This window comes from Sciurus carolinensis, chromosome 1 (assembly GCF_902686445.1).
Source record: "Sciurus carolinensis chromosome 1, mSciCar1.2, whole genome shotgun sequence".
NCBI lineage: Eukaryota > Metazoa > Chordata > Mammalia > Rodentia > Sciuridae > Sciurus > Sciurus carolinensis.
The window spans coordinates 136,054,722-136,194,717 of NC_062213.1; the positions used below are offsets into that span (position 1 = coordinate 136,054,722).

Sequence of the window (139,996 nt, forward strand, 5' to 3'; positions counted from 1 at the left end):
TGACAGCTTAAGTCCCTCTTTTCCTATTTGTATCCCTTTAATTTCTTTAGTCTGCCTAATTGCTCTGGCTAGAGTTTCGAGGACAATGTTGAATAGAAGTGGTGAAAGAGGACATCCCTGTCCTGTTCCCGTTTTTAAAGGGAATAGTTTCAGTTTTTCTCCATTAAGAATGATGTTGGGGGGTTTCAAGATGGTGGACTAGAGGGTGGCTGCATTTCATGTTGCTCCAGGACTCAGGATTCAAAAGAGGAGATAGTGAGAGACTTGGGACCAACTCAAAGCCGCCGGGTGAGTCTCTCCCATTGGGGAGGCGTCCCGGATGGGGCAGTAGTCCCGGAACGCAGAGAACTTTGTGAAGTAGAGTTGACCAACGAGGCACCCCTCCCCCCGCTGGAGCAGTGAACTCAGACAACTGGGATCATCGTAGAGGAGGTCGCTCAGCACAGCGTTTGTACTCAGAGCAACCACTGGGGCTCTTGGCAGCTGCCCAGAGGAGGAGCTGCGTGGTGAGCTGTTTGGACTCAGAGCAACCACTCCTGAACACTGAGGGGCTGCCTGGAGAAGGAGGAGGAGTGCAGTGGGTCGCTTGGACTCGGAGTGACTGCACCAGAGCTATAGGTGGTTGCCAGAGGAGGAGCTGCATGGTGAGCTGTTTGGACTCAGAGCGACCACCCCTGAACACTGGGGGGGCTGCCCGGAGGATGAGGAGGAGCGCGGCAGGTCGCTTGGACTCGGAGTGACTGCATCAGAGCTCTGGGCAGCTGCTCAGAGGAGGAGGCGAGTGGGGAGTTGTTTGGACTCAAAGCGACTGCTCCTGCACACCGGGGGGCTGCCTGGAGGAGGAGCGCGGTGGGTCGCTTGGTCTCGGAGCGGTTGCACCAGAGCTCCGGGCGACTGCCCAGAGGAGGCATGTGGCGGGTCGCTTGGACTCAGAGCAAATGCTCCAGAACACCTGGGGGGTTTGCCCGGAGGAGGAGGAGGAATGGGTCAGGTCACTTGGACTCGGAGTGACTGCCCAGGGCTACGGGCGGTTGGTGGGAGGAGGAGGCTCACAGTGAGTTGCTTGGACTCCTAGTGACAGCACCGGAACACTGGGCAGCTGACTGGAGGAAGAGGTGTGCGGCGGGTAGCTGAGACTCGGACCGACTGTATGGGGCTCCAGATGGCTGCTCAGAGGAGGGGCCGCATAGCCAGGTGATTAGGTGCAGAGCAGGGTCCAAGGACATAGGAGGCTTCTTGGTGGAAGAGTCGCAGAGAAGAGCTGAAGGACGGAGCGAAGGTTCCAGGACTGCGGGCAGAATCTCTGAGGAGAGGCAGCCTAAGGAGACTCATCTGCGAAGGGAGAGTCTCCCAGGCCCAGGAGGTAGGTCTGGACCCTGGGAACGCAGCAGAAGAAAGCAGCCCAGCCCAGGCAGTAGTTTTAGATTGAGGGGAACCTCTAGGAGGGGAACTGACCAGCGAGACCTCCCCACCGGGTGAGTCTTTCCTGCCGGGTGAGGTTTTCCCACAAGGACGGTAAAACCAGAGACACAGGCCCAAACAGAACTTGCCTCAGCCCGCAGCCTAGTTCCCCTTTGCATGACCATTGGTCAACAAGTGGAGGCACCTCTGCCCACTAGCAGGGAATATACCCCACCTGAAGGCCACCACCCCTAGAGAGGCAGCTTCCTTGTGGAGCACCGCATTATCAACTTCCTCTAAGACTTCAGGCTACTGAAGGCAAAGAGGGGATATACTAGAAATCTTCAGGGACAGTATAAGTCAGTTGAGGAAATCTGCAATCTTAGCAGTCCACTGATACCTGAACAATATGAGAAAACAAGGGAAGAAAATGCCCCAAACAAATCTAGATGTTACATGAATAAAAAACAATGACACTATGGCAGAAGAAATGACAGAAAGGGAGTTCAGAATGTACATAATTAAAATGATCAGGGAAGAAAATGATGAGATGAAAGAGCAAATGCAGGCATTGAATGATGAGATGAAAGAGCAAACGCAGGCATTGAATGATGAGATGAAAGAGCAAATGCAGGCATTGAATGATCGCACCAATTGACAGTTAAAAGAGCAAATACAGGAAGCAAAAGATCATTTCAATAAAGAGTTAGAGAGAGTGAAAAAAAACAAACAGAAATCCTTGAAATGAAGGAAACAATAAACAAAATTAAGAACTCCATAGAAAGCATAACCAATAGGATAGAATACCTGGAAGACAGAACCTCAGATATTGAACACAAAATATTTAACCTTGAAAACAAAGTTTACCAAACAGAGAAGATGGTAAGAAATCATGAACAGAATTTGCAAGAACTATGGGATATCATGAAAAGGTCAAATTTAAGAATTATTGGGATTGAGGAAGGCTTAGAGAAACATACCAAAGGAAAGAACAATCTAGTCAATGAAATAATATCAGAAAATTTCCCAAATCTGAAGAATGAAACGGAAAATCAAGTTCAAGAGGCTTATAGGACTCCAAATACACAAAATTGCAACAGACCCACACCAAGGCACATTATAATGAAAATACCTAACAGACAAAATAAAGACAGAATTTTAAAGGCTGTGAGAGAAAAGAATCAAATTACATTCAGGGGGAAACCAATAAGAATATCAGCAGATTTTTCAATCCAGACCCTAAAAGCTAGAAAGGCCTGGAACAACATTTTTCAAGCCCTGAAAGAAAATGGATACCAACCAAGAATCTTATACTCAGCAAAACTTACCTTCAAATTTGACGATGAAATAAAATCCTTCCATGATAACAAAAGCTAAACGAATTTACAAAAAGAAGCCGGCATTACAGAACATTCTCAGCAAAATATTCCATGAGGAAGAGATGAAAAACAAAGAAGCAAATCAGAAAGGGAGGAATTATCCTAAAGGAATTGTCAAATAAAGGAGGAACCAAGTAGTGTCAAAAAAATAAAAAAAATAAATAAAATAAAATAACCAAATGACTGGGAATACAAATCATATCTCAATAATAACCCTGAATGTTAATGGCCTGAATTCATCAAGCAGAAGACATAGACTGGCAGATTGGATTAAAAAGAAAGGTCCAACAATATGTTGCTGCAAGAGACTCACCTCATAGAAAAATTTACCCATAGACTAAAGGTGAAAGGATGGGGAAAAACATACCATGCACATGGACTCAGCAAAAAAGTTGGGGTATCCATCCTCATTTCAGATAATGTGAACTTCAAGCCAATGTTAGTCAGAAGGGATAAAGAAGGACATTTCATACTGCTTAAGAGAAGCATAAATCAGCAAGACATAACAATCATAAATATCTATGCCCCAAACAGTGTCTCATCCATGTATGTCAAACAAATCCTTCTCAATTTCAGAAGCCAAATAGACCATAACACAATAACACAAGGTGATTTTAACACACCTCTCTCATCACTGGACAGATCTTCCAAACAAAAATTGAACAAAGAAACCATAGATCTCAATAACACAATCAATAATTTAGACTTAACAGACTTTATAAAATATACCATCCAACCAAGAGCGAATACACTTTCTTCTCAGCAGTACATGGATCCTTCTCTAAAATAGACCATATCTTATGCCACAAAGCTAATGTTAGCAAATACAAGAAGATAGAGACACTACCTTGTATTCTATCACATCATAATGGATTGAAGTTAGAAATAAATGAAAGAGTAAAAAACAGAAACTACTCCAACACCTGGAGATTAAACAATATGCTCTTATATGATGAATGGATAACAGAAGATATTTGGAAGGAAATTAAAAAATTCTTAGATGTAAATGAGAACAAAGAAACATCATATGAAAATCTCTGGGATACTATGAAAGCAGTACTTAGAGGAAAATTTATTTCATGGAGCACATTCAATAAAAGAAGTAAAAATCAACAAGTAAACGACCGAACACTACAGCTCCTAGCCCTAGAAAGAGAAGAACAGACCAACACCAAAAGTAGTAGAAGACTGAAAATAATTAATTCAGAGCTGAAATCAATGAAATTGAAACAAAAGAAACAATTGGAAAAATTGACAAAATAAATAGTTGGTTCTTTGAAAAAATAAACAAAATTGATAAACCCTTGGCCACACTAACAAAGAGAAGACCAGAGAAAACCCAAATCACTAAAATTTGGAATGAACAAGGAAATATCATAACAGACACGATTGAAATACAAAACATAATTAGAAACTATTTTGAAAATCTATACTCCAAGAAAATAGACAATTTTGAAGGCATCAACAGGTTTCTAGAGACATATGAATTGCCTAAACTGAATGAGGAGGGCATACAAAATTTAAATAGACCAATTTCAAGTAATGAAATAGAAGAAGTCATCAAAATCCTACCAACAAAGAAAAGTCCAGGACCAGATGGGTTCTCAGCCGAGTTCTACAAAACCTTTAAAGAAGAGCTCATTTCAATACTTCTCAAAGTATTTCATGAAACAGAAGAAGAGGGAACCCTCCCAAACTCATTCTATGAAGCCAATATCACCCTGATTCCTAAACCAGACAGAGACACATCAAGGAAAGAAAATTTCAGACCAATATCCTTAATGAACATCAACACAATAATTCTCAACAAAATTTTAACAAATCGCATACAAAAACATATTAAAAAGATAGTGCACCATGATCAAGTGGGTTTCATCCCAGGGATGCAAGGTTGGTTCAACATCAGGAAATCAATAAATGTAATTCACCATGTCAATAGACTTAAAGTCAAGAATCACATGATTATTTCAATAGATGCAGAGAAAGCATTTGGTAAAATACAGCACCCCTTCATGCTCAAAACACTAGAAAAAATAGGGATAGTGGGAACATTCCTTTAACATTGTAAAGGCCATCTATGCTAAACCCATGGCTAATATCATTCTAAATGGGGAAAAACTGAAAGCATTCTCCCTAAAAACTGGAACAAGGCAGGAATGCCCTCTTTCACCACTTCTATTCAATATCGTCCTTGAAACTCTAGCGAGAGCAATTAGACAGACCAAAGAAATTAAAGGGATACGAATAGTAAAAGAAGAATTCAAACTATCCCTATTTGCTGATGACATGATTCTATATTCAGAGGATCCTGGAAATTCCACCAGAAAACTCTAAGAACTCATAAGTGAATTCAGTAAAGTAGCGGGATATAAGATCAATGCACATAAATCTAATGCATTTTTATAAATAAATGATGAAAAATCAGAAAGAGAAATTAGGAAAACTACCCCATTCACAGTAGCCTGGAAAAAAGTAAAATACTTGGGAATCAATCTCACGAAAGAGGTGAAAGACCTCTACAATGAGAACTACAGAACACTAAAGAAAGAAATTAAACAAAACCTTAGAAGATGGAAAGATCTCCCATGTTCTTGGATAGGAAGAATTAATATTGTCAAAATGGCCATACTACCAAAAGTGCTATACAGATTCAATGCAATTCCAATTAAAATCCCAATGATGTACCTTACAGAAATAGAGCAAGTAATCACGAAATTCATCTGGAAGAATAAGAAACCCGGAATAGCTAAAGCAATCCTTAGCAAAAAGACCCAAGCAGGGGGTATCGCAATAACAGATCTTCAACTCTACTACAAAGCACTAGTAACAAAAATGGCACAGTATTGGTACCACAGTAGACAGGTAGATCAATGGTACAGAATAGAGGATATGAATACAAATCCAAATAAATACAATTTTCTCATACTAGACAAAGGTGCCAAAAATATGCAATGGAGAAAAGGTGCTGGAAAATTGGAAATCCATATGCAACAGAATGAAACTAAACCCATATCTCTCACCATGCACGAAACTCAACTCAAAATGGATTAAGGACCTCGGAATCAGACCAGAGACCCTGCATCTTATAGAAGAAAAAGTAGGTCCAGATCTTCAACATGTCGGCTTAGGACCAGACTTCCTCAACAGTACTCCCATAGCACAGAAATAAAAGCAAGATTCAATAACTGGGATAGATTCAAACTAAAAAGCTTTCTCTCAGCAAAGGAAACTATCAGCAATGCGAAGAAAGAGCCTACAGAGTGGGAGAAAATCTTTGCCAATCATACTTCAGATAGAGCACTAATCTCTAGAATCTATAAAGAACTCAAAAAACTTTACACCAAGAATGCAAATAATCCAATCGACAAATGGGCTAAGCAAATGAACAGACACTTCACAGAAGAAGATCTATAAGCAATCAACAAACATATGGAAAAATGTTCACTATCTTTAGTAATAAGAGAAATGCAAACCAAAACCACCCTAAGATTCCATCTCACCTCAATTAGAATGGTGATTATCAAGAATACAAGCAACTACAGGTGTTGGCGTGGATGTGGGGAGATTGTACACTCATACTTTGCTGGTGGGGCTGCAAATTAGTGCAGCCACTATGGGAAGCAGTGTCTCCACATTTCAAGATTCCTTAGAAAACTTGGAATGGAACCACCATTTGACCCAGCTATCCCACTCCTTGGCCTATACCCAAAGGACTTAAAATCAGCATACTACAGAGATACAGCCACATCAATGTTCATAGCTGCTCAATGCACCATAGCCAGATTGTGGAACCAACCTAGATGTCCTTCAATTGATGAATGGATAAAGAAACTGTGGTATATATATATATATATATATATATATATATATACAATGAAATATTACTCAGCCATAAAGAATGATAAAATTATGGCATTTGCAGGCAAATGGATGAAATTGGAGAATATCATGCCAAGTGAGATAAGCCAATCTCAAAAACCAAAGGATGAATGATATCGCTAATAAGTGGATGATGACACGTACTGGGATGTGGGAGGGTTTAGTTTTAGGGTTCGAGTTAGCGTTAGGGAGGGGGGCAAGAATGGAGGAAGGAAGGACTCTATAGAGGGAAAAGAGGGGTGGGAGGGGTGGGGAATGGAAAAAATAACAGAATGAATCAAACAACATTACCCTATGTAAATTTATGATTACACAAATGGTATGCCTTTACGCCATGTACAAACAGAGAAATAACATGTATCCCATTTGTTTACAAGAAAAAAAAAAGAAAAAAAAAAAAAGAATGATGTTGGTCATGGGCTTAGCATAAATAGCCTTTACAATGTTCAGGTATGTTCCTATTATCCCTATTTTTCCTAGTGTTTTGAGCATGAAGGGGTGTTGTATTTTGTTGAACGCTTTTTCTGCGTCAATTGAAATAACCATATGATTCTTATCCTTAAGTCTCTTGACATGATGGATTACGTTTATTGATTTACAGATGTTAAACAATCCTTGCATTCCTTGCATTCCACTTGATCATGGTACACGATTTTCTTGATATGCTTTTGGATACGGTTTGCCAATATTTTGTTAAGGATCTTTGTGTCTATATTCATCAAGGATATTGGTCTAAAATTTTCTTATCTTGATGTGTCTTTTCCTGGTTTGGGTATGAGGGTGATATTAGCTTCATAGAATGAGTTTGGTAGGGTACCCTCTTTTTCTATTTCCTGGAATACTTTGGGAAGTATTGGAATGAGTTCTTCTTTGAAGGTCTTGTAGAACTTGGCTGAGAATCTGTCTTCTGGGCTTTTCTTGGATGGTAAATTTTTAATGGCTTCTTCTATTTCATTGCTTGATATTGATCTGTTTAAATTGTGTATGTTCTCCTGGTTCAGTTTGGGAGGAGCATATGTCTCTAGAAATTTGTCAATGTCTTCGGTAGATTCTATTTTGTTGGAATACAGATTTTCAATGTAGCTTCCAGTTATGTTCTGTATCTCAGTGGTGTCTGTCGTGATATTTCCTTTTCATCACAAATTTTAGTAATTTGAGTTTTCTCTCTCCTTCTCTTTGTTAGTGTGGCTAAAGGTTTGTCTATTTTGTTTACTTTCTCAAAGAACCAACTTTTTGTTTTGTCAATTATTTGAATTGTTTCTTTTGTTTCAATTTCATTGATTTCAGCTCTTATTTTAATTATTTCCTGTCTTCTACTACTTTTGCTGTTATTCTGTTCTTCTTTTTTTAGGGCTTTGAGCTGTAATGTTAGGTCATTTAGTTGTTGACTTTTCATTCTTTTCTTGAATGCGATTCATGCAATGAATTTTCCTCTTAGTACCACTTTCATAGTGTCCCAGAGATTTTGATATGTTGTATCGTCATTCTCATTGATCTCTAAGAATTTTTTTTTTCTCCTCCCTGATGTTTTCTGTTATCCGTGTTTCATTCAATAGCATATTATTTAGTCTCCAGGTGTTGGAGTAATTTCTGTTTTTTATTTTTTCATTGATTTCTACTCTCAGTCCATTATGATCTGATAGAACACAAGGCAGTATCTCTATTTTTTTGCATTTCCTAAGGCTGCTTTGTGGCATAACATATGGTCTATTTTCGAGGAGGTTCCATGTACTGCTGAAAAGAAAGTGAATCCGCTTGTTGATGGATGGAATATTCTATATATGTCCATTAAGTCTAGGTTATTGATTGTGTTATTGAGTTCTATGGTTTCTTTGTTCGGTTTTTGTTTGGAAGATCTATCTAGTGGTGACAGTGGTGCGTTAAAGTCACCCAGAATTATTGTGTTGTGGTCTATGTGATTCCTGAAATTGAGAAGGATTTGTTTGATGTACAGGGATGCACCATTGTTTGGGGTATAAATATTTACTATCATTATGTCTTCCTGATTTATGATTCCCTTAAGCAATATGAAATGTCCTTCTTTATCCCTTCTGACTAACTTTGGCTTGAAGTCCACTTTATCTGATATAAGGATGGAAACCCCCACTTTTTTACTGAGTCCATGTGTGTGGTAGGTTTTTTCCCATCCTTTCACCTTTAGTCTGTGGATGTCTTTTTCTATGAGATGAGTCTCTTGCAGATATTGTTGGGTCTTTCTTTTTAATCCATTCTGCCAGTCTATGTCTTTTGATTGATGAGTTTAGGCCATTAACGTTCAGGGTTATTATTGAGATATGATTTGTATTCCCAGTCATTTGGCTTATTTTTGGTTTTTAAGTTGGCTTGGTTCCTCCTTTGAGTGGTTTTTCTCTAAGGTAGTTCCTCCCTTTGCTGACCTCCATTGTTGTTTTTCATTTCCTCCTCATGGAATATTTTGTTCAGAGCATTCTTCAGTGCAGTCTTTCTATTTGTAAATTCTTTTAACTTTTGTTTATCATGGAAGGATTTTATTTCATCTTCAAATCTGAAGGTTAGTTTTGCTGGGTATCAGATTCTTGGTTGACAAACATATTCTTTCAGAGCTTAAAATATATTGTTCCAGGCACTTCTAGATTTTAGAGTCTGGGTTGAGAAGTTGGCTGCTATCCTTATTGGTCTCCCCCTATATGTAATCTGATGGTTTTCTCTCACAGCCTTCAAAATCCTATCTTTATTTTGAATGTTAGGCATTTTCATTATAATGTACCTTGGTGTGGATCTGTTTTGATTTTGTGCATTTGGTGTTCTGTAAGCCTCTTGTATTTGATTTTCCATTTCATTCTTCAGGCTTGGGAAATTTTCTGATATTATTTCATTGAATAGGTTTCATTCCTTTGGTTTGTATCTCTGTGCCTTCCTCAATCCCAATAATTCTTAAATTTGGTCTTTTCATGATGTCCCATAGTTCTTGGAGGTTCTGTTCATGATTTCTTACCATCTTCTCTGTTTGGGCAACTTTATTTTCAAGATTAAATATTTTGTCTTCATTGTCTGAGGTTTTGTCTTCCAAGTGGTCTAGTCTGTTGGTGATGCTTTCCATTGAGTTTTTTATTTGGTTTATTGTTTCCTTCATTTCAAGGATTTCCGTTTTTTTTTTTTTTTTTTTTTGTGAATCTCTATCTCTTTGTTGAAATGATCTTTTGCTTCCTGCAGGTGCTCTTTCAGTTTATTGGTATTATCATTCATTGCCTGCATTTGCTCTCTTCTCTCATCCTTTGCTTCGCAAATCATCTTAATCATGTATAATATGAAGTCCTTTTTTGACATTTCTTCTAACATACTGTCATTGGATTCTATTAATATAGAATCTACATTTATTTGGATCTCTTTCTTCCCTTGTTTTTTCATTTTGTTCATGTATCTACCCCTCTAGCAGGGCAGATCTGGGGTATTGCAGATTTCCCCCTATAGGCTTATAGTGGCCCTATAGGTTTCCAAAACCCTTTCTTTAAGGGGAGATCAATATCAGCAGTGCCCAATTCAGAAACTATGCAATCCTAAACCAAATAGCCCCTATGAGGACAATAACAAAATTGTCATAATAAACAGAATGAGTTCAAATATTATCTTCAATAAAACAAACAGATTTGTAATAAGGTCTGCAGTTTCTAATGGAGGACAAAGAGGATGCAGAGGGATGTAGAATGTGACTATTAATGGGATAAGAAAAGATTATACAGAAGTTCTAGATAATAGAAAGGGTGAGAGTGTAATCAAAAGATATTGGATGCTAGCATGCAAAAAAGGGAGAAAGAGACTCTGAGGGAACAGGTAAACAAAAGGAAAAGAGAGCAAGAAAAGTAAAGAAATAAAAACTTAAATTTTTTCTATAAGGAGAAAAAAGAAAATCTACAGTATAACAGTCATATAGTAATGAAACCTCCCAGTGGTCAGTAGCCTGATGCATGAGAGGTACCTGACAATGAGTTTCAACTCTCCAGCAGGCGTCTGAGGATGGGATTTGTCCCACCTAAAGATCGGAGCTACGGCTTCCAGGATTATCCAAGATGGCCGCTCTGACTTCAAAATGTGTTGGCAAATGGGGAGCTGCAGCTCAGGGAGTGGACGTGGTCAGCTGGAGGTCCTGGAGGCAGGACGCGGTTGGTCAGGCAGGGGTCCTGGAGGTCCGGTGTATTTGGTGTGGTTGTGGGATCCTGGAGGCCGGGTGCAATCAGTCGGTCTGGGGTCCCTGTGATAGGGCGCAGTCAGTTGGTCTGGGGGTCCTGGCAGCAGGGAGAAGTCAGTTGATGGGAGGGTCCCAGAGGCAGGGAGTGATCAGTCGGGCTGAGGGATCCTGGAGATGGGACTCAGTCAGTCCAGCCAGGGGTCCTACGGGGCCTGGCTGTTGTCTCAAAATGGCGGCAGCCACGTGTAATCAAATCTGCAGGTACTGTAACGGTGAACTTCCAGGCAACAGCAGGCAGCTGGTGCTCCACTGGCGGTCAGCGTTCAGTTTGCTGATTGTTGTTGGACGATCGGGAGGTGAACCTCACCTTCCTTTCTTTATGGTTAACGAATGGAGCTTTATTTTGTTCCTTTGGTGGTGTCATGTTGTCTTTGTTTATTTCTATGTGTTCCTTGAACACTTGCATTGTGTTATTTTCATCTGAAGAAGCAGTCACCTGCTCCATTCTTTACTGAGTAGCTTTGGACAAGAAATACCTTCACTACTCAGATCGGCTAAAGATCTGAAGATATTTTAGAACTTTCCTATCGATATATCCACTTTACTCCTCTTGTTCCATCTTAGGGGGAAATCTTAGAATTGTGAACTTTTTCTTGACCCCACAAAAACAGGTCAGGTTTTTAGGGCCTCCAATTTATTTCTCCTAGGGCAGTATCCTGAAGAGATCAAGATTGTGTATCTTCTTCCAATCTGGCAAAATTGATCTATCTACTGATCTATATGTGCTATCTGTGGAGACTAATTCCTTTTTTCTGTAGGGGAGCACATGAGCTGTCTACAGAATAGAGTCTGAATGTCATCGGGGGAAGACTGTGGGGGTGCTCATGATGATGAGGGTGTATGTGGATTACTAGGATGTGTTTCAGCTACTTGTGTGGTGGTCTGTGGGTGAGACTCCTGATGGAGTCTGCTTGTGGCCTATAGGGTCTATAGGCTGTTCTGTGTTCAGACATTCTGTGAGTTCCTACCCCGTTTTTCCATTCCTAGTTTTCCTTGAATGATTCAGCTTTGCTTATCCCTTCAGGGTTCTGGGTGGAGTTTGATAGACCTGGGTGTTTTGGATATTGTCCCACAATACTGGGGGGAGCTGGGTGCTCACTTCATCCTTACTTTCTCCCCCTGTGGGAAAAATCATCAGCAAAGGGGTCTTTATTGGCACTAACCTCTGCTGCTTTGGAAAAGGGATGACATGTGTAAAGTAATACTGTTTTACACTTTAATTCATCTGAGGTCCTCAAACCTTTCAATTGGATCCTTAATCTCATAAATGTATTCTTATCCACAGGTGATTGTTAAAATTGGTGTTTCTATGGAGGTTTGAGAGTTGGACTCTCCTGTTCTCCTATCTTGCTGATGGTACTGTCTAGATAGAATCTTATTTACTTTTATACCCTGGGCACAAAGCACAAAATTTGGTAGATACACATTTAAAAGACATGTGTTTTAGACCTCATAATTCTAAGTAATTGAATGAATGATCTAAACATTAAAAACTTTTGAAATCCATGAACAAGTATTTATCCCAGTGCCTGTATTAATCATTCTAGGTTTCTTAAATGCACTAAATTGCAAACTGAATGGAATCTCTACCCTCGAGGTGCTTATTTTCTAAAGGGGATAATAAATATGAGGGTCTTTATCAAGAGGTGGCATTTGGGTTGAGGCTTAAATAATGAGGACACTTAGCAGTGTGAATATCTAGGGAAAGAATATTCCAAGCAGAAAAACAACAAGTACAAGGTGCCTGAGAGAAACAAACAAACAAGCAAACAGGTAAGTGAAGAAGTGGTGATTCATAAGGAAACTGGGCAGTACTACATGGTGAAGTGGTAAATCACTGATAGCTCAAGTATTTTCCTTGTTTCCTGAGAAAAGTTGTAGTTTTCTAGTCTAGTCTAAGGATTGGTGACCTTCTCTTATACAAAGGCTCTTTTAGTATATTTTATCACTTCTCATTTCAAAGATGAAATGGAGTGATGATCAAGAAGCACTGTTCTGCAGGTACTGCTACATTCCTCGGGGCTTAGCCATGCCCACTGTTGTGCCCAAAGGCTTGAGACCCTACAAGGACCACCAGAGACCACGATCAATGCAAGCAGCAAAGAGTCATTTATTAGCGAGTTCGAACCCGGTCCTCTGCGTCCTTAATCAACGACGCTAGGAGAGAGGCCCCGAGCCCTCGTCAGCAGGGTTTTTATAAGGAAAAGCAAGCAGTTTTACAGTGTTCTTCTAATTGGCTAACATTCGAACAGCTAAACCTCCCCTGGTTGGGTCCGGTCAATCTATTTGATTTTCATTGGGTCCGGCCAGAACTGGACGGTCCTAGAGGAAGAAGGGGGGAGGGAACAGGTGAACTATTCAGGAGCTGAGTCGGGGCTAGGCCCTGCTCTCGTCCTTGACGGATAAGGTCTCCAGGCAACTGCACATTCCTCGGACAAATATCTCTTAACAACCTTGGTAAGCACAGGGGCCCAGCAGTCCTGTTTGTCCTTGAGACAGTTAGCAGCACAGATACCACCCTGCTCTCAACACCACCACTGCTTTGGCCTTTCTCATCTGCTTAACTGGCCCTCCTTGGACCCTGCTAGGTCTCTGCTGAGACTCCCTCTTATAAAATCTTTTGCAGTTCCTTTTCTTCACGGAAACCTCTCCCTCCATTCAATGACTTCACTTCCCACCACACCCCATCTCACAAATATGGAGTGATCATTCTCCTTCCTCAGTCATTAAACCTTGCCAAACAGATAACACATGCATGATAAATTATGTTAAGTTTGTTCTCATGGACTAATGTGAGATGGCTAAGAACTTTGCTCCCATGCAATGAACATTTTAAATAGTATATTTTTGTGCAACTAAGAGGCACTCAAAAAATATTTGTCATGTTCACTTGAATCTGAAGAAATGACTTTACTAATAGGAGGTGGAAAGGTAGGAGCGAAAGAGGGAGTTAAGGAAAGGCATAGGGAACTTTTAACAAAAATCACTACAAGTAAACAACTGCTTTACGCCTGCCTAATTCTGTGAGATGTTTTTCTATGATGATAATCAGATGATATATTTGTTAATATTTCTCCTTCACAGGGTCATGTTCTGTTTACCAAGATTGCTAATGCTACTATATACTTGAACTAAAGAACAATTTATCATTCATACTTCTACAGCAAAATAGACATTAACATTTATCTCTTTCTGAAAACCAAGAAAGATAAAAAACTACCCAAATGGCAAGTAGGACTGAGGGGTGGTCAGGACCTTATTGAGATATCTGTAAACATGCTGAAAATGAGCTTATTAATTTCTCAAGCAAATTAAAGCAACTATGGAAAGCTTTTGTATTTTTAGTGCCTAGCACTGCATTGACCATAGTAGATACTCAGCAAACATTAGAAAGGAAATGATATAAAGACAGGAGAGAATGATTGAGTTCCTAATAGGTGTGATCATTTTGAAAGGGGCTGATAAATTACTTCACTTTTATCCCCCACGACTATTCTTGAAGAAATGTATTATTATTGCAATTTTATGGTTAAGAGAACTGGAAAGGACAACTTACATTGTTGAATATTTACTCTTTGCTTGGTCTTATGCTAGGAAATTTTTATATATTTTCTATATGTAGATCCTTAAAATACCATGGAATAGGTGTTTTTCTCCTTTACAAATTTAAAGAAAAAGGTTATTACAAATTGGATGCGTACAATGTTTGATGAATGAATTCAAGGTTCTTTGGTTCTTATTAGTTTATGTATTGATTTGTAGATACTTATTTGTCCATAAAACTCCTATAAAAAGCAACTTTACAAGTAATACTTACCTTAAGCAAAAGTAAATGTCAGACTTTCACCTAAAAAATAAAAACTCATACTTTGAAAATCTCTTCTATACATGTAACAATAAATGTTGGTGAAGATGTGGGGAAAAATGTGTGTTCATACATTGCTGGTGGAGCCACAAATTGGTGCAACCACTCTAGAAAGCAGTATGAAGATTCCTCAGAAAACTTGGAATGGAACCACCATTTAATCCAGTTATTAACCCACTCCTCAGAATATACCCAAAGGAGTTAAAATCAGCATACTATAATGTCGTGGCCACATGAGTGTTCATAGAAGCTCCATTCACAATAGCTAAGAACCAATCTAGGTGCCCTTCAACAGATGAATGTATAAAGAAAATGTTGTATATATAAACAATGGAGTATTACACAACCAAAAAAAGAATGAATTTATGGTATTTGTTGGTAAATGAATGGAACTGGAGACTATCATGCTAAGTGAAATAAGACAATCCTCATACACCAAAGGCTAACTGTTCTCTCTGATACACGGATGCTGACACACACAATAAGGGGAGTGGTGGTAGGAAGAATAGAAGTTCATTGGATTATACAAAGAGGAATGAAGGGAAAGGAGGGGGGATTGGAATAGGAAAGACAGTAGAATGAATCGGATATAACTTTCCTATGTTCATATATGAATATATGACCATTATAACTCCACATTGTGTACAACCACAAGAATGGGAAGTTACACTCCATGTACACATGTCAAAATACACTCTACTGTCATGTATATCTAAAAAGAACAAATAAAAAATTAAAAAAAGAAAATTTCTTCTAAAACTTATTTCAGCCTCTACTTATATCACATTTGAATAATCTCAGACATTTTCAATAAAAATCCAAGAAAATTATTCATAACATCTGTTTTTAATTACAGTGTAAGAAAATTCTTCATAACATACATTCCATAAGTGATTTAAAGTGAGGCATTTAAGAAACCTCGTTTTTACTAAATGTATTCTCATTGAAACCCATTTTTTCTCCTTTCCTTAATGGAGGAAAAAATTCAATGATAATATATTTTACAAGTCTTATCCTTTATTTTTCAGAATGGAATCTCTGTGCATTCAGTGTGGTTTTATAAATACAACTGGAAATTTAGAAGACTAGTTTTAATAGTAAGAATACCATTCGCAGTACTTTTGTTTCATGGCCTTAGGAAAATATTCTAACAATTTAAATCTTTGAAATTCCATATCTTTCCATTTCCTGGCCCCTGTTATAAAGTTTTCCCCATTTTTTTTTTTTTTTTTATTTATGGCAGTGGTTAGTCTCCTTTTCCTGATATTTACTGATCCTTATTTCTTTTTGTTTTTTAAATTTTATTGAAGTTCTTCCTTTTCATCCAATTGTGTTAGAAGGTCTTCCTTCTCAATGAAGTCACAGTGTTGGAAGTTTTGGGCACAAAAGTATTTTATGGTCCTTTAGATTAGCTGAATCAAAAAGAGTAATTAAAGTGGTATGTTTTATACACCTATTGCTCTCTAATCCATATTTAATGTTTCACATTAAATAAAATGAAACAAAATTTGATCATGAATGTATTCTATGTGTATGTAAACACTTGAAATCTTTCATTAAATGTCTTAATGAAACAGACAAATTTCATATTGTAAATACAAATCATCAAAGTAGAACCAGTCATAAAAAATGTGAATAGACCAAGAATCAACTTTCATTTAATTAATCCATAAGGAAAAGATGAATATTCCACCTGAAAGATGAATCAGACATAAATGCTACTCATAAATAAAATCAGCCAATAAACACATGGAAGACTATAAATTCATTAGTAAGTGGAGAATTTAAAGTAAAAATAGCAATGACATATTTTAAATTATTAAGTGAGTGACAAAAATTTTAAAAGGACAGTAATATTAGTGAGAATTTGAAGAGTAAAATACTAACATATAGTTAATAATAAAATGAGTTGCTAACACTTTCTTGTAAATAAACTGTCAATGTAAATTTTAAAAAAATAAAAAAAGTTCTTCTTGTCCATGAAAATTCACTTCTAGAAATTCTTCCTAAAAAACTAGAAAAAAATATGTTAAGATTTTGCTATAAGATATTGATTTATAGGGAACTATTTTAAAAGAGTGACAAATTAGAATGAAATTTCCTTGAAAATTTTTGTTACATGCATATAAGGACATTAAACATGAGTTTATATTTCAGTGTTAATGGTATAGTGTTGAATTTAATAAGTTTATAATGTACATTAATGAGAATCAACAAAATATAACACTACACAATAATATATGTGAATTTCACATATGTATTTGAGTGAAAGCAGTCATTTGCCAAAGAATATGTATTCTAGATTATTCCATTTAGATAAAGCTCACAAACAGGCAGAAACAGCCTATGCTTTTAGAAGTCAAGATAGTGGTTACTTTTGTGGGACATGATGACTGGAAGAGAGCAGAAAGCAGACCTCTGGGATGCTGGTAATGTTCTTTTCTTAATATGGGTCTTGATTATATGGATGTGTCTGACTTGTGAAAATTCATCTAGTAAATAACCAAACCTATGGTTTGTATATATTAAGCTCCAGAAAAGAGTAGAAAAACTGATAACCCAGTCAATAAATGGAGAAAGGAACTAAATGGAAACCGTTCAAAAGAAGAAATATGAGTGGTCAACAAATATATAAAAAAATGTTCAATATCTCCAACAATTAGAGAAATGCAAATTAAAACTATACTGAAATTTCATCTCATTCCAGTCAGAATGGCAATTATCAAGAATACAAGTAACAAATGTTAGCGAGGATGTGGGGAAAAGGGTATATACTCATACATTGTGAGTGGGACTGCAAATTGGTGGGGCCACTCTGGAAAGCAGTATAGATAAAACTAGAAATGGAACCACCATTTGACTCAGCTAACCCACTCCTCAGTATACATTCAAAGGATTTAAAATTAGTATACCACAGTGACACAGCCACATCAATCTTCATAGGAGCATAATTTACAATAGCTAAGTTATGGAACCAACCTAGGTGCCCTTCAACAGAAGAACGGATTAAGAAAATGTTGTATATATACACAATGGAATATTACTCAGCCTTAAAGAAGAATGAAATGATGACATTTTCTGGTAAACGGATAGAACTAAAGAACATCATGCTAAGTGAACTAAGCCAATCCCCAAAACAAAAGGTCTCTTTGATAGGTGGAAATTAACCCACAGTAAGCTGGGGTTGGGGAGGGAGGAGAAGAATAGAAGTTCATTCAATTAGACAAAGGGGAAAGAAAGGAAGGGAGGGGGAATAGGAAAAAAAAAGACTGTGGAATGAATCTGACATAAATTTCCTACATACATATATAAATACACCACAGTGAATTTCACTTCATGTATATCCACAAGACAGGGGTCCTAATTAGAATAAGATATATTTCAGGCTTGTATAATTATATCAAAATGGATTCTACTGTCATGTATAACTAAAAAGAAACAATAAGCGAAAATGAAGTCACTGCTGAGAAATGAACAAAGAAAAAAATATGACGGTGACTGGGTTGTCAGGGTAGACCTCTCTGAAGAGATGAAAAGAGATCTGAAGAAAAGGACTCAGTAGTTAAAAATCAAGTAGATGTAACAGCAATTTTAAAAGAAAAGATGACTTCTGGGTTTGAATGCTGGGTGGATCAGTGCTGTTATTTATATAGGATGTAACAAGGTGTGGAGGGTCTGAATTTCTCAAAAATGAAATAAGCTTTTTTGCTGCTTTTGAATAAGTCTGGCCTTCATATCTTTGAAACTGATTTGAAAGACCAAAGTCCTGGGCAGATGTGGAAAGGGTTACTGGGGAAGTGGAAATCGAAGGAACATATATATTAGTTCAAAGAAAATTCATGTTAAGATCTGAATTGACCTAAATACAGACTGAAGGTTAATTGGAAGATTAATTAAGAGGAAACATTAAACTAATGTATGTTATTGCAGTAACAATGAGGATATAGTTCAAGGTACTTTTTCCTTACTTTAGATGGGATGACTTAGCATTTATGTCTAAAGATATCATATTTCCTTCCTGTAGCTTATGCTATGATTATCAGGTTGTTACCGGCTCCTATTTGTGATCCTTTTGTCAGTTCTATGACTGATTCATTACAACTGATACTTGGGAGAAGATGGACTTCATGCCATAACAAATATTTACTTATTAACCATAGTGATGGCATTGGGGCATCATGATGAACAAAAGATTGTTTCCTGCCCTTAAGATTCTTAACTGTCTGAAGGAAAATAAAGACAAGTAAATGGAGATTATGATCCAGTTAAAGTGTACTTCAGGGGTAAGAATGAGGTGTGGTTAGAGGAATTTAATCCAGCAGGGGCAGGAGCATGGAGGAGTTAGGGCATGATTCCCAGGTCCTAAATTGAGCAGGAGTTGCCCAGGGACTGTAGATGTGGAAGTGGAAGGATAGTGGGGAGGGGGCACTGATGGAGAATGAGAAGGCTTGGGGAGAGAGATCCTGGGAGATATTCAGAGAACTAGAGCCCTTCCAGGTCCTAGGGATGGAGTCCTGTGTGTGATGTGAGGAGTTGTGAGACTGGAGAGGAGAGTTGGCAGAAGGACTTACGGGCAATCTTTATCAGTCACATCGTGGGGCTGGGCCTACTGGTGTGCAAAAGACTGTTGTTAGAATGTTTTAGAGAGTGAAAGGATCGGATTTTTCACTTTACTAAGACTGGCTACAAGGTGAATAATGGTTGGAATAGGGCTAGATTGCCAGCATTGGTGTCTTGTGTGAATTAGAAAAAAAATGCTTGTAAATTAGAACACTGTGCCCCCTCGGGCACACAGGTTATGTAATAGTGTTCTTCAACCCTGATCCTGAGAGTTGAGTTGGATGGTATTTCAGGTTCCGCTCCTTGAACCTGGGTACCTTTAACTTACATAAGAATTGGCTCTATTTGTAAAAGAGTTTTCTGAGGAATCCGGGTAAGAGATGCAGAGTGCGTGAACTATGGATCAAGACAAACAGAAGCCTCTTTGAGATATTGAGCATTGATAAGACTTGGCAACTGACTGGGTGTAGAGCAAAAGAAGGGAGAGGATTATCTATGTATTTTTATGAACATGTTAGAATGTCCTTTCTCTCCTTTACTGTGTCTCTCCTCAGGATGTGTAGTCCTTTTCTTCCAGAAAATCACTGAACAGTTGAGAATTGCTGGGGAGGGCTTGTGTGTGTTGCACAAAAGAGGGAAATTGTTCATTTTGTTTGATAAGGAGAGAGGGAGCCAAGGAGGGGAGTAGGTGTGGCATTTTAAGAGGGACTTGTTGTCAGAAGTTAGACCAGGAAGGCTGAATTGGGTGGGTTTGAAGTGGAGAAGGAATAAGGAATAAGGGAGATGGCATTCTGACAATGGCATAGCGGTATAACACAGTGTGGGCTTTGACAAAGCTGAAAGCCCACTGATTAAAGCTATAGAACTAGAGCATATGGTTCAATTACAAAGGGGGAGTAGAGGCAAGGGCCAAGTGTTGGTAGACCTACCACTCACTTTTTGTTTTTTTGGTACTGGGGATTGAACTCAGGGGCACTCAACCACTGAGCAACATCGCAAGCCCAATTTTGTATTTTACTTAGAGACAGGGTCTCACTGAGTTGCTTAGTGCCTTGCTTTTGCTGAGGCTGGCTTTGAACTCTTGCTCTTCCTGCCTCAGCCTTTTGAGCCACTGTGATTACAGGCGTGTACCACAGCACCCAGCATTCATTCTTTTGACAAATATGTAGATGTCTGGCAAAAATTGATGAATAAACTAGGCAAAGTCTCTGCCTTTTCAACAATAGGACTTTATCTTTTTTTTTTTTTTTAAGAAAAGGGAAAAAGGTTTATTTCTTTGCTAGTGAAGGAGAAACATAAGGGACTTCTGTCCCAGAGGCTGTGATTCTGCCCATCAGCAGAAACAGGGGGCTTTTAAAGAGGTGATTTAAAGGCTACATTTTGAGTGTTCTCTGTTGGAGTTGTAATTTGGGAGATAGTCATTTCTGAGATTTTCTTTTTTTGTTGTTTTTGTTTTTTTGCGGTTCTGGTGATCGAACCTAGGGCCTTGTGCTTGCAAGGCAAGCACTTTACCAACTGAGCTATCTCCCCAGCCCTGAGATCTTCTTGTTAATCACTCAGTCATTTCTGAGATCTTCTGGTACCATCCCCAAAGTCTGGATTACTTGTTCCTGTTAGCACAAAAAGACCAGGCAGGATGCACACCTCACGAGTCCTCTCAGCTGTTTATTTAGTGGCTGCAGGAATGAAATGGCGCCCGTGGATCCACTTTCCTGGTGGAAAATGAGCCACTGAACAAAGAAAGGGACTGAGTTTATTTAGGTTACTTTCAGGGGTGGTCTAGGGAATGTATCAGTTTCCTTGGGTACTCAGGAATTTGAGCTTTGTTTTTTGGTCAAGGTCTGTGGGCAGCTTCTGGAGAGATTTACCTTGGAGGAGATTAACACCTCCTACAGATTGTTTCTTTTGAGGGTGATAAAACACTTCTCTGCCTGCAGCTGGCACCTGGGAAACATTTGTCTTGGGAGATGAGGGTTGTTAGTGCATGGCCTTCTTCCTCACTCACTTTCCCTCAGGCCTCATTATCGTGGGGATTTCTCATTCTCCTTATCTATTAGTTCCTGTGCTGGTTATGTACTCAGGGACAGAGTTCTGTTCCTAAACTGCAGAAGAAAGGTAATCCCATTTCCTCTGAGATTAGGGACAAGGGTGGGGGGAGATTAGGGAGGAGCAAAGAGGAAGAGAAACACATCTATTTAAAAATTCAGTTGCACTGGCAGAGCAGCAAGGACTATATTCAAAGCATAAAGTGGACCACTGTTACATTTCCCCACATTCCATTTCTATGAAAAACAGGCAGTGACATCTTCAAGCTGTTTCTTGCTGAAAGAGGGCAAAATTGGGGATGTAATCCAAATTCATTTTTCTCTGTCAGGTGGGGTGTGAACAATTAAAGGTATTCAGCATCAGAGCAGTTCAGAGGTCCACAGTGGCAGATGGCAGGTGACCGGGCAAGGCATACGTAGGGCAGGGATCAAGCTAAGACAACAATAAACAAGACAGCATGGCATTATTTTTTGTAAACAATTAGCACGAAAGCAATTAGTATTTCAACTAGTCTCTGAAAATCATGAAGACAGTAACTCATAATCATATCAGTGAAAAACAGTTCAAGTTTATCACTGTAGGAGGTTAGGAAGATTTGTAGGTCTCAAATTGACTCAAAGAAAGTTAGTGACTCTGATAGTCCCTTCTCTTTTTTCCAGAAATAATATATTTTGTGAAATTAGGATTATCCTGATACTGAAACCAGACAAAGACTATACCAAAAAAGAAAGAAATCCCCAGTGACTGTAGATGAAAAATCCTCAAGAAAATACTAGCAAACCAAAATATTAACAAGATATAAAAAACTATGTAATGTGATGAAATGGGGTTTATCCCAAGAATACAAGATTGACTTAAGATCTGACAATCAATTAATATAATACAGGATATTAAGTAAAAGGCAAAAAAACACATGATAATCTCAATAGAAAAAAGAACTGTACAAAATACAAAATTCCTTTTTTTATTTATATCCCATCCCCTCCCTTTACTCCCCTCTGCCTAATCCAAAGTATCTCTATTCTTCCCTAGCTCCCACCCCCTTATTTTGAATTAGTATTTGCATATCAGAGTAAACATTCAGCCTTTGGTTTTTTGGGACTGGCTTATTTTGCTTAGCATTATATTCTCTAGCTCCATCCATTTACCAGCAAATGCCATAATTTCATAATTCTTTAAGGCTGAGTAGTATTCCATTGCGTGTATATACACATTTTCTTTATTTATTCATCTGTTGAAGAGCACCTAGATCGGTTCCACAGTTTAGCTATTGTGAATTGAGCTGCTGTAAACATTGATGTGACTGTGTCACTGTAGTATGCTGATTTTAAGTCCTCTGGGTGTAAACTGAGGAGTGGGAGAACTGGGTCAAATGGTGGTTCCATTCCAAGTTTTCTGAGGAATTTCCATACTGCTTTCTAGAGTGGTTGCACCAATTTGCAGTCCCACCAGTAATGTATGAGTGTACTTTTCCCCCCATATCCTCATCAACATTTATTGTTTACTTGTATTCTTGATAATTGCCATTCTGACTGGAGGGAGATGAAATCTTATAGTAGTTTTGATTTACATTTCTCTAATTGCTAGAGACGTTGAACATTTTTCATATATTTGTTGATCAATTATATTTCTTCTGTGAAGTATCTGTTCAATTCCTTAGCCCATTTATTGTTTGGGTTTTTTTCTTTTTTGGTGTTAAGTTTTTTTGAGCTTTTAATATATCTTATAGATTAATACTCTATCTGTGTGCATGTGGTAAAGATTTTCTCCCATTCTGTAGGCTCTCTCTTCATGTTATTGGTTATTACCTTTGCTGAGAAGAAGCTTTTTAGTTTGATTCTTGACTGTACTTCTTGTGCTTTAGAAGTCTTGTTAAGGAAGTTAGTTCCTAAGCCAATATTGTGATTTGGGCCTACTTGTTCTTCTGTTAGGCACAGGGTCTCTGTTTTGGTGCTTGTCTTTGCTCCTCTTTGAGTTGAGTTTCATGTTGGGTGTGAGGGTTTAATTTCATTTCACTACATATGGATTTTCAGTTTTTCAGCAGCATTTGTGGAAGAGGCTATCCTTTTCTCCAAAGAAAGTTTTTGGCACCTTTGTCTAGTATGAGATAACTGTATTTATGTGGGTTTGTCACTGTATCTTCTATTCTGTACCATTGGTCTGTGTGTCTTTTTTGGTGCCAATACCATGCCATTTTTTTTTGCTATGGCTCTGTAGTACAGTTTAAAGTCTAGTATTGTGATGCCTCCTGCTAAGTATTGCTTTGGCTACTCTGGATCTCTTATTTTTCCAAATGAATTTCATAAGTGCTATTTCTAGTTCTATGTAGAACTTCATTGGAATTTTAATAGGAATTGCATTAAATCTGTATAACACTTTTTGTAGTATGGCCATTTTGACAATATTAATTCTGCCTATCCAAGAGCATGGGAGATCTTTCCATCTTCTAATGTCTTCTTTAATTTCTTTCTTTAGTGTTCTATAGTTTTCATAATAGAGGTCTTTCACCTCTTTTATTATATTGATTCTGAAGTTCTCTTTTTTTTTGAGTCTATTGTGAATGGGGTAGTTCTAATTTCTCTTTCAGTAGATTCATCACTGATGTATAGAAATGCATTTGATTTATGGGTGCAGATTTTATATCCTGCTACTTGGTTGAATTCATTTATTAGTTCTAGAAGTTTTCTGGTGGAATTTTTCGACTCAGCTAAATAAAGAATCATGTCATTGGCAAATATTGAAAGTTTGAGTTCTTTTTTTCTATTTGTATTCCTTTAATTTCTTTCTCCTGTCTAGAGTTTCAAGGACAATGTTGAAGAGAAGTGGTGACAGAGGGTATCCTTGTTTTTTCCAGTTTTTAGAGGAAATACTTTCAATTTTTCTCTGTTTAGAATGATGTGGCCTTGGGTTTAGCATATATAGCTTTTACAATGTTGAGGTATGTTCCTTCTATCCCTGTTATTTTTAGTGTTTTGTGTATGAAGGGGTGCTGTACTTTGTCAAATGCTTTTTCTGCATCTGCTGAGATGATCGTATGATTCTTGTCTTTAAGTCTATTGATGTGATGAATTACATTTATTCATTTCCATATGTTGAATCAACCTTACATTTCTGGGATGAACCCCACTTGATCATGGTTCATTATCTTTTTAATATGTTTTTGTATGCAGTTTTCCAGAATTTTATGGAGAATTTTTGCATCTATGTTCATCAGGGAAAGTATTGATCTGAGACTTTCTTTCCTTGATGTGTCTTTGTCTGGTTTTGGTATCAGAGTGATACTAGCCTCGTAGAATGGGTTTGGAAGGGTTCCCTCCTTTTCTATTTCATAGAATACTTTGAGGAGTATTGGTATTAATTCTTCTTTGAAGGTTTTGTAGAACTCAGATGAGAATTTGTCTGGTCCTGGGCTTTTCTTGATTGGAAGGCTTTTCATTGCTTGAAATTATCTGTTGAAATTGTGTATGTCCTCCTGATTCAGTTTGGGTAGGTCATATATCTCTAGAAATTTGTCAATGTCTTCAAGATTTTCTATTTTATTGGAGTGTAAATTTTCAAAATAATTTCTAATTATCTTACGTATTTCAGTGGTGTCCATTATGATAGTTCTTTTTTCATCATGGATTTTAGTAATTTGAGTTCTCTCTCTCTGTTAGTGTAGATAAGAGTTTATCAATTTTATTTATTTTTTCAAGGAGCCAACTTTCTGTTTTGTCAATTTTTTGTATTGCTTCTTTTGTTTCAATTTCATTGACTATAGCTCTGACTTTAATTATTTCCTGTCTTGTACTGCTATTGGTGTTGATTTGTTCTTGTTTTTCTAGGGCTTTGAGATGTAATATTAGGTCATTTATTTGTTGACTTCCTATTCTTTTAATAAATGAGCTCAATGCAATGAATTTGTCTCATAGCACTGCCTTCATGGTATCCCAGACATTTTGATATATTTTATCAGTATTCTCATTTACCTCTAAGAATTTTTAAATTTCATCCCTGATTTCTTGTGCTATGCATTCATTATTCAATAAAGTATTATTTAGTCTCCAGGTGTTAGATTAGCTTCTACTTTTTGTTTTATTGTTCATTTCTAATTTTATTCCAGTATGATCTGATAGAATGCAGGGTATTATTTCTATTTTTTTGTATTGCTTAGAGTTGTTTTGTGGCATAAGATATGGTCTATTTTAGAGAAGGATCCATGTGCTGCTGAGAAGAAAGTGTATTTGCTTTTGATGGATGAAATATTCTATATAGGTCTGCTAATTCTAAATCATTGATTTTATTGTTTAGTTCTATAGGTTTTTGTTTAGTTTTTGTTTGGAAGGTCTATGCAGTGGTGAAAGAGGTGTATTAAGGTTACCAAAATTATTGTGTTGTGGTCTCTTTGATTCTTGAAGTTGAGGAGGGTTTGTTTGATGTACATAGATACTCCATTGTTTGGGGCATAAATATTTATGATTGTTATGTCTTGTTAATGTATAATTCCCGTAAGCAGTATGGAATGTCCTTCTTTGTCCCTTCTGATTAGCTTTGGCTTGAAGTCCACTTTATCTGATGTGAGGATAGAAACTTCCGCTTATTTACACAGTCCATATGAGTGATAAATTCCCCCCCCCCTTTCACCTTCATTTGTGGATGTTTTTGCTTATGAGGTAAGACTCTTGGAGACAGCATATTATTGAGTCTTGTTTTTTAATTCAATCTGCCAGTCTCTGTCTTTTGATTGATGAGTTTAGGCCATTCACATTCAAGGTTATTAGTGAGATGTGATTTGTATTCCCTGTCATTTTGGTTTATATCTGGTTTTTAACTTGACTTAGTTTCTCCTTTGATTGACTATTCCTTTAGTGTAGTTCTTCTCTTTGCTGGTTTTCATTTTTTTTCATTTTATCCTCATGGAATATTTTGTTGAGTATGTTCTGTAGTGCAGGATTTCTAGTTGTGAATTCTTCTAACTTTTGTTTATCTTGGAAGTTTTTTTCATCTTCAAATCTGAAGTTTAATTTTGCTGGATATAAAATTCTTGGTTGGCATCCATTTTCTTTCAGAGCTTTATATATATTATTCCAGGACCACCTAGCATTGAGGGTCTGGGTTGAGAAATCAGCTGAGATCCAAATTTGTTTATGTAATTTGATTTTTTTCTCTCATGGTCTTTAAAATTCTATCCTTATTCTGTATGCTAATTGTTCTCATTATAATGGGTGGATCTGTTGTAATTTTGTACATTTGAGGTCCTGTAAGCCTCTTGTATCTGATTTTCCATTTCATTCTTTAGGTTTGAGAAATTTTCAGATTTTTTTTATTAAAAATATTGTTAATTCCTTTGGTTTATATCTCTGTGCCTTCATCTATCATAATAAATCTTAAATTTGGTCTTTTTGGTGTTATCCCATAATTCTTGGAAATTCTTTTCATGGTTTTTTACCATCTTCTCTGAGTGGTCAATTTTATTCTCAAAATTTTATATTTTGTCTTAATTGCCTGACATTCTGCCTTCCAAATGGTCTAGCCTTTTAGTGATACTTTCCACTGAATTTATAATTTGTTCTATTGATTGTTATGGTTTGGATGAGAAGTGTCCCACAAAAGCTCACATGTGAGTCAGTACAAGAAGGTTCAGAGGATAAATGATTAGGTTGTGAGAGTTTTAACCCAATCAGTGATTTAATCCCCTGATAGGGATTAACTGAGTGGTAACTGAAGTGGTAGGATGTGACTGGAGGAGCTGGGCATTGGGTCATGGCTTTGGGTATATATTTGTATCTGGCAAGTGGACTCTCTCACTGCTTTCTGATCATTATGTAAGCCTCTCCCTCTGCCATTATCTCCCACCATGTTGTTCTTATCTCACCTGGAGCCCTGAGGAATGAAACTGTGAGCCCTCAAATAAACTCTTTCTCCTCTACTGTTATTCTGGTTGGGTCATTTAGTCACAGCTTTGAAAAAGTTGACTAAAACATTTATTCCTTCATTTCATGGATTTCTGCTTGATTTCTTTTCAGAATCTTTATCTCTTTATTGAAGTGATCTTTCACCTCCTAAAACTTGTCTCTGATTTCACTCCTTACATTGTCCTTGATATTGTAGATCGGTTTAACAATGTACATTTTTAACTCCTCTGATATTTCTTCTACTGTGTTGTCAATGGATTCTATTATTGGAGCATCTTGGTTTGTTTCAGGCACTTTGTTTCCTTGTCTTTTCATGTTTTTGTGTGTCTTCCCTTCTATCAGTGTGGATCTGAGACACTACAGTTTCTACCCTGTAGACCGATAGTGTACCTGAAGGCTTCCAGTACCTTGCCTCTAAGGGGTAGACCAATATTAATAGCACCCAATGCAAACAATATATAGCCTTAAACCAGTGTCTCTTATTAGGATGTCTATAGTTTTGTCACAATAAAGGGAAATTTTGTGTTCACTTATTGTCTACAATATCAACAGTAAGTTTGAAAAGAGTTTACAATATCTAATGGTGAACAAAGAGAGAACAGAATTGGTATAGGATGTGATGTTTATGAAGAAGGAGGAGAGAAGATAGAAGTAAAGGATTATAGGAAGAGCGAAAGAGGAATCAATAGAGGTATTCTGTTAGCAGGAGAAAAGAGAGAAAGAGAATCCAGGGAAATAGACAAGTGAGGGGAAAAAAAAAAAATATATATATATATAAAGTAAGAAAAGACAAAAATTAAAAAGGAAAGAAAAAAAGGTAAAAATAAGAGAATACACAACAAAACTGTAGTATACTATTCAGACATCCCAGGCCTCAATAAACTGATGCTGAAAACTATTGGTTTTAAAAATGGTAGAAATGTAAGAGAAGAAGAGAAAAAAAGAAAAAAAATCTTGATGGAAAGTTGAACAATTGTTTCCATTGGAGTTCAAGAGTTTCTTAGCTTCCCTTCTCAGCCAGTAGGTGGTGTTGTCTGGTGTTTGGTGGTAGCTCCACCCTCTGGATGGTGAGGTTGCTAGGAAGGGAGGGTTAGTCCCAGAGGCAGAACTCCTGGAGTAGGATATAGCAGTTGCCAGTCCACATTGGAGGGCTGCATCCTGGGGATCTCCTTTGGATTCCACTCATGTGATACAGGAGCCTGATGTTAGCTCCTACATTGCCTGTGTACCCCACAATTATTGGTTTCTTATTTAGACTACAAACTCAATTTCTCCTGCCCCTGCCCTTTCAAATTCCCAATCAGGCACTTCTCTCCAAGGTGGTCCTGGGATCTGAGTGCTGGGACCTGGTCACCTGTTATGGAGAGCTGTTATATATTCAGTGGATTAAGACTAGGCACTGAGAGCTGTGGATTGGCCATGTAGCTGTGAGTGCTGGGCTGTGTTGGTGGCTAGGGAGGGGTCAGGAAACTGGGAATTGGGGAGCCTGAGGGCCCTGTTCAGTGCTGGACCTGGTGGGACCAGGGGATTCATGGATGCTAGACGTGGGAGGGGCTCCAGTGAGTGATGGCCTGAGTGTGCCCTGGGAACCCAGTGGATGCCAGACTGGCTTGCTGGGTAAGCTGAGAGCAAGATTCCCTCACACCCTCTTCTAAATTTCTGACACACTGTAATCAGCCCTATCTGTCCCCATGCACTTCAGGACTCACAGAGCTGGGGAGAGCCCAGTCTTGCATAGGATTACAAACTTTGGACAGGACATGTAGACCTACTTGCAATCTCACAGATCTGGGTTTTAGTTTTTGTAGACTCTGCCATGCTGCAGGCTCCAGACCTCAATGTTGTTTTAATTTGCAGTTAGAGAGACTACCAGGGATATGCTCACATAAAGGAGTAACCATGTGAAGAAGCAGCAAGATGGTGGCTATTAGCACCCCTAGCAGGAAGACCTCAGGTGTAACCAAACTTGCAGGCATCTTGATAATGGTCTTCCAGACCCTGGTTGGTGTCCCAAGATGGAGGCTGCCATGTCTCGAGATGGCAATGGCAATGATGATGGTGGTGTCCCAAGATGGAGATGGTCACGTTCCAAAATGGGACAGCAGCTTTGGGTGGTGTGGTGTTGTTGGGTGGTGCAGTGGCCTGTTAGTCTCTTTTGATAGTTATCAGGCACTGCTAAGAAACTTTCCTTTATAGCCTCCAGCTTTACTTACTTTTGGTGGGGCTGACACATGTGTACATCTTAAATTACATTAAAAGAACTATTGTCTTTCCATTTAAATGCTCATATATGTTGGTGCTTTGGCCATAACTCTTTTACCAGGTGTTTAAGACCAAGCTGATCAAATTGACCTCATTCTTATCTATTGTTAAGAGTCAGTTGAGTTTCATCAGTGGGTCACTCTTGGGAACTCGTGAGAAGCCCCTTAGCTTCTCTAGTGCCATCTGCCAGGTATTAACCACAATGTGGCTTCTCTTGAAAACATCAGGGACATTTTCCTCTCCAATAACCCTCCTTTTTGCAGAATGTGCACTGGTTAGCTTCCTTTCTCTAGAGTCCCATTGATCCCCCTGATTGGGAGGTCATGTGGCCCAGAGTTGAAAAGCCCTTGGAGATGTAGGACTTTGTCTTGAAAGCAGTGTGGGAGCTATTTTGGTTTTGCTCAGATTAATTTGGGGTAATTGTGGGTTGGGGAAAGTCTGAAAGTATTTTCCAGAAGACAATGAAGGCTTAATTGAGGGAACATTATTGAACTGGCAGGAGTGGAAGCTGGGAGATGTCAGGGTAAAGGGGATGTCACAGACAGGCTTGTTTACAGATTTGATGTAAGGGGTAAAGAAATTGGAGGCTGAAGAGATGGCCTCCCTTTGTTAAGTATGAATGACAAGGGGGCAAGATACTTTTCTTTCACCAAGATAGAAATTCCGCAGATAAAGGTTAAGAGAATGAACTTAGTTTTATAAAAATTATACTATTTACTGACCCAAACTCACAAACCTAGATCTAAATAGGTTTTGAAAGCACTCGTTGGCTCAAATTGCATGCATGTAATGTTCCTGAGGGTGGAGTGAAGATTAGAGGTGCAATAGGCAGTCATCGTGGACTTTCCTATTTCCTTTAGATAGTGTTATCTGACACTGGACTCTCTGGAGTTTGGAGAGTTCTCATTTGCTCTATAAAGAAGGCATGATTGAAACACATTTGAAAAACTGTAAATGCAGGTTTGGAGCAAATCACAACATTTTGATAGATGCTACTTACAAGTACAGCTACAGTTTCAAATTCTGAAGTAAATGATGGCTCTGTTTTTATGCTACCAAACGCCTACTGTCCATTTCTCTTAGGTCTCTAAAACAACTTCTTGTAAAAGGCACTCCCTTATTTCCTAAGATCAGGCAACAACAAAAGAGCAGGATACAGTGTGTAGAACTTTGCTTATGTTCCCAGTGGGGTTAAATGTACCAGGAACTAATGTGCTGATTGTCACATAGATTATTAAAGAAAATAGGGTACTGGGATTATAAATCAAATAATTAATTTGCAACTAATATAATCTGAAAAGGTGTATTTATTAAAATGATATCACAGGTTCTAAGACTTTAAGACAACTTCCTATCACAAGGGAAAATATAAACTCACCCATAAAGAACCCTTATTTTCTCATATGTTAGAGTAAGACTATCTCACTAGGATGTAGACATTGTGTCATTTGTAAAGAGTGTGATTTGAATCAATCCCTTTAGAGGTCTGTGATAAGGTGGCCCTAGATGAGAGTGAGGGTCATGAGAGGAAAATACAGAAACAGGGAAATCAGGTTAATATAAAACAAAAGTAATGCTGGGCAGCAGAAGAGTACAGTATGATGTTAAGGAGGATAGGGTGTGAGATGAAGACAAGGACTTGCCAAAAAGTCTTTATGTAAAATAACTGGAAAAAGGGAGAATGGAGAATACTTGACAGAGAGAGAATGGGTAATGAAAGGAATAACAAGAGTTCTCTGTAGGTTGGAAGGAAGTAGAAAGACAAGTAAGAGTTTGGTGTCCAGAAAGTAGGTCTGTATGTCAGTAGGTTTGTCACCATAAACTTAAGCAGTGATATTGTTGAATGATTGCTATGAAACCAGTTTACTTGAGAAATCTCAACTCACTGCAAAATAAGCATGAAAAAACTCAGTATTTTCTAGTAGCTATAATTGCCTATGTTCTCTTGAATTCCCCTGTCTTATCTCAAGTGGATTAAGCCCAGCTGCCTTCTACAGTGTCCACTCTGTAAGAAAGAAACTCTCCACTCCTTGGTGTACCAAACATACATGAAAGAGATTCCATAGGCAAACCTGTGTTTCCCATCTTCTGTTTCATACCCATCTCTTTAATTTCAGCAGATATTTAATTTCAGATAAAATGCATCTATCTGGTGCTCCAGCAAGGCTGAGAGGTTTATCATCTCTTGACTTTAATGGTCTCCTAAGAATCATACTGTACTTGGCAGTGAACTTACAGAACAAGTCACTTTTCTACAATACCAACTAATTGCTGTCTTCTGGTTTTCTTATATATTGAGAGTTTCTTAGAACAGTGAGAATGGTGGGTAGGACTACAGTATTGACTGATCCAGCATTTCTTAACATAAGAAGTTGCAGTTGGAAATTTTCTAAGTTTGAAATCTGGGATATATAATACTTTATGTTCTTGGATTTGAACCATCATAACTGATTTTGGCAAAATGAAATTCAGATGACTACTAAGTTCTATTCCATTTCAATAGCAAAGGTTTTGTTTTTAGAGGAACTCTGTGGACTCCTGGACAATCCAAAAATGAAGGGAAGGTCATATTATGAAAATGCCAGGAGTTTTGCCATGGGCTTGATGAGTTGAGAGATGGGGTTACATGTTACTAACTCAGGGTCTGTCTTGGAAAGGGATAGCAAACTACTGGGATCTAGAGGAGCCTACTTATTTTATTGTAGTATTTGGGAGGGAAATAACCAGGTTGGTAGTCTTTGCTTCCAGAGATACAGGGAAGATAGGTGAGAAGGACACAGGGAAGATCTGACTGCTGTGTAGTATTTCTGTTGCCAACACAGAATTTTGGGTCTTCATCTTCTGGTCAAAAGGCCAGGTGTCTTATACTTATTTATTTTCCAGACTTCCTTCATGTTCACTTCTATAGACGTAGGCATTAACACTGACCTATCTAGTACTAGCTACTAATGGAACTAAGATTGCCAATAGACCTTCTGTATGAATAACCCAGTTCCCAAATGTCTAAATACAGACCTCATGTTCCATTGAATCATGAGAGTAAATCAGAGCATCCCTGTAATCTAAGGTTTCCCCCTTTCATTTTCTCTTGCTCTTTTTCTCTTCTCATTTAAATTGTAGGACTCATCTTGCCATGTCTGCAATTTAAATGGGAAGTAGAGAAGGAGGCAAATTAATTCATAATAAATTAATTATGCCAGGCTAAAAAGTGTGATTGAACATTGTTAGAGGTGATACTAGACTCAACTGACAGTTTCCATTTTGTTTATTTCCAAACCAGCAAATATCTCCTGCCAAGTCTACTTGAGATAAGGATATAAATGAGAGGATACTGTTCTTCCATTACTCAGGGAGCTGAATTTTGGTGGTAAAATTCCCTGTGTAAAGTGGGAAAACCTCCAATTGAAAGAACAAAGAAACCACATACTTGTACACTTAGACACTAAAGTCTACCTACTCACATAAAGGGAAATTCTTTCAGCACCCAGATGGGCCAAAGTTATATGATCTGTGTTCCAGTTTGTTTGCATTATTAGGGCCTCAGCATGCATGACCATAGCTCTGGTCTTCTCAACTTCCATACTCTTTTTATTGATCTCATTCATTACAGTGTTTAATGCCATCTACATACTAACAACTGTGAAATGTGCATCTTCACCTAGTAACTGATGTTGACCACCAGGCCTTGGGATCCAATTGTCAGTGTAACAATACTAATTGATGTTTATTCACAGGTTCCTCAAATGTCTTATCACCAAACTCAACTGTCTGTTCTTCTTTATAAATATTTTTTCCCTGAGTCTTTCCACTTCTCAATAAATGACACTTCCATTCTTCTATATTTTCAGTTAGAAACTTGTAATTCATCATTGACTGACTTTTCTTCATCTCTCCCATAAAATACAGAACCATATCTTCTCTATTCCACTTAATTTATTGTGAACATGTCCAGTTTTCCTCGTCATTCTCCTCTAAGCTAAATTAATTTCCTTCTCTACACTATTCCCATAGTCTTACCACTGGATAGTATTTCCCTTCATGTGTCTTCAGATTTCCTTTGCTACACAGCAAACATAATCATTGTTTTGAAATGTAATTTATAGTATAGTTTGTCATTAACTTTGTCTATCCTTGAAATGAAGGAAACTTGGACTCTTGAGGACTCGAGGACTACTACCTTGAGCACTTTCTTTGAAAATTTAGAAGATGTTGTGTTTTGAATTCTTTTTCTTTCTTTAGTCTTTGACTCAAAGGATAAAAGATATATTGTGTTTTAAAAGTATTTTTCATTTTTTTACCTGAAAACAAGGGCAGTATAAGGTAACTTCACTAATTCCTTCCCACTATGAAAGGAAAAGTATCCAGGGATATATGACAAAAAAGGCATAGATTATATGTTTATATTCAGATGAAATAAGGAAAACATGACATCACAGATGGTGAGTGATTTGTGTGTTTTTACTCTCAATTTCTATAAACCACAATAAACATGAACTTGATTATTATAGCATAATATTAGATGTGATAATGTTAATAATACTTAATAAACTGAGACAAAATCTGTTTTTTGCCCAAATATATTGTTCTTTTTTTCTATTTGTTTTGATAATTTTAGCTTCAATGAAATTTGAAATAAATCCCAGAAAACTTTTGTATAAAATAACACAACTAGACAGCAATAATAAAGGCTCTTTATTCATCACTATATATGATAAAATAATGAGTAAATATAATTATTAATTATTAATATTGATTTAGCCTGTATTTTGAATGTCTTTGGGTATTTATATTTAATGAAAATATCTTTTCTAGACCTCTTAAAATTATTTTTATGAGTTAATTACCCAAAATAGAATTTAAAAATTTACTGGTATCCTTCAATTTTGTTGATCATATAAACCAAGTACTTGGTCTACTTGCATTTTTTTTCTTTAAAATATAAATGGTGGCACTTAAAATAATACTAAAAACTACCACAGATCCAACCACTGACAACATCAAGATAGAAATGTTAACTCCAGGATTTTGTTGGCTTTCATTAAGACTAGAATCTGCTTGAGGGATAAACAAAGCTACTTGTGCAGTGTTGGATACTTTTGATATCAACTTGATTTTGTCTACACTTTGAATGGCAATGAATATGTGGGTTGTGTTTTCTTCTGAGATGTTTCCTGGTTAAAAGCAAAGGTTTCCTTGGAGTTGGCCTCTTTTGGTAACAGGTCAGTAGTGTTAACTTGAAGTACATCATCAATATTGTCTCTTAGATCAACAATATTTCCACTTATTCTTATGATATACTGTTGAACTAAGAAAAAAGTTATCATGTTGTAGGATCTAGAGTATACCATTTTAAAGTCCTTTTACTTTATTTTTCTAAAAGTGAATAGTCATGCAAAGTGATACTCATATCCAAATCATCATTTACCTTTTGATAACTTAAATCCTGCCTTTACAATTTTGCCAAATGCTACCCTTTTTTTGTAAAGAAAAGTTTGGACCAGGTTAATGTGTCATTTGATTAATTCAAAGAATAAATTATAAAACTAATGCTTTGTTAAGCTGTCATTTAAAAACTTCCCCTCCTCCGCCTTTATATCTTCAATTTTACAATGAACATCTTTCACTTATAATCATAAAACTCTCATCCTCACCCTTTCCAACATCAAAATCATCTCCTGGTGCTGTCCATGTTAGATTGATCTGATTTCCCTCAGATGTGGCCTCAACATCTGTAATTTGACTTGGCAGGAACTGGTCAGGCAAGGGAAGATGTGAAACTTGGAATACCACAAATGCAACTCCAGATGCTGTTGTGCTGAAACTCCAAAAATGTTTGAGTATCCTTATTGTTTTCAGGACTTGGTAGAGTCTCTTCAAGTTCCCCTGTGTTAAAAATTTCCTGGTTTTTAATGAACAGTACAGTGCTATTACTTTTAAAACTCAAAAATGGAATTCTCCATTGGTCATTTGCTCTTTTTTTTTCTTCTTATACACGCTACATTTTACTAATTTTGGTGACAAAGTCAAAGTTCAAGAAAGAAAAAATGCGTGGTGAAACTGTAACCCAGAAATATATTATAAAGGTTATAAAAATCATTTACTCAGTCCTGTTTTTGATGACTTCTAGAGTATTCCAACACCTGATGCTTTTGACTATATAAGATCTTATTGACCAGAACTTTGCTATTCCTTTGTTGAGTACTACAGATTACTCCTTTACCGTTCTATGTCACACAAATTATATAGCTAAGTTGGTAATTCAAACGCTGCCTATGCATAGGTGATACGGTTCTTCAAAAGTTTTGAGATTCATTGACTTTGTTTTTGTACATTCATACTCTTTGGTAAGAGAATTCTTTCTTTAGCATCCTGACCAGGATATTACAGGATACAATCAAATAATGAATTGTTTTGAAATTAAGGGTACACAGAATGGAAATAATGTTAAATAATTCAATAACTACCTTTTTATTGACACATAATATTTTTATTGATACATAATAATAGTACATATTTATTGAATATAATATGATGTTTTAATACATATATACATTGTGTAATGGTCGAGTCAGAGTAATTATATATCCATCACCTTAAAGATTTATCATTTTTTATAATTGCGTGAGAACATTCAGCACTATTAATTTCTTTTTCTTACCTAATTGCTTTGTTTAGGACTTTGAACTGTTCAATAGAATTGGTGAGAGCAATTGGGCATCCCTGTAATTTTTTCTGCTCTTATGGGAAAAACTTTCAGCCTTTTAACATTGTGTATAATGTTAATTGTAGGTTTTTCATACATGGACTTTTTATGTCGAGATTTTTTTTTCTAGTTGAATTTTTATCATGAAAGACTTGAATTTTGTTAAATGCTTTTTCTGCATCAATTGAGAAAATCATTTTTTTTTCATTCTGATAATGTGGTATACTATTTGATTTTTATTGGACTATCCTTGCCCTCAAAAAATAAATCCCACATGGTCATGGCATATAATATTTTAAATATATTACTAAATTTTGTTTTCTGGTATTTAGTTGGGGACTTTTTTGTTAGTATTCATAAGGAGCTGCAATGTATGATTGTTCGTCTCCAGATTTCATATGTTGACATCCTAGTCCCTTTGGTGGTAGTATTAGGAGGTGGAGCCTTTGGCAAGTGATTAGGTAATGGGGTTGGAGTCTTCATAAATAGAATTAGCACACTTATAAAAGAGGTTGAGAGAGCACTTTCCCTTTCTTTCTTGTGAGGTTATAGCAAGAAGACAGATATAAACCAGGAAGTGGGCCTTCACCAGACTTTGAATTGCTGGTAACTTAATCTTGGACTTCCCAGACTTATAACTATGAGAAAAAAATTCTGTTTTGTATAACCACCCAGTTTAGATTATTTTATTATAGCAGCTCAAATTGACTAAGACAGGGATAAGGTATGCAAAGTTTTTCTTGTAGTTTTTTTGGCTTTGGTATCAGTGCCTGTTTACAGGATGAACTTAGTAGTATTCCTTCCTTTTAAATTTTTTTCGGGGAAATGCTGAAGATTGTTAGTTCTTTAAATGTTTGGTAGAATTAACCTGTGAAACTGTCAGGTTCGGGGCTTTTCTTTGTTGGGATTCATTCTGATTCATTCTTCTTACTAGTTAGAGGTCTATTCTGATTTTGCATTTCTCTTTATTGTTGTCTTGGTAGATTTTGTGTTTCTAAAAATTTTTCCATTTCATCTAAATTGTTCAATGTGATTATGTACTATTTTTCATGATACTTTCTTATAATTCTTTTTAATTTTTTAATTTTTAATTTTTTAATTTGTTCTAACATGTGCATGACAATGCATTTATACATCTCTCATTTTTCTGATTATACATATTATAGGATCACATTGGTCATGCAGACATATATGTACATGAGGTAATAATTCTTTTGTTCCTCTAGAATCAGTAGTGATATTCTCCCTTTCATTTCTAGTATTTCATTTTAGCAATTTGAATTATCTCTCTTTTTTTAGTTAATCAAGATAAAATTTTGTCATATTTGTTAATATTTTCAAACAACTCAACTTTGGTTTCACTGGCTTTCTCTATTTTTCTATTTTTTTTTTTGGTCTACTCTGATCTTTATTATTTTATGTCTTTGCCAGATTTGAGTTAAATTTGTTTTTCCTTTTCTAATTCCTGAAGCTGAAATGTTAGGCTGTTGACTCGAGATATTTATTCTATTCTTTTTTTTTTAATGTTAGCATTTAAAACTGTAAGTTTCTCTCTTAGTTCTGAATGTATGTGCACTTAAGAATTGTTTTTTTCTTGTTCAGTAGATTGTTCTATATAAGTATATCAGATTTAGTTGATTTATTGTGTTGTTAAATTCCTCTTTTCCTTATTTATCTTTTCTCTGCCTGTTCTCTCATATTTACAGTAGGGTATTAAAGTCTCAAACTATCATTAAGAAACCTTCTATTTTTGTGTTAAATTCTATCAAGTTTATATTCATAGTTTGAAGGTGTATTACTTGGTGGATATATGTGTATAATGGTTATATCATTTGCTGTGTTAAATGAACCTTTTATTAGTATAAAATGTCTTTTTTTATCTCATAAGCTTTTTAAATTTAATAATCTATTTTGTTTGATATTAATATAGCAATCTAGTTCCCTTTTGATTATTATTTTCATGGAGAATCTTTTTATACTTTTTCACCTTCAAGCTTTGGAATCAAAAGTAAATCTCTTATAGCCATTATATAGTTGAATTTTAAAAATCCATTCTGCTATGATCTGTCTTGTGTGTGTGTGTGTGTGTGTGTGTGTGTGTGTGTGTGTGAGTTGCTAAGGATTGAAACCCAGATCTTGCATATGCTAGGCAAGCACTCTACAACTGAGCTACATCACAGTTCTTATCTGTCTTTTGATGACAGACTTTAGTCTATTTAAGGTAATCACTAATAAGTAGGACCTGATTTTGCTATAAATATATTTGTGTTCTATATACCTTGTACTTTTTTGTTCTTTCATTTCCTGTATTACTGTCTTCTTTTGTGTTTAGTTGATTTTTTCATACTAAAATTTTTATTTCCTTCTTATTTTCTTTCATGTTTATATTATAGCCTTTTGTTGTCACATAGATTACATTTAATATCTAAATTAATAACATTGTAATTTGAATTTATGTCAACTTAACTGCAAAGAGATATAAACCCCCTGCTTTTATACAGCTTGTACACATCCCCTCTTAAGTACTCGTGTTACAAATTGTATCTTTATGCCTTGTGTGTCCAAAAACATGTACAAATAATTGTTTCTATTCATTAGTCTCTTAAATCATGTTGAAAATTTAAAAATGTGATGGAAACCAAAAATACAACAAAAATAGCTTTGATGATTTCTCATGTATTTTCCTCTATCACAGATTTTTATTTCTTCAACTGGTTTGGGAATATTGCCTGAATTCTTCATTTTGACCTGAATATGTACAGACTTTTTCTTATTATTCCCTAAATAATATAGAATATCAACTATTTACATAGTATTTAAATGATAGTAAGTCTTATAAGTAATATAGAGATGATTTAAAGTGTTCAGGAATATGTGTATGGGTTATGCAAATACTATACCATTTAACAAGAGACCTGAACATCTATGAAGTTTGGTATCCATGATGGGTCATAGAACAAATCCTCCATGAGTACTTAGGGATAACTATACTTTGAGTTATAAAATCTTTGAAGCTTTAATCATATTATCCCATAAATATTATTCAAACCAGCACTGAATTTCTGAGGTAATGAATTACTCATCATCTACTACCCAGCCTGATATATGTGCAGCTGTATTCAATGGGCATTTTAAACTTCTCATGGCAGTATTTGTTTGCTCTATAAGTCTGTGGTTTTAAATTATATATTCCATTTTCTTCATAAGCCGTAAAGTACCTGAAGTAGACTCCATCATCCTTGTAAGAATCAGCACCTTATTATAGAAAGAAGGAAAAAGTTATTATTGAAAAAAAAAAAGAAATTTATGTTATTTTCTAAGCCAAGCATATGGGGCTACCATCTCAAAAATAGAGAATATTTCCATTATACCTTGGCAGAGCATACTATCTTGTGTTAATATCTTTGAAGAATTATGAATTATATAAATATATTTGTGAATATATTTCATATTACTTATATCATGATATATTCATGTTATTTCATATATATATAATAAAACCTCATATATATATATAATGGGTACCTCATACATATGTGTGCGTATTATATATAATAAATACCTTTGGCTCTTGGCTCTTATCACATTATATGGAGATTTTTATATTATCCTTCTCTGTTTTCCAGCCAAATGGCCTAATTTCAGTCATTACTTTGTATATACATTATACATTAATATAATTATATATACATTATTATATATGCATTATATATTTCTTGATATAAACATTAATTATGCCATCTCTGTTCAAATCAAAAGGCCTTACTAAAGATATGCCTTTGCTTAGAATTTAATTCTTATCTTCATCAACTACAAAGTATATATTTAGACTTAGTCTCCACTTTTTTTTTTAATCCCCAGCTCTTGCTTTCCTGATCCATTAGCTCTCTGGTGTGTCAGTGGGAAAATCCCATTACTTTTAGAAAGAATATCTGGAGGACCTCAAGAATACTGTATTATAAGTATTTTTCTTGATTATTACCAGCATTGGAGTTCTTTGTTAAATTCCAAATACATTTCCCAGGGGGTTTTACATTCAAACTCAGAGATCCTAAAAGTGAGATCCTTAGACCACAATCATCTGCTTCTCTCTGGATTGTTTTCAGAAATGCATGTTTCTATATTCCACACTAGGAGTAGGGAGGGGGCCTAAGCAATCTGTGCTATTAAAAGCCTTCTTGGGGATTCCTATGTTCCTATACACATTAAAGTTCGAGAATATATGTTAACTACAAATACCTTTTAAGGTAAAGCTATTCAAAATTAGCTAAGTAATCACCTGGTAAAACCTTGATAAATGACAACAAAATGCAGGTAAATTTTAATGTAGCACTGTAGGGATTGAGAAAAAGGGAAGAAGAAACAGGGAACAGTTGTGGAAAACACCATTATATCCAGTGAAGGCACTGTAGTACACCAAAAACCAAGTTTACCTTCTCAGTTTTCCAAGAGCCAACTCTAGCTGAAGACAGAATTATAGAAGGATCTGAATAAGTTACATTGCAAAAGGTACCAATAGAAATCTGTTATAATTCAGATGTGTATCAAATTACTCTTTTCCATGCTTACTGACCTCTTATCAAAAGGTTCAGTTTTAAGAATAATCTACACTCTGGAAAAAGGTCTTTAAGCACCACACACCCATACAGACCTGAGGGACAAAGAATGGCCAGCACAGTTCCTTATTTCCTACCAGTAAGACCTGGTCTCTGATGTCTGGTAATGAGCCCTTCTCTTTTGTGGTAGCTCTGGCTGACCCTGGGCCATGGCTCTCAAGACTCTGTGCTTTATACCAGCTATGGGAGTTACTCTTGCTTCTCCCCCTTTTCCTTCCAGGGCCTGGGTTAATCCCATCTGACTGCTTGTGCTTCACCCTCCCTGGCCAGACTCTTTTGATGATCCACAACCCCCCACTGCAAGAAGCAACTGTGAAGAATTTTTGATTCTATCTTTGCCCTCCTGAAAGAGACCTTCTTAACTGGTGACAGGCAATTGGCTGTCTACACTTGCTAACCACTTTGTAGGTTTTATCTTATAGAATTTCCAGCTGGTCTTGCTATTCCTCCATTCTTTTTTTTTTTAATTGTAAACAAATGGGATACATGTTGTTTCTCTGTTTGTAGGTGGAGTCAAGGCATACCACTTGTGTAATCATAAATTTACATAGGGTAATGTTGTTTGATTCATTCTGTTATTTTTTCCCTTCCCTCCACCACTCCCACCCCTCTTTTCCCTCTATACAGTCCTTCCTTCCTCCATTCTTGCCCCCCTCCCTAACCCTAACTCTAACCCTAAAACTAACCCCTCCCACCTCCCATTATATGTCATCATCCACTTATCAGCAAGATCATTTGTCCTTTGGTTTTTTGAGATTAGCTTATCTCCCTTAGCATGATATTCTCCAACTTCATCCATTTGCCTGCAAATACCATAATTTTATCATTCTTCATGGCTGAGTAATATTCCATTGTATATATATACCACAGTTTCTTTGTCCATTCATCAATTGAAGGACATCTAGGTTGGTTCCACAATCTGGCTATTGTGAATTGAGCAGCTATGAACATTGATGTGGCTGTATCTCTGTAGTATGCTGATTTTAAGTCCTTTGGGTATAGGCCAAGGAATGGGATAGCTGGGTAAAATGCTGGGTCCATTCCAAGTTTTCTAAGGAATCTCCACACTGCTTTCCAGAGTGGCTGCACTAATTTGCAGCCCCACCAGCAATGTATGAGTGTACCTTTCTCCCCACATCCTCACCAACACCTGTTGTTTCTTGTATTTTTGATAATCGCCATTCTAATTGGGGTGAGATAGAATCTCAGGGTAGTTTTGATTTGCATTTCTCTTATTACTAGAGATGTTGAACATTTTTTATATGTTTGTTGATTGCTTGTAGGTCTTCTTCTGTGAAGTGTCTGTTCATTTCCTTAGCCCATTTGTCAATTGGGTTATTTTTATTCTTGGTGTAGAGTTTTTTGAGTTCTTTATAGATTCTGGAGATTAGTGCTCTGTCTGAAGCATGATTGGCAAAGATTTTCTCCCACTCTGTAGGCTCTTTCTTCACATTGCTGATAGTTTCCTTTGCTGAGAGAAAGCTTTTTAGTTTGATTCAATCCCAGTTATTGATTCTTGCTTTTATTTCTTGTGCTATGGGAGTCCTGTTGAGGAAGTCTGGTCCTAAGTTGACACGTTGAAGATCTGGACATACTTTTTCTTCTATAATCTGCAGAGTCTCTGGTCTGATTCTGAGGTCCTTAATCCATTTTGAGTTTAGTTTCATGCATGGTGAGAGATATAGGTTTAGTTTCATTCTGTTGCATATGGATTTCCAATTTTCCCAACACCATTTGTTGAAGAGGCTATCTTTTCTCCATTGCATATTTTTTGCACCTTTGTCTAGATGAGAAAATTATATTTATTTGGGTTTGTGTCTGTGTCCTCTATTTGTACCATTGATCTACCTGTCTATTTTGGTACCAATACCATGCCGTTTTTGTTACTATTGCTTTGTAGTAGAGTTGAAGTTCTCATATTGTGATACCCCCAGTTTCATTTTTTCCTGTGAAGGATTGCTGTAGCTATTCTGGGCTTCTTATTCTTCCAGATGAATTTCATAATTGCTTGCTCTATTTCTGTAAGGTACGTCATTGGGATTTTAATTGGAATTGCATTGAATCTGTATAGCACTTTTGGCAGTATGGCCATTTTGACAATATTAATTCTGCTTATCCAAGAACATGGGAGATCTTTCCATCTTCTACGTTTTTCTTTAATTTCTTTCTTTAGTGTTCTGTAGTTCTCATTGTAGAGGTCTTTCACCTCTTTTGTGAGATTGATTCCCAAGTATTTTATTTTTTTGATGTTATTGTGAATGGGGTAGTTTTCCTAATTTTTTTCCCAAAGATTCATCACTTATGTTTAAAAATGCATTAGATTTATGTGCATTGATCTTATATCCTACTACTTTAGTGAATTCACTTATGAGTTCTAAAAGTTTTCTGGTGGAATTTCCTGGTTCCTCTAAATATACAATCATGTCATCAGCAAATAGGGATAGTTTGAATTCTTCTTTTCGTATTCATATCCCTTTAATTTCCTAGGTCCTGGGACCCTGCTATTCCTCCATTCTTTAGGTTCCTGTCTTTCTAACCCATGCTACCAGACACCCATAACATATGAAAATATAGGCTTATTCATCAAAGTCTGTGGTTACCTACACTGTTGTCCAAAAGTTCCAAAACTTGTTTTTCCACTGTTTGAGTCTATGAAAACAGTCATGCTGGCTCCAATAATGGAGATATATCCTTGTAGAACTTGTACATAAATGATCATTGTGCTGGGGAGCTGTTTGTTCATTTTCAGCATTCACTGTGATTGGAGGAGGCACAGAAGAATTTACTGCCTGAGAAGTTACTGTCATTTTAGTGTTTCTGAGTTTGCTTTGGTTCAAAGGCTGTAAGTCCAAATACCCACCTAAAATTTTCAATGGAAATATAGTAATTTTCTGTTGTTAAACTACTTTTCTGGGGGGTTTTTCAAGATGGCGGACTAGAGGGCGGCTGCTTTTCATGTTGCTCCAGGACTCAGGATTCAAAAGAGAAGATTTTGAGAGACTTGGGACCAACTCAAAGCCGCCGGGTGAGTCTTTCCCGTTGGGGAGGCGTCCCGGATGGGGCGGTAGTCCCGGAACGCAGGGAATTTGTGAAGTAGAGTTGCCCAACGAGACACCCCTCCCCCTGCTGGAGCAGTGAACTCGGACAACTGGGAGCATTGTAGAGGAGGCCGCTCAGCACAGCACTTGGACTCGGAGCAACCACTGGGGCTCTTGGCAGCTGCCCAGAGGAGGAGCTGCACGATGAGCTATTTGGACTCAGAACAATCACTCCTGAACACCGAGGGGCTGCCTGGAGAAGGAGGAGGAGCGCAGTGGGTCGCTTGGACTCGGAGTGACTGCACCAGAGCTCCGGGCGGCTGCCCAGAGGAGGAGGTGAGTGGTGAGTTGTTTGGACTCAAAGCGACGGCTCCTGAACATCGGGGGGCTGCCTGGAGGAGAAGCGTGGTGGGTCACTTGGTCTCGGAGCAGCCGCACCAGAGCTCCGGGCGGCTGCCCAGAGGAGGCGTTCGGTGGGTCGCTTGGACTCACAGCGACTGCTCCTGAACACCCAGGGGGCTGCCCGGAGAAGGAGGAGGAACGGGGCAGGTCACTTGGACTTGGAGTGACTGCCCAGGGCTACAGGTGGTTGGCGGAAGGAGGAGGCATGCAGTGAGTTGCTTGGACTCCTAGTGACCGCACTGGAACACCGGGCAGCTATCCGGAGGAAGAGGCGTGCGGCGGGTTGCTGGGACTCGGAGAGACTGTCCGGGGCCCCTGGTGGCTGCTCAGAGGAGGGGCCGCATAGCCAGGTGATTAGGTGCAGAGCAGGGTCCCAGGACCTAGGAGGCTTCTTGGTGGAAGAGCCCCACAGAGACACGCTTACGAGGGAAGCGTATGTTCCAGGACTGAGGGCAGATTCTCTGAGGAGAGGCAGCCTAAGGAGACTCGTCTGTGAAGGGTGAGGCTCCCAGGCCCAGGAGGTAAGTTCGGGCCACTGGGAATATTGCAAAGGAAAGCAGCCCAGCCCAGGCGGTAGTTGTAGATTGAGGGGAACCTCTAGGAGGGGAAATCCCCAATGGGTGAGTCTTCCCTGCCGGGTGAGGTTTTCCCACAAGGACGGTAAAACCAGAGACACAGGAACAAACAGGAATTGCCTCAGCCCGCAGCCTAGTTCCCCTTTGGATGACCATTGGTCAACAAGTGGAGGCACCTCTGCCCACTAGCAGGGAATATACCCCACCTGAAGGCCACCACCCCTAGAGTGGCAGCTTCCTTGTGAAGCACCGCATTATCAACTTCCTCCAAGACTTCAGGCTACTGAAGGCTAAGAGGAGATATACTAGAAATCTTCAGGGACATTATAAGTCAATAGAGGAAATCTGCAATATCTTAGCGGTTCACTGATACCTTAACAATATGAGAAAAAAAGGGAAGAAAATGCCCCAAACAAATCTAGATGTTACATCAATAAAATCCAATGAAGCATGGCAGAAGAAATGACAGAAAGGGAGTTCAGAATGTACATAATTAAAATGATCAGGGAAGCAAACGATGAGATGAAAGAGCACATGCAGGCATTGAATGATGAGGTGAAAGAGCAAATGCAGGCATTGAATGATCACACCAATCGACAGTTAAAAGAGCAAATACAGGAAGCAAAAGATCATTTCAATAAAGAGTTAGAGATATTGAAAAAAAAAAACCAAACAGAAATCCTTGAAATGAAGGAAACAATAAATAAAATTAAGAACTCCATAGAAAGCATAACCAATAGAATAGAACACCTGGAATACAGAACCTCAGATATTGAAGACAAAATATTTAACCTTGAAAACAAAGTTGACCAAACAGAGAAGATGGTAAGAAATCATGAACAGAATCTCCAAGAACTAGGGGGTATCAAAAAGGCCAAATTTAAGAATTATTGGGATTGAGGAAAGCTCAGAGAAACAAACCAAAGGAATGAACAATCTACTCAATGAAATAATATCAGAAAATTTCCCAAATCTGAAGAATGAGATGGAAAATCAAGTACAAGAGGCTAAAGAACTCCAAATACACAAAATTACAGCAGACCCACACCAAGGCACATTTTAATGAAAATCCCTAACATACAAAACAAAGACAGAATTTTAAAGGCTGTGAGAGAAAAAACCAAATTACATTCAGGGGGAGACCAATATGGATATCAGCAGATTTTTCAATCCAGACCCTAAAAGCTAGAAGGACCTGGAACAACATTTTTCAAGCCCTGAAAGAAAATGGATGCCAACCAAGAATCTTATACCCAGCAAAACTTACCTTCAAATTTGACGATGAAATAAAATCCTTCCATGATAACAAAAGCTAAAAGAATTTACAAAAAGAAGTCCAGCATTACAGAACATTCTCAGCGAAATATCCATGAGGAAGAGATGAAAAAAGAAGGAAATCAGCAAAGGGAGGAATTATCCTAAAGGAATTGTCAAATAAAGGAGGAAACAAGTCATGTCAAAAAAATTAAATGAATTAAAAAAATAGCTAAAGGACCAGGAATACAAATCATATCTCAATAATAACCCTGAATGTTAATGGCCTGAACTCATCAATCAAAAGATATAGACTGACAGATTGGATTAAAAAGAAAGATCCAACAATATGTTGCCTGCAAGAGACTCACCTCATAGAAAAAGATACCCATAGACTAAAGGTGAAAGGATGGGGAAAAACATACCATGCACATGGACTCTGTAAAAAAGCTGGGGTATCCATCCTCATTTCAGATAATGTGGACTTCAAGCCAAAGTAAGTCAGAGGGGATAAAGAAGGACATTTCATACTGCTTAAGGGAAGCATAAATCAGCAAGACATAACAATCATAAACATCTATGCCCCAAACAGTGGCTTGTCCATGTACGTCAAACAAATCCTTCTCAACTTCAGAAGACAAATAGACCATAACACAATAATACTAGGTGATTTTATCACACCTCTCTCACCACTGGACAGATCTTCCAAACAAAAATTGAACAAAGAAACCATAGATCTCAATAACACAATCAATAATTTAGACTTAAAGAACATTTATACAATATACCATCCAACCAAGAGCGAATACACTTTCTTCTCAGCAGCACATGGATCCTTCTCTAAAATAGACCATATATTATGCCACAAAGCTAATGTTAGCAAATACAAGAAGATAGAGACATTACCTTGTATTCTATCAGAACATAATGGATTGAAGTTAGAAATAAATGAAAGAGTAAAAAACAGAAACTACTCCAACACCTGGAGATTAAACAATATGCTATTATATGATGAATGGATAACAGAAGATATCAGGAAGGAAATTTAAAAATTCTTAGAGGTAAACGAGAACAAAGAAACATCATATCAAAATCTCTGGGACACTGTGAAAGCAGTACTTAGAGGAAAATTTATTTCATGGAGCACATTCAATAAAAGAAGTAAAACTCAACAAATAAACGACCTAAAACTACAGCTCAAAGAAAAAGAAGAACAGACCAACACCAAAAGTAGTAGAAGACAGGAAATAGTTAAACTCAGAGCTGAAATCAACGAAATTGAAACAAAAGAAACAATACAAAAAATTGACAAAATAAATAGTTAGTTCTTCGAAAAAATAAACAAAATTGATAAACCTTTAGCCACCCTAACAAAGAGAAGACGAGAGAAAACCCAAATCATTAAAATTCGGAATGAACAAGGAAATATCACAACAGACACGACTGAAATACAAAACATAATTAGAAGCTATTTTGAAAATCTATACTCCAAAAAAACAGAAAACCTTGAAGACATCAACAGGTTTCTAGAGACATATGAATTGCCTAAACTGAACAAGGAGGACATGCACAATTTAAATAGACCAATTTCAAGTAGTGAAATAGAAGAAGTCATCAAAAGCCTACCAACAAAGAAAATTCCGGGACCAGATGGGTTCTCAGTCAAGTTCTACAAAACCTTTAAAGAAGAAGTCAGTCCAATACTTCTCAAAGTACTCCATAAAATAGAAGAGTAGGGAACCCTCCCAAACTCGTTCTATGAAGCCAATATCACCCTGATACCTAAACCAGAGAGAGACACATCGAGGAAAGAAAATTTCAGACCAAAATCCTTAATGAACATCGATGCTAAAATTCTCAACAAAATTTTAGCAAATCGCATACAAAAACATATTAAAAAGATAGTGCACCATGATCAAGTGGGTTTTATCCCAGGGATGCAAGGTTGGTTCACCATCAGGAAATCAATAAATGTCATTCACCATATCAATAGACTTAAAGTCAAGAATCACATGATTATTTCAATAGATGCAGAAAAAGCATTTGATAAAATGCAGCACCCCTTCACGCTCAAAACACTAGAAAAAATTGGGATAGTGGGAACATTCCTTAACATTGTAAAGGCCATCTATCCTAAGCCCATGGCTAATATCATTCTAAATGGTGAAAAACTGAAAGCATTCCCCCTAAAAACTGGAACAAGGCAGGGATGCCCTCTTTCACCACTTCTATTCAACATTGTCCTTGAGACTCTAGCCAGAGCAATTAGAGAGACCAAGGAAATTAAAGGGATACCAATAGGAAAAGAAGAACTCAAACTATCCCTATTTGCTGATGACATGATTATATATTTAGAGGAACCAGGAAATTCCACCAGAATTAATATTTTCAAAATGGCCATACTACCCAAAGTGCTATACAGATTCAATGCAATTCCAATTAAAATCCTAATGACGTACCTTACAGAAAAAGAGCAAGCAATTATGAAATTCATCTGGAAGAATAAACCCAGAATAGCTAAAGCAAACCTTAGCAGAAAGAGTGAAGCAGGGGGTATCGCAATACCAGATCTTCAACTCAAAGCAATAGTAAGAAAAACGGCATGATATTGGTACCAAAATAGACAGGTAGATCAAGGTACAGAATAGAGGACATGGACACAAACCCAAATAAATACAATTTTCTCAGACTAGACAAAGGGGCCAAAAATATGCAATGGAGAAAAGATAGCCTCTTCAACAAATGGTGTTGGGAAAATTGGAAATCCGTATGCAACAGAATGAAACTAAACCCATATCTCTCACCATGCATGAAACTAAACTCAAAATGGATTAAGGACCTCAGAATCAGACCAGAGACTCTGCAGATTATAGAAGAAAAAGTATGTCCAGATCTTCAACATGTCGACTTAGGACCAGACTTCCTCAACAGGACTCCCATAGCACAAGAAATAAAAGCAAGAATCAATAACTGGGATAGATTCAAACTAAAAAGCTTTCTCTCAGCAAAGGAAACTATCAGCAATGTGAAGAAAGAGCCTACAGAGTGGGAGAAAATCTTTGCCAATCATGCTTCAGACAGAGCACTAATCTCCAGAATCTTTAAAGAACTCAAAAAAACTCTACACCAAGAATGTAAATAATCCAATGGACAAATGGGCTAAGGAAATGAATAGACACTTCACAGAAGAAGATCTATAAGAAATCAACAAACATATGGAAAAATGTTCAACATCTCTAGTAATAAGAGAAATGCAAATCAAAACCACCCTAAGATTCCATCTCGCCCCAATTAGAATGGTGATTATCAAGAATACAAGCAACAATAGGTGTTGGCGAGGATGTGGGGAGAAAGGTACACTCATACATTGCTGGTGGGGCTGCAAATTAGTGCAGCCACTCCGGAAAGCAGTGTGGAGATTCCTTAGAAAACTTGGAATGGACCCAGCATTTTACCCAGCTATCCCACTCCTTGGTCTATACCCAAAGGACTTAAAATCAGCATACTACAGAGATACAGCCACATCAATGTTCATAGCTGCTCAATTCACAATAGCCAGATTGTGGACCAACCTAGATGCCCTTTAGTTGATGAATGGATAAAGAAACTGTAGTATATATATATATATATATATATATATATATATATATATATATACAGTGGAATATTACTCAGCCATAAAGAATGATAAAATTATGGCATTTGCAGGCAAATGGATGAAATTGGAGAATATCATGCTAAGTGAGATAAGCCAATCTCAAAAAACCAAAGGACGAATGATATTGCTAATAAGTGGATGATGACACATAATGGGGGGTGGGAGGTGTTAGTGTTAGGTAGGGTTAGTGTTAGGATTAGGGAGGGGGGCAAGAATGGAGGAAGGAAGGACTGTATAGAGGGAAAAGAGGGGTGGGTGGGGTGGGGGAAGGGAAAAAATAACAGAATGAATCAAACAACATTACCCTATGTAAATTTATGAATACCCAAATGGTATGCCTTTACGCCATGTTCAAACAGAGAAACAACATGTATCCCATTTGTTTACAATAAAAAAAAACAAAAAACTGTTTTTCTCTGTTTCCATTATGCAATTTGAAGAAAAAATCTTGTAAGTAAGACCACAAAGACTTTTGAGGAATTTCCTTGATGAGAACTACAGCAATTCATTTATAGAATCTTGAGTAATGTCATGCATAGTGTCTACACCTGGTGAAATTTCTGGTTGGAAATACATATTTTGAAAGACAGCATACATTTAGGTCTTTATTCTTTTCTTTAACTTATTTTTTAAAATTAAAACTTTTTTCATACATGTATGTAGGGTAATAATATCTGTCTCATTTCACTGTCCTTCCAATCCCCACTTCCCCAGCTCCTTTCACTCCCCTCTGCATAATCAAAAGTTCCTTCATTCTTCCCTACCCACCACCCCCACTATGGATCAGCATTTGCTTATTAGAGAAAACATTTGGTCTTTGGTTTTTGGAATTGACTTATTTCACTTAGCATGATATTCTTTAGTTTCATCCATTTACTGACAAATGCCATAATTCCATTCTTCTTTAAGACTGAGTAATATTCCATTGTCTATATGTACCACATTTTCTTTATCCATTCATCTGTTGAAGGGCATCTAGGTTGGTTCCAGAGTTTAACTATTATGAATTGAACTGCTATAAACATTGATGTGGCTGCATCACAGTAGTATGCTGATTTTAAGTCCTTTGGGTATAAACTGAGGAGTGGGATAGCTGGATCAAATTGTGGTTCCATTCAAAGTTTTCTGAGGAATCTCCATACTGCTTTCTAGAGTGGTTGCACCAATTTGCAGTCCCACCAACAAGTATGAATATACCTTTTCCCCCACATCCTTGCCAACACTTATTATTGCTTATATTCTTGATAATTACCATTCTGACTGGAGTGAGATTAAATCTTAGTTTTGTTTTGCATTTTTCTAATTGTAAGAGATGAGGAACATTTTTTCATGTGTTTTTTGATCGATTGTATTTCTTCTTCTGTGAGGTATCTGTTCAGTTCCTTATAGGTCTTTATTCTTTGGTTTCAGAATCCATACATTGCATTCTTAGTTGGGGTTAATTAGGAAGGAAATTTTAGCAATGTCTATGCCATGTTGAAGAGATCTCTTACATTTACTCTTCACAACTTTTTTGGGGTAATATATTTTACCTTTTTTCTTCTTACTCCTACTGAAGTTCTTTCTTTTTTTTCTCCTCCCATAAAATTCTTAGGATAACACATAGATGGAAAGAAAATTCTATTTTACTATAATTTTGAACATGATATCATTACTGGCACACAGACATTTAAAAATTACATTTATGGCATTACACAATTTATTTTTATGTTCTGAAAATTTTTTGAAAGAAATCTAAAAGCTGATTGCTTTCATGTGCATTTCCTGGAATACTGAGATAGGCCATTTTGGAATAACTGTCCACTGTGAAACTTCTAATCAGTGTTCCATTGGGATCCCAGAGAGAAATACTAGGAGACTGATTATCCTGTGATGAGAAAGAATGAGTCCTTTCCCACTGTGCTATCAATTATTACAGAACCATTCATCCAGGGGTGTTTGTTCAGTGTTAATCACTTACTTTCAAGCTGTTAAAATACATTTTAGTAATTAATGATCACAGAAGAGAATACGATTTTCTTTTTAAGATGGTTCTAATTTGAGAGCAAGCTTACATATTACCTACAACCTTAGACTTGTGATCTTTCTAAAGCTGATTGGAATGTGAGAATTGTCAGAAAGCACAGCAATATATAAATAAATGGTCCGAGTAAAGAATAGAGTGTATTGAAGGTCTTATAGCAGAGAATGGGTTTTGCAGTTGGAAATATAGCCCTATTATTTCAGAGTTGTCTTGGAAAATACCCCACCCAAAGGCTTTTGCATTAAAGATGCTATAACAATAGAAAATAATTAGCTCTAGGGTGTGTGTTTGTGTGTGTTTGCACTAACCCTTGTTTGTACATCTTCATGACTAAAGAAAATACATATTGGTGTATAGAGTAATTTTTTTTTTTTTGGTATTGGAGATTGAACTCAGGGCACTTAACCACTGAGTCACATCCCAGTCCTTTGTTATTTTTTTATTTTGAGTCAGGGTCTCTCTAAGGGCCTCACTAAATTCCTGAGCCTGACTTTGAACTTGTGATCCTCCTACCTCAGTCTCCTGAGCCGCTGGTATTACAGGTGTGCACCACAGCACCCAGCTGGATGGAGTATTTAAGTAGAGACAGTGAGAGGGGATCTCAACACAAAAAAGGAAGATTAGTATATAACTGGGACAATTTCACAGTGGTCTTTTCTTGATTTGAGATCTTAATTTTTCACACATGACAGAGTGAGTAGTCCCTGGGTAATAAGTATGTTCAGGAAAAGGACAAATAGGGCAAACTTATATCTATGTAAGTTGGAATCCTGAGAGGAAAGAAAATGAGAGATGGAACCTTTCTCTGAAAGAAGCTTTGAAGAAAGTTTTTCAAAAACTTTGCAGATAATCCTTAGTCAGATAAGTCACTTTATCCACTGACCAAGAAGATGTTTCCTAGAATGGTGTCATTTAAGGAACAGTGGGAAGAGCCACTTCTATTCCAACTTAGTCCTAAACCCACCTTGACTCCATTTCTGAAGGAAGTGAGTGAATTTCTCCATTCAAACATCAATGATTCAACAAAAATCTCAGTCTTCTATAAAGTCCTTGAGTGGACAAAATATTATCAAGTTAAATATGAATGTGAACAACTTTTAGACTTCTATCAGGTTGCTAATAAAGGGCAGGCTCTGGCTCTATAGTAGTATTTAGGGAGGATAACCCAGTGAAGTGTGGAGTGTAGCTTTCCTTCCGTATTCCACCTGCCAGCATTCAAGTACAAGTTCTCATCAACTTATATGCTATTATAAGAGATATGTAGTTGGCCACCACACTTCCCAAAGCCCTACTAATCACATATATGAATTCAGATTTATCTTGCAAAATTTTGATCCATTTTGTTATTTTCTGATTTAAGAGACAGTCATAGGCATTCCAAAGGAGGGCAACAAAACATTCTTCCTACCCCTTACACTACCTTTAAGAACTCCATTCCTAAGACTTTGAGTACCTTCTTTATGTAAATATCTCCTTTCTAGCTGATTCTTCATATTCTGCTCCTATACTTTTAATTTCTTCTGAAGGATTTCATTGAATGTTCCATTAGCCAGCCAAAGTTATCAAAGATAAGACAGAACACAATAAAATAAAAATCTACTTCTTTGCTTCTCAATTCAGACAGTATCATCATTCTTTATTTAGAACAGTTGAAAACCTCAGAATGACCTGTATTTTCCTTCAGTTTTACCTCCCTTGACAACCAGGTACATCTCTAAACCAATTTGTAGAACAGATTTCAGGGTAAATTTACAGACGGATTTCCAAATTAATCTGTGCCTGTTCAAAGTCTGTATCCTAGAGTATCTGTCTCTTCATTGTTGAGAGGAAGAAAATAGTTTTAGTTAAGTGATCATGGCAAGGTTTTTTTTTTTACAGACTTCATTTTGATTCACTGTCCACAAATGGTGTACAACTTTTCATTTCTATGGCTGTACACAATGTAGATTCACACCATTTGTGTAATCATACATGTACATAGGATAATAATGTCTGTCTCTGTCCACTATCTTTCCTTCACCCACCCCCTCTCACCCCATTTCCCTCTATACCATCCAAAGTTCCTCCATTCTTCTTACCCCTCCTGTAATGTATTATCATCCACTTATTGGAGAAAATATTTGGCTTTGGTTTTTTGGGATTGACTTATTTCACTTAGCATGATATTCTCCAACTCCATCCATTTACCTACAAATGCCAAAATTTTATTCTTCTTTATGACTGAATAGTATTCCATTGTGTATATATATCACTGTTTCTTTATCCATTCATCTGTTGAAGGACATCTAGTTTGGTTCCTCACAGTTTAGCTACTGTGAATTAAGCAGCTATAAATATTGATGTGACTGTGTTACTGTAGTATGCTTATTTTAAGTCCTTTGAGTATAAACCTAGGAGTGGGATAGCTGGGTCAAATGGTTCCGTTCCATGTTTTCTGAGGATTCTCCACACTGCTTTCCAGAGTAACTGCACCAATCTGCAATCCCACCAGCAATGTATGAATGTGCCTTTTTCCCCACATCCATGCCAACACTTATTATTGCTTGGGTTCTTGATAATAGCCATTCTAATTAGAGTAAGATGAAATCTTAGAGTTGTTTTAATTTGCATTTCTCTAATTACTAGAGATGATGAGCACTTTTTCATGTATTTGTTGATCACCTGTATATCTTCTTCTGCAAAGTGTTTGCCAGTTCCTTAGCCCATTTATTGATTGGATCTTTATATTTTTGGTATAAAGTTTTTAAAGTTCTTTATAAATTTTGGGAGATTAGTGCTCTGTCTGAAGTGCGTGTGGAAAAGATTTTCTCCCACTCTGTAGGCTCTCTTTTCACATTATTTATTGTTTCCTTTGATGGGAAAAAGCTTTTTAGTTTGAATTCATACTATTTATTGATTCTTGCTTTTATTTCTTGTGCTCTGGGAGTCTTGTTAAGGAAGTTTGGTCCTAAGCCAACATGATGAAGATTCAGGGCTACTTTTTCTTCTATTTGGTGAAAGGTCTAAGGTCTTAATTCCTAGATCCTGATCCATTTCGAGTTGAGTTTTGTGCAGGGTGAGAGATAGGGGTTTAATTTCGTTTTGCTGCATATGGATTTCCAGTTTTGTCAGCACCATTTATTGAAGAGGCTATCTTTTCTCCATTGTATGTTTTTGGCACCTTTATCTAGCATAAGGTAACTGTACTTATGTGGGTTTGTCTCTGTGTCCTCTATTCTGTACCTTTGGTCTACCTGTCTAATTTGGAACCAATACCACGATGGCAAGTTTTAATGTAGGCTGTGATTTGATGAACTAGAAGATGGGATACATTAACTTTGGCATAAAATGACATGATATAGATTTGATAAGAGTGGGTATGGCAAGAAATCGATTTTTGTAAGACATTTTGAAGAAACAATCTTTGTTGACATTTGTACACATCATGTACATGAACAAAGAAGAATCAATGTTACACAAAGATTTTGAATCTAAGTGACAATGATGATACTATTAAGACACATATGTTGAGAAAAGGAGTTGAATTCAGAAGAAGGGATAAAATAAGAAGGTAGCTGGACTGCTAGAAGAAAACAGGGTTAACCCTCCAACATATTGGCATGGGAACTGACTTCCCTAAGAAGACTCCTAAAACTCAAGAAATAAATCCAAGGAATTAGTGGAATGGCATCAAATTTAAAAGCTCTGTATGGCAAAGGGAATGATTAAAACCATGAAGAGAGAGCCTACAGAATGTGATCAAGATCTTTGACAGCTACTCCTTTGACAGGGAATTAATATTCAGAATACATAAAGAACTCCAAAAACTTAATAAAACAAAACCAGATAACCCAATCAATAAAGGGACAAAAGAACTAAATAAGCATTTCTTAAAAGAAGAAATACAAATTACCAACAAACATATGTGTAAAATGTTCAACTTCCTTAACAATCAGAGAAATGCAAATCAAAATTTCAGTGAGATTTCTTCTCACTACAGTCAGAATCATAATTTATCAAGAATACAAATACTAATAAATGCCAGCAAGGATATTGGGGGAAAGGTACATACTCTTGCATTGTTGGTGGGACTGCAAATTAGTACCTCTCTGGAAAGTATATGAAGATTTCTTAAAAAATAAAAATGGCACTACCATATGATCCAGCTAACCCATTCCTTGGTATTTATCCAAAAGAACTAAAATAGCATACTATAGTGATACAATCATATCAATATTTATAGCAGTGCAACTCACAATAGCCAAGTTATGCAGCCAGCTTGGTCCTTCAATAGATGAATGGATTAAAATATGATATATGTACATATACACACACAATGGCATTTTACCCAGTCATAAAGAAGAATGAAATTATTGTATTTGCTAGTAAATGTATGGAACTGGAGAATATCATGTTAATTGAAATAAGCCAGACTCAGAAAATCAAGGGTCAAATGTTTTCACTCATATGCAGAAGCTAGAGCAAAGTAAGGGGAAATAAATCAGAAGATAAGATATAAGAATAAAGGGTTACCCTATGTACTTGTATGATAAATGGTATGACTCTACTTCATGTACAACCAGAGAAATAAGTTTTACCCCATTTGTTTACAATGAATTAAAATAAATAAATTTTTAAAAAAGAATAAGGGAAGAGCAGTGGAGTAGAAGGAGACTGGAAGGGAGAGAAGAGTGGGGAAGGGGAGGAAATGTAGAATGAATTTGACAAAATTATGCTATGTGCATATGTAAATATACTACAGTGAATTACACCTTTATTCATATCTGTAAAGCACCAATTAATAGAAGGAAGACAAGTAGAAGAGTATAGGCAGGGGAATAAGGGTAGGAAAAGGCGGAGGGAAAGAGGAAGACTGGGGACTGAAATGGAGCAAATTAAATCCCATGCATGTATGATTATATCAAAATGAACTCAACTATTATAACTACAATGCAAAAGCATAAAAAACAAAAAAAATCTAGTTGGAAAAATGGTTGAAGAGTCAAGAGAAAGAACTATGATAATAGATAAGTAATGATTATTGACTAATTCCTGCTTAATTTATTTTTCAAGATATATTCCTTCCATTTCCAACATAAGTTGTTGAGTTCAGTTGTATAACTGAATCTATTTCACAATTGGCAAGGACTGAGGTGGGTGGAGAACTTGGAAGCAGGAGATTTTCTAGCAAATTCTTAGAATAATGGACTAATCTAACTTTAGGAATAAAAATTTGACATTGTTAGGTTTTGATGTTATTTCTTAAACTAAACAGTCTTAGAAAAAAAATCTGTCAGTACTGTTTATTCACACATGTTCTTTAAATTTATATATTCTTTCTTGATCATAAGTAAATGGACTAGAAATTCACAATCTTCTCATTTTTTTTGTTCCTAAAGTTTAAAAGTTTGTGATGAATCTCCAGGAATTTTACATAGAAACATCATATAGTTTTACATTCCAAATGAGGAACTGAGACACTGAGAGCTTAAGAGATTTTTTTCCCTAGTATCTGAATTCATATTATACCTTACTGCTACTAATTTGATTATCTGAAAATCTGGGGTTTGCATCAGTGCTGAAATACAGAAGATACTTCCTTAATTACCTGTCCATAAAAATGGAAATTAAAGTCAACATTTAGAAAAAATATAGTAAAACAATTTTATGCAATTGTTTATTAACTGATAAATAAATCTATCTATATCATTAAAACAGTTTCAGACATACTTTTCTTGTGTAACTTGATTTCTTCTTTCAATTCATTTACTATTGTCTTTATACATATAAACCCATTTTATCACATAATTGGAAGTGTTGTATATAAAGAAAATTTCAATACTGAAGTTTTGATTTTTAATAAAGATTTACTATGATAAAAATATAAGACTCAAAACATAATTATCAAATTATTTTTTCATTTATGTCTAAGCATAAGGATGAAACCAAGGAGTGGAAACTCTGACCTGAAGAGATTGCTGGGAGATGTCTGTGTTTCTTAACCCAGAGGTCCTGAAAGACTCAATGAGGCTGTTGCTCTGGACTTGATCTAAAGATAATGATGACCTCCTCCTAAAATTTAAAGCCATTAACAAAGCCACTTGATGGCCCCACTTGTTTCCCTTTGTCCATGCAGTTCCTTGTGTTTTTGTCCTCTCCAGTTGTCACCAGTTATTATTTCAATTCATCTGGTTGATGGTATTTTTCTCTAATTACCTGCAAATGTAAGTTAGGTCATTATCAGTTGTCCCAGTTCAAAGGTACTGATGAGGAATTAGAAAAAAAATTTAGAAGAAATGAAACTCTGTAGAATGAGGCAAACTTTATTTTGAAATAGCAGAATCTATAATCAATAAACCTTGGGGAAATTTAAATACAACTTTTTATTCTTATTTACCTGCTGCAGGGAATATTCACTTAAAGTTATGAGAAGCAGGCCTTAAAGTGGAAATCTTCCTGTGTTAAATGACAGTGATAGCTCAGACTGTGGAACTCAGGTCAACCAGATACCAAAAACATAATTAGTGGCACTGACTGCTTTCTTTGACTAGATTACACTGGGAAAAGTTTTTACTGTATAACGTTAGTCACATACAAAAGTACATAGACCAAGAATTTACTTCAAAAAGTCAATGTGTAACATTTTAGACAAAAATTATAAGTAATTCACTAATTCCAAATTTTGAAGTCATTATTGTGCTTATAAATACATGATACATAAAGTTCTGAGCATCTTGAGGTTAGGTACTTGTTATAGAATTTTTGTTTTGCCTCCAAAAGTTATTAGCACAGAGCTATATGCAGAGGTGGTGCTCTAATAATATACAAGTTATACATTTTGAGTTCTATATTCTATTCATGGCCTTTTCTACATCAAACTACAAATCCAAATAGATTGGCAACTCAAAGTTTTGAATACCATGCACTTAAAAGAGAGGATAAACAACTGAGCTCAAGATAGCAAGTATGTTTCTTGTTCTGTGAGGGCTTTGAGAGTAGTTTCCAGGAGTACCATTTTAAGAAAGCAAGACCTTAGGGAAAAAAATGCCATGGTGAATTAATAGTGATTTATTAGGTTTTGAAGGGAAGAATGGAGGTATGTATAAAATTGCAGAAGAGTGTTTAAAATGTTGGAATTCTTTATGTAGCTGGAGTTGGGGGAACAATGTGAATACCTTCATTACATTTTTTTTTGCTTATATTAAGACAAGGAATGGCTTGCATATATGGCAATACATGGAAAATATGCTGACATGTACTAAAACCAGACTTTGAAATAGGGATGTTTTCACACATTTACAGCATTTATATAACATTTTCATCATAATCCTACTATGGGTTTCAGTGCAAAATGAAGATCCAGAGATGAAGTAAAGTTCTCTGTTCTTCACCTGTCTTTGTTTTCATTTATTCACTGAGCTCTTACAATGTGTCAGTCACTGTGCGGGGGATACAGTTGGAGCTACATGGTTCATGAATTCATGAAGAGAATTTAATTTACTAAATTTTGTGTCAGAGACTGAGAACATATAGAAATGAGTATCAAAAGCACAATGAATATGTATGGTAGAATATTCTATAGTTCAAGAGAAATAAAATATTTCTGAACATTTGCTATGTATTAAATGTGTTTTTTATATTATGTAATTTAATAAAATCTAAGGTTTTTTCCAACTACCATTCTTGCTCCCTATGATCCTCCAGAGTAATCTTCCTAAACTAGGGTATTTGGAATCATCTTCCTAGAACACAAATTGATCACAACTCTTTAAACAACTGCTTAAAACCTTCCAACAACTTTCTGTTGTGCTTTAAATTTTTTTTGAAATTTGTAGCCCTTGTTTATCTCTCCAATGACATTTAATATCCCCTTATTTACAAACTTTAGCTTCACTATTTTCTATCACTTCTGTAAATAATTCAACTTTTTGCCACATCTTTCCCATAGGATCTTGCACTCTCCTTTCTACCTGAACTATTGGTTCCTTCCTATCCTTCAAGTCTTAGTGTAAATGTAACTCTTCACAAAGGGATTCAGTGATCTATTAAAGTGGCACTGCTACTCCTTTCCCTGATATTTATTATACCATCCTGTTTTATTCCTTCACAACACTGTAATCTATAATTATTATTTTTTTCCAATTTGCTTATCTATTCATGATTTGTCCTCACTGAAATAGCATGGTGTGCCAGAGCACAGAACTTGTATCCTAGTGTCTTATATAGTGCTTAATGTGGCACATAACTGGCAGATAACAGGTTGAATAAATTAAAACATGAGCAGTATTATATGTAAGCTTTTATTTTCCCTTTTTGTTATGAGAAAATTAGAACCACAGAGGTGAAGAATTGCACTTAGTACAATTAGAATTTAAACCCAGCATTTCATGTTGGAAACATACATTAGAATGTCATGAAATTCAGAAAAGAGTCTGAGATTCCATAGGGGTGAGAGTAGCAGGAAGAGCTACAAAAAGGTGAGAAGATTCTAAAGAACTGGTAGAATTATAACATGCAAAATTGGGAAAGAAGAAAACATTTTAGCAGAGAAATTTCATGAGTGAAAGTATGGGGGCAGCTAGCACATGGTGGGCTTGGAGAACAACATGTGCAGTAAACTTTTGGAGCATAGAGCATCAGGAAGGAAGAACTGAGAAGAAGGCTGGGAAGATAGAAGAAGCTGGAAAGCTCCTAATAACATCAGACAGACAAATTCAGATTTAATTTTATAGACTGAGGGTAGGGAACATTCCTCAAGCTTATCTGATAGCAGTCGCTGACACCATGGTCTAAATAAGCCAAACAGTCTGGACAGAGAGACTGAGGAAATGGTAAAGACTCGCCATGGACTGAAGGCCTTTGCAGTTGGTGAGGCAGAACTATGAGCTGAGGGAAGGCCTCGCTCATCTAGCATCCCAGCAAGCTGTGATGTAAGCTCACCTGCACTGCCTCACCTCATGCTGTGTGCTGAAGCTTACCTTTCCCCCAGTCCTTTGTCTCAGACTTGTTGCTACACAGAATCACTTAAGCATGCTTGGTTTGTTTACATTAAGAACGACATATAGCTCACCTATAGGTTGGTTCTGTTATGTTTTAACAAGCATGATAACCTGATTGGATAATGTCTTGTAATGGATATGTCTTGTACAACCTAAGTAAAATTAGATCTGTGCCTTCCGAGCCTGGTCTCCGATGTCTGAACTAGGGTAGACATCGTTGTCGCTCATTCTCAGCAGACCCCCACCTCTAAACATCTACATCTGAGGGGGGACAGAGACGATTTCTATGAAGGAAAATGACACTGATATTGATTATAAGCTCAAGATGACCATTTGGATAAAAGATTCATAATAGCAACCATTATACATTATATATCACTCATATTATACATTATATATTATTCAAGAGTATAGCATGTGTTTTTAAATATGTAAATGTATCATTTCATTTAATCCTCATAATAATCCTACAATGTGGGCATTCTTGGCCAAAAGTATAATTATACAAGATAATTTGTTTGTTCTGCCCTAAAAAATTGGTGACTTTTGCTGCCTTACATTCATTTAACAAACATTTATTTAGCACTGATTTTTGCATGATAACAAGATAGACAAAGTTCACAGTGATTTTTACACATTTATTCACCTAACAATTGAGTAACTCATTTAAAAATTATTTAAATTTCTTTCTATGAGCTTAGTGTTGCGCTTTTAATTATGTTTTAAAAAGCAGAGAGTGTGTGCAGTAGCAATTCATAGAAATTTCCTTCCAAATTAAAGAAGTCTCTATTTTTGAGAGAGAATTTTCACCTGAAATGCAGGTTCAATTCCAGAGCAGATGGAAATTCCTCCTGAAACTTCTGGAGATACGTTCTCTGAGAGCTTTCTTCTTTCATTGTGGCTCTTATTTGAACTAGTTTACTTTTGATTTGAACAGTAATATCATACTCAATTATTCCTACTCAGGATCCATTTTCAATAGTTTGAAGCAGGAAATATTTGGCTGCTTGATTCCTTTGATTTAGTCAGTTAAAATCCTAAATAATAACCACAGGAAAAAGAACCAAATAGTTTTGAGTGAAGTATAATAATAGATCACACAAAATATGTTGATAAGACTTTTCTATAAATGGTAATTGGTCTTATTAAAGGAAGCATTTATAATTTTTTCAGTTGATAAAATAGAAAAATACTGTTATATATATTGCAGAACATGTATAGTTATCAAGGAACTCATCTCTTTAACTAGAGATGATTCTTGGTCACTAAGCAAGCAAATTAGTTATAGGGAGAGAATGAGGAGTGAAGTGAAATTGGGAACTGATAATGCATATTGTAGATACTCTATTATTACCCTTTAAAGTCTCTGTGCCAGTTGGTTCAAGATAAAACTGCCCCAGAGCCCACAGAATCAATTCATACTGTGGTGGACAGAACCCAGTCAGAGACTGGAGTCTCTCCATCAGGTGGGGATTAGATTACTCAAAAGGCAAAATTTACAGAGCCTCAGATGAATCCTGAGAGACTCAATTCTTGCTTCTGAATAATTCTTTTTACTTCTAACACCTCCTCCCCATTTGGTGAAGAATGCATTTTTGATCTTTAGCATGGTCTGTTCTGCCTCAAATGTCCCATCATTCTGGGTACTTTATCACATTGCATCTGGCTTGTTTGTAATCTATCAATTTCAACAGTTACTTATTGATTATCCATATGTGATGAAGTCTAGGTCACAGGGATGCAAAGATGTATCAGAAAAAGTTTTGATTCCTAGTGAAGCTCCTAATCTATTAGGGAAAGACCTGTAATCTGTTCTGGGGAGCGAGGATAAAAAGATGAATAAGACATGGATCCAAGTCCTAGAGAAGCTCCCACTTTGTTATGGTCTAGATATGAAGTATCCCTCAAAAGCTCATGTGTGAGACAGTGTAAGAATTTTCAAAGGTGAAATGATTGGTTTATGAGAGTCTTAACTTAATCGGTGCATTAATCCACAGGTATGGATTAATTGAGTAGTAACTGTAGGCAGGTAGGGTATGGCTAGAAAAGATGGGTCATCGGGTGTGTGACTTTGGGTTTATATTTTGTCCCAGAGCTCCCTTTCTGTTTCCTGTTACCATGTCTTGAGCTGCTCTCCTCTGCTGTGCCCTTCTGCCAGGGTGTTCTGCCTCACTTCAGGCCCAGAGCCATGGAATCGGCTATCTGTAGACTGTACCTCTGCACCATGAGCCCAAATAAACTTTTCCTTAGCCAGTTGTTCTTGTCAGGTCTTTTAGTCAAAGCCATGAAAAAAAAAAAAAAAAAAAAGGAACTAAAACATAGTCTAATGAGAGATGTTATGTGTGATATCAACGTTATATAGGGTAATAGAAGTTGTAACAGGGCATTGTAGGAGACCATCAGAAGGACCCTTAGTCCATCTACTCCTGGAGAACATAGGTACCTTTACCAAATTTTGAAGGATGAGTCTGAGTTAACCTGCTAATGGAGAAACAGTGAGAAAATGTTTATATATTCAACTAGACACTCCTTAAGTACATGGATCTCTATTTCTAAAGTCTAGCACAAATGCCTACTACTTACTAATGTTAGTAGAAGAAATTACTGGTTGGATATTGCCATTTCTTTGTGGTGATGAATTTTACTTGGTTCTCTGAACATAAATAAATCATTTATATAGATGGTACACAAAAGATAAAGCTGCATTAAAAATTCTTATTGATTTTGTTCCTTAATCTGAATTATGGAGTCCAGCAGCCCCTAATCCACTCTATCCTCATATCTTTCAATAATTTCCAATAGATAAAAAAGCAAATAAAATATATTCATATTTTAATCTATAATTCTGAGTCTCTGATTAAAGCATTACTAAGGGCCTAAAAGTCTTAATAGTAAGACCTCCCCCTTTTCTGGGATAAAGAGGGTACTTCAGTTTGGTCTGTTTAACTCTATTGGCAACTTTCCTTCAATAAAATGTTTCACTGTCCTTCTTGAGGTACTTACTACAGAAAGTAGTGTGGCTTTCTGTCATCATGCAATTTAGAATAACCCAGGTACAGGGTTATTGTCAGAGGGTTCTTATCTATTCAATTCCATGAAACTTGCCTTCATGTTTTTAGTCTTATCAAGAACTAAACACACAATTCTTTCACTCATTCTCAGCAATGAGAAGGCAGGTGGAGGGGGCAGTGCCACCACAGGCATGATGTTTTTAAAATCCTTCAAATTTCTGATTACTTTCCATATATTTCTGAAATTACACTTTATATTTTGTAGAATTGGAGCTTTTTGGTTATGGTTTCTTGCATTACAGAAGTCAACACCCTGGGAGGTTAATACAATGAAAAAATACTATATGCATTTGAAAATTTAACTATAAACCCCCAAATATCAATGCATTATGCAGTTTTATTTTTTGAATACAATATAACTCATTCAATCAAAATTATAGGGTACATTTTCAATAATTATGATTGTAATGATAATAACTAACACCAAGTGCTTACTATGTGCCAGCCAATGTTGAAATAAATTTTTATTAATGATAATATATTTAATTCCTTAACTCACTTGTAGGGTATAGTATGTTCTTTGATTATAAATTCTTATAATAATTATTGGTGTACTTACAGAATCAATTTTTCAGAAATGTTATGGATGCCTTTTAAAAAAATATTTTTACTAACTGCATTTTGATTCATTGTACACATATAGGGTACAACTTTTCATTTCTATGGTTGTACATGATGTAGATTCACACTATTTGTGTAATCATAAATGTACATAGGGTAATGATATCTATCTCATTCCACTGTCTTTTCTGTTTGAATTTTACCAGATAAGAATTGACAATCTTTTTCATATAGTTTTGTTGTAGAATTTGTTCTGCACAATCTAATTATACAGCTATTTCCTTGACATTTGTAAACTCTGTTCACACCAGAGATACCTATGGAATACCTGAAAATATTTGACAGTTAATCTTTGAGGCAACTTAGTCATTAGCTTAAAAAAGCTTTAGAGGTTCTATTCACGATGATCCTAATATCAAAGTTTTTCTTTTAATTATGTATCATACACATTCTATTCTGTTATCAAGGATTAAAAGTTCCTATGAGAGCATTTATCTATTTTCAAGATATTGCAGAGGGAAATTTTTGGTATGACTTCCTGATAGATACAATGGCTGAATTCTTTGCTGGGATTAGTTGCTGCTATCTTGTTGCACTAATGTTTGGAGGATTTCCTTTCCCACATCTCTCTCCTGTTGGCCTTGTGTTGGTAAATGCAGGCACCTGGATGAGGGAATTATGAAAAAATTACTCTGGATACCACCTTAACTTTAAGTTCTTTGTAGATTTCTTTTTAAAGGAGACTTCCCCCAAAAATATGTCATGGCATAGATACAAATATTTTGATTCTTCAAGGAGAATTTTTATCCAAAGGGAAATGTTACTGTCACCAGAGAGTGAGGTGCTGTCAAGAAGGACTATAGGATGGCAGACTAGAAGGTGACTGCATCTCCAGTCACTCCAGAACCCAGGAATCAAGAAGGGGAGGCATTGAGAGACTGGGACTAAAACAGAGCAACGGGGTGAGTCTCCCCCACCGGGTGAAGCTCGGCCTGGGCGGCAGGCATGGATAGGGGTGGCTTATCAGAGCAGGGCAGGGCATTTAGAGTCTTCCCCAGGTAGCCCTGCACAATCCGGCAGTGGGCTCCTCCCACACGGCCAGCTTCTCGGAGCAGACCCCAGTGAGAGCCTTTCCGCACAAAGCCAGCTCCAAGTCCTGGAACCAGTAGTGGGTAGGGGTAGCTTTCTTCAGAAGCACTGCATTATCAAGTTCCTCCAAGACTTCAGGCTACTGAAGGCTGGGAGGTAATACACTGGAAATCTACAGGGACACTATAAGCCAATTGAGGAAATCTGCAATATCTCAGAGTCCCACTGATATCTGACCAATATGAGAAAACAAGAGAAGAAAATGTCCAAAACAAACCTAGATACTATATCAATAAAACCCAATGACAGTAGAGCAGAAGAAATGTCAGAAAGGGAGTTCAGAATGTACATAATTAAAACAATCAGGGAAGCAAACGAGCAGATGAAAGAACAAATGCAGACATTGAAGGAGGAGATGAAAGAGCAAATGCAGGCATTAAATGATCACACCAATCAATAGTTAAAAGAGCAAATATGGGAAGTAAGAGATCATATCAATAAAGAGTTAGAGATACTGAAAAAAAAAAAAGCAAACAGAAATCCTTGAAATGAAGGAAACAATAAACCAAGTTAAAAACTCCATAGAAAGCATAACCAATAGGATAGAACACCTGGAAGATAGAACCTCAGACATTGAAGAAAAAATATTTAATCTTGAAAACAAAGTTGAACAAACAGAGAAGATGGTAAGAAATCATGAACAGAATCTACAAGAATTATGGGATATCATGAAAAGGCAAATTTAAGAATTATTGGGATTGAGGAAGGAATGGAGAAACAAACCAAAGGAATGAACAATCTATTCAATGAAATAATATCAGAAAATTTCCCAAATCTGAAGAATGAAATGGAAAGTCAAGTACAAGAGGCTTATAGGACTCCAAATATACAAAATTACAACAGACTCACACTAAGGCACATTATTATGAAAATACCTAACATACAAAATAAAGACAGAATTTTAAAGGCCGCAAGAGAAAAGAATCAAATTAAATTCAGGGGGAAACCAATAAGAATATCAGCAGATTTTCCAATCCAGACACTAAAAACTAGAAGGGCCTGGAACAACATTTACCAAGACCTGAAAGAAAACGGACGCGAACCAAGAATCTTATATCCAGCAAAACTTACCTTCAGATTTGACGACGAAATAAGATGCTTCATGATAAAGAAAGCTAAAGGAATTTACAAAAAGAAAGCCAGCATTACAGAATATTCTTAGCAAAATATTCCATGAGGAAGAGACGAAAAACAACAATGCAAATCAGCAACGGGAGGAACTAGCCTAAAGGAATAGCCAAATAAAAGAGAAACCAAATTATGTCAAAAAACAAAAAGAGTCAAATGATTGGGAATACAAATCATATCACAATAATAACCTGGAATGTTAATGGCCTGAACTCATCAATCAAAAGACATAGACTGGCAGATTGGATTAAAAAGGAAGATCCAACAATATGCTGCCTGCAAGAGACTCATCTCATAGAAAGATATACCCATAGACTAAAGGTGAAAGGATGGGAAAAAACATACCATGCACATGGACTCAGCAAAAAAGCTGGAGTATCCATCCTCATTTCAGATAATGTGGACTTCAAGCCAAAACTAGTCAGAAGGGATAAAGAAGGACATTTCATACTGCTCAAGGGAAGCATAAATCAGCAAGACATAACAATCATAAATATCTATGCCCCAAACTGTGTCTCATCCATGTACGTCAAACAAATCCTTCTCAATTCCAAGAATCAAATAGACCACAACACAATAATACTAGGTGATTTTAACACACCTCTCTCACCACTGGATAGATCTTCCAAACAAAAATTGAATAAAGAAACCATAGATCTCAATAACACAATCAACAATTTAGACTTAACGGACATATATAGAATATACCGTCCAACAAAGAACAAATACACATTCTTCTCAGCAGCACATGGATCCTTCTCTAAAACAGACCATATTTCATGCCACAAAGGTACTGTTAGCAAGTACAAGAAGATAGAGATACTACCTTGTACTCTATCAGATCATAATGGATTGAAATTAGAAATAAGTGACAGAATAAAAAACAGAAACTTCTCCAATACCTGGAGATTAAATAATACACTATTATATGATGAATGTATAACAGGAGGGAAATTAAAAAATTCTTAGAGGTAAACAAGAACGAAGACACATCATATCAAAATCTCTGGGACACTATGAAAGCAGTACTTAGAGGAAGATTTATTTCATGAAGTGCATTCAACAAAAGAAGGAAAAAATCAACAAATAAACAACTTAACACTACAGCTCAAAGCCCTAGGAAAAGAAGAGCAGACCAACACCAAAAGTAGTAGAAGACAGGAAATAGTTAAATTCAGAGCCAAAATCAACGAAATTGAAACAAAAGAAACAATCGGAAAAATTAACAAAATAAAGAGTTGGTTCTTTGAAAAATAAAATTGATAAATCCTTAGCCACACTAACAAAGAGAAACAGGAAGAAAACTCAAATTACTAAAATTCGGAATGAACAAGGAAATATCACAACAGACATGAGTGAAATACAAAACATAATTAGAAGCTATTTTGAAAATCTATACTCCAACAAAACAGAAAACCTCAAAGACATCAACAAGTTTCTAGAGACATATGAATCACCTAAACTGAACGAGGAGGACATACACAACTTAAATAAATCAATTTCAAGCAATGAAATAGAGGAGGTCATCAAAAACCTACCAACAAAGAAAAGTCCAGGACCAGATGGGTTCTCAGTCGAGTTCTACAAAACCTTAAAAGAAGAGCTCATTCCAATACTCCTCAAAGTATTCCATGAAATAGAACAGGAGGGAACCCTCCCAAACTTGTTCTAAGAAGTCAAATATCACCCTGATACCTAAACCAGACAGAGACACATCGAGGAAAGAAAATTTCAGACCAATATCCTTAATGAACATCGATGCAAAAATTCTCAACAAAATTTTAGCAAATTCCATGCAAAAATATATTAAAAAGATAGTACACCACGATCAAGTGGTTTTTATCCCAGGGATGCAAGGTTGGTTCAACATCCGGAAATCAATAAATGTCATTCACCATATCAACAGACTTAAAGTTAAGAATCACATGATTATTTCAATAGATGCAGAAAAAGCATTTGATAAAATACAGCATCCTTTCATGCTCAAAACAGTAGAAAAAATTGGGGTAGTGGGAACATTCCTTAACATTGTAAAGGCCATCTACGCTAAGCCCATGGCCAATATCATTCTAAATGGTGAAAAACTGAAAGCATTCCCCCTAAAAACTGGAACAAGGCAGGGATGCCCTCTTTCACCACTTCTATTCAACATTGTCCTTGAGACTCTAGCCAGAGCAATTAGACAAACCAAAGAAATTAAAGGGATACGAATTGGAAAAGAACTCAAACTATCCCTGCTCGCTGATGACATGATTATATATTTAGAGGAACCTGGAAATTCCACCAGAAAACTTTTACAACTCATAAGTGAATTCAGCAAAGTACAGGTTACAAGATCAAAATACTCATAAATCCAATGCATTTTTATACATAAGTGATGAATCTTCAGAAAGAGAAATTAGGAAAACTACCCCATTCACAATAGCATCGAAAAAAATAAAATACTTGGGAATCAATCTCACAAAAGAGGTGAAGGACCTCTACAATGAGAACTACAGAACACTAAAGAAAGAAATTAAAGAAAACCTTAGAAGATAGAAAGATCTCCCATGTTCTTGGATAGGCAGAATTAATATTGTCAAAATGGCCATACTACCAAAAGTGCTGTACAGATTCAATGCAATTCCAATTAAAATTCCAATGATGTACCTTACAGAAATAGAGCAAGAAATTATGAAATTCATCTGGAAGAATAAAAAACCCAGCTAAAGCAATCCTTAGTAGAAAGAGCGAAGCAGGGGGTATCGCAATACCAGATCTTCAACTCTATTACAAAGTAATAGTAACAAAAATGACATGGTACTGGTACCAAAATAGACAGGTAGATCAATGGTACAGAATAGAGGACACAGACACAAACCCAAATAAATACAATTTTCTCATTGTAGCGTCCGAAAATATGCAATGGAGAAAAGATAGCCTCTTCAACAAATGGTGCTGGGAAAACTGGAAAACCATATGCAACAGAATGAAATTAAACCCCTATCTCTCACCCTACACAAAACTCAACTCCAAATGGGTCAAGGACCTCGAAATCAGACCAGAGACCCTGCATCTTATAGAAGAAAAAGTAGGTTCAAACCTTCAACTTGTTGGCTTAGGATCAGACTTCCTTAACAGGACTCCCATAGCACAAGAAATAAAAGCAAGAATCAACAACTGGGATAGATTGAAACTAAAAAACTTTCTCTCAGCAAAGGAAACTATTAGTAAAGTAAAGAGAGAGCCTACAGAGTGGGAGAAAATCTTTGCCAATCATACTTCAGATAGAGCACTAATTTCCAGAATATATAAAGAACTCAAAAGACTCTACACCAAGAATACAAATAATCCAATCAACAAATGGGCTAAGGAAATGAACAGACACTTCACAGAAGAAGATCTGCAAGCGATCAACAGATATATGAAAAAATGTTCCACATCTCTAGTAATAAGAGAAATGCAAATCAAAACTAACCTAAGATTTCATCTCACCCCAATTAGAATGGTGATTATCAAGAACACAAGCAACAATAGTTGTTGGCGAGGATGTGGGGAAAAAGGTACACTCATACACTGCTGGTGGGGTTGCAAATTAGTGCAGCCACTCTGGAAAGCAGTATTGAGTTTCTTCAGAAAGCTTGGAATGGAACCACCATTTGATCCAGCTATCCCACTCCTTGGCCTATACCCAAAGGACTTAAAATCAGCATACTACATAGATACAGTCACATCAATGTTCATTGCTGCTCAATTCACCATAACCAGATTGTGGAACCAACCTAGATGCCCTTCAGTTGATGAATGGATAAAGAAACTGTGGCATATATATACAATGGAATATTGGTCCGCCATGAAGAATGATAAAATTATGGCATTTGCAGGCAAATGGATGAAATTGGAGAATATCATGCTAAGTGAGATAAGCCAATCTCAAAAAACTAAAGAACGAATGATCTCGCTGATAAGAGGTTGAGGACATATAATGGGGTGTGGGAGGGGTTTGCATTAGGGTTAGGGTTAGGTTTAGGGTTAGGGATAAGGAGTGTGGTAAGAATGGAGGAAGGAAGGACTGTATAGAGGGAAAAGAGGGGTGGGAGAGGTGGGGGGTAGGGGAAAAGTAACAGAATGAATCAAACAACATTGCCCTATGTAAATTTATGATTGCACAAATGGTATGCCTTGACTCCATGTACAAATAGAGAAACAACATGTATCCCATTTGTTTACAATAATAAAAAAATATAAAAAATAAAGAAGGACTATAGAATAAAGAATTATGGTGGCATTTTAGACACATGTATTATTGCATGGAATCGGCTACAAGTTGCAGTGATTATAGCAAATAAACGGGATGTGACTGTATCTCATCTTTTTCATAGACTTCCAGTTCAAATCAGAGATGATGACTGGATTTCATTGTCATTGAGTATCCTAAATATGTATGCTTCCATTGCTTAAAAACTTGGTGGATCTATATGAACAATCATGATGAATATTCTGCAGTAGGAACTAGATATTTAGGAAAAATATGACATAAACAAATGTAATCAATGTAATACTTCTAAAAAAAAATACCCCTGAAAACTGATTCAATGGGGCAGAGAAAAGATCTTTGTTGAAATCATGTACCTTTTAGTGTGTCCATTTTGATAAGTCCATAACCCAAGGAAGACAGATAGCATCCATGAAGTGGATGGCACCCAATTTTAAGTGGATTCCCCCAACCATTTTGCTCTTTCAAAATCAGAATCAAGTAGATAGTCTATTATTACCTATGATGCTATGTTGAAGTTATTAAATGACCTTTATAAATCCCTAAGAAGTTCCTATTTGGCTCCTTGAATCTCTTTGGTTTCTAACTCAACCACATATAGCAATACTTAAACATTTTTATTTAGTCTTATACAATAGGAACAACTTTGATCTCCCAACATACAGTTATAATAAGAAGAACTTTGAGCTCCCATTTGCATAGTGTACAACTTCAATGTGAGTTCTGGCAGCTATGATGGACAGGTGTAAAATATGTCAAATTGTCTACCAAATGCTCTGAAAATCATATGCACTTTAATTAGACAACCAGCTGCTTTAAACTATATATATAGTTTATAAGCATATATATATATATATTAAAGAAATAAAAGCATCTATTATTATATATTGGGGCAAACACAAATGTCATTTGAAAGAAGTCAAAGAAAGGAAAATAAGACCAGTTAAAAGTCTCCAGTCATTAAAGAATTTGAGTGGTCATGCCTTGTTGCTTCAATTTCTTTGACTTGGAGAAGGAGTAAGGCTGATCTTCATTGTACACATCAAACACTCCCCAGTGGAGATGGGCCCATTCATGGAGAAACACTTTACCTGTGGGAAAACATTTCAAGTATGCAGTTATAATTCAAGTTGTGGGAAACCACCCATGGCCTGTGTATGAACCAAGCTTGGTTGAGCTATTAGATGGGAAAATATGGGCTCAGAAACCGCCTGAGTCACATGGTTTTCTTGCATTGGTTCACTGCACAAGTTCAAATGTAGGCCTTGGATGTGGGAGTGACCTGCTAGAACCAAATGACTTGCTTAATTCCACTCCCTTATCCTGTTTTTCATGGAAGAAGCTCTTACTGGTCCCCTTTTTATCTGTACCACTATAAATAAACCAAGCCCTTTGTTAGAACCAGACCTTTATGGAGGGTTCAATTGATCATGCCACTGCTTCAAAGATAATTCTGTCTTCTGTCATTATTTCTGATAAATAAATAAATTTTATTAGCTTTTATTTTGTAGCCAGCCCATCCCTTCTACCGGAACCCTTTCCCTTGCCCACACAGGTTGTATGGGGATATCAAGTGACAAAATTTTTGTTAAATATTTAACTACCAACATTTTATGTTTTTTTACATAGTATATCACATGACATTATAATTTATTACAAAATACAGTATATCACTATTTTTTAATTACACATTTGATAAAGAAAACATTTCTTGAGTATTTTCATGGGCCTCAAAAGACTGGTCTTCGGGCATTGGTAGTTGCTATATGTTAGGAGAGACTAACATGTGCAACATAGTTTTTTAAGGTTATTCAGGTCAGGAAAGGCAGCATTCTTTTTGCATTATTCAGCCTTACATCTATCTACCCAATTACTCATTTATTATTTTATTTATCCAAATTTTATTGCTCACTTTTAATTGTGTGTTCATGAACAAATTACTTTTCTATGCCACAATTTCTCATCCTAGAATGAATTCTCAAGGAAATAGTAATGTCTTTAAGGGGGTGAAAATTGGTTCTTGGAGTAGTAAGTCAGATATTACAATTATGTGTGTCAGGATCCTAAGTCCAAAACTAACAGTGTAAATAGGTGTTATATAGTGTGTCTGGGATGGTAAAGTGTCAGAGGGAACATTAGGAAAAATTGCTTAAAAAGGCTCCATAGGTGGGTAAAGATGAAAAAAGATTGATAAACACTACTATAGATCACATGTAATTGTAGTGATGTGGAAATAAAGTGATTCATTCAAAGTGCTTAGTGCATAATTAACATTCATTATGTAATAATTATTATCATTATTATTAGTTTCATATTTAGTATGGCACTAGGTACCGGAAAATGTGAAGATGAGTAAGCTATAGTCCTTGGCTTGGAGCTGCTTAGAGATGAGAAAATTAGAATTTTTTTAAAAGAACTCAGTAAATGGAAGGATATACATAAATCAACAGAAAGGAAATAAGTTACAGAAAGGAAAAAAATGAGGGGAATTCTGCATTATCAATGAAAGCAAAAACTTCTGAGGAGCCAGGTGCAGTGGCCCATGTCTATAACCCCAGTGACTTGGGAAGCTGAGACAGGAGGATTGCAAGTTTAAAGCCAGCCTCAGCAACTTAGGAAAACTCTTAGTAACTTTGTGAGACCCTGTCTAAAAATAAAAATAAAAAGGGGCTGGAGATGTAGCTCTGTGGTAAAGAACACCTGGATTAAATACCCAGTACCAAAAAAAAAAAAAAAAAAAAAAAAAAAAAAAAAAAGAAAACAAAATCAAAACAATCAACACCCCCCAAAAACAAACAAACAAACAAAGAACAAAACAAATTAAAACAAATTTCTGAGGAAATGGAGATTTAAAAAAGAGAGGTCTGAAATACAGTCTGTTCTGTTATGAAGTATGCTTCTATATTATAAATTTACTAACATGAGATCTGAAAATAGGTGGAAATATCAGCATTATACAGAGTTCATGTTTTTTCATTTTGTCCTTGCTACTCAAAATGTCATCTTAGATCTTCAGACTGAACATCTTTTGGGAACTTATTAGAAATGAAACTCTCAGGCTCACCTTAGATCTAGTGGATTGGAATCTGCTTGTTAACATAATATCTACACACCTTAAATTATTCTTACAGGTTAAAATTTAGAAATACCAGTTAAATATTTCTTAAGCAAAGATTATTGGGAGTAGAATTATAACCTTGTACAGAGGAAAAACTACTACAATAGGAATTATAAGAAATTTTAAAACTTCCTGCACCTGTGACTTTTTTTTTTTACCAAGGTATATTCTTAGCTTAGGCTTATTTCATTTTCAACTGAGGGCAGATTCCTCTACCTTGTCACCACTTTTCCTTCTCCCTCTCTCTTTCTCTGCTTCTTTTTTTTTTTTTTTTTTTTCCAACAGATTTCATTGTGTTGCTTAGACTGACCTTGAACTCCTGGGCTCAAGCAATCCTCCTACTTCAATATTCTGAATAGCTGCCTGACCATTTTCACTCTTTAAATAGCATTTCTGTGTGTGTGTGTGTGTGTGTGTGTGTGTGTGTATGCGTTTGTGTGCTTGCTAACTGCTGTGGCAACATTACTGAGTGATTGCATAGGTGGCTCAAGTCATCTCTCTAGGTACCTATTATTGTTTTTGTAGTTGTTATTTTTACAAAATTGCAAAAGTTTCTAGGAATTGTTTTATAAGCCTATTTTTTTCTCAAAGCCTGTTTATTTTTAGGGCATAGTTTTAAAGAATGTGAATTTTGTTTAGAGAAACATATATAGTATATATGCAGCAATTTCTAAGAGGAGAAATGCTGGGGGTCATGAGTTATAATACAGGAAGGAAAAGGGAGGGGCTTCAGTTTGTTTCATAAAGGCATCTGTTGATTTGTGGGAGTGAGAAGAGTGGCTAGTGATCTTGAGAAAAATGGAAAAAAATCTTTAAAAGAGCTGCTATAGGAAATGAGGAAGGGAGCTGAGAAAAGTCAAGTAAAAGTTTTTTGCGTAGCTTTGAGGGCATTGCTGAGTTTGGAAAATGTGTACTTGTAATGATGCCAATTGGTTTTGTAATTTTCTTGAACAATCTGAGAAACATAGAAGCAAAAAGAGACTGAATCACTCAAGAGATTTAATACAGGAGATTTAGTAAGTTGAATCAAAGCAAGGATAAGAGTAGTGGGGGAATCAAACTATTAGTACTTATGATTGAAGTGACTGAGTTTGCTGGACGTGACAGGAAAGAGGGTACAGCTATGAGGGTGCAAAGGATTAGAGGGACTAAGGAGGGCAATTCTGGTCAGGACAACATGTGAGAGAGGTAAGATCAGGATGGAGGGAATGATGGAGCTTTCAGGGTACGAGAGGGGACCTGATCCAATATTGATGACTAGGGCTGGCAGTGTTGGCAGGGACAGAGATTAATGAACATTCACTGAACAGGCAATAGGAGAAGGAGAGACAATTCTGGAGTATGGGGTTGCCTGAAAGTTTTCATTGAATAGTGACATATGAATTGGACTCTCTTTTAACAGTGATTTGCATTTTTGTCTGTAAAATAATTTCTTTCATTCATCTGAACAAATGATCTTAACATTTAGATTGAACTAGATGAAATTTCCATTTCAATGGATCCAAATGATCAACTATAGACAATTTCATCTGATACAAGCAAATAGTTTAAATATAATATTAACAACTAAGAGCTTATGAATTTTCCTCTTGATCAGTAAGTGGCATGATGACTGTCTCCAGCTTCCTATGCATCTGATGTCCATGGAACTTCCATATGATTGATTAATAACCACATGTGGAGAAAGAGAAAATTGGAATCTAAAAATTATGCCTTAGAAAATATTTATTAATTCTGCTCTCTGTTCAAATTTCTAAAGATGTTCTTGGCACTGTATAATGTACATTTGCATGGCATCTCTATTTTAATATTCATAAAATTTCTACAAGATAGAGACTGCACTCTTCACCATTTTACCAGGAATAAGCAGAGAAGGGTGTCTCACTTGTTTAATTTCACACATAGCTAATAAACAGAGGAGTCAGGATTTGAGCCTTGAGACTTCTGCTCCAAGGCCTGTTTACTAAACCTGGGAACAGAGATGTTTGTTTAAAAGGAGATGTTTCATCCACATTTCCTACCTGGTGGTCCATACTCATTTTGTTTCCTCCCCAGTATGAAGTTAGGGTGAAATGAATGTATTCTCCTTTTCCCCCACAGTCTGTGAACTTCCTGGCATATGGTTCATCTCTGCCTGGAAGGGCTGGTGCTGCAACTCTAACATCAGCCTGAGAATGTTTAAAAAGATTGTAAGGGGGTTTTCAAGATGGCAGACTAGAGGGTGACTCCATTTCATGTCACTCCAGGACTCAAGATTCAAGAACAGGAGATATTGAGAGACTTGGAACAAACTCAGAGCTGCCAGGTAAGTCTCTCCCACTGGGGAGGTGCCCCGAACAGGGCGATGGTCCCAGAATGCAGGGAACTTTGTGAAATAGAGTTGCCCAACGAGATCCCCCATCCACTGGAGTGGTGAACTCGAACAACCGGGAGCATTGTAGAGGAGGGCTGCCCAGCGAGATGCTTTGGCAAAGGGCGAGGCTCCCTGACCCAGGAGGCAGGTCCAGGCCCCTGGGAACATTGCAGAGGAGGGCTGCCCAGCCCAGGCGGTAGTTCTGGATCAAGGGGAACTTCTAGGAGGGGAGCTGACCAGCGAGACAGCCCCACCGGGTGAGTCTTCCCTGCTGGGCAAGGCTTTCCTACCAGGGGAGTAGAACCAGAGACACAGGCCCAGACCAGCCATGCCTCAGCCCACAGTTTAGTTCCCTTTGGCTGACCATTGGTCAACAAGTGGAGGCACCTCTGCCCACCAGCAGGGAATATACCCCATCTGAAGGCCACCAGCCCTAGAGGTGCAGCTTTCTTGTGGAGCACTGGATTATCAAGTTCCTCCAAGACTTCAGGCTACTGAAGGCTATGAGGAGATACATTGGAAATCTACAGGGACACTATAAGTCAATAGAGGAAATATGCAATATCTCAGCGTTCCACTGATACCTGACCAATATGAGAAAATAAGGGAAGAAAATGTGCCAAACAAACCTAGATGCTACATCAATAAAATCCAATGACAGCATGGCAGAAGAAATGTCAGAAAGGGAGTTCAGAATGTACATACATAAAATGATCAGGGAACCAAATGATGAAATGAAAGAGTAAATGCAAGCATTGAATGATCACACCAATCAACAGTTAAAAGAGCAAATATAGGAAGCGAAAGATCATTTCAATAAAGAGTTACAGTTACTGAAAAAAAAAAAAATAGAAATCCTTGAAATGAAGGAAACAATAATCCAAACTAAAAACTCCATAGAAAGCACAACCAATAGGATAGAACACCTGGAAGACAGAACCTCAGACATTGAAGAAAAAATATTTAATCTTGAAAACAAAGTTGACCAAACACAGAAGATGGTAACAAATCATGAAGAGAATCTACAAGAATTATGGGATATCATGAAAAGGCCAAAATGAAGAATTATTGGGATTGAGGAAGACTTACAGAAACAAATGAAAGGAATGAATAATCTATTCAATGAAATAATATCAGAAAATTTCCCAAATCTGGAGAATGAAATGGAAAATCAAGTACAAGAGGCTTATAGGACTCCAAATATACAAAATTACAACAGACCCACACCAAGGCACATTATAATAAAAATACCTAACATACAAAATAAAGACAGAATTTTAAAGGCTACGAGAGAAAAGAATAAAATTATATTCAGGGGGAGACCAATAAGAATATCATCAGATTTTTCAATCCGGACCCTAAAAGCTAGAAGGGCCTGGAACAACATTTACCAAGACCTGAAAGAAAATGGATGCCAACCAAGATTCTTATACCCAGCAAAACTTACTTTCAAATTTGACGACAAAATAAAATCCTTCCATGATAAACAAAAGCTAAAAGAATTTACAAAAAGAAAGCTGGCATTACAGAACATTCTCAGCAAAATATTCCATGAGGAAGAGATGAAAAACAACGATGCAAATCAGCAAAGGGAGGAACTAGCCTAAAGGAATAGCCAAATAAAGGAGAAACCAAATCATGTCAAAAAACAAAAATGAGTCAAATGACTGGGAATATAAATCACATCACAATAATAACCCTGAATATGAATGGCCTGAACTCATCAATCAAAAGACTTAGACTGGCAGATTGGATTAAAAAGAAAGATCCAACAATATGCTGCCTGCAAGAAACTCATCTCATAGAAAGAGATACCCATAGACTAAAGGTGAAAGGATGGGAAAAAACATACCATGCACATGGACACAGCAAAAAAGCTGGAGTGTCTATCCTCATTTCAGATAATGTGGACTTCAAGCCAAAACTAGTCAGAAGGGATAAAGAAGGACATTTCATACTGCTCAAGGGAAGCATAAATCAGCAAGACATAACAATCATAAATATCTATGCCCCAAACTGTGTCTCATCCATGTACGTCAAACAAATCCTTCTCAATTCCAAGAATCAAATAGACCACAACACAATAATACTAGGTGATTTTAACACACCTCTCTCACCACTGAACAGATCCTCCAAACAAAAATTGAATAAAGAAACCATAGATCTCAATAACACAATCAACAATTTAGACTTAACAGACATTTATAGAATATACCATCCAACAAAGAGCGAATTCACTTTCTTCTCAGCAGCACATGGATCCTTCTCCAAAATAGACCATATTTCATGCCACAAAGCTACTGTTAGCAAGTACAAGAAAATAGAGATACTACCTTGTACTCTATCAGATCATAATGGATTGAAATTAGAAATAAGTGACAGAATAAAAAACAGAAACTACTCCAACACCTGAAGATCAAATAAAACACTATTGTATGATGAATGGACAACAGAAGACATCAGGAGGGAAATAAAAAAATTCTTAGAGGTTAATGAGAACAAAGATACATCATATCAAAATCTCTGGAATACTATGAAAGCAGTGCTTAGAGGAAAATTTATTTCATGGAGTGCATTCAATAAAAGAAGAAAAAATCAACAAATAAACAACTTAACACTACAGCTCAAAGCCCTAGAAAAAGAAGAACAGACCAACACCAAAAGTAGTAGAAGACAGGAAATAGGTAAAATCAGAGCTGAAATCAAGTAAATTGAAACAAAAGAAACAATCGGAAAAATTAACAAAATAAATAGTTTGTTCTTTGAAAAAATAAACAAAATTGATAAACCCTTAGCCACACTATCAAAGAGAAAGAGAGAGAAAACTCAAATTACTAAAATTTGGAATGAACAAGGAAATATCACTACAGACACGAGTGAAATACAAAACATAATTAGAAGCTATTTTGGAAATCTATACTCCAACAAAATAGAAAATCTTGAAGACATGAACAGGTTTCTAGAGTCATATGAATTACCTAAACTGAACCAGGAGGGCATATGCAATTTAAATAGATCAATTTCAAGTAATGAAATAGAAGAAGTCATCAAAAGCCTAACAAAGAAAAGTCCAGGACCAGATGGGTTCTCAGCTGAGTTCTATAAACCCTTTAAAGAACAGTTCATTCCAATACTTCTCAAAGTATTCCATGAAATAGAAGAGGAGGGAACCCTCCCAAACTCATTCTATGAAGCCAATATCACCCGGATACCTAAATCAGACAGAGACACATCGAGAAAAGAAAATTTAAGACCAATATCCTTAATGAACATCGATGCAAAAATTCTCAACCAAATTTTAGCAAATCACATACACAAACATATTAAAAAATAGTGCACCACAATCAAGTGGGTTTTATCCCAGGGATGCAAGGTTGGTTCAACATGCGGAAATCAATAAATGTCATTCACCATATCAACAGACTTAAAGTTAAGAATCACATGATTATTTCAATAGATGCAGAAAAAGCATTTGATAAAATACAGCATCCCTTCATGCTCAAAACATTAGAAAAAATAGGGATAGTGGGAACATTCCTTAACATTGTAAAGGCCATCTATGCTAAACCCATGGCCAATATCATTCTAAATGGAGAAAAACTGAAAGCATTCCCCCTAAAAACTGGAACAAGGCAGGGATGCCCTCTTTACCACTTCTATTCAACATTGTCTTTGAAACTCTAGCCAGATCAATTAGAGAGACCAAGGAAATTAAAGGGATACGAATAGGAAAAGAAGAACTCAAACTATCCCTATTTGCTGATGACATGATTATATATTTAGAGGAACCAGGAAATTCCACCAGAAAACTTTTACAACTCATAAGTGAATTCAGCAAAGTACAGGTTACAAGATCAATGCTCCTAAATCCAATGCATTTTTATACATAAGTGATGAATCTTCAGAAAGAGAAATTAGGAAAACTACCCTATTCACAATAACCTCGAAAAAAATTCAATACTTGGGAATCAATCTCACAAAAGAGGTGAAAGACCTCTACAATGAGAACTACAGAACACTAAAGAAAGAAATTAAAGAAACCTTAGAAGATGGAAAGATCTCCCATGTTCTTGGATAGGCAGAATTAATATTTTCAAAGTGGCCATACTACCCAAAGTGCTATACAGATTCAATGCAATTCCAATTAAAATCCCAATGACCTTACAGAAATAGAGAAAGCAATCATGAATTCATTTGGAAGAATAAGAAACCCAGAATAGCTAAAGCAGTCCTTAGTAGGAAGCTTGAAGCAGGGGGCATTGCAATACCAGAACTTCGACTATACTACAAAGCAACAGTAACAAAAATGGCATGGTATTGGTACCAAAATAGATAGGTAGATCAATGGTACAGAATAGAGGACATGGACACAAACTCAAATAAATACAATTTTCTCATACTAGACAAAGGGGCCGAAAATATGCAATAGAGAAAAGATAGCCTCTTCAACAAATGGTGCTGGGAAATCTGGAAATCCATATGCAACAGAATGAAACTAAACCCTTATATCTCACCCTGCACAAAAGTCAACTCAAAATGGATCAAGGACCTTGGAATCAGACTAGAGATGCTGCATCTGATAAAAGAAAAAGCAGGTTCAAATCTTCAACAAGTCGGCTTAGGATCAGAGTTCCTTAACAGGACTCCCATAGCACAAGAAATAAACGCAAGAATCAATAACTGGGATAGATTCAAACTAAAAAGCCTTCTCTCAGCAAAGGAAACTATCCGTAAAGTGGAGAGAGAGCCTACAGAGTGGGAGAAAATCTTTGCCACTCATACTTCAGATAGAGTACTAATTTCCAGAATATATAAAGGACTCAAAAAACTCTACACGAAGAATACAAATAATCCAATCAATGAATGGGCTAAGGATATGAACAGACACTTCACAGAAGAAGATCTATAAGCAATCAACAGATATATGAAAAAATGTTCCACACCTCTAGTAATAAGAGAAATGCAAATCAAAACTAACCTAAGATTCCATCTCACCCCAATTAGAATGGTGATTATCAAGAATACAAACAACAATAGGTGTTGGCGAGGATGTGGGGAAAAAGGTACACTCACACATTGCTGCAAATTAGTGCAGCCACTCTGGAAAGCAGTGTGGAGATTCCTTAGAAAATTTGGAAAGAAACTTATATATATATATATATATATATATATATATATATATATATATATATAATGGAATATTACTCAGCCATAAAGAATAATAAAATTATGGCATTTGCAGGCAAATGGATGAAATTGGGGAATATCATGCCAAGTGAGATTAGCCAATCTCAAAAAACCAAAGGACGAATATCTCACTGATAAGCGGATGATGACACATAGTGGGGGTAGGAGGGGGCAAGAATGGAGGAAGGAGGGACTGTATAGAGGGAATAGAGGGCTGGGTGGGGTCGGGGGGAAGAAAAAAATAACTGAATAAATCAAACACTATTACCCTAGGTAAATGTATGATTACACAAATGGTATGCCTTTACTTCATGTACAAACAGAGAAATAATATGTATCCCATTTGTATACAATATAAATAAATTTTAAAAAAGATTGTAAAAACATCATAAATAGAAATTATAATATTTAATCTGGAAAACTATGGAACAGTGAATTGAGTTTAAAATTAGAAAGCAGCAGAAAGCATTTAAGAGAGGACTTTGGACAATTACATGTTTGTAGATTTCATGTTTCAGCCTTCTATACTGAAGATTTTCCTTCCAATTCTCAGGAATTAATATAGATACATTTTTGAAAAAAAAATATTTTTTTCTTTGGCTTCAAATACATAAGTAGGTGCTGTAGTGACAAATCTGGTTATCAAATGAAAAAAATATATGTGAGTACGGCTGAGTGAGAATGGACTGATGGAACAGAGCTCATCTCAGACATTTCCCTCTTGTACCTGTCAATCCGAAAACACCAACTTTATGAACAGGCCCATAATGAGGCAATGTGGTTTTATAAGGCAAATAATACAGTAAGTTTTTTTTTTTTAAGGGAGAAAAGAGGTCAGGTTAGCCGTTATAATGAAAAATCCAGAAGTCTTGTCCTAAAGTAGAAGGAGCCAGTACATATCAGTACCCAAAAAAGGACTAAAAATAGACTACCTTCAATAGTTCAGATACAAGGATACAATGTTGGATTGGGGGCTTGAATCCTCTCCAGTGTTTGGTGGATTATCTAGTTCATTTGAGGAGGTGCTATTACCCCCTCAATAAATTTGGGAAGGTCTCTGTAATAAGGTTGGAAGTGAGAGACTTCCTCTTTGCCAAAGTTGTTGGGAAAAACCTCCTCCAAACAGTGGCTCTGAACATATTCAGCCTGCTGGATATTTTTAACAGTCCCTTCCATTTGTTCCCATATGATGGGAAACTTGAAATTGGAGACAAGTGTATATTCTTGACTTACTTTCCATCTCCCTGACTGAGTTTCTATTCTCTTGTTAGAGAGGGAAGTGGGGAGCTGCTCCAGTACCCTCAGAGGCATCCTTTTTATAACTAATTCACTTCTCACATACTCCCAAGTAGCTGGTTGAACTACAAGCTCACTGTCTCCATTAGACCTACCTCAGGAAGGCATTCAGAGACCAGCTCCTCAAGGTGAGAAAGGACTATGCTTAATGGGTCTAAACCAAATCCATCTTAGGCAAACAGGATTGTATGCAACAGTGGAGAGTGACTGGGTCAGGGAAGAACTTTGAGAACATCATTTGTTGTGGATTCATTTTTGTGTGACAGAAAAATATATCCAACATATCAAACTTGTGCTTCCACAGATAGTACTGATAGAATGACATCAAATTTGTTTTTTTTTCTTTTAAAATGAATTGATTTAAAGAGAACATTAGGGAAATTGTACAGTGAGTACAGGACTATGCCTGAGGTTGGCACTTACATGCATGATGTAGTCCATGGTGACAAATGCAATCATCTACTTCTATTTAAATGTTGATTACAATTTTGTAATATAGATTAACTATACTTTCAGAATTCCATTATTGATGAATATTTCTCAGGTTTCCAGTTCAGGGGATTATAAAATGTAAGGAAATCTTTCCCCATGCCTTTACTAGTTCTAGAAATTCTACACCATATTTGGGGGTATTTGGTACATTTAAAATTATTTTTGAAGCTTTTGATTGTTATTGGTATCACTCGTGTTTCATTGATTTTTTCTTTTATTATTAGTCATCACTTTTATTACTTTTTGATTTCTAATATAATTCTCTATCTGCTTTCCCAAGTTAATTTCTTAGCTAATTTTTTTGGTTTGTTTTATTGTTGTTTAGAAATAAGGTAAAAACAAGTCCTTTGAGTACTATTTTGGCCACATCCCACAAGTTTTAATATAGTGTATTCCGGTGTCAACAGTCTCTTTTATTCAACGTACATACTTAACATTTGTTTCCACATAGTTTTTAAGGTGAATTTCAGTTTCGATTTCCTCTCTAATTCTACACCATATTTGTGGGTATTTGGTGCATTTAATACTGAGGCTATTTTGCTAAAATCCTTCCAGTGTCCTTGAGTATCATACACAAATTTTAGATTGTACCAATTTTTATTTCACCTTTAATAGTATCTTTAAGTTTATAAATGCAATAATACAAAATTTGTGTTTCATTTTTTTCAAATATAATTACTAGGCATTATTTCTATATAAAACCTTTATTATGCATACTCTATTCAACTTGTAAATATGGTTTTTATTAGACTTAGTTATCAGGTTATAACTCAAAATGGAAATCATATAAAGTTAAATTAATAATTGATTTTGAAATGATCAATGCAATCTGTGTGTTTATGGAAATATCACAGTGAATTCCATTAACATGGATAATTAATGTGTGTTGATTTTAAAAGAAAGGAAAACTGATTTTGGTTCTGTGATATAGTATTGACATTTTGGGTGAACATTTAAGATCTTAGGAGAACTTATCTTTATTGCATTAGTAATTCTTTTTTCTATTCTCTTTGTAGTTCTAACAGACATTTTATTGACTTGATAATTTTTTAAGAGTCATAAAATAAACATATTTGTACTTTCCCATGTTAAATTTATCATGAGGGAATTTCCTTATATATTCCTCAGAGAGAGAATGAAAATGCCAATTACATAAAATGGGGCGCTACTTTTCTGGTTTTTGTTTTTTTTCTTTTTACCATTTTATTCCAGGTTCTCTGCGGTTTCAGATGAACAACTATGAATTCTCCAGGTAGAGTCAGAACTGACTAACATGGTAACAGAGAGATCTTTTGTCATGGTACTTTAAAATTGTGGATCAGTCACGTGTTAGAAGAGTAATAGCCACTTCCTTTCATTATAACAGGAAGATTTATATTATTATTGAGGTAAGTATGTGGTCTAGATTTCATTTTTTTCCCTAAAGGAATCATTTTATAAGACTGTTACTTTAAAAAAAATAGGAAGAACTTCTTTTTTGCAAAGCCTAGTTATTCACCCTTACACATTTTCTGAAGGTGATACTGGATTCCAGTTATTATAAGTTATTCACAATTAACACAGAATCTGTGATATATATGGGCTGGAATTTATCTAGGAAGCTTAGTTTCTTCTTCTTTCTCTTTGAACTGCCCATCCTCAGTGTATGCATTCTGCTCTAGATTCCTTGGGCTGAGCATACATGGTCAGGGTCCTGTCCTGCCTTGGAGAGGCAGATCTGCAAACCAGTTTCTCTACCTACCACCAGATTCTGATTAACGTGAGCTATGATTCCCTTTGTACCTAGTGAGATGAGCATTCGCCTTTCAGAAAATGCCTTTGGGGTGATATGATATCCAGATGTGAGAAAAAGTATTAGAAATCCCAACTGTGGCTTTAGATCAAACCACACTTGTTACTTGAACTGAATTATACATACAACTAATGTTTTGATCATCTACCTGACTCCTATGTCTATTTCCAAATTAGTTCCTGACTCTGAAAGAAAATTCCTGTGCTTTGTTCTTGCCAGTTTAAAGCTCCAATACACTAACATGGGGAACAATGTGAAATCACATACTTCTTTACGTTCTTGGTATACCCCACCATTAAGGATGGCTTGTTGGCCCTTTTTTTTTTGGTGTCCATTACCCTCTTTCCTTTATTCTCTTCTTTTTCCTTCTTGGATTGCTAAATTCTTGGAACTCCAGATAACTTCTCTTTATTCATCAAAATCATACTTCAACTCTTTCAAGTTCACCCCCAACTTACACATTCAAACGGTCAAAGGGAAGTGATTATGTTTATAAAGAGCTTTTTGATAACACTGGTTTTGGAGTAACCTTTGAAATTGCAAAACACATTTTCAAGGAGGTTTAACATTTAACTCAGAGAGAATTAAAATGAGGTTCTTGGACAAGTAGTACCTGTTTCTCTAAAAATCTAGAGATATTCAGACATGTAAATCTCTCATATTACCTTGGGAAATGCCTCAGTATCAGGAGAGCAAACTCCTGATGATTCCCTTGAACATTGAAGTTTGAGAATGCCTACTCTAAGCCATTGTTAATCACAAATACCTTCTTAGGTACAGGCATTTGAAATCAGTTATTTCCCAATTAGCTAAATATTCATCTGGTAAAATGCTAAGGAATGAAGTAAGATAGAGATAAGTTAATATGGTATAGATGGTTTTGTGGAAAGGGGAATAAAGCAAAGGACAACTGTGGAAATATTGTTAGGCCTAAAGAAGATATTGAGGTGCACTTAAGAATAATTTGCCAACTCTAGTTTTAGACAGTATTATAAAATGATTGAGTAAATTACATCGTGAAAGGTACTGATAGAAATCTGTTATAATTCTATCAGTGTATAATTATACACTGATAGAAATCTGTGTATAATTGCTTACTTTCTTGCTCAGTGACCTCTTACCTGAAGGTTCAGTTCAGAGAACAATCCAGACTCTGGAAAAAGGTCTTTCCACACTACAACCCATACAGAGAGGAGAAACAGAGATGGCCAGCATAGTTCCTTGTTTCCTGCCACTAAGACCTTGTATTTGAGGCCCCAGTCATGAGCCTTCTCTTTGTGGCATCTCTGATTGGCCTTGGCTCTCAAGACTCTGTCTTTGTTCCAGTTGTTGGGAGTTTCTCTTGCTTCTCCCCTTTTCCTTCCAGGGGCCTGGGTTAATCCCATCTGACTGCTTGGGCTTCACCCTCTCTGGTCAGACTTTTTTGATAATGGTGATCATTTGGCTGGGGAAACTGTGTCTTTGTTCATTTTAGCATTCATTGTAATTGGAGGCACAGAAGAATTTGTTGCCTGAGAAGTTACTATCATAGTTAACATTTTTGGGTTTGCTTTGACCTGAAAACTGTAAGTCCAAATGCCTACCTAATATTTTCTGTCCCAAAGCTATTTTCTATGTTTCCATTATGCAATTTAAAAAAATCTAGTAAGAGAGACCAAACAGACTTTTGAGGGATTTCATAATATCCCATAATGAGAACTAAGGCAATTTAGTTACATAACCTTGACTAATTTCATGCATAGTGTCTATGCTTGGTGAAATTACTGGTTGGAAATGTGTGTTTTGAAAGGTGCATATGTTTAGGCCTTTACTCTTTGGCTTCAGAATAGCATTTCATGGTGCTAATTGGGGTTAATTAGGAAGGAAATTTTAGCAAAGTGTATACCATGTTCAAAAGATTCTCTCCACATTTATTCTTCAAAACTCTTTTTGGGTAACTTGCATTTTACTCTTTTTTTTTTCTTAGTACTCCTACTTAAGTTCTGTTTTTTACCCTCCCCCAAAATTCTTAGGATCACACATGAATAATAATTTTGGATATGATACAATTATTGCAACACAGACATTTAAATATTACACGTATGACATTAAACCATTTATTTTTATGTTCTGACAAAATTTTTTAAAAGTTTATAAGTTGATTTCTTACTCATTCCTTTCTTGGAATACTTAGGCCATTTTGGAAACAGTATCCTGTGTTAAAGTTTCTCTTAGTGTTCTGTTGGGATTCCATGGAGAAATATTGGGGGTCCGTTTGTCCCATGTGATAAGAAAGAATGTGTCCTTTCCCACAGTGCTATCAATCATTATAGTGTTGTTCATCTAGACACCATTGCCCAGGGCTGATCTCTTACTTTTTAGCTGTTTAAATATATTTTAAATATTAATGACTGTAGAATAGAATAATTCTATTCTTTTTCTTTTAAAGATCATTTTCAATTTCTGATCTGAAAACAATATATGGCATAACACCTTAGACTTGGGATCTTTCTGAAAGTTCATTGGGATGCAGGAATTGTTAGAAAGTGTGGAAATAAAGAGTCTGAAAGGAAAACAGGCTACGATAGGAGACTTAAGTCAAGAGAATAGATTTGTAGTTGAGGGAATGATCCATTTTTTTTTTCAGTTTTCTAGGTAAATACTCATGCTAGTCTTTAGTATTAAAGGGTGCTATGGATACAGAAGACTATTGTGAGTATGTGTGTGTGTGTGTGTGTGTGTGTGTGTATGTGTGTGTGCTACCCTCAGTTCATCCATCTTCATGATGATCCAAAATATAATGTTTATGGGTCATGAACATTAGAGCATTTGAACACAGAGAGTGAGAGCTTTATATATAAGGACCACTAAATCATTATAAAAATGCTCTCAAGGATATTTTCCTATTCTGGAATCTTGAAATAGTTTTTCACACAGGATAGAGAGTGAAGCTCTGGACAGTAAACAGATTCAACAAAAGTGCAAACTGACATGTGCAGGATGGAATCCTGAGAAAAAACAAAGTAAAAGATAGGGACTTCCTGGAGGAGAACTTTAAAGAAGGTATTCAAATCTTTGTGGGTATCACTTGGTCTTGAAGAGCCAACTCTTTTGCTTAATTAGTCTATTTTTTAAAGTGACAAAAATGTTTATCAATTTATCATGTACAACATGTTTTGAAAAGTATATACCCTTAAACTGTGAACAGAGATGCTTGTTAAAACGAGATGTTTTAACCGTATTTCCTACCTGATGGTCCATGCTCATTTTGATTTTTTCCAAGCACATAACTGGGGGTGAAATGAATGTGTTCTGCTTTCTCTTCACAGACTGTAAACTACCTGGTGTATGGTTCATCTCTGCCTGGGAGGGCTGGTGGTATAACTCTAAAATCAACCTGAGAATGTTTAGAAAGATAATTAAAACATTAGCAGAAAAGTTAATATTTAGTTAAAAAGACTCTGATACAATCAATTTGTGGCAAAACTGAGAAGCAACAGAAAATATTCTTTATTTAGAGAAGGTTTTGATACATGTTGGTAGATATCATGTTTTGGTCCCCTGTATTCAGGACTTCCTTCCCAATTCTCATGAATTCATATAGAAACATTTTTGGAAGAAACTCTTTTTTCAGGCACTTCAGATAAGTAAGTAGATGCTATAGTGACCATGTTCTATTATCAAATGAAAAATATATGTGAGGATGACTGAGAATGGACTGATGGAGCAGGGCTTATCTCAGGAATTTCCTAACTTTTCATGTCATTACAAAAGCAACCATTCCAACTCTTTCACCTGTCAGTCCCAATCTACCACTTCATTCTGCATGTTGAAAAATTTCCCAGTCTTCTACATCCTTTATCAAAGACAAGTGTCTGGCAATTTTTTAAAAATTTCTTTTTGGTTGTGGATTGACTTTTATCTTGTTTACTTATTTATATGGGATGCTGAGGTTGGAAACCAGTGCCTCACACATGCTAGGCAAGCACTCTACCACTGAGCCACAACACGAGCCCAAAGGCAATTGTTTAATAAGATAAAGTATACAGATTTTAGAGTCATCTAGAGTTGGTTCTAACCCTGACTTGATATTTTCTGTCTATTAAATCTTGGCTGATTTATATAACTTCTCTGAGGTTCCATTCCTTTGTTATATAAATGAACTATTACTGTCCATTTTAATTTATGTTTAATTAAATCATGCAATAAGTTATAAAGTACTATGTACACAGTCAGTAAAATTGGTTAGTATCATTATCATTTGCAGAAAGTCTTAAAAAAGAAAAACATTAGTCGATGTAAGCTAAAGAGAATAGTCTGTAGAATTTGGACAAGGAAGTCTCTGAGTTATATAAAGATAACAGAGAGGTAGCTGGATTTGGAGTCTGGAGTTGGAGGGTGGGTGGGTGATTGAAAAATTTACATGAGTGGTAGCCTTGTTGTTCTGCTAAACAACTGTAAAAATACTATCACTTTGTATTTTAGTGTTTGGGAACCTAAGGATAAAATGATGAATAAGTTGGATAGTCCCACAATAGAGCTTACTATCTAGTGATGAAAAATTCTTATGTCAGTGTGTTCTACATAATCAAACTTGCTGAACTGCTGAGAAATTCTGGGTGCTGGATAATGGAGTTAACCTCTCCAACTTGCTAGCAACCTATCTCTAGTGCAATTTTCTTCATTGTAGTCCTCCTCTCCTATGATGCTGTCTGACCTAATGAAGCCCACTGTATAATAGTTCTTCAAGAATTTTAAGACATTTCTGTATTTTTTTGAAGACGGTTCAGTATGCTCTTTTTTTTTTTTTTTGGAATATTTTTTTCTGTTTCTTTTTTCTTTTTTTAAAATTGTAAACAAATGGGATACATGTTGTTTCTCTATTTGTACATGGAGTAAAGGCATACCATTTGTGTAATCATAAATTTACATAGGGTAATGTTGTTTGATTCATTCTGTTATTTTTTACCTTCCCCCCAACCCTCCCAGCCCTCTTTTCCCTCTATACAGTCCTTCCTTCCTCCATTCTTGCCCCCCTCCCAACCCCCCTTGTGTGTCATCATCTGCTTATCAGCGAGATCATTCGTCCTTTGGTTTTTTGACATTGGCTTATCACACTTAGCATGATATTTTCCAATTTCATCCATTTGCCTGCAAATGCCATAATTCTATTATTCTTTATGGCTGAGTAATATTCCATTGTGTGTGTGTGTGTGTATATATATATATATATATATATATATATATATATCACAGTTTCTTTATCTATTCATCAATGAGGGGTATCTAGGTTGGTTACTTATCTGGTTATTGTGAATTGAACAGTTATAAACATTGACATGACTGTATCTCTGTAGTATGCTAATTTTAAATCCTTTGGGAATAGACCAAGGAGTGGGATAGCTGGGTCAAATGGTGGTTCCATTCCAAGTTTTCTAAGGAATCTACACACTGCATTCCAGACTGGCTGCACTAATTTGCAGCAATGTGTGAGTGTACCTTTTCCCCCACATCCTCTCCAACACCTATTGTTGCTTGTATTCTTGATAATCGCCATTCTAATTGGGGTGAGATGGAATCTTAGGGTAGTTTTGGTTTGCATTTCTCTTATTACTAGAGATGTTGAACATTTTTTCATATATCTGTTGATTGCTTGTAGATCTTTTTCTGTGAAGTGTCTTCATTTCCTTAGCCCATTTGTTGATTGGGTTATTTGTAGTCTTAGGGTAGAGTTTTTTGAGTTCTTTATATATTCTGGAAATTAGTGCTCTATCTGAAGTATGAGTGACAAAGATTTTCTCCCACTCTGTAGGCTCTCTCTTCACATTGCTGATAGTTTCCTTTGCTGAGAGAAAACTTTTTAGTTTGAATCTATCCCAGTTGTTGATTCTTGCTATTATTTCTTGTGCTATGGGAGTCCTGTTAAGGAAGTCTGATCCTAAGCCAACAAGTTGAAGATTTGGACCTACTTTTTCTTCTATAAGATGAAGGGTCTCTGGTCTGATTCTGAGGTTCTTGATACAGTTTGAGTTGATTTTTGTGTGGGGTGAGAGATAGGGGTTTAGTTTCATTCTGTTGCATATGGATTTCCAGTTTTGCCAGTACCATTTGTTGAAGAGGCTATCTTTTCTCCATTGCATATTTTCAGCCCTTTGTCTAGTATGAGAAAATTGTATTTATTTGGGTTTGTGTCCATGTCCTCTATTCTGTACCATTGATCTACTTGTCTATTTTGGTACCAATACCATGCCATTTTTGTTACTATTGCTTTGTAGTATAGTTGAAATGCTGGTATTGCAATACCTCCTGCTTCACTCTTCCTGCTAAGGATTGCTTTAGCTATTCTGGGTTTCTTATTCTTCCAGATGAATTTCATGATTCCTTGCTCTATTTCTGTAAGGTATGTCATTGGGATTTTAATTGGAATTGCATTGAATCTGTATAGTCCTTTTGGTAGTATACCATTTTGACAATATTAATTCTGCCTATCCAAGAACATGGGAGATCTTTCCATCTTCCAAGGTTTTCTTTAATTTCTTTCTTTAGTTAGTGTTCTGTAGTTCTCATTGTAGAGGTCTTTTACCTCTTTTGTGAGATTGATTCCCAAGTATTTTATTTTTTTCGAGGTTATTGTGAATGGGGTAGTTTTCCTAACTTCTCTTTCTGAAGATTCATCACTTATGTATAAAAATGCATTAGATTTATGAACATTGATCTTGTAACCTGTACTTTACTGAATTCACTTATGAGTTGTAAAAGTTTTCTGGTGGAATTTCCAGGTTCTTCTAAATATACAATCATGTCATCAGCAAATAGGGATAATTTGAGTTCTTCTTTTCCTATTCATATCCCTTTAATTTCTTTGGTCTGTCTAATTGCTCTGGCTAGAGTTTCAAGGACAATGTTGAATAGAAGTGGAAAGAGGGCATCTCTTCCTTGTTCCAGTTTTTAGGGGGAATGCTTTCAGTTTTTCACCATTTAGAATGATATTGGCCATGGACTTAGCGTACATGGCCTTTACAATGTTAAGGAATGTTCCCACTATCCCTATTTTTTCTAGTGTTTTGAGCATGAAGGGATGCTGTATTTTATCAAATACTTTTTCTGCATCTATTGAAATAATCATGTGATTCTTAACTTTAAGTCTGTTGATATGGTGAATGACATTTATTGATTTCTGGATGTTGAACCAACCTTGCATCCCTGGGATAAAACCCACTTGATCGTGGTGCACTCTCTTTTTAATATATTTTTTGTATGCGATTTGCTAAAATTTTGTTGAGAATTTTTGAATCAATATTCATTAAGAATATTGGCCTGAAATTTTCTTTCCTTGATGTGTCTCTGTCTGGTTTAGGTATCAGGGTGATATTTGGCTTCTTAGAACAAGTTTGGGAGGGTTCCCTCCTCTTCTATTTCATGGAATACTTTGAGAAGTATTGGAATGAGCTCTTCTTTAAAGGTTTTGTAGAACTCAGCTGAGAACCCATCTGGTTCAGGACTTTTCTTTGTTGGTAGACTTTTGATGACTTCTTCTATTTCATTACTTGAAATTGATCGATTTAAGTTGTGTATGTCCTCCTGGTTCAGTTTAGGTAATTCATATGACTCTAGAAACTTGTTGATATCTTCAAGATTTTCTGTTTTGTTGGCATATAGATTTCCAAAATAGCTTCTAATTATGTTTTGTATTTCATTCGTGTCTGTAGTGATATTTTCTTGTTCATTCCAAATTTTAGTAATTTGAGTTTTCTCTCTCTTTCTCTTTGATAGTGTGGCTAAGGGTTTATCAATTTTGTTTATGTTTTCAAAGAACCAACTATTTATTTTGTTGATTTTTTCTATTGTTTCTTTTGTTCCAATATCCTTGATTTCAGCTGTGATTTTACCTATTTCCTGTCTTCTACTACTTTTGGTGTTGGTCTGCTCTTCTTTTTCTAGGGCTTTGAGCTATAGTGTTAAATCATTTATTTGTTGATTTTTACTTCTTTTGTTGAATGCACTCCGTGAAATAAATCTTCCTCTAAGTTCTGCTTTCATAGTGTCCCGGAGACTTTGATATGATGTGTCTTTGTTCTCGTTTACTTCTAAGAATTTTTTTATTTCCCTCCTGATGTCTTCTGTTATCCATTCATCATATAATAGTGTATTATTTAGTCTCCAGTTGTTGGAAAAGTTTTTGTTTTTTATTCTGTCACTTATTTCTAATTTCAATCCATTATGATCTGATAGAATACAAGGTAGTATCTCTATCTTCTTGTATTTGCTAGCAGTAGCTTTGTGGCAGAAAATATAGTCTATTTTAGAGAAGGATCCATGTGCTGCTGAGAAGAAAGTGTATTTGTTCTTTGTTGGATGGTATATTCTATATATGTCCATTAAGTCTAAATTATTGATTGTGTTATTGAGATCTATGGTTTCTTTATTCAATTTTTGTTTGGAAGATCTGTCCAGTGGTGAGAGAGGTGTGTGAAAATCACCTAGTATTATTGTGTTGTGGTCTATTTGATTTCTGGAATTGAGAAGTATTTGTTTGATGTACATGGATGAGCCACTGTTTGGGGCATAGATATATATGATTGTTTTGTCTTGCTGATTTATGCTTCCCTTAAGCAGTATGAAATGTCCTTCTTTATCCCTTCTGACTAGTTTTGGCTTGAAGTCCACATTATCTGAAATGAGGATGGATACTCCAGCTTTTTTGCTGAGTCCATGTGCATGGTGTGTTTTTTCCCATCCTTTCACCTTTAGTCTGTGGGTATCTCTTTCTATGAGATGAATTTCTTGCAGGCAGCATATTGTTGGATCTTTCTTTTTAATCCAATCTGGCAGTCCAAGTCTTTGATTGATGAGTTCAGGCCATTAACATTCAGGGTTATTATTGAGATATGATTTATATTCCCAGTCATTTGGCTCATTTTTTTTTTTTGACATGATTTGGTTTCTCCTTTATTTGCCTATTCCTTTAGGGTAGTTCCTCCCTTTGCTGATTTGCATCATTGTTTTTCATTTCTTCCTCATGGAATATTTTGCTGAGAATGTTCTGTAATGCGGCTTTCTTTTTGTAAATTCTTTTAGCTTTTGTTTATCATGGAAGGATTTTTATTTTGTTGTCAAATCTGAAGGTAAGTTTTGCTGGGTATAAGATTCATGGTTGGCATCCGTTTTCTTTCAGGGTTTGGCAAATATTGTTCTAGGCCCTTCTAGCTTTTAGGGTCTGGATTGAAAAATCTGATGATATTCTTATTGGTTTCCCCATGAATGCAATTTGATTCTTTTCTCTCGTAGCCTTTAAAATTCTGTCTTTATTTTGTATGTTAGGTATTTTCATAATAATGTGCCTTGGTGTGGGTTGTTGTAATTTTGTGTATTTGGAGTCCTATAAGCCTCTTCTACTTGATATTCTTTTTCATTCTCCAGATTTGGGAAATTTTCTGATATTATTTCATTGAATAAATTATTCATTCCTTTGGTTTGTTTCTCTAAGTCTTCCTTAATCCCAATAATTCTTAAATTTGGCCTTTTCATGTTATCCCATAATTCTTGTAGATTATGTTTATGTTCTGTCTTCCAGGTGTTTTATCCTATTGGTTATGCTTTCTATGGAGTTTTTAATTTGGTTTATTGTTTCCTTCATTTCAAGGATTTCTGTCTTTTTTTTTCAGTATCTCTAACTCTTTATTGAAATGATCTTTTCTTTCCCATATTTGCTCTTTTAACTGTCGATTGGTGCAATCATTTAATGCCTGCATTTGCTCTTTTATCTCATCATTCAATTCCTTCATTTGCTCTTTCATCTCCTTGTTTGCTTCCCTGATCGTTTAATTATGTACATGTTAAACTCCCTTTCTGACATTTCTTCTGCTGTGCTGTCATTGGATTTTATTGATATAGTATCTAGGTTTGTTTGGGACATTTTCTTCCCTTGTTTTCTCATATTGTTCAGATATCAGTGGGACTCTGAGATATTGCAGATTTCCTCTATTGGCTTATAGTGTCCCTGTAGATTTCCAGTATATCACCTCCCAGCCTTCTGTAGCCTGAAATCTTGGAGGAACTTGATAATGCACTTCTTCTGAAGAAAGTTGCCCGCTGTTGGGCCCAGGGTTGGGGGCTGGCTCTGCACGGAAATCCTTTCACTGGGCGGGCCTGCTCTGAGAAGCTGGCTCTGGACCCATCCTGTAGCCAGAGGGAGCCTGGCTGCTCGGGAAAGCCTCTCACTGTCCTGCCCTGGTTTGTGAAGCTGCCTGTGGGCTGGGGGCTGCTGCTGGGTCCAGGGCTGGGGGCTGGCTCTGTGCGGAAAACCTGTCACTAGGCGGTCCTGCTGTGGACCCAGCCCGCTGCTGGAGGGAACCAGGCTGCTCGGGGAAGTCACTCACTGCCCTGCCCTGCTCCAAGAAGCTGCCCATGTCCCGGCCTGCTGCCTGGGCCAAGCTTCACCCAATGGGAGAGACTCGCCCAGCGGCTCTGTGTTGGTCAGAGTCTCTCAATACCTCCCCTTTTTGAATCCTGAGTTCTGGAGTGATGGGAGATGCAGGCACCTTCTAGTCTGCCATCTTGGATCTGCAAAGCACTTGTTTAATCAGTATGCTGACACTTATACTGATGAAGTGAGTTTGAGTTCATGCTCATGAGATCAGTCAGAAGCCAGAGTTGAGCTGAGAAAAATCACATCAGGAACTCCAAAAGTAATTTGAAGGTCACTTCACTGTTGGATTAATGCAGATGAAAGAATTCTGTTCCTAAGGTTCCCTCAATTTTTTTTAGAAATTTGGGGATGCATATGACTCAATAGCTTGTCACTTTCTCTTGAAGTAATGCTCTCTATGTGTTGTACAATAAAGATGTGTTTGGTGGTTTGAACTGAGGTACAGATTGGAAGGGAACAGTTGATTATCGCGTTCCCTCTGGCCGCAGAGAGAGACACAACAAACGTCTGAAGCTTTGGAAGTTTATTGTGCACAGTCTTCCTTTCTTTCCCTCTTTTCTATCCCCTTCTCTCTTTTCTTTCTCTCGCTCTCTTTCCCTCTGCTTAACTCTCACCTGCTCCGGTCGCTCCGCTCCTCCCGCTCGGCTCACACCTGCTTCGGCCGCTCCGCTTCTCCCGCTCGGCTCACATCCTCGCTCGCACTCTTCTTCCTCGCTTCTTCTCCTACTCTCAGCTTCTTCTTACTCCCAGCTTCCGCTTCAGCCACCGCTTACTCCCCCACCCACCAAGCTTATATACACTTCAACCAATCAGGGGAGAGCACACGAGGTAAACGCGTGGACAGCTGCAGGCATAGCTGCAGTACACGAGGGGGGCATGCTCTAATCACATCGTTAACTAGCCAATCATTGGAATTCGCTGGTTGTTTACTGTATAGCTGGCCGCTTTTGGCTCAGCGCCAGGCGCCATCATGACCGTGCCCAAGGCTGGGGGTCCCGGGAACCCCGACATATCCCCCTTCTTTATTATTAAACTAAGGCTTGGGACCGTGTCTGTCTTAGGCTGAGTGGTCAGCATATGTCCTTACCCGTCATCAGAGCCTGCAGAGCATGCTGCAGCTCCTGTCTTAGGTTGGTACACAGCCACCTCCTTCATTACCCGTCTTTGACTACCGGTCCAGCATCAAGAGCCATACTAATGGGGGGCTGTCGGCCTTTAGGGCGGTCATGGCCTGATGAAAGATAATTTGATCTCTCTATTGGCTAGCTCATAGATGCATGCCAAAATGAATGAAGAGAAGGAGGCCAAGGCAGAGGAGTACCACCATAGCTCCTAAGCCTGCCCGCTGTTTGACAAATCTATAAACAGAAGAAAAACCATATAGCCATATTAAATACAGAAACAATATACATCCCAGTAGAGTTACAATACGGGCAACACAAACAGCTCTCAGGGAATAAACACATCCCAGTCCCAAAAGTTCTTGCAAGGTATCCACTTGTTCTTATAGTAAGTCCACTTTCTGATAGAGTCTCTATGGTCTGTAAGGCTGCAGCTGTATTTTCGGCCAAATGATCGTTGTTATGGTTGTGTCAATGCTGCTACTGCAAGGACTGTGATGGCAATGATCACGGCTGTTGCAATGTCAAAGCCTCTTCTGTTTCTTGATAATAGCACTGGCAATTCTATATCTGCAACAGAAACTAGGACTGGTAGGAAGATAGGAATGTGCATCAAATTGCACGGGTGGCAAAAGAACCATTCCAGCATTGTGAGAGATAGCACACGGTTAGTGAACAGTTAAGAGGTGTTATTAGAAATGTTAGTTGGTAGAAACATAAAAGGGAGGAAATACACAAGCTGACGTGGGAGGAAAAGCAATATTACAGCTAGGGTCAGCAGAACGAGTTGCTCTACTCTGGGTCTGATTTGTAGTATGATTCCAACGGCAAAGTGCAGAAATTCCTCCTGTTAAAGCAAAGAAAGGCTAGAGATATCCTTGTCACCAAAAGCAGCACGACCTGAAAAATCATCAGTAGAATTGACAGGCTTGTAGAGGAATTGGTGAAAAACAAGAAAAGGAAGGACAAAAAATGTGTTAGTTAGAAGTAAAAAATATGGCCAGGCTAACAATGGCCCATAGGTTCCGGGTTTGCCTTTCCGTCTGAGTTTTTGTTATTGGAGGAAGGCTCAGGCTCGCCATTGCGAGGAGGAGCAGCATCACTTGCATGCTGTAAAACTCTGATTAGCCTTTCTGGAATCCAGACTGGAGTCTGTTGATCCTGTGGGAAAATACAAACAGACCCTCGGACCCAACGAAGGACTGGATCCGGTCCTTTCCCAACAACCTGTCAGGATATCTTTCCATTTTGCCCATACTTGAGGAGTATCATGGGGATTATAATGTCGATCAGCTGCAGAGTGGCCGTCCCTATCCAGAGTTAAGAAATTTAGAATGAAAAGAACTAAATTAAGTTTATTTTTAGGAGACTTGTAGGAGGCTCCTATTCCCCCTTTTTGTTTATTTAGACAATTTTTTAAAGTAAGATGTGCTCTTTCCACAATGCCCTGTCCCTGAGGATTATAGGGGATGCCAGTGACTGATTGGATGTTAAATGTTTGTAAAAACAACCGGAAGCTTTTGGAAGTATAAACAGGACCATTATATGTTTTAATAACTTTAGGTATGCCCCAGCCAGCAAATGCTTGTAGGCAGTGTTGAATGACATCTTTTACCTTTTCTCCAGAATGAGCGGAAGCCATAATGACCCCTGAAGCAGTGTCTACTGACACATGTACATACTTAACAGTACCAAATTCAGAAATATGGGTTACATCCATCTGCCAAATATGACCAGGCAGCAGTCCCCTGGGGTTAACTCCAAAGTATTGTACTGGGATTAAAGGAGCACAATGTTGACAATTTTTTACTATTTGTCGAGCCATACATTTAGATATAGGAAATTTTCTGCTCAAAGTAGTGGAATTTACATGGAATTTTTCATGAAAGAGTTTTGCTTGTTCCTCTATGGAAAAAACAAAAATTGATTTGGTGGCCATATCTACCAAGTCATTAGCATTGGCCAAAGGTCCTGGTAAATTAGAATGAGCTCTAATATGTCCTACATAGAATAGATGTTTACGCTGTAGGATAAGGTTTTGTAGCGTGGTAAAATAAGAAGCTACCGTGGACATGGAAGAAATATGGGGTACCGTTTCAAGAACCTGTAAAGCGTTGACGATATATAAGCTATCAGATAGAAGATTGAATGGCTGATTATCTGCTAATTTAAAGGCTAATATTACAGCTGCAAGTTCAGTAACCTGTGTGGAGTTGGGTGGAACTATTATGGTGTGAAGTTGTTTACTGATAAGTACTGCACCTACTCCATTTTTGGAGCCATCAGTAAAAATGGTTACACAGTCTTTAAGAGGCTGGACACTAGTCACTTTTGGAAAAACTATGGGAGTATTTTTACAGAATTGAATCCAGGGATGTTGGGGATAATGGTTATCGAACTGAGCTGAGGTGGAACAATATAATACTGACCAATCATCATCATTATTAATTAGCCATTTAATTTGCTGAGTGGAATAAGGAGTTATAATAATAGACGGATGGATTCCAAAAACAGTAATGCAAGATTCTATTCCCTTGAGTATTACCTGAGCAATAGCTTGGGGATATGATTGTAATGTTTTAGCTGGAGAGCTAGGGAGATTTATACTTTGCAGAGGTCCTCCTTGCCAAACTATGCCAAAAGGGGTATGTTTCTCTGGGATTATGATTAAACTTAATGGTTGAGTAGGATCACAACGATCAACGTAACACTGCTGAAGTCTATTCTCTACTAGCTGTAAGGATATCCGTGCTTCGGGAGTAAGTTTCCTAGGGGAATTCAAGTCAGGATTACCTTTTAATATATCGAATAAAGGTTTTGATTCCCCTGTGGATAATTTTAAATAGGATCTGATCCAGTTAATGTCACCTAAGAGTTTCTGAAAATCGTTCAAGGTATTCAATTGATCTGTCCTGATGGTCAACCTTGATGGTCTGACTGTAGTAGCAGTGAGCCTTGTACCCAGATATTCTTGGATCTCCTCTAATTGTAATTTTTCAGGGGCTATCGTTAGTCCTCTTTTTTCTAATGCTTGAGTTATAAATTGTAATGCTTCTAACAAAACTTCTTTTTCTGGATGGCAAATAAGTATGTCATCCATATAATGATAAATCAACAATCTCTTAAACTTTTGTCTAGTGGTTGTTAACGCTTTATCTACGTATATTTGACATATAGTAGGACTGTTAGCCATACCTTGAGGCAACACAGTCCATTCGAATCTCTGATCAGGCTGAGTGTGATTAAGAGAGGGCAAAGTAAAGGCAAATCTCCAACAATCATTTTTGTGTAAGGGTATAGAGAAAAAGCAATCTTTTAAATCCAGAATAATAGTAGGCCAATTTTTTGGTAGCGCAGTGACAAGAGGGAGTCCACATTGGATGGGTCCCATAGGGTACATTTGTTCGTTTATGGCTCTTAAATCATGTAATAACCTCCATTTTCCTGATTTTTTCTTTGTTAAGAATATTGGAGTATTCCAAGGAGAAGTAGAATGTTGTAAATGACCTGCTTGTACCTGCTCTTGTACTAACTTATGAGCTGCCTCTAGCTTCTCTTTTGTTAGGGGCCACTGTGGAATCCAGCGAGGCTTATCATCTTTCTATATTATAGGGATTGATGGTTTATCAGTGGCCCCTAGGAAAAACCCAATCCATGAGAATCATTTTTTGGTGGAAGTAAAGGCAGTGGTTGGGTAGATCCTTGACTATGTCTTCCTAATCCTTTTTTATCATCATAGTTCATATTTTGTAACATATTTCTTACAGGAGTCCCTTGGTAAGTCTGATCAGTGGTGAGTTTCATATCCATTTGCTGCAGGACGTCTCGTCCCCATAGACTAATAGGAACATTACAGACATATGGCTGAAATATTCCTGTGTGTCCCTCTGTATCTTTCCATGATAATGAGGAAGCACTTTGATTGGGGCTTTCTGCTACTCCTAAGCCTCTCAAGCTCTGAGCTGCTGTGATCAATGGCCAGTGCTTTGGCCAGACCATTGCGCTAATAATACTTTTGTCTGCTCCCGTATCTAATAAACCTGTAAATTCCATATTTCCCACTTTTAATTTTAGGAGGGGCCTCTGTCCCATATCCATAGTAAGGTTTATTAAAGTGGTTCCTGTTGATCCAAAACCTCCTTGTCTTTTATTTGCATTTTTACTGGGCCACAAAGAATGTCGACTGGGTAATATAAGCATTTGTGCAATGCGATCCCCTGGAGAGATGACCGTAATTCCTTTTGGTGAAGAGACCAAGGCTTTTATTTGTCCAGTGAAATCAGGATCAATAACCCCTGGGTGTACTATAAGTCCTTTTAGTGTTGAGGAACCTCTACCTAGTAATAGTCCTACACTGTTCTGTGGGATTTTTTCATGCCAATCAGTATCAATCATCTGCACCCCCATATCTGGGGTTAGTATGAGTCTGGAGGTGGCACAGATGTCCAATCCGGCACTTCCTGAGGTGGCTCTGCGCTCCCCTTCTCTGTGGGAGGATACCACCGTCGGGGAACTTGTTGAATTACCCCGTATATTTGTTGCGGGCCCCGGGGAGGGCCCTGTCTCCCGTTTTTTTGAAGTTTAGGATTCAACCCTAGGAAATTATCCTCCCTATCTCTAATAGACTGACAGGCATTATTCCAATGACTTCCTCTTCTGCATCTTGGACATAGCCCAGGTCCGGTTCCCAAGTTATTCTTTGTATAGATGTTCCCACCTTGGGCAAAGGGTGGCCTTTTGTTTGGACAAGTGGCTTTTAGATGTCCCTTCTGTCCGCACACAAAACATGGTCCTAAAGACTCTTTATTAGTTCTTGAAGGGAACCTCCCCTGGGCTTGTGCAAGTGCGGCAGACAACAAGGTGGTTTGTCTGTCTATGGCTGCTACAAAGGCATTGCTCTGCGCCGAAGTATCATTTACATCTCTACACACTTTTAAGTAGGTGGACAAGTCTTTGTTTCTCCATGGTCTTATGGCCTCCCTACACCATTTGTTGGCTTGTTCGTAAGCCAATTGTTTTACTAGGGGCATGGCTTGCTCTGCATCTCCGAAGATGCGTGATGCTGTCTGAATTAGCCTATCGACGAAGTCCGCGTAGGGCTCACTACTCCCTTGAGTTATCTTTGACAACTGGCCCTGCAAATCTCCTGCTCCTTGTAATGTTTTCCAGGCCTTGGTTGCAGCCACGGCAATTTGCGCATAGACTGCTGGATGATAATTAAGCTGTGCCTGAAGGGTTTCATAAGGTCCTACGCCCATAAGCATGTCCCTATCGACTTGGGGATTCCCCGCTGCCGCATTTCGGCGGGCGGTATCCGTAGATATTTCCTGCCATGATGTTTTCCACATAAGGTACTGTCCCCCAGACAGAGCGGCCCTAGTAAGATTAGTCCAGTCCTGGGGCACTAAGTTTAATGATGTCAAGGTATCTACTAAGGCTATAGTAAAAGCTGACTGAGGACCATATGTGCTAACTGCTTCTTTTAACTGTTTCACTATTTTGAAGTCTAAGGGTTGGTGGAATCTTTGATTTTGAGCATCCTCAAAAACAGGATACGCTACAGATCCAAGATGACTCCATTCTGAGCGTAATCCGAAACCGGACGCTTCATGAGGGGGTTCCCTATTTATGGGAGGTGCACTAGGCAACACGGGCACTAGAGGGGGCTTTTCATCTAGTCTTAATCTTTGTACTCTTTTTTCCAGTTCCTCTCCTGATAGTTCCCGTTCTGATAGTTCCTCATCTGAATTAGTTTCTTTTTCTGAATTTTGGGAAAGATATGAGTGTTCCTCTTTTATTTCTTCCAAAACCTGTCTTCCCTCAGCTAAAGGCTCGGTGAGTGAAGGTTTTTTGTTTTTATCTCGCAGACAGGATTTAATAAGAGACCAAATAGCCATAGTGCCTACTGGCAAAGGGTTTTGCCTATCCGCTATACGAAGGTCCTCCCCCAGCTGTTCCCACTGTAGGGTATTCAAAAGGCCCTCATCCAAAAACCAAGGGGAAACCCTTTCCACAGTATCGAGAAATACTTTAGCTGTTTTTTCCTTTAATGGCGTCCCATGGTTTTTTAATAGCTCCCTGAGGGGTTGCTGCATTCTGAATTTAGACGTTTCAGACCCCATTGTTACTAATTTGAATAGCTTCAGTTATGGCAGTTACAATAACAAACAGTGGCCAAGCTGCCAGGAGCAACGAGATTACTGAAAGGAAAACTATCTATCAAGTGTGCATTAAAATTTTTATAGCGGCTTTTCACGTGCTACCTATACCCTAATTGGACCGCTTCAAGTGTGTATCTACTTTCACTTTTAATTGGACCGCGTTCCACGCGTCAGGACCGCTGCTGGCGTATCCCGATACCGGACCACCTTCGGTGTGTCCTTATTTTTATTTTAATCGGGCTGCATCCCGCGTGCCCCCAGGACCGCTGATGGCGTATCCTGATACCCTTTAACTGGACCGCATTCCGCATATCCCCAGGACCGCTGATGGCGTATCCTGATACCCTTTAACTGGACCGCATTCCGCGCATCCCCAGGACCGCTGATGGCGCATCCTGATACCCTTTAACTTTTTTATAACCATTTTAACTTATTAAAAAAAATTTTTTTTAGATATCTTACCTTGTTTTCTTTATAAAATTTTCATCTTCCCGGGTTTCGGCACCAGTTATCGCGTTCCCTCTGGCCGCAGAGAGAGACACGACAAACGTCTGAAGCTTTGGAAGTTTATTGTGCACAGTCTTCCTTTCTTTCCCTCTTTTCTATCCCCTTCTCTCTTTTCTTTCTCTCGCTCTCTTTCCCTCTGCTTAACTCTCACCTGCTCCGGTCGCTCCGCTCCTCCCGCTCGGCTCACACCTGCTTCGGCCGCTCTGATTCTCCCGCTTGGCTCACGTCCTCGCTCGCACTCTTCTTCCTCGTTTCTTCTCCTACTCTCAGCTTCTTCTTACTCCCAGCTTCCGCTTCAGCCACCGCTTACTCCCCCACCCACCAAGCTTATATACACTTCAACCAATCAGGGGAGAGCACACGAGGTAAACGCGTGGACAGCTGCAGGCATAGAATAGGTACACGAGGGGGGCATGCTCTAATCACATCGTTAACTAGCCAATCATTGGAATTCGCTGGTTGTTTACTGTATAGCTGGCCGCTTTTGGCTCAGCGCCAGGCGCCATCATGACCGTGCCCAAGGCTGGGGGTCCCGGGAACCCCGACAGTTGATGAACGTGGTTGTTTGGGTTGTGTATCGTACAAGTGCAAGGGATGCCATTTACTTTGAAATCACTGAAGTGATATGTTCTCATGTCATAAAAGCATTTTGCTGACCCTTTAATCAGATGACTTATCCCCTGGGGCATATGGAGGTTGGTAGTGAGGGTTCACTCAGGAGTTCCACGCAGATTTCCTACATTATTCCTTCTGGATTCCTTCTCAAAATTCTTAGTTGGATCATAGACTGAAGGTACAAGAATAGGAAAAAGTATACCATTTACATAGATATTGTAAACAAGCACAGGTTACTAGACTCATACCAGATAAACTGAACTTCAAGCCAAAATTAATCAGAAGAGATAAATAAGGTAATTTCATACTGCTTAAGGGACTCATACAAAAACAAGAAATAATGATGATAAATATTAATGCCCCAAACAATGGAGCATATATATACATCAAACAAAGCCTTCTCAATATTAAAAATCAAATAGGCTACAACACAGTAATACTGGGTAACTTTAACGTACCTCACTCATTGCTGAATAGGTCATACAAACAAAAACTAAATAGAGATGCTACAGAACTAAAATATACAATTAATAATTTAGACTTAACAGGCATATATAGAATATGTCATCCATAAATGCCTGAATACATTTTCTTCTCTTTCTTCTCAGTAGCATGTGGAACATTTTCTAAAATAGACCATATTTTAGGCCACAAAGAAAATCTGAGCAAATACAAAAAAAAGAGATATGAGATAATATCTTGCATTCTAACAGATCATAATTGAATAAAGTTAGAAATTAGTGATAAGATAAAGAATAGAAACCACTCTAATACCTGTAGACTAAATAATATACTTTTGAATGGGATGGATAGCAGAAGAAATCAGAAGTAAAGTAAAACAATTCTTAGAGGTGAGAATAGTGATACAACATATCAAAATATCTGGGACACTATGAAGGCTATTCTAAGAAGAAAGTTCATAGTATTAAACTCATACACTAAAAGAATAGAAAGATACCAAGTAAATAAGCTAACATTACATCTCAAGATGCCAGAAAAAGAAGAACAAACCAATATGAAAGTCAGTAGAAGTCAGGAAATAATTAAGATCAGAACCAAAATCAATGAAACTGAGATTTTTAAAAATTCAAAATTTGGAATGGAACCACCATTTGACCTAGTTATCCCACTCCTTGGCATATACCCAAAGGACTTAAAATCAGGATACTCCAGTGAGGTAGTCACATCAATATTTATAGCAGCTCAATTCACAAAAGGTAAGCTATGGAAACAACCTAGGTGCCCTTCATAAACAAATGGATAAAGAAAATGTATACACAATGGAATAATAATCAGCCATAAAAAAGAATAAAGTTATGGCATTTGCTGGAAAATGAATGAAACTGGAGACTATCATGCTAAGTGAAATAAGCCAATCCCCAAAAAACAAAGGCCAAACGTTATCTCTGATATGTGGATGCTGACTGACAATGGGTGGGGGTGGGGAGAAAGGGAAGGTTCACAAGATTGGACAGGGCTGATTGGGGGGAAGGAGAAGGGTATGGGAATAATTTTTCTTTGTTCATATATGAATAAACGACCAGGTTAACTCCATATCATGTACAACCACAAAAATGTGAAGTTATACTCCATGTATGTATGATATATCAAAATTCATTCTATCACATATAACTACAAAGAACAAATAAAAAATTCAAAAAATCAATGGAACAAAAGATCTCTTTTTGAGAAAATTAACAAAAGTGATATACCTTTAGCCAATATAAACAAAAGAAAGAGGGAAAATCAAGTTATTAAAATCTCTGATGAAAAAGGAAATATCACCACACATACTACTGAAATCCAGAAATTATCAGAAACTTGAAAATTATACTCCAATAAGCTAGAAAATCTTGATGACATCAACAAAATTCCTAGAAATATATGACCTACCCAAAGTGAACCAGGATGATATAGAAAATTTAAACAGATAAATGACACGAAATAAAATTGAGAAGCCTTCAAAAGCCTACCAACAAAGAAAAGCTCTGACCAGATGGGTTCTCTACTGAGTTCTACAAAACCTTCAGTGAACTTATACCAATACTCCTCAAATTAATCCATAGAATAGAAAAGGAGGGAACCCTTCCAATCTCATTCTATGAAGCTAGTATCACCCTGATACCAAAACCAAACAAAGACACATCAAGGAAAGAATACTTCAGACCAATATCCCTGATGAACATAGTTGCAAAATTTCTCAATAAAATAATGGCAAATTGCCTACAAAAACATATTAAAAAGATAATGTACCATGATCAAGTCGCTTTCATCCCAGGGATGCAAGGTTGGTTCAACATATGGAAATCAACAAATGGAATTCATTACATTAATAGGCTTAAAGACAAGAATCACATGATTGTCTCACGTGATGCAGAAAAAGCATTTGACAAAATTCAGCATCCATTCATGTTTAAAACACTAGAAAAATTAGGGTTATTGATGGACTAATTAATGTGGCATTAAAATTTCTAGACAGCACAGCATTCAGGTGGTTGCATGGATTTAGCTAACAGCTTTTAGCAAAATTTACTGTGATAAGCAGAAAGCAGAGCAGAAAGATTTGAATAATGTGGAGTTCAGCCAGAGAAGTGTGAGTAAAACTAGGGCTAAGTAAATTGTGGTTGTTGAAGACTTTACAACCACTAAGGTGATGGCTAAATACTTTACCCCAAAATAATAGGACAGATGGCTTGAGGGCATCTCAGGAACTGACAAGATCACACCCATCTAACCATGTAAAAGTACAAATTCCTTTGAGACAATACCATCAGGGTACCCTATTTGCATGGTGGTGGTGGGGGGCAGGAAGTTGTCTTATCAGTTCAGCCACCCAGGCACTCAGAAGCTACTGCAGCCCTAGTCCCAAGAGGTTTGGCAACTGCTAGAGGTGGCAGCAGACTTCGACCTCAACCATGTGATGCTGGTTCTGCAGGATTGCAGGATGCTGGAGTTAGGAGGTAATGGAGGCTTCCACTGAGATTCAGAAGGTCTAGGAAGCCAGGGAAAGTGCAGCAGGGTTGGAGTCCCTGCAGGCAGCCCATGAGAGGGCAATATGCGAAGATGTGAGAAGGAAGCTGAAGCTGCTGTGGAGATCCCTGAATTAAGAAATGCCAGTAGTGTGAAACATCTGCTGAGGAAAGCTGGAAAACTAGAGTACAGATAAGCTAAGAGAGAGGCCATGTGGGCTACAACAAGCAAGGCCATAGGGGTAGAGCTATACAGGCCTTTGAAAAGAATATCATGATGCCATGTGCTCCAGACACTGGACAGGGTGCTATAGGACTTGTTTGCCCAGCTGGATTTCAGTTTTGCTTTGCTTCCATCCCTTTTTCTATGCCTCTATTTCTTCATTTTGGAATAGATATGTTTCCTCTGAGCCTTTACGTAGAGAACATATGTAACTTGCTTTTGATTTTTATAAGGGGATCACACTGAGAGTTTGCCTTGATAAGGGTAGAGCTGTTAAGACTGTAGGGTTGCTTGAAAATGGACTAAATCTATTTTGCATTGTGAGATGGACATGAGTTTTGGGGTGAGGAGTCGAAAGTTTTCCTGAAAAGCTAATACGTGGGACAATGCAAAAAAGTTTAGAGATGGAATGATTGGGTTATGAGAGCTTTAGTCTAATCAGTGCATTAATTCTCTGATAGGGATTAACTGAGTGGTGACTATAGGCAGGTAGGGTATAGCTGAAGATGTGGGTTACTAAGGGTGTATCTTTGGGGCTTATGTTTTGTCCTTGTTGAGCAAAGAAGTCTCTCTTTTCTTCCTGGTTCTATGTACTAAGCTGATTCTTTCTTCCACACCTTTCTGCCACCTTTCTGCAGAAGCCTCACTTGGGCCCAAAGCAATGGCATTGGCTATCTGTGAACTGAGACCTATGAAACCCTGAGCACCAAAAAAACTACCCTCTCCAGAATTGTTCTGGACATGTCTTTTCATCACAGTGGTGACAAAGCTTTCTTCTTTATGGCAAAGTAAACCTCCATTGTGTATACATGCTTCTTTTCTTAATCCGTTCTTCTGTTGAAAGGTGGGCTGGTTCCATTCTTGACTATTGTGAGTTGCACTGTTGTAAACATTGACAGAACTGTATCTCTATAGTACACTATTTTAGTTCAATTAGATAAATGCCAAGCAGTAGGATACCTGAGTCGTATGGTGTTTCCATTTTAGTTTTTTGAGGAATCTCTATACTGCTTTCTAGAGTGGTTATACCAATTTGCAGTCCCACCAACAATGTATGAGTATGTACCTTTCCCCCACATCCTCACCAGCATTTATTATTTGTATTCTTGATATTTGCATTCTGACTGGAGTGAGATGACATCTTAGTGTAGTTTTGATTTGAATTTCCCTTATTACTAGGAATGTTGAATATTTTTTTCACATATTTGTTGGTCATTTGTTTTTTTTTTTTTTTTTGAGAAATGTCTTTAATTCTTTTGCTCAGGATGTTATGTATTCTGGATATTAATCCCCTATTAGAACTGTAACTGGGAAACATTTTCTCCCATTCTGTTGGGTCTCTTTTCGTGCTCTTATTTGTTTCCTTTGAACAGCAGGTCATTTAACAGATTCTTTTTATTTTCCATATTTTTAATTGGTGCATTGTAGTTGTAGATAATGGTTGTTACGTATTTGTACATGCATACAATATAATAATATAATTGGGCCAATATCATTTCCCAATGTTTCTCCTTTCCCTTCCTCCTCCTTCCCTGCCCCCATTCTTTCCCTTTACTTTTCTGATCTCCCTTCAATTTTCATGAGACACCCTCTACCTTTCTTTTACTTTTTCCTCTGTAGCTTCCACATATGAGAGAAAACATGCAACACTTGACCTTCTGGAGTTTGCTTACTTTGCTTAGCACAATTCTCTTAAGTTCCATCCATTTTCCTGCAAATGACATATTTTCATTTTTCTTTATGGCTCAATAAACCTCTATTGTGTATATATACACCACATTTTCTTTATCTATTCATCTGCTAATGCATACCTAGGCTGGTTCCATAGTTTGGCTATTGTGAATTGTGCTGCTTTAAACATGGGTATGCATGTATCACTATAGTATGGGAACTTTTATTCTTTAGGATAAATACTGAAGAGTGGTATAACTGATTCATATCATAGTTTCATTCCTAGTATTTTGAGGAATCTCCATACTGATTTCCATAGTAGTTATACTAATTTACAATCCCACCAACAGTGTAAAAGTGTTCCTTTTTCTTCACATACTCTCCAGTATTTATTTGTATTCTTGATAACTGCCATTCTGACTGGATTGAGATAAAATCTCAGAATAGTTTTGATTTTCATTTCCTTAATTGCTAATGATGTTAAACATTTTAAAATATATTTAGTAGACATTTGTATTCATTCTTTTGAGAAGTATCTATTTAGTTCACTTGCCCATTTGAGTTATTTGGGTTTTTTTGATATTAAGTTTTTTGAATTCTTCATATATTCTGGATATTGATGCTCTGTTAAATGAATATTTAGCAAAGATTTTTCTCTTATTCTCTAGGTTCTTTCTTCATATTCTTAATTATTTCCTCTGCTGTTTAGAAGTTTTTGAATTTGATGCCATTCATTTATTAGTGTGGCATTATTTTTTGAGGTTTAGGGGTCCTAATTGAGAAAGTTGTTGCCTGTGCCTATGTGTTGAAGTGTCAACTCTATGTTTTCTATAAGTTGCATAGTTTCCAGTATAATTCCTACATCTTTGTTCCATTTTGAATTGATTTTTGTGCAGGGTAAAAGATAGGGTCTAGTCTCATTCTTCTAACTTTATTTCCTAGGATCACTTGTTAAAAAGGTTGTCTTTTTCTCCAGTGTATGTTTTTGCCACCTTTGTCGAGTATCAGATGACTGTATCTAAGTAGGTTGTCTCTGTGTCTTCTATTCTGTACCCTTGGTCTATGTCTATTTTTATGTCTGTACCATGTGGTTTTTGTTAATATGTCTGTATAGTACAGTTTGAAGTATTGAGGTATTGTAATGCCTCCAGCATTGTGTTTTTGACTTAGTATTGCTTTGGCTATTCTGGGTTCTTTATTCTTTTAAAGGAATTCGAGGACTGTTTTTTCTAGTTCTGTGAAGAATATCATTGACATTTTGATAGGGATTCTATTGAATTGGTATTTTGCTTTTGATAGTATGGTCATTTTAACAATATTAATTCTGCCTATCTATGAACATGAAAAGTCTTTCCATCTTCTTGTCTTCTTCAATTATTTTTTTTTCAATATTCTATAGTTTTCAGTGTAGAGATGTTTCACCTCATTGGTTAGAGTTATTCCTAGGTAGTTTATTTTATTTTTTGAAGCTATTGTGAATGGGACTGTATTCTTGATTTCTTCAGAAGAATCATTATTGGTGTATTAGAAAGTGATTGATTTTTGTTTACTGATTTTGTAATTTGTTACTCTGATGAATTTGCTTATTAACTCTCATAATATTTTGGTGGAGCTTTTTGGATCTTCTAGGTATAGGATCATGTCATTTACAAACAGTCATACTTTGACTTCTTCCTTTTATATCTTTATCCCTTTTATTTCCTTATCTTGCCTAATTGCTCTGGCTAGAATTTTTAGCACTATATTAAATAGGAGTGGTAAGAGTAAACATCCTTGTCTTGTTACAGATTTTAAAGAAAACACTTTTAGTATTCCCCATTCACTATGATGTTGACTCTTTTTCATATATAGGCTTTTTGATATTGAGGCAGGTTCCTTCCATCCTTAGCTTCTTCAGTGTTTTTATTTTAAATGGGTACTGAATTTTGTTGAAGGTATTCTTTGCATCTGTTGATATCCTTAATTCTATTTATGTGATAGATTACATTTATTTGTTTATATATGTTAAATTATCCTTGAATCCCTGGGATAGAACCAACTTAGTCATGACGTATAATCTTCTTAATAGGTTGTTGACATAATTTGCTAATATTTTATTAAGGATTTTTTGAATCTAAGTTTATCAGAGATATTGGTCTGTAATTTTCTTTCCTTTATGTGCCCTTATCTAATTTTGGTATGAGTAGGATACTAACTTCATAGAATGACTTTTTATTTCATGGAATAATTTGAGGAGTACTGACATTGGTTCTTCTTTAAAAGTCTGGTAGAATCCCATTAAGAATATATCTGGTCCTGGGTTTTTCTTTGTTGGATGACTTTTTATTATTGCTTCTACCCATTGCTAGTTATTGGTGTTTTTAGATTTTCCATATCCTCTTTCTTGATTCAATTTTGGTAGATCATATGTATCCATTTCTTCTACATTTACCAATTTATTGTAATACAAGTTTTCAAAATAGTCCCTATAATCATCTGGATTTCTGTGGTGATTTCTTCTTTTTCATCTCTAATTTTATTAATTTGTGCTTTCTGTCTTTTTCTTTTGGTTGGTATGGCTAAACACTTATCAATATTGTTTAGATTGTCAAAGAATCAACTTGGTTTTATTATCCTTTGTATTATTTTTAATTCTCAATTTCATTGATTTCAACTATGATATTGTTTTCTTCCTTCTACCTATTTTGAAATTGATTTGGTCTTCATTTTTCAAGGGCTTTGAAATGCATCTCTAGTTTGTTTATTTGAAGTCTTCCTGATTTTCTTATGTAGGCACTCATAGCCACATACTTTCTTCTTAGAACTGCCTTCATAATGTCCCAAAGGTTGTGGTTGTCGTATCACTATTTTCCTTTGAGTCTAAGAGTTATTTAACTTCTTGCCTAATGTCTTCTCTCACCCATCCACCATTCAAAATGTGTATTTTTTACTGCATTATTATTATTGCTTTAGAGTTAAACATGGTAGTTGATTTCATCCTGTCGAACTCATCTATGTATCTATTTCATTTCATGATCCTCTCCCTTTTCCCTCCCCTTTTTCATTCCTGTCCTCTCTCCCTTCTCCCCTGTCTCTTTTCTCTACTCCTCTAGACTTCCTTTTGTTTATTAATTTGTATTTGATTGATTTTTATGTTATCGTGACCTTCCCCCTTGTCTTTATTGTACTCTAGTGTCCACATAGAAAACATTTGACTTTTGAGTTTCTGAGTTTGGTTAAATTTACTCAGCATGATAATCTCCATTTCTATCTATATGCCAGAAAATGTCATAATTTCATTCATTTTTATGACTGAGTAGAACTCCATTTTATTTGTATACCACAATTTCTTGATCCATCTATTGACAGGTATCTGGGTTGATTCCATGATTTAGGTATTGTGAATTGTGCTGCTCTAAACATTGATGTGACTGTGTTGCTATAGTGTACCACTTTTAGATCTCTGGGAAAATACCAAGGAGTGGGATAGCTGGGCCATATGGTAGTTCTATCCCTCGTTTTATGAGAAATCTCCATACTGCTTTCCAGACTGGTTGTGCTAGTCTGCAGTCCCACCAACAATGTGTAAGTGTACCTTTTCCCCCACAATCTTGCCTTCACTTATATTTGTTCATATTCTTGATCATTGCTTTTCTGACTGTGGTAAGATGAAATCTTAGTGCAATTTTGATTTGCATATCCCTAATTGCTAGAGATGTTGACCTTTTTAAAATATATTTATTGGTCATTTGTGTTTCTTCTTTTGAGAAGTTTCTTCTTAGTTCTTTTGCCAATTAATTGATTTTTTTGGTCTTAAATTTCTTGAGTTCTTTATATATTCTGGACCTTAATTCCCTAACAGAGAAGTAGCTGGTCCTAATTTTTCTCAATTTTATAGGCTCTCTCTTCTTGCTCTTAATCATTCCTTTTGTTCTGCAGAAGATTTTTAGCTTGATAGCACCAAACTTATTGATTCTTCATTTATTTCTTGTGCCTTGGGTGGGGGGTCTTTCTGAGGAAGTTGGTGTCAGCACCTATATGATGGAGTATTGACCATGTTTTCTTTTAGAAGTTAAAAAGTTTCTGGTCTCATTCCTAAGTCTTTGATCCATTTTGATTTAAGTTTTATGCAGGATGAGAGATATGGGTCTAATTTCATTACACATATTCAGTCTCCCTGGAACCATCAAATGTGTATTGTTCAATCTCCATCTGTTTATATAGTTTCTGTAGTGTTTTTTGTGTTGATTTCCAGTTTCATTTCATTATGATATGATAAAATGCAAGGAATCATATCATTTTTTTTTTGTATTTGCTAAGAGTTGCTTTGTAGCCTAAAATATGGTCTATTTTGGGGAAAGTTCCATAAGTAACTAAGAAGAAAGTATATTCAGTTTTTTTGGATGAAATATTACATAGATGTCTGTTAATTCCATTTGATTCATAAAATTGTTTAGGTCTAAAGAGAATTTACTGAGTTTATGTCTAGAATGACCCATCTGTTAGGGAGAGAGGTGTGATGAAATCACCCAGTATTATTTTACTGGGGCCTATGTGAGGTGTTAATTTGAGTGGTGTTTGTTTTATGTAATATACACCAACATTTGGGACATAAATATTTACTATCATTATATTTTTATGTGGGCTTAATCCCTTTACTACTATGAAATGACCTTCTTTGTCTCTTGTGGTTAATTTTGACTTGAATTCTGCTTCATTAAGTATGAAAGTGGCTACTCCTGCTTGTTCTGTGACTTCAGTCACATGATATATCAATTTCCATCCTTTCACTTTTACTTTGTGGCTATCATTGCCTTTAAAATGAGTGTCTTACAAACAACATATAGTTAGGTCTTGTATTTAAAATCCATTCTGCCAGCCTATGTCTTAATTGGAGAGTTGATACCATTTACATTCAGTGTTATTCTATGGAGGAATGTTTATTAATTCTTGTCATTTTGATTTATTCCTAAATATTAATTTGGTCTTTTTCTCACTTACTTAGCTAATCTTCAAATAATATTTGTTCATTTGTGAGTGCTGGAGTTTGTTTTGATTTCTTCTGTGTGATGTATTTCTTTAAGTAAGTTCTATAGTACCAGTTTAGTTCATGTGACTTTAGTTTCTGCTCTTGGAAGATTTTTATTTCTTCTTTGATTTTGAAGAATATCTTTGCAGGATATAGCAATCTTGGTTGATAGTTATTTTCTTTCAGGACATGAAACAAACCTTCTAAGTCTTCCTGGTTATGGAGTTTGTACAGAGAAATAGAAGTAATTCTCATTGACTTGCATTTAAATGTCCCCTTATATTTTTCTCTTGAGGCTTTTTAAAATTCTGTCCTTGTTCTGTATGTTAGATATTTTAATAATAATGTGTCTTGGACAGGTCCCTTTGTTTTTTCTAGTCTATTTGGGGTTACAAATGCATCCTATATCTGGATGTCCAGCTCATGCTCAAGCCTGGAAAGTTTTCTGTTATTTTCCTGCAGAGATTATCCATTTCATTAACCTGCATATCACTACCCTCTTCAATTCCCCTGATTCTTATATTTGGTCTCTTAATGTTGTCTCGGAGTTCTTCTATATTTTGATCATGGTTACTTATTTTCTTTTTTTAATACTGTCTGAGGTTCATTTTGCTTCCAGCTGAGATTCTATCTTCATTGTATTCTACTTTAGTAGAGAGACTTTCAACTGAACATTTTATTTGATTTATTGGATCTTTCATTTCTAAGATTTCTGTTTTGTTTTTTTTTTCAGTATTTCTATCTTCTTACTGAATTTTTCCCTCATCTCCTATACTGTCTTTCTTAATTCATTCAGCTGTTTTTCTGTGTTTTCTTAGAATTAACTGATCATTTTTATAATCATTCTTTTGAATACTTTATCTGATATTCCATTCATTTCAACATCTTTGGAGTCAGTTACTAGTGAATTATGAACTTTGGGAGGTGTCATCTTACCTTGTTTTTTCCATATTTCTTGTATATCTCTGTTGGTTTTTATGAATGAATTGGGATGAATTTGTCTTCCACTCTTAATGTGTGGCCTTTTAGGGCACACATAAGCCTTCTCTTGCCAAAATGTCTAGAGTGATCTACACTGAAACCCCCCTCATTAATGTGATGTACACAACCTTTGTGTTCGCTTCCCATTTTTGCCATAGGAGTAGATATTGATGAGTGGGACCTGAGGGCCCACCCTTAGAAATTCCTACTTGGAACCTGGTCATTAGTTTGGGTTTTTGTCTCTTCTGATCTTTGTGTTAAATTATAACTGATGTTTGAGTATTGGTAATTTGTGTGTGGAGAAAGATGCTTTGTTTTCTGGCTGAATATAGTTTAGCAGAAGAGTCTTTACCTTTGAACTTGTAGTATTCCTGCAGATTCTCAGCACAAAAAGTGAGTTTCAAGCAATATCAACAACTAATGCAAAGAATATTTAGTATAAAATAAAATAAATGCCTAATGTCCACTATGACATCTACAACACTAATGGTGGGGTTAGCAGTTGTTATTTAGACAATAAATAGCCATGAACTGTATCTGGCATGTTAACTATGTCATTCACAGCAGTAATAATTGTAACAACATGAATGGTGGCAGTAGGAGTTATATAAACCAAGTCATTCTAAGAAATGGTAAAATACAGCACATTAAGAGGAGAAAAGGGATAGGAAGGTGGAAGAGAGTTCAGAATGTTTAATATGTGACTGGAGAGAGTGTAGATATAGCAAGTGACTGTTTTAAAGAGGAGCAAAACAGGATAAATAAAGTAAAGGGATAGAGAATGAGGGGACAAGAGAATTTGGTTGTTATTGGGAGGAGAAAGGAAAGACAGAAACAAACAAAAACAAAATAAACAAAAACAAAATAAACAAACCCAAAATCCTAACCTTTAAAAGACAAGGGAAGGAAATATGCTACTTTTAATAATGAGGGGAAAAAAAGAAACAAATAGGTATGTGAATAGATGTCCATAAGCCAATCAGCGCACACACATACACACTGAAAAAAAAATTGTCTCCACTGAGGTAGTAAAAAATTTCAATGAGAATGGATTGTCACTGTCAATGCCTAAGTGTCATGTTTCTTCTTGGACTATGTACTGGGAGAGTAAGAAAGAGAGAGAAGGCGTGGGGAGTGGCGGAGGCATAGGAAAAGGTTGTGAGTTGTTTTTCTTTAATTTCTTTTTTTGATCTTTTTAGATATACATGACAGTTTTCTGATGAATCTCCATACTGCTTTCCAGAGTGGTTGTACTAACTTGCAGTCCCACCAGCAATGTGTATGACTGTACCCTTTTCCCCACAGTCTCACCAATATTTATTGATAGTTGTATTCTTAATTGTTGCCAATCTGACTGGAGTGAGATGGAATCTCAGTATAGTTTTAATTTGCATTTCTCTAATTGCTAGAGATGTCGAACAATATTTCATTTATTCATTAACCAATTGTATTTCTTCTTCTATGAAGTACCTATACATTTCCTTTGCCCATTTATTGATTGGGCTATTTGGTATTTTACTGTTAAGTTTTTGAGCTCTTTCTATATCCTGGAGATTAAAGCTCTATATGAGGTATAGGTGGCAAAGATTTTCTCCCATTCTGTAGGCTCTCTTTTCACACTCTTGATTGTGTTTCCTTTGCTGTAAAGAAGTTTTTTAGTTTGATATCATTCCATTTATTGATTCTCAATTTTACTTCTTGCACTTCAGGAATCTTGTTAAGGAAGTCAGTTCCTAACTCAGCATGATGGAGAGTTGGCTTACACTTTCTTCTAGTAGGTGCAGGGTCTCTGGTCTAATGCCTGGGTCCTTGGTACACTTTGAGTTAAGTTTTATGCAGGTGAGAAATAGGGGTTCCATTTCGTTCTGCTGCATATTGATTTCCAGTTTTCCCAGAACCATTTGTTGAAGAGGCTGTCTTTTCTCCAGTGTATGTTTATGGCACCTTTGTCTAGAATGAGATAACTGTATTTATGTGGGTTTGTCTTTGTGTCTTCTATTCTGTTCCATTGGTATTCATGTCTGTTTTGGTGCCAAGGCCATACTGTTTTTGTTACTATAGTTCTGTGGCTTTTCTAAGGATTGCCATTAGCCCATAATCATTTTAAGTCTTATTGTCCACAGTTAATTACATTATTCTGATGCTTTTATGAAAGCCTTTTGTAAGCAACTATAATCTTAAAGTTGTGTCTTCAAGGATTTAATGGAAAGGATTATGATAAGTTCAGGTTTCTGATCAGTTCAAGAGCATACCATTATACCAGGTAAGAATTCCCATGAGTCCATTGAAGAAACTGATGTGTTGATAAAACAGCTAAGCAAGAACAAGCAGAATAAGAATTAATTACATGATATTGAAAGAGCTGGTGAGGAATTATGGAATTTTATGTTTTTAAAAAATTTTATAACCTTTTGATTCTTTTAATGTTGCTTTCCACATTGAAGGAAACACATTCTTTTCATCTGTCCATAGTTTGCAACAGTTTGGTAAAGTATACTTTTTTGAATAAATATTATAAATTTATTCTTTCTCCCTATCTGATCCTCCAGATTTTGGAGACTAATCACAGATGTTCTTATTTTAGTTATTTGAATAAATTCTCAAATAATTTGCTCTGTTCATAATAGGATGTAATTAGAAATACTGATTATATTAGCAAGACTTTGACTGGAATGCCATTTTTGAGTAAATATTTGAATGATTCTATAGGTATTGCAGGCACAGCCCAATGTCTGTCTTGGCATGGCTTTGTAGTCTCAAAAATTTTAGAAAGCCTAATTTGATATTCCTATTAAAAGTTCTGGAAAAGCAAACTTTATAGAGCTCACATGGTCAATTGCTATTTTTGCTGCAACTATGTAAATTATCAGGTTCTGTTTGAGGAGAATAAACTCCTTTTTCAAATGAATTAATCTTTTATTATCTTTAAAAATGAGAGTGACTATGAAGAGAAAAATTGTGTTTTTTAAAAAGGTTTATAGGATATCTATTATTAGATTGCAGACCTCTTTATTGTTTTGAATTTGTATTATCTACTGGTAGACTGGCCTGGATCCTGAATTATTCTAATTTCCTCCAGTATCTATCTTAACTTCCTCTGCTCTGTTCATTGGAACACTCATTCAATTTTGTAGAATGGTGTTGCCTGATTTTAGAATTGTAAATAAAAGTCAAATAATATTACATAACAAATGACATTTATTGTAATTTTGTCCCTGCAACATTTGAAATTAATACATACTGCATGAGGGCAGGGACCTTTTTATTTTAAAAATTCACTTCTCTCTCCTCTAGCATGCCATTAGCATTCTGCCCATAATTATTAAAAACAAATGGGTTCTTTGTATTTTTGGTGTAAAGTTTTGTAAGTTCTTCATAAATTTTGGAAATAAGTGCTCTATCTGAAGTGTATATGGAAAAGATTTTCTCTCACTCTGTACACTTTCTTTTCACATTGTTGATTGTATCCTTTGCTGAGAAAAATCTTTTTAGTTTGAGTCCATCCCATTTATTGATTCTTGCTTTGATTTCTTGTGCTTTGGGAGTCTTGTTAAGGAAGTCTGGTCCTAAGCCAACATGATGAAGATTTGGGCCTACTTTGTATTCTATTAGGTGCAGAGTCTCTGTTCTAATTCCTATGTCCTTGATCCATTTTGAGTTGAGTTTTGTGTAGGGTGAGAGATAGAGGTTTAATTTCATTTCATTGCACAAACTTTACAGAAGACATACAGGCAATAATAAATATATGAAAAAGTGTTCAACATCTCTAGTAATTAGAGATGCAAATTAGAACAACTCTAAGATTTCATCTTACTTATTAGAATGGCTGTTATCAAGAACACAATAATAGATTTTGGCATGGATATGGGGAAAAAGGCACACTTTTACATTGCTAGTGGAGTTGCAAATTGGTGCAGCCACTCTGGAAAGCAGTGTGGAAAATCCTCAGAAAACTTAGGATGGACCCACTCTTTGACCCAGTTATCCCACTCCTCGGTTTATACCCAAAGGACTTAAAATTAGCATACTACAGTAAAGCAGCCAAATCAATGTTTATAATAAGCAGCTCTATTCACAATACCTAGATTATGGAACCAACCTCGATGCCCTTCAACAGATGAATGGATAAAGAAACTGGTATATATACACAATGGAATATTATTCGGTCATAAAGAAGAATAATATTATGGCATTTGCAGAGAAATAATGGAATTGGAGAATATCATGCTATGTGAAATAAGCCAATCCCAAAAAACCAAAGTCTGAATGTATTCCATGATAAGTGGATGATGATATATAATGGGGGAGGAGTGATGAAGGTGACAGAAGAATGGAGGAAAATGAGAGGGAGGGGTGTATGAAAAATGGTGGAATGAGGACAGACATCATTACCCTGTGTACATGTATGATTACATGAATGGTATGAATCTACATCGTGCACAACCATAGAAATGAAATGATGTACACCATTTGTGTACAATGAACCAAAATGCAGTCTGTAAGAAAAACAAATGGGTACAACTACTAATTTTCAGATGAGGAAACTGAGGATCAGGGAGGCCCTGTGCCTTATTGTAGTGTTCTAGATGGGGAAGAACCACATCTAGAACCTTCATCTCTCTCTGCCTATTCCAACATTGTTCCCACTGCACCATGCTGCTTTTAAACTTCCTAGATATTTCAGACAGACAGAGTTTCTATGATAATTATTCACTTTTTCCCTCTCTACAATTCAAGAAATCCCATCTATCTTACCTTTATTTATTCAATTAATTTTCCATCTTTGGCACACCGGGATTTATAGCAATAATAATGTCTTCATAACCATTGTTATTCAGCCTTGGACCCCAGCAACAGGTATAAGTGTAAGAGGGAGACCAAACCTCTGAATAACCCCATCGTTCCTCTTACCCTGAATGTTGGTTTGTTCAAGAACCTTTTCTTTTACATACCGCTCTCTCTCTCTCTCTCTCCACACACACACACATCTACTCATAAATATTATCTGTATAGGCATGGACTGATTATGGGATGCTGACTGCGTAAAGGTCAATGTTAAATATGTGATAAATATTTGACTTCAGTTTACATAGTTATTTTATTGTGCTATTGTAAAACCAATCAAAAAACATAACAGAAATGAGATTTTTAAAATAAAATGCACTGCCCTTGCTATGGGATATAATTTATTGTCCCTTTTCTGTTTTTTAGAGGCAACAGTGTATTAGATAATCCTTATTTTAAAATGTAATTTTATATTACTACACCAAAAATACAGTTTTTAACTGTAACACTTTTAGAAATTCAACATTTTATAGCAAATAATAATATTTTAAAAGAATAATTTTGGACATAGAACACTTGAACATATTAATAAAAATATATGCTTCCTGCTTCACACTTCTTGCTAAGGATTGCTTTGGCTATTCTGGGTCTCTTATTTTTTCAAATGAATTTCATAATTGTTTTCTCTATTTCCATGAGGAAAAATGTTGGGATTTTAATTAAAATTGCATTGAATCTGTATGACGCTTTTGGTAGTGTGGCCATTTTGACAATATTAATTCTGCATGGGAGATCTTTCCATCTTCTAAGGTCTTCTTAATTTCTATCTTTAGTGTTCTGTAGTTTTCATTGTAGAGATCTTTCATCTATATTGTTAGATTGATTCACAAGTATTTTATTTTATATTTCTTTGAGACTATTGTGAATAGGGTAGTTTTCCTAATTTCTCTTTCAGAGGATTCATCACTGATGTATAAAAATGCATTAGATTTATGGCTGTTGATTTTATATCCTGCTACTTTGCTGAATTCATTTATTAGTTCTAGAAGTTTTCTGGTAGAATTTTTTGGATCCTCTAAATACAGAATCATGTCCTTGGCAAATAGTGATAGTTTGAGTTCTTCTTTTCCTATTCGTGTCCCTTTAATTTATTTTGTCTGTCTAATTGCTCTGGCTAGAGTTTCAAGGACAATGTTGAATAGAAGTGGTGAAAGAGGGCATCCCTATATCAGTTCAGTTTTTAGAGGGAATGCTTTCAATCTTTCTCCATGTAGAATGATGTTGGCCATGGGCTTAGTATAGACAGGTTTTACAATCTTGAGGTATGTTCATACTATCCCCATTTTCTAGTGTTTTGTGAGTGAAGAGGTGCTGTATTTTTTCAAATGCCTTTTCTGCATCTATTGAGATGATTGTATGATTCTTATCTTTAAGTATATTGATGTGATTGATGCATTATACTTATTGATTTCCATATTTATGGATGCTGAATTTTCCCAAATGCATTGTCTGCATCTATTGAGATAATCATGTAATTCTTAACTTTAAGTCTACTGATGTGATGAATTACATTTGTTGATGTCCATATGTTGAACCAACCTTGCATCCCTGGGCTGAACCCCACTTGATCATGGTGCACTATCTTTTTAATATGTTTTTGTATACAGTTTGCCAGAATTTTATTAAGAATTTTTGCATCTATTTTCATCAGGAATATTGGTCTGAAATTTTCTTTCCTTGATGTGTCTTTGGTTTTGGTATCAGGGTGACACTAGCTTCATAGAATGAGTTTGGGAGGGTTCCCTCCTTATTCTAATTCATAGAATACTTTGGGGAATATTGGTATAAGTTCTTCTTTGAAGGTCTTGTAGAACTCAGCTAAGAATCCATCTGATCCTTGACTTTTCTTGGTTGGTATGCTTTTGATGGGGCCTTCTATTTCATTGCTTCTGTTTAAATGGTGTATGTCCTGATTCAGTTTGAATAGTTCATATGTCTCTAGAAATTTGTCAATGTCTTCAAGATTTTCTATTTTGTTGGAGTACAAATTTTCAAAGTAGTTTCTAATTATCTTCTGTATTTCAATAGTGTCCATCGTGATATTTCCCTTTTCATCACAAATTTTAATAAGTTGAGTTTTCTCTCTCCTTCTCTTCATTAGTGTGGCTAGGGGCTTAGTGATTTTATGTATTTTTTTTTAAAGAACTAACTTTTTGTTTTGTCAATTTTTTCAATTCTTTCTTTTGCTTCAATTTCATTAATTTCAGCTTTGATTTTAATTATTTTCTGTCTTCTACTACTTTTGGTGTTGGTTTGTTCTTCTTTTTGTAGGATTTTGAGATGTAATGTAAAGTCATTTATTTGTTGATTTTTCATTCCTTTTTTTTCCCCCTCTGAGGAACGGCCACCCTTGCACATACTAGGTGAGCACTCTCCAAAATGAGCCATTTCTTCAGCTCCAACTTTTCATTCTTTTAGTGAATGAACTCAATGCAATGAACTTTCTGTTTAGCATTGCTTTCATAGTGTCCCAGAGATTTTGATATGTTGTATTGCTGCCGGGGTCCAGCCCTAGCAGGGGTCGTAGTGGTCATAAGTGATGGAGAAGGTGCCGGCAACACAAACTCAAGGAATGGATGCTAAGTTCTAAATTTTATTTTTCCCAGCCAGCTTTTTATACATTAAAAGGTTGACAGTTACACATGTTTATCCAGAACAGAAAAAGATCACAAGGAAAAATAACAAAAATATCTTGTATAATCAGTACTAGACCAGGCAATGAAGTATTCTAATTATTTTTAGTAATTGCTTACATGTGATAACCTATAACTAAACAATAGGACATATTAATATTGCTTAACTAATCTTAAAGGTTAAAGCAAGTTCAGCAGGGTTGAGTAAATGTCAGTTGTGTGGCTACTGCTGTGGTTAATAAGTGCTAGACAGTTTAAGCTAACAATAATATGACATCATCTTCTGTGTGAACTTAACATTGAGGAACTTTTTCTCCAGGGGATAGGTGGCCAATAATATTTACAGCAGTTAGTAAATCCTAATCTTTAAGAAATGGAATATCTTGCACTCTTGTATGTATACTTTCAAATCAGATTATAAGATGTCCTGATTTTACACCTAAATATCCCATGGGAGATAAAGGAGAGTCTAAATCCAGGGGCTTAAGAGGCATCCCTCTGTAAGGATGTCATAGCTTTCCATTGATTAAATAAGCATAGTCATAAGGTGTTTTAACTGTAGGAACTCTATTTTCTTTATTTCTTCTGTTCCTGCTAATCATTCCTGATGGGGTTGAAGTTATTTGCCTACATACTTCAGGTCATCTGAGAGTAGTCAACAGGGAATTGGCACCTAGAATCTATTTTTATATTTTCTCATGACATTCTTGGTTACTCAAAGTTTCTTTACAAATGACTAAATCTGAAATCACTGTTCCATTAGAAGTCTGGTTTTTATGTTTTAATCCTCGTTCTGTTAAGACCCCTGTTTTCAGGGAAAACACATAAAATATTAATAGTAAACCTACACATATTAAGCAAGCAAGGAAGGAAAGTCTGCAACCGAATTCCCAGTACGATGAGACTTTGAAAACACCTTTATTACTCAGCGGAATCCTTGTCAAGCACTGAGGGGAATTGTAGGTGGTGTAACATATTGCCATTCTCATTTACCTCTAAGAAAATTTTCAATCTCCTCCTTGATGTCTTGTGTTATCCATGCATCATTCAATAGCATATTATTTAGTCTCCAGGTATTGGAGTAGTTTCTGTTTTTTATTTTATTATTGATTTCTAATTTCATTACATTATGATCTGATAGAATGCAAGGTAGTGTCTCTTCTTTTTGCATTTGCTAAGAGTTACTTGTGGCATAACATATTTTAGAGAAGGATCCATGTTCTGCTGAGAAAAAAGTGTATTTGTTGGTTGATGGATGGAATATTCCATATATGTCTTTTAGGTCTGTTATTGATTGCATTATTGAGTTCTATAGTTTCTTTGTTTAGTTTTTGTTTGGAAGATCTATCCAGTGGTTAAGAAGTGTTTTAAAATCATTCAATATTATTGTGTTATGGTCTCTTTGATTCCTGAAATCGAGACAGGTTTGTTTGATATACGTAGATGGTCCATTGTTTGGTGCATAAATATTTATGATTATTATGTTTTATTGATGTATAATTCCCTTAAACAGCATGAAATGTCCTTCTTTATCTCTTCTAACTTTGACTTGAAGTTCACTTTATCTGATATGAGGATGGAAACCCCTGATTTTTTATGCAGACCATGAGAGAGATATGTTTTTTCCCATCCTTTCACTTTCAGTCTGTGAATGTCTTTTCCTATGAGATGGGTGTCTTAAAATTAGTATATTGTTGGGTCTTATAAAAAATTCAATCTGCCAGTCTATGTTTTGCCACATGTCCTCTGTGGGTGAGGGAAAGAGTTCCTGTTCAAGGGATGGGCTGGCTGCAAAATAAAAGCTATGAAATTTATTCATCAGAAATAAAAACAGAGGCAAAATTATCTTAAGAACAGGGGTGTGACCAATTGAGCCATCCAGAAGGGTCTGACTCTAACAAAGGAAAGAGCCCACACTTGCTTTATTTATAGTGGTACAGATCAAAGGGGACCAGTAGGAACTTCTTCCAGAAAAACAGGATGGGGTGTGGAGGTAAGCAAGCCATCTGATGCTTGTATTTGAACTTCAGTGGTGAGCTAAAGCAGGATAACCATGTGACTCAGGCATTCTCAAATACTCATCAGGAACTATGAGTTCCTGAGATCAGATATTTTTGGTTAATGGATTGAAATACACTCAGGTCTCATATGAGACATGGATGACTTCCTGCATCTACTTCTTTTGATTAATCAGTTTAGACTGTTAACATTTAGGATTATTAGTGAGATATTATTTGTATTCCCAGTCATTTTGGTTTATGTTTGGTTTTTAACTTGGTTTGGCATTTCCTTTGATTGGCTTTTCCGTTAGTGTAGTTCCTCCATTTGCTGTCTTTCATTGTTTTTTTCTTTTTGGGTTTTTTTTTTTTTTTTTTTTCATTTCTTCCTCAGGGAATATTTTGCTGAGAATGTTCTGTAATGCAGGCTTTCTAGTGGTAAGTTCTTTTAACTTGTTTCTCATAGAAGGGTTTTAATCTCATCATCAAATCTGAGACTTAATTTTGCTGGATGTAAGATTCTTGGTTGGCATCCATTATCATTCAGAGCTTGATATATGTTGTTCCAAGACATCCTAGCTTTGAGGGTCTGGGTTGAGAAATCCACTAAGATCCAAATTGGTTTCCCCCTATATGTAATCTGATACTTCTCTCTTGTGACCTTTAAGATTATATATTTTGTATGCTAGGCATTTTCATTGTAATGTGCCTTGGTGTGAATCTGTTGTAATTTTGTACATTTGGTGTCCTATAATCCTCTTATATTTGATTTTCCATTTCATTCTTCAGGTTTGGGAAATTTTCTGGTATTATTTCACTGAAAAGATTGTGCATTCCTTTGGTTTGTGTCTCTAGGCCTTCCTCTGTCCTGATAATGCTTAAATTTATTCTTTTCATGTCATCCCATATTTCTTGGAGGTTCTGTTCATGGTTCCTTACCATCTTCACTGTGTGGTCAACTTTATTTTCAAGTTTATATTTTTTGTCTTTATTGTCTGGGGTTCTGTCTTCCATGTGATCTAGTCTGTTGATGATACTTTCTATTGAGTTTTTAATTTGTTCTATTTCTTCATTTCAAGTATTTCTGTTTTTTTTTTTCCCAGTATCTCTATCTCTTTATTAAAATAATCTTTTGCTTCTGGCATTTGCTCTTGTAACTCTTTATTGAAGTAATTTTTTGTTGCCTGCATTTGCTCTCTTATATCATCCTTTACTTTCCAGATCATTTTAATTATGTACATTCTGAACTCCTTCTCTGATGTTCCTTCTACTGTGCTGTTAATGAATTATTTTATTATGGAATCTTGTTTATTTGGGGCACTTTTCTGTTGTTTCTTCTTTTTTTTATTTTATTTTATTTTATTTTTTTTTTATTTTAAACAAATGGGATACATGTTGTTTCTCTGTCTGTACATGGCATAAATGCATACCATTTGTGTAATCATAAATTTACATAGGGTAATGTTGTTTGATTCATTCTGCCATTTTTTCCCTTCCCCCCCTCCCCTCCCACCCTTCCCCTCCATCTATACAGTCCATCCTTCCTCCATTCCTGCCCCCCTCCCTAAACCCAACTCCGACCCCAACACTAACCCTTCCCACCCCCCATTATGTGTCATCATCCACTTATTAGCGATATCATTCTTCCTTTGGTTTTTTGAGACTGGCTTATCTCACTTAGCATGATATTCTCCAGTTTCATCCATTTGCCTGCAAATGCCATAATTTTATCATTCTTTATGGCTGAGTAATATTCCATTGTATATATACCACATTTTCTTTATCCATTCATCAATTGAAGGACATCTAGGTTGGTTCCACAATCTGGCTATTGTGAACTGAGCAGCTATGAACATTGATGTGGCTGTATCTCTGTAATATGCTGATTTTAAGTCCTTTGGGTATAGGCCAAGGAGTGGGATAGCTGGGTCAAATGGTGGTTCCATTCAAAGTTTTCCAAGGAATCTCCACACTTCTTTCCAGAGTGGCTGCACTAATTTGCAGCCCCACCAGCAATGTAAGACTGTACCTTTCTCCCCACATCCTCGCCAACACCTGTTGTTGTTTGTATTCTTGATAATCGCCATTCTAATTGGGGTGAGATGGAATCTTAGGGTGGTTTTGATTTGCATTTCTCTTATTACTAGAGATGTTGAACATTTTTCCATATGTTTGTTGATTGCTTGTATATCTTCTTCTGTGAAGTGTTTATTCATTTCCTTAGCCCATTTGTCAGTTGGATTATTTACATTCTTGGTGTAGAGTTTTTTGAGTTCTTTATAGATTCTGGAGATTAGCGCTCTATCTGAAGTATGATTGGCAAAGATTTTCTCCCACTCTGTAGGCTCTTTCTTCGCATTGCTGATAGTTTCCTTTGCTGAGAGAAAGCTTTTTAGTTTGAATCTATCCCAGTTATTAATTCTTGCTTTTATTTCTTGTGCTATGGGAGTCCTGTTGAGGAAGTCTGGTCCTAAGTCGACATGTTGAAGATCTGGACCTACTTTTTCTTCTATAAGATGCAAGGTCTCTGGTCTGATTCCGAGATCCTTAATCCATTTTGAGTTTAGTTTCGTGCATGGTGAGAGATATGGGTTTAGTTTCATTCTGTTGCATATGGATTTCCAATTCTCCCAGCACCATTTGTTGAAGAGGCTATCTTTTCTCCATTGCATATTTTTGGCCCCTTTGTCTAGTATGAGAAAATTGTATTTATTTGGGTTTGTGTCCGTGTCCTCTATTCTGTACCATTGATCCACCTTTCTATTTTGGTACCAATACCATGCCATTTTTGTTTCTATTGCTTTGTAGTAGAGTTGAAGATCTGGTATTGCGATACCCCCCTGCTTCACTCTTTCTGCCAAGGATTGCTTTAGCTATTCTGGGTTTTTTATTCTTCCAGATGAATTTCATAATTGCTTGCTCTATTTCTGTAAGGTACATCATTGGGATTTTAATTGGAATTGCATTGAATCTGTATAGCACTTTTGGTAGTATGGCCATTTTGACAATATTAATTCTTCCTATCCAAGAACATGGGAGATCTTTCCATCTTCTGAGGTTTTCTTGAATTTCTTTCTTTAGTGTTCTGTAGTTCTCATTATAGAGGTCTTTCACCTCTTTTGTGAGATTGATTCCCAAATACTTTATTTTTTTCGAAGCTATTGTGAATGGGGTAGTTTTCCTAATTTCTCTTTCTGAAGATTCATTGCTTATGTATAGAAATGCCTTAGATTTATGTGCATTGATCTTATATCCCGCTACTTTACTGAATTCACTTATGAGATCTAAAAGTTTTCTGGTGGAATTTCCTGGTTCCTCTAAGTATACCATCATATCATCAGCAAATAGGGATAGTTTGAGTTCTTCTTTTCCTATTCGTATCCCTTTAATTTTTTGGTCTGTCTAATTGCTCTGGCTAGAGTTTCAAGGACTATATTGAATAGAAGTGGTGAAAGAGGGCATCCCTGCCTTGTTCCAGTTTTTAGAGGGAATGCTTTCAGTTTTTCACCATTTAGAATGATATTAGCCGTGGGTTTAGCATAGATGGCCTTTACAATGTTAAGGAATGTTCCCACTATCCCTATTTTTTCTAGTGTTTTGAGCATGAAGGGGTGCTGTATTTTATCAAATGCTTTTTCTGCATCTATCAAAATAATCATGTGATTCTTGACTTTAAGTCTATTGATATGGTGAATGACATTTATTGATTTCCTGATGTTGAAGCAACCTTGCATCCCTGGGATGAAACCCACTTGATCATGGTGCACTATCTTTTTAATATGTTTTTGTATGCGATTTGCTAAAATTTTGTTGAGAATTTTTGCGTCAATGTTCATTAAGGATATTGGTCTGAAATTTTCTTTCCTCGATGTGTCTCTGTCTGGTTTAGGAATCAGGGTAATATTGGCTTCATAGAATGAGTTTGGGAGAGTTCCCTACTCTTCTATTTTATGGAGTACTTTGAGAAGTATTGGAATGAGTTCTTCTTTAAAAGTTTTGTAGAACTCGGCTGAGAACCCATCTGGTCCTGGACTTTTCTTTGTTGGAAGGCTTTTGATGACTTCTTCTATTTCATTACTTGAAATTGGTCTATTTAAATTGTGTATGCCCTCCTCATTCAGTTTAGACAATTCATATGTCTCTAGAAACCTGTTGATGTCTTCGAAATTTTCTATTTTGTTGGAGTATAGATTTTCAAAATAGCTTCTAATTATGTTTTGTATTTCAGTCGTGTCTGTTGTGATATTTCCTTGTTCACTCCGAATTTTAGTGATTTGGGTTTTCTCTCGTCTTCTCTTTGTTAGTGTGGCTAAAGGTTTATCAATTTTGTTTATTTTTTCAAAGAACCAACTATTTATTTTGTTGATTTTTTGTATTGTTTCTTTCGTTTCAATTTCGTTGATTTCAGCTCTCAGTTTAACTATTTCCTGTCTTCTACTACTTTTGGTGTTAGTCTGTTCTTCTTTTTCTAGGGCTTTGAGCTGTAGTGTTAGGTCATTTATTTTTTGAGTTTTACTTCTTTTATTAAATGCGCTCCATGAAATAAATCTTCCTCTAAGTACTGCTTTCATAGTGTCCCAGAGATTTTGATATGATGTTTCTTTGTTCTCATTTACCTCTAAGAATTTTTTAATTTCCTTCCTAATATCTTCTGTTATCCATTCATCATATAGTAGCATATTGTTTAATCTCCAGGTGTTGGAGTAGTTTCTGTTTTTTACTCTTTCATTAATTTGTAACTTCAATCCATTATGATCTGATAGTATACAAGGTAGAGTCTCTATCTTCTTGTATTTGCCGACATTAGCTTTGTGGCATAATATATGGTCTATTTTAGAGAAGGATCCATGTGCTGCTGAGAAGAAAGTGTATTCGCTCTTGGTTGGATGGTATATTCTATAAATGTCTGTTAAGTCTAAATTATTGATTGTGTTATTAAGATCTATGGTTTGTTTGTTCAATTTTTGTTTGGAAGATCTGTCCAGTGGTGAAAGAGGTGTGTTAAAATCACCTAGTATTATTGTGTTATGGTCTATTTGGTTTTTAAAATTGAGAAGGATTTGTTTAACATACATGGATGAGCCACTGTTTGGGGCATAGATGTTTATGATTGTTATATCTTGCTGATTTATGCTTCCCTTAAGCAGTATGAAATGTCCTTCTTTATCCCTTCTAACTAACATTGGCTTGAAGTCCACATTATCTGAAATGAGTATGGATACTCCAGCTTTTTTGCTGAGTCCATGTGTATGGTATGTTTTTCCCCATCCTTTCACCTTTAGTCTATGGGTATCTCTTTCTATGAAGTGAGTCTCTTGCAGGCAACATATTGTTGGATCTTTCTTTTTAATCCAATCTGCCAGTCTATGTCTTTTGATTGATGAATTCAGGCCATTAACATTCAGGGTTATTATTGAGATATGATTTGTATTCCCAGTCATTTGGTTCATATTTAAAATTTTTGACACATCTTGGTTCCTCCTTTATTTGACAGTTCCTTTAGGATAATTCCTCCCTTTGCTGATTTGCTTCTTTGTTTTTATCTCTTCCTCATGAAATATTTTGCTGAGAATGTTCTGTAATGCTGGCTTTCTTTTTGTAAATTCTTTTAGCTTTTGTTTATCATGGAATGATCTTATTTCATCGTCAAATTTGAAGGTAAGTTTTGCTGGGTATAAGATTCTTGGTTGGCATCCATTTCTTTCAGAGCTTGAAAAATGTTGTTCCAGGCCCTTCTAGCTTTTAGGGACTGGATTGAAAAATCTGCTGATATCCGTATTGGCTTCCCCCTGAATGTAATTTGGTTCTTTTCTCTCACAGCCTTTAAAATTCTGTCTTTATTTTGTATGTTAGGTATTTTCATTATAATGTGCCTTGGTGTGGGTCTGTTGTAATTTTGTGTATTTGGAGTCCTATAAGCCTCTTGAACTTATTTTCCATTTCATTCTTCAGATTTGGGAAATTTTCTGATATTATTTCTTCAAATAGATTGTTCATTCCTTTGGTTTGTTTCTCTAAGCCTTCCTCAATCCCAATAATTCTCAAATTTGGACTTTTCATGATATCCCATAGTTCTTGGAGATTCTATTCATGATTTCTCACCATCTTCTCTGTTTGTTCAACTTTGTTTTCAAGGTTAAATATTTTGTCTTCAATATCTGAAGTTCTGTCTTCCAGCTGTTCTATCCTATTGGTTATGCTTTCTATGGAGTTCTTAATTTGGTTTATTGTTTCCTTCATTTCAAGGATTTCTGTTTGGTTTTTTTTCAATATCTCTAACTCTTTATTGAAATGATCTTTTGCTTCCTGAATTTGCTCTGTTAACTGTCGATTGGTGCGATCGTTCAATGCCTGCATTTGCTCTTTCATCTCATCGTTTGCTTCCCTAATCATTTTAATTATGTACATTCTGAACTCCCTTTCTGTCATTTCTTCTGCCATGCTGTCATTGGATTTTATTGATGTAACATCTAGATTTGTTTGGGGCATTTTCTTCCCTTGTTTTCTCATATTGTTCAGGAATCAGTGGGTCATTAAGATATTGCAGATTTCCTCTATCAACTTATAATGTCCCTGAAGATTGCTAGTATATCCCCTCTTATCCTTCAGTAGCCTGAAGTCTTGGAGGAGGTTGATAATGCAGAGCTCCACGAAGAAGCTGCCTCTCTAGAGGTGGTAACCCTCAGGTGGCGTATATTCCCTGCTAGTGGGCGGAGGTGCCTCCACTTGTTGACCAATGGTCATCCAATGGGGAACTAGACTGCGGGCTGAGGCAAGGCCTGTTTGTGCCTGTGTCTCTGGTTTTACTGTCCCTGTGGGAAAACCTCCCCCGGCCGGGGAGATTCACTCGGTGGGGACGTCTCACTGGTCAGTTGCCCTCCTAGAGGTTCCCCTCAATCTACAACTACCACCTGGGCTGGGCTGTCTTCCTCTGCAACGATCCCAGGGGCCCGGACCTACGTCCTGGGCCTGCGAGCCTCACCCTTCGCAGGCGAGTCTCCTTAGGCTGCCTCTCTCAGAGAATCTGCCCGCCGCCCTGGAAACTTCGCTCCGCCCCTAGGCGTGTCTCTGTGTGGCTCTTCCAGCAAGAAGCCACCTAGCTCCTGGGACCCTGCTCTGCACCTTATCGCCTGGCTATGCAGCCCCTCCCCTGAGCCACCACCTGGAGCCCCGTACAATAGCTCCAAGACCCAGAGACCCGCCACACACCTCCTCCTCCGGGCAGCCGCCCGGTTTCCGACGCAGTCACTAGGAGTCCAAACAACTCACTTCGGGTCTCCCCCTCCCGCCAACCACCCGTAGCCCTAGGCAGTCACTCCAAGTCCAAGTGACCCGCCCTGTTCCTCCTCCTCCTCCTTGGGGTAGCCCCCCAGGTGTTCAGGAGCGGTGTCTCCGAGACCAAGTGACTCACCACGCTCCTCCTCCAGGCAGGCCACCGGTGTTCAGGAGCGGTCGCTTTTAGTCCAATCAACTCACCACTTGCCTCCTCCTCTGGCAACCGCCTGTGGTTCTGATGCAGTCACTCCCAGACCAAGCGTCCCACCGCTCTCCTCCTCCAGGCAGGCCACCAGTGTTCTGGAGCAGCTACTCCGAGTTCAAACAGCTCACCACGCAGCTCCTCCTCCGGCAACCACCCGCGGCTCTGATACAGTCACTCCCAGGTCAAGCAACACGCCTCGCTCCTCCTCCTCCTCCGGGCAACCTCCCAGCGCTCAGGAGCGCTCGCTCTGAGTTCAAACAGTTCACCACGCAGCTCCTCCTCTGGCAACCGCCTGTGGCTCTGATGCAGTCACTCCTAGACGAAGCGTCCCACCGCGCTCCTCCTCTTCCTCCGGGCAGTCCCCCGGTGTTCAGGAGCGCTCACTCTGAGTTCAAACAGCTCACCACGCAGCTCCTCCTCTGGCAACCGCCCGTGGCTCTGATGCAGTCACTCCTAGACAAAGTGACCCGCCAGGCCTCTCCTCCTCCTCCGGGCAACCCCCCGGTGTTCAGAAGCGGTCGTTCTGGGTCGAAACAGCTTGCCACGCAGCTCCTCCCCAGGCAGCCGCCCGGAGCCCCAGCAGCTGCTCGAGTCCAAGCGCTGTGCTGAGCCGCCTCCTCTATGATGATCCCAGTTGTCCGTGTTTACCGCTCCAGCGGGGGGAGGGGCGTCTCGCCGAGCAACTCCACTTCACAAATTCCCTGCGTTCCGGGGCTACCGCCCCATTCGGGACGCCTCCCCAACAGGAGAGACTCACCCGGCAGCTTTGAGTTGGTCCCAAGTCTCTCACTAACTCCTCTTTTGAGTCTTGCGTTCTGGAGCAGCGTGAAATGCAGCTGCCCTCTAGTCCGCCATCTTGGCCCAGATGTCTGTTGTTTCTTCTTGTTGCTCACATTTCTTCCCCTCTAGTGGTGTAGATCTGAGGTATTAAGATTCTGCCCCATAGAGTTATACTGTCCCTGCAGGTTTCCATTACTTCACTTTTAAGGGAGATCAGTATTAACAGTACCCAATGCAAACTATAAGCAGCTTTAAATCAATTAGTCCCTATTAATACATTTAGAGTTTTGTCACAATAAACAGAATTGATGTTTTGATTATTATCTATAGTGTAAACAGTAGGTTTGCAATAGTGTTTACAGTTTCTAATGATGGACAAAAAGAGAATGGGGAGTGTAGGGTGTGATGTTTATGAGATAGGAGGTGAGAATATGGAAGTATTAGATCACAGCAAGAGTAAAAGAGGAATCAGTAGAAGTTGACTGTTAGCAGGAGAGAAGAGAGAAAGGGATGCTCAAGTGTAACCAAGCCTGTAGGGACCTGGGAATGGTCTTCCAGGTCCTAGCTGGTGTCCCTAGATGGAAGTGGCCATGTCTCTAGTTGGTGGTGGAGGTGGAAGCTAACCTGTAGGTACCTTGATATTGGGTTTCTAGTCTCTGGCTGGTGTCCCATAATGGAAACTTCCCCAACTAAAGACAGCAGTGGCGGCAGCAGAGGTAACCCAAGATGGTGGCAGAAGTGACCTTGGATGGAGGTGACTGCTTTCAGAGATGGGACTGTGAGGTCAGGTCATGCAGTGGTGTTGGACAACCTACAACAATGTGGTGGGTGGTGTTGTGGCAGCAGTTGCTTCCAGGCCCAGTCTGTTGTCCTAAGGTAGAGGCTACCACATGGTGGGGGGAGCTATGGCAGTGGCTGCTGCAGTGTTCCAAGATGGAGGCTGGCCTGGGGAGCCACAGGGACCACAGCGCAGGTGCTCTCCTCTCCTCTGTGTGGGTAGGCCAGGACTGACATTTTAAAAGGACATTTGGTCAAATGATAGAAAAGGAGACTGAAGATGGTTAGAATTCCAGATGGAAGAGGAGAATGTGATGTTCCTGAAAAAAATCCAGAGATGTAAAACAGTGTGGACTTTTGGAGGAATTGAAAGTCTTTGATTAATTGCAGGCATGGTACCAGTGGGACTATTACAGTGAGGAATGAAGAAGTAGAAGCAAATCCCTAATGATGATGAGTACACTGCTCATTTATTTGACAAATATTTGAATGCTTACTGTGCAAAATGTGATAAATAAAACAGACAATGTCTCTGCCACAAAGACATATCAATGTAATTAGATATTATCCAGAAGTCCATGCAGGAGCTTGGTAGTTTTCCTCAGATTAGTATGGGTTGAACTTGGGACATGGCTGAAGACAGAGACCAGGTAGGGACCATATTTTCCAGTATTAGAGAGAAATTATGGCAGTGTCACTGAAGTGGGATCAAGAGATAAGAGTTAAGGAGACATGTCAGACTGGACTTGTTCTGTAAAGGGTGAGGAAATTGAAGGGTCAATAGATGGAGTCTTCAAATCTGGTTTGAGTGACTGTGGGGTGAAATGTATTTCTTTTACTGTTCAGAAGGAAATCCAGAAGAAAGTATGGATGCAGGGAATGAATTTTTAGAATTGCACTCTTTTCTCACAAAATTGATAAACTTCCATTCAAATAGCTTGCTAAATCATATTTCTATACCCACATATCTAGGTTTGGTTAAAATTGCACATATTTATGTATGTAATGTTCATCACAGCTGTGGTGAAGATGTTGAGTATAGAAACACTCAATAGTGGGCTTTTCTTTGTGAGCATTATTCCTGACATAAGATTCTCCAGAATCTGGAAAACCTGGTTTTGCTCCTAGGAAGGATGCTTAGTCAAAGGTCTATGGGTCTACATTTGACAGACTGTGCATGGATGAATGTCTGGAGAAAACTATAATGTTTTGATAGATGCTATTTACAAGTCAAACTACAATTTCATATTATGGAGTAAGTTATGGATCTGCATTCATGCCACAAACTCCTACTGTTCAACCTTTTCCATAGGTCCTTAAAACATCTTGTAAAAAGGCACACCCTTATTTCTTAAACTTAGTTGACAACAGATAGCTGTTTAGGACTTGACTTATGTTCCTAACAGGGACAAATATACCAGGAACTACTGTGATGATTATCACATAGATTATTAAAGAAAATAGGGCACTGAAAAATGAACCAAATAACTCATATTACTTAATAGAAGCAGTTAACTAAAATGCTCTTGATTTAGAACAACTTCATGCTTTATAGATTAGTATTTAGCTAAAAATATGTATTTTTTCATATGTAAGTTCTAAGGGGAGGGTTACCACATGAGAATGCAGAGACTGTGAACTGTAAAACTCTAAGGATGTGATTCATCTAAGGGGTTATTGAACCCTTTACAGTTGTATGATGTGGTAGTTCTTGACAAGGGTTATGATTATATGGAAACACAAGTGGAAAGAGAGGTAAAAAGGTCCAACCTAAGGGAAGATGTCATTCTGGGTATCAGAGATAGGGGGTGAAGGACAAAAGGGGAGGACTGGGGATGTAGAAAAGGACTTGTCAAGAAGTCTAACCTGGGGGTTTTTCAAGATGGCGGACTAGAGGGCGGCTGCATTTCACATTGCTCCAGGACACAAGATTCAAAAGAGGAGATAGTGAGAGACTTGGGACCAACTCAAAGCCGCTGGGGGAGTCTCTCCCATTGGGGAGGCGTCCAGGATGGGGCGGTAGCCCCTGAACGCAGGGAACTTTGTGAAGTAGAGTTGCTCGGCGAGACGCCCCTCCCCCCGCTGGAGCGGTAAACACGGACAACTGGGATCATCGTAGAGGAGGCGGCTCAGCACAGCGCTTGGACTCAGAGCAACCACTGGGGCTCCAGGGGGAGGGGCGTCTCGCCGAGCAACTCTACTCCACAAAGTTCCCTGCGTTCTGGGGCACCCCATCCCGGATGCCTCCCCAATGGGAGGGACTCCCCCGGCGGCTTTGAGTTGGTCCCAAGTCTCTCACTATCTCCTCTTTTGAATCTTGCATCCTGGAGCAACGTGAAATGCAGCCACCCCCTAGTCCGCCATCTTGAAACCTCCCTGCCTATTCATTTCTAAACTTCCATTTATTTGTCAGTTGTCAAATAAACTTCTCCTTTATTTGAGCTGAAGTTCTCTCTGTAAATCAGGCAAATTTATGTCTCTAGAGGCCTGAAGTAGGAGAGGAGTTGGGATGTATGGCCCCAGTCTTTAATTGCTTCTCCCTTTTCCTGCAGGTATTCAGCTTGTGGGATTTTTTTTTTTTTTTTGGTTTTGTTTTGTTCTGTTTTGTTTCATATGACAATCAGTCATTGTTCTTTTGAGAAATAACTAATCAGATCACTTGCCCACTTCAAATCAAAATTGTTATTATTATTACTCTGAGAGGTTTAAGCTTCTGACATATTTTGATATTAGCCCTTATTAGATACATGATTTTTAATTTTTTTCTTCTATTCTGAGGCTGTTTTCATTCCCTTCTCTACCACAGCACTTAGTGCTGAGTCTCTAGTAAATAGCAGGAATCAATATGTCAGTTGAGTGATTGATGGGCAAATAGTCCTTAATGCTAGGATCCCTGAACTTCACAGTTAGCAAGACAAAAGTTCTTAACATGAGAACTTGCCATGAATTGAGCAATAACTGCATATAGAAATAGGACCCAAATTCCTCTCATTCTTTAATGGATTCCACACAATTCTTGGAGGTAAGTACTATTATCCAAGATTCACAGATCACAATACTGTAAGTCTGAATCCAGTCTTCTTTTAAATTAAAAAAAAAATCATGTCAGTTTTATATGTATAGAGTTTAAAATATAAAATACTTCTATAATATTTATAGTAGAATTTAAAATTGCTCTACATATAAAGCTTCTCTTGTCTTTAAATGTACTAGTTCTTCTAATTTCCATTCTCTATACTGTATTCACAGTCAAGATTCTGAAAGAATCTTTGTTTACTATCTCCATTATTTCTTTTATTATTACATTTTATTATTTTATTATTACATTTTATTATTACATTATTACATTTATTAAGATTACTAATCACTTTGTGTTGATAAATTCAATGACCATATCTCAACATTAATTAGAACCATCACTTGCTCCTTCATTGTTGCTTCCTTTTCTGCCTGTGACCTCACACTCTTGGAAAATCTCATTTGTCTTCAAAGATCTTTCTAGACTTTTTCATTGTTGTGATTGGGTGGGGGATAAGTCAAGGGACAACTCTTCCTCCCTATTCAATCTCAAAAATACATCTATCAGTTAGAAGATGCATGAAAATGGCAACTTCACTTATTCTGAAATTGTTTTTACTTGGGCTCCTTACTGAGCCAACAAACAAGCTTTACAAAAGATTTACAAACCTGAGATTAAAGTGAATACATAGACTAGGCCCCAGGGCTCTGCAGCTCAAAAAGGGGTTGGGCCAGAAGCCTATAATCAGTGCCACCAGTGTGGAGTCAGTGTCACCACCTCATAAGAGCTCTGAGCTGCCGGCTTTCTGCTTTTGTAAATTATTAGGCTGAGGACAAGGACCACTCACTACCACTTTAGAATATTCCTTGCTCTTCCATCATTTGGCACAGTCCCATACTGCTGTGATTATAGTGGCCAGGATTCCTAAGGCAAGTTGGATATATTGAAACTGGTTCTGCCAGAAACTGTATGATTCTGGGGTAGAAATGATGAGAAGTTCCATGTTCTGTGGCATTCATACTGGGTCTGTTTTCCCAGTGGAATCTGGACTGATAACAGGAATCCGCTGTTTTGCAAATCAAGTGTTGTGGACTAAATTATCCCAAAAGTTAGTAGCTTCAAACAATAATCATATTTTCTACATGTTCTGTTGGTTGACTGGGTTTAAATAGGAGGTTCATTTTCTGGTAATTCTTCAAGTCTAGTGACTGCAAATGGAAAAAATCAAGAGGCTTGGGCAGAACTCTGAATGCAGGTGTTTAGCTTGTGATACTGTGACTGGCCAACTCCAGAGCATCATCCACTTGGATGACTGCTGCTACAGGGTTTTTCTATTCAGGAACCCTTCAGATAACTGATTCACTGAGGTTGGTACAGAAACTCTTCTTTCCCACATGGGGTTAACTCTCTTCCTTACTGGGAAACCTAGATTTATTTTCCATTTTTAGATTCCTAATCAGAGCTGATGGGCCTATGAGTCCCTACCCAAATCTGATAAATTTTCTTGGTTAACAAGACCTACTAAGAGACCATGAAGGGTGCTTTGTGACTTTAATGAACCATGAAGAGATTCTACACAACTGGTGCTATTGCTGGTTTTCCTGCAGCATAGGTAGGGCTGGCTTTGAGGGTGTGGGATCCATGTAGTTGTTCAGAGCTCTGTGCTCAGTAGGCTCTGAACTTGGTTTCATTGTTTTTATCATTGCTTGAAATTTCGCTGTTGTCTTGAAATCCTCAATAATTTTTTTTAAACAGATTCCTCTCATTTTCATTTTGTACTGGGAAACATGAATTATGTAGCCTGTCCTGACTACAATAAAAACAATCATTTAGTTTTCTTATTCTTACTACTTCACAAATAGCTACTTCTGCAGATCTAGTAATAGAACTCAGTCAGAGTCTGATCTTGGAGGGAATAGTCCAGTACAGGGACCAACCTGAGCCTAGTTATTGTACTGAAGCATCAGAAAGGGAAATAACCATTCTGATAGACTTTGACTTCAGAGCTATGGGGTGACTGGGTGGGAAGGGCACAGGGAAATTCTGACTATTGCACAGTATCACTATTGCCAACACAGAATCTCAGGCCTTCATTGCCCTCTTGGTAAAAGTCCAGGTGTCTAACACCCCTTTCCTACATTTTCTCCACTTTGACTTAGATCTCCCTAGCCATTAGTGCTGGTTGAACAGGTGCTGACCTGCTAGAAGAACTAACAGTGCAATGGCCCTTCTTCCTCAACAGCACAATTCCTGTTATGGTTTGGATGTGAGGTGTTCCCCAAAAGCTCACATGTGAGACAGTGCAAGAAGGTTCAGAGGAGAAATGATTGGGTTGTGAGAGTCTTAACTCAGTGAATTAATCCCCTGGTAGGGATTAACTGAGTGGTAACTGAAGAGATAGGGTGAGGGTGAAGAAGGTGGGAATTGGGGGAATGACTTTGGGGTATATATTTGTATCTAGCAAGTGGAGACTTCTCTCCCTGGTTCCTGATCATCATGTGAGCTGCTTCCCTCTGCCACATGCTCTGCCATGATGTTCAACCTCACCTGGAGCCCCCAGGAATGGAGCCTGCATCAATGGACTGAGAACTCTGAAACCTTGAACCCTTAAATAAACTTTGGCTCTCCTACAGTTCTTCTGGCCGGGTCCTTTATTCACAGGAGTGAAAAAGCTGACCAAAGACCCTGCTGCACAACTCATTTCTGCTGAATGCCATTAGAACAAATCAAATCCTCTCAGTAACGTCTCTGCTTATCCTCTCCTCCCTTGATCTTTTATAACTTCCAATTTAAACCACAGGCCCTTTTTTTGTCAACCTTGCTAATCAGACCAAATAAATTATGCCAGGTTAAAAGTCTAGTCCGTGCTGAGAGATGGTTAGAAGTGACCCCTGGACTCAGCTTATATGACTTTCATTTTAGTTTACTTTCATATCAGCAAACAATTCCTGCCAAAGGTACATAAGATAAGGATATAAATGAGTGTATATGCTTTAGTTTCTCTCCAGTTCCTCTGTTGGCTGAATCATGGCAGTATAACTCACTGTGCAAAGTGAGAAAAGCATCAGTTGGAAGAAAAGGAAGCTATTCTTGTAAACTCGGACTCATGATAAGCTTGTGAATATGTGAACCTGCTCTTGTCAATACACATTGTCACCTCCATTGGTCTTATTCATCATTATGATTTCATCTCCTAGGTTGTGACTCTGAGTGATGAATGAAAATATTTTTAATTAATTTTATTTTCTATCTCTGAGAACAGTCAATAGATGGTAGCTTCAATAATTCCTATGGTGAAAGAAAAAATGCATGGGAAGGTATGACTTTTAAGGGAAAAGAAATGTGTTTATATTGAACTGAAATGAGGAAGAACTGTGGTTCAACAGAGGGTATCTGATTTTTTTTTATGGGTACCTTCCGTATTTCATCAATTGCAACAATTATGATCATAGCAGTAGCAGTGCTTTTAGGTGAATATAATGCCAGCAGTTTATACCAGTGGCACCAAAGCCAGTCAATTTCCACAAATATGGTTTATTCGCTTTTTGGCAGTTGTGTTTTAAGTACCAAAGTTGACAATTTTAACATCTTCATGAAATTTGTAAATATTATTACAGAAAGTTTTGCATTAGAAAAATAAT

The 139,996-nt window shown here is 36.9% G+C and overlaps 1 pseudogene; it reads right to left on the reverse strand.

Annotated features, from left to right (window-relative positions):
* Window positions 1–34,401: 34,401 nt before the first annotated feature.
* On the reverse strand, window positions 34,402–88,810 carry LOC124959865 (calcium-activated chloride channel regulator 4-like; annotated as a pseudogene).
* Between the last annotated feature and the right edge of the window lie 51,186 nt (window positions 88,811–139,996).